Source organism: Mastigoproctus giganteus, chromosome 10 (assembly GCF_048544385.1).
Source record: "Mastigoproctus giganteus isolate SK-2022 chromosome 10, ASM4854438v1, whole genome shotgun sequence".
Classification (NCBI taxonomy): Eukaryota; Metazoa; Arthropoda; class Arachnida; order Uropygi; family Thelyphonidae; genus Mastigoproctus; species Mastigoproctus giganteus.
In genome coordinates, this window is record NC_143584.1 from 222,393,573 (window position 1) to 222,537,751 (window position 144,179).

General features: G+C 36.7%; 1 protein-coding gene across 1 annotated transcript; it reads right to left on the reverse strand.

Moving 5' to 3' along the window:
- Positions 1 to 1,124: 1,124 nt before the first annotated feature.
- LOC150079960 (cholinephosphotransferase 1-like) lies at positions 1,125 to 87,094 on the reverse strand. Its single transcript, XM_090383292.1, has 9 exons — positions 86,769 to 87,094; positions 75,845 to 75,992; positions 69,679 to 69,820; positions 68,309 to 68,393; positions 58,749 to 58,880; positions 34,482 to 34,640; positions 27,478 to 27,603; positions 19,804 to 19,975; positions 1,125 to 1,258 (listed from the first exon to the last, which is right to left on the reverse strand). The coding sequence occupies exons 1-9, from the start codon at positions 87,003 to 87,005 to the stop codon at positions 1,125 to 1,127; spliced, it is 1,335 nt and encodes a 444-aa protein (XP_090239418.1). The 5' UTR covers positions 87,006 to 87,094.
- Between the last annotated feature and the right edge of the window lie 57,085 nt (positions 87,095 to 144,179).

The window sequence follows — 144,179 nt, forward strand, 5'->3', positions numbered from 1 at the left end:
TCAAATCTGATATGATATAAATATAAAATTTCACTATTCCATTCATGCTATTTCCATATTTACTGTGCGTATTACTGTTCTGAATTTCAAGTTTATTTATATTTTAATCCTCTCATTTATCTGCATTTCCATTAGACCAATAAGAATTTAGTGAACTTTCTGGCTCTCTATAAGTTTGAATTGTTCATTATTATCTATTATGCAGTTTTTTCTCCCTTTTCACTTAGTCAGATGGTAAAACAAAATGAACATAAAGAAAAATAAAATGCTACATAATAAATATAAACATGAAAAGTATTACCTCAACTAATTTATATATCATATCAGAAATTGAATTTTACCTAAAACATGGATAAGAGTTAATAATTACTCTACCACATTATGACTTTACATGAAAAAAAAAAAAAAAAAAATTCCAAATACAAATGATAAAAAAATCACCAGTTTTAAAGCATCAAGAAAGTTCTACTTGTTAAATAGCTTATCAAAAAATACTTCATTAATTATAAAATTTGCTTACTAGCAAACAAGTTGTGTTGGTTTTGTACCTCTATTAATCGTTATTAGTTTTGCATCTCTCTCTCTCTCTCTCTCTCTCTCTCTCTCACACTCACTCACTCTCTTATAAGAGAGATCTTTGAAATTATATAGTTTAGTTTCTAAAGTCTGGGACTACTTTTAATTCTCAGTGCTATTTAAGATGAATGTTTTCTCAAGCAGCTTCACAAATACTCCCTTTTTGATCAGATGTACTTTTTTTGTTTTAATTAAATTTATATAATAAAAATATCCCAGTTTCAAACTAAGCAGCATTTTGTAACAGGTTGTAGTACTTACTTCATTTAATGATAAAATCTACTTTAGTGATAAAATTTAAAAATTAAAGGAGGAAAAGAAAAAAAAAAAAAAAAAAAAAAAGAAATTCTACTGACCAAGAGGAAGAGAAGAAGCTTCTGTAGAGCTGCTTGAAAGCCTATATATATATATATATATTAACTTAATTTCCTGAAATAAATCTACTAAAATTAACTTGTTGCAATTTGAATAAATACTTTGCTTCTCTGAGCATATTCAAGAAAAAGTAAAATTTAGATCACAATACGAATTACAATACTAAATGCACATTATATTACTTTGGTATTACAATCTTCTTTGGGACTAGGCTCTTCTACATCTCCTACTCGTTCCAGAAATGGATGCTGATAGGGTGGCGGCTGTTCATGGGATAGGTTTCTCTCTGCTGTTTCAGATGTTTCATCTATAACCATAAAAGGAAAACAAGTAGGTTTAAGGGTTTGCAACCTTACACACCCCATGAACATCCATTTCTTATCAATTTAAAAATATATAAAGTAAAAAAAAAAAAAAAAAAATACTTGACTGATAAACTGTAATACTGGAAAAATATCATATTTAAAAAAATCATACATATTTAAAAAAACAATACAAAAGTTAACCCTTTTATTTAAAAGGCATATTTTCAAAAGTGAAATCTTTAATTTTCATAGTCCAGTAGTTAATGGGAGAATCCTTAAGGGGACAGCTACTTGTGTGGGAGAACTGTTCCCCCATTGTGATTTATATTTGTTTCTGGACTCTTGAAATTCACTCTGTTGAAACATATCCCTTTTGTAAAGGTTAGTTTAAATCTCTTAATGATATGTTCCTATTTATTATGATTGTTTTTATATCCATATTTAATAACTGGATATGAAATTTGCAACTGGATCAGTTGCAAATTTCAGGCATTTATAGCATGTTATTCAATATAAAACTTATGTAAAATAATATTCACAGCACCCATGTTCTGATATGTAATAGTGTGAGAAAAGATGACAGAACCGACAAAGATGCATTTCATGTATTTTATTAAGTCTGACAAGATATGAATTATCATTCTCAGAGAAAAGTCAACAGAAATGGACTAGAGGTGCAATATACAGAAAAGACATATATTACAAATACACAAAATATGCACTTGGGTCAAGTTATTATTCTTTTACATAGTTTAAATCTCAAAGATAACTGATAGTTTTGAAAGTAAGCCAAATTCATCACAGTAGCATTCACTAACAGCAGCTTTTATTAAACAAATTTTTCTGAATGAAAACTTTTTCCCAGTGTGTGTGTTTGTGTGTGTGATTCAAACTTAACAAAAATTAAATCTGTTCTTTCATGCTTTCAACAGTCCATGAAAAACATTCTAATGAATACATGCATAAATCAATCTGAATAATCAAAACATAATGCATAATATATTTTAAGAATTAATTCTAACCTTTCTATTTTGTAAATATGTATACTTTTGTAAACAGACTCTAATGAACTCCTTTAATTCACCCAATTAATTTGTGGATTGGTTTAAATGGGAATGGAATAATTTTAAAAACTATTGTCTGAAAGTGCTTAGCATAACTGCATTGTTAATCCATATGAAGAATAATGTTCTTAATCACGTTCATTAAATTTGCAGAAGAGACTTTTCTAAACAAAATAAATGTGATTACATCAAAAATACAGAATTCAATAAATTAATTTAATAAAAATGATATATTCTGAAAAACAATAGTTAGTCTTTTCATTTTTATGACTGCAGAATACTAAAATGATAATTTAGTTTAAAAAATTTTTTTTTGTTTCAGAATTACAAGATTTGTCTATAAAATGCTGAAGAATAAGACAAGTTCTGATAATTTCAAAATGGTGCACTTCAACTTCCTTAGAATGAATAGGTGGGTGGAGAGACAAGTAGCAACTGACAAATTCCCGTAATGCTGAATCATGGACAATGATACAAATGAAGTTCTATATATTATATATTATTGCATTTATGTTATGGTTACAGAAATAAGGAGTAATCAAATTATGATTTTTTTTTTTTTATTTTGGAACTAAGCTGTTATTTTTCACTAATTATCCTAATTAACAGTTAAAGAAACTATTGTCTCCCTCCAGTGATTTCAGTGTCATTTTCAAAATTTGTGTATCCATGAGTTGATGTAAAGTTACTAATATCAGTTTTAATCGAATATCACCAAGTAGGTGAATCCATTATTCATTAAAAAAATCAAAGTTGTTATGACCAGTTAACTATTTGCTTCGATCATAACCAGTTATGACCAGATAACCTCAACTGGTAAACTTGTGTAAATCAGTGAATTAATGTATTGAATCTAAATGAGCAGCCAAGTGGTAAGAGGAAGAAAACTTCTGATTGTTATTCAGTTCCAAATGTTACTTGATTAAAAACAATATTAGTAACTTTAAGCTGACACATATATAAAGGCAGTTGCTTCTGAAGCGTCCAAGATTTGTGACTGTCAGGACAATAGTGTTCCCACACAGTAAAGGGAAAAACATAATGGAGAAAATCAGTAGTATTATCTTTTTCCCAATTATTTTATTACCTGAGATAAAACAGAACTAAACCAACTTAATAAAAGGCAGCACTGAATTTTAGATTATAATTGCATTAGACAAAAAGTAATCTTTGTGGAACAATTCCTTTGGCAACACTTAATTGTCAACTAAGTTAATACGTGACAGTAAATTTCTCAAGAGTGGGTAGATGATGTTATAAACATCATCTAATAATAGACATGAAATCCCTGTCACATTAAGGTAGGCATAGTAATTAAAAATTACAGGTCTGCCATACTGCACAAAAGAAAAATGGAATCTTTCTAGAAAAACAAAACCAATTTCTAAAGTACTTAGTGGATAGGCAATTGCTGACATATACTGAATAATGCATATCATTACTTAAAGTCAAAGTATGATTACAGTTTAATCACCAATTTCGATTTCATTAAAATGAAGAAATACTATGCATAAATGAGTGCACTTTTTGAAGAGCTCTTCACTCAAAAAACAAGGCAGTTTCATGCTATTTCTAAGTGTATATGAAAGTCATTCAAATTCTTTCAAAACTATTTTGTGTTTTGATGCTTTTAGGCTTCATCAAAACTTTTAAGAGTAAATGCAATTAAGTAGAATTAGTATAGTGACTATGGAAAGAAAATAAAATAAAATAAAATAAATGTACAAAAATCAGTATATGCTATGTGCTTATGAAAAATAAATTCTGGTGATTTTATATAAGAAATTAGTCAAACTGCTTTATTATATAAAAAAATTTAAAGCATATCCACTTTTGTAAATGCTATAAACAAATCTTTTTTTTTTTTTTCCTTTTCCTTTTTGAAAATGCAAAATGAATGTGGACAAGGAGAAATAGGATAAAAAATTACATGATTCATAAATAAAGCATATGGAAACCTCAATCAGACACTGGCTAACTTGTTGGACTCAAAGAAATATCAGAAAAATGAAATTATAGTGAAAATCATGAAAAGAAAGAAATACTGCTTCCTAGAGCATTTCATTTAAAATGCAGAAGCTGATTTTTATTTGCTTGCAAAGGAGCATCTAATTTATCCAGGCAGATGGGCAAATGAAGTGATTAGATCAGAGGTCCCCAACCTTTTATCAAGCTGTGTAGTTCCCGGCTTTTCTTCCATTGTTTTGGTGAGTGCTCAAGTTTCACTTCCATAAGTCATGGCAGGGAGTATACATTGAGTCATTATTTTACATTTCAGACAAAGTGGGATATTGCTCTTCAGTATTTGACTATATTTCCTGAATGTTATCCATCCAAAATAAATTTATTCTTCTCTTGACTTCCAGCCATTTATCATTCTTACAGCTAATGACTTGTCCCAGATAAGTATATGACTCCACCTTTTCAATTACTGCTCCTTCAATCATTATATCCCTTTCTGTGGCATACTTGCTCATCATTAGTCCAGAATCCTTACTAACTCTGCATAACTGATTAAGATTTTCCTCTAATTCTTTGGGATCGTGGCTTATGACCACAATATCATCTACTATCATAAATGGTTTAGGTACTCTCCATTCACATTGACTCCTTTCTGCAACCAGTCTAATCTTCTGAAAGCTTCCTCAAGGGCAGCAGTAAACAATTTCGGAGATATTGTGTCTCCTTGTTGAACTCCTTTCTCAATTTTAAATTTGCTACTGTCTTCGTCTAGTCTAATAAAGGAGGCAGCGTTCTCATATATTTTCTTCAAAACCGTAGTATATGGGGTATCTATGCCTTGTCTTTCCAGTGACTGAAACATACAGTCTTATGCTGTATGGAGTCAAATGCCTTTTCATAATCCACAAATGCCAGGTATAATGGAATTTTATATTCATTTGCTTTCTCCATTAGCTGTAATATTACATGAAGGTGATCCATAGTTGAGAATCCTGTCCTAAAGCCAGCTTGCTCTTTCAGTTGATTCTCATCAAGTATTCTTTCTAATCTGTTAGTAATAACCCTTGTGAACAACTTGTAGACTTGGGATAACAAGCTAATTGGTCTATAATTTCCAATTTCTGATTTATCTCCTTTCTTATGCAGCAAAATAGCATCTGCCCAATAGCATCTATTATATTAGACAACAATGCACTTTCCTAAACTTAAACCTTTGCTCCTTTCCACTGAAAGCTATAATGGATTTTTTCCTTTTCCCATTTAAAAGAAAGTTAACACCTTTACGGAAATCCTAAGCAGTCAGAAATGCATAGTATTACTGCGAGACACTCAGAATAGTTCCACAAGTCAAATGACTTGTGGAACTATTCTACCCTGTTGGGGATTCCTGGATTATATCACTAAAATTACCACATTAAAATCATGTTCGAGTAAGTTGGAACTAGCCACATACCATTTATATAATAACAATAAAAAACAGTGTATTCACTATTCATTCTGAAAGAATTTCTCGTCTGAAACATGGAAAAATATTGCTGTGATGTGTGTGAGGCCAATTAATGATAAAACTAAAACAGTATGCATATTTACAACTAAATATATTATCACAGTAAAATGTCACAGTGCAAGAAACTTCATTTACTATTCAGAATTCTTGCAGTTCAAATAATATTTTAGAAAAATGAACTAATCTAGAAAATATTTACAATATATATATTATGCATTCATTTAATCCAAATTATAGAATGCAATTCAATTTTTATTTTCTTTATTATGATAATTTATACACCTTTACTGGTAACTAACATCAGTAAATAACAATAATATTAAAACAATGTTGTGTTTAGCTTAGCACTTGCAAAATGGAAATGCACCTTCCAGTACAAAACTTTTATAAGTGAATGAAAGCCCCTGTAAAAAATCAAACTGCCTGGAACAGTGATGTTGACACTATTAATTTCAATAGTTCTTATAAAGGGAAGCTCACAACTCATCACAAAATAAGGCAATCTGTTTACATCAAATAACTGAAATGGTCAGAGGTAGATGATTTCAAGTTCCCCACACCTGATTGATTGTATGTAAAAATAAAGTGAAATACAATAATCAGTAAAACATTTCAAATGCATAATTAAAATGCAGCATGCATGCTACTTAATTTCCATGCAAATAACTGCATAATTATTCTTTCCACAGAAAGAATAATTGTGCATGGTTTTATATATAGACATCATTAAAATTTCACTTGGGGTGGGGGCAGAATTTTCAAATACAATGCACTTGTAAACCATTAGGTTTAACTCAAATTTTTTTTTTAAAATTAGAAGTGATCACACTAAAACTCCCATGGTGAAAAGTTATAAAAAATATTAGCTAACATGGCTTGTGTAAACCTGCGCAATGTAAGCTAATATAACACACATATGTGCATTATATGACTACATTTCTGCATAGTTAACAATAGTCCATATCTAATTGTGTAGTTGCCCAGTCATGTTTACTCTGAAGGAAAGGGTACATTGTGCTTTGTTGTTAGCTGAACATAAATTGGTTATTACTTTCAACAAGCATTCAGATGTGAGTTTAATAAGAACCGCCACATGACAACAACATTAGACGATGGTTTCATTTGAAGAAATGGGTGGCATTTTAAACAGAAGAATGAGAAAGTCAAATATGCCGGAAGAAACTGTGGAAGACATCAGGGGATCCTGCATTCATAGCCCTGGGAAATCACTTTGTTGTCCGAGTTTAGAATTACAAATTCCAAAATCAACACTCAGCGGCACGTTACTTAAAACAACTTCAGTTGCATGAATATAAAATTCAATTGTTGCATGAATTAAATCAGATGACAAATCAAAATGTGCAGTATTTTCCAATGTTCATTTAAATTGTCTAGATGATGAAGAAAATTTATTGAACACCACAAAGTTTGCTTATGAAGCCATGTTTCATATCAGTGGAGATAGGTAAACTGTCATAATTCTGAATATGGAGATCAGAAAATCTGAAAGTGGTTCAAAAACATATTCATGATAGTTGGCATCTCTGATTGGCAAGGTGTGATCGCATCTCTGAACCATCATTGAAAATGCAATTAGCAGGCAAATATACCTGGAATGTTTAGAAATCTGGACATCTAGAAGTTTTTCCTTTCTTCAGTTACAAGAAAATGAAGATGGCAATTTTCTAGCAAGAAACTTGATCCATGAATGGAAATGGAGTGCACTGTCACATTTTTCAAGAGACAAACGCAAAAGTTCTCAATGCAAGATTTCCTGCAAGATGGATTGGCAAGGGTGGTCCAACTGAATGGCCACCTAGAAGCCTTGATTTAAACCCCTTCCCCTTGATTTTTTTCTATGGGGACCTAGTGAAGAATTGTTTACAGAATCACTAGGTCCCTAAAGAAAATTCTTTAGGGACCTAGAAAATAGCAAAAATTCTATATCTAGTTCATTTGAAAGCAAGAACAGAAGCTGTTCAGCAGGTTACACAAGATATGCTAAAGTATGTATGGCAAGAAGTAAAATATCAATTAGACTTATGCAGAATCATTGCACATGTGGAAATGTGTTTTTTAAATTTAATTAAGTACAATTACAAATAAAAAAATCAATAACTTAAAAATAATTTCATTATTCTAAACATAGATCCTCAAAACACCCACCCATTATTTTTTGAACAACCTGTGTGTGTGGAAAGAGAGATTTTTTATGGATCATATTCTAATACATCAAATAACTGCATTATTTTAGCATTACATTAAATTAGAAATGAAAAATTTTATTAACTGATCCCATTTTTCTAAACTGACCAGATGTTACAGTTTCATTAAGATAAGTCAGGTGAGAGAAAGCAAGAAACAATTGAAAATGGGCAACAATGGAATCCAAGACCCTTACTTTTCTGAGTTTAGCCTTTGTTATCATTGTTTTTGTCTGATATTAAAGTGAATCAGCAGAAGAATATCAGTTCTTTGCAAAGTGTGTCATTGCTGTTGTTCCCATTTTAACCTGATCCATGAATGGAAATGGAGGTGAAAAATTCTGACACCATAAGTTTTATTGCTATTGGTAAATTTGGCATCCCAGAATTTAATTTTCATATAGAGGTGTTTCTTTCTTTCTTTTTTTTTTTAAACTAATATTAATGTTCAAAAAGCCACTTGGTAACACTCCCCCATCATATTCATGGCAACAGCATCAATTTTTGGCAAAGCATATTGTGTTATTTTTGAACATACAAATATAACAGAAACACCTAGCTGTCAATCATGATTAATGGAAGCCAATGAGAGCTATGTGATCTTCATGCTATCCAATTCAAGATTAATTTCATAAAAAAATCAAACATATTTGCCTAAATGAATACAAGGATAAAGGTAAGTCTAATTTAAGAATTTTCATTAAATGCTATAAACAAAATTCCACTTTGTTTATAGTATTTTCACTTTATTAAGGGGAGAATTTGGGATCAATAAAGCAGTTTATACTTTTTAAAACAGATAACTCAGACCAATTTCTGAACATTTCAATCTCATTTTTGTCCTATTGTTCACACTTCAAAATCAATAGAGTGATTTTCAAGACATCCAACTGGTTTTATTTATTATATTTATAATTACCTTTTCCTGTTATTCAAAAAAAAAAAAAAAAACACCCAAATGTAGCATGCATGGTTAGGCAATAAGAAAAAGGTGTTCTGACCATTCCTGTTATAGTTATTTAAATGTTTACTGCAGCTATGATTTTATTCTTATTTCATGGAAGATGAAATATGTTCCTTTACTATTTCATTGACACTACACACAATCTACCACTAGTCCAGAGATAAAATTATGGTATTATGCACCATTTTTACTTAACGAGTAGACCATTCAACTTACAACCTTTCAATATGACAAATTTAAAATTGATTTAAGTAGGTTCTCTATAGCCATTCTCCTTTTTTTTTTGGCACTTTTTCACAATTCATCATTATCAAAAGGCATTTATTCACCAAAGTTAAAAACAACAATTCATCTAAAGATGATAAAACAGACTACATAAAACACTTTTCAAACCTCTGAATGATTACATCATCAAACAATACTACAAAATCTATCTATACAATAATACCTAAATTGGATGTATACTGTATTCTGCCCAAAAAGCTTTCTATCCTGTCCAAACTGCAGACCCACATATCAAAATATCGCACATCAAACAATTCACGTTTCAATCAGCTTAGCTAGACATGCACCTTAATAATAGACATTAAAATTTTAATATTTCTAAGTAGCAAAGCCATGTTTATCAATGCACTTTGTCAAAATATATCTACAATCAACTATGCATAAACCTTATATTCTGTTAATAAATGTACCACTTAATTTAATGCATCATCCACTTCCTCTGCTCTATATCAAAAAGTACCAATAAGTCAATAAGGTACCAATAAGCAGTGTAGTGATTCCAGCAAAATGTGCCTGTTAAAAGTTAATACTACTAATATCTGAAATTAAATTATCTATGCATCTTCATTTCCTTCAGCTAATATTCACTTTCCTTCCACTCAGAAGGAAAATAAATATCAGCTCACAAATTTTTAATGTGAATCTCAATTTAATGTCTGGTCCATGTGCTGCTTTTTATATCTCCACCATAACTCTTCCAAGACTATTATTACTGCCTTTTGTATTCTATAGCTAACAGCAGACATTAAAAAAAAAGTAATTAGAGAAATACTTAACCAGCTGAAGTTGATATCAGCAGTGTAGGAATTTATCAGTTACTATTACATGTCATCTAAAATTACATTTCATGGTTAAAATGGGTAGTTTCAATAGGTAATCTTATTTTCTTGCTATGAGGGATGTCCAAAAAAAGTAATAAGACTGAACAGAACTATTCATTTCAGAGGAGAGAAATGGAAATATAGGAAACAATATTCCATGTGCAAGAAGCCCATGACAAGGAAAGCATTAATGAGGGCTAGGATTTTCCATTTTCATAATACACTTTCAAAAGCAGGGAATCTGCAGAGGATGTGTATCAAACAGGATGAACTTCTACCTGGTGAAACAAAGGTACTGTTAGCCATTAGGCTATCTTGTGATATTTGACACACAGTCACTATCTCTAGCCTCCTCCACCTCTGTGAGAAATACTATCTAACCAAAGGCAACATACTTCTTTTCTTAAGATCTCTTCTGTCTAATATAATTCTTCACCTTAAAGTCAGAAAGTCCATGTTCATTCACAAAGTAAACACCAGAGTCCCATAAGGTGGTATACTTTCCGGCATGCTCTTCGCAGCCATCCTCATCCCATTCATTTTATATCATCTGTACTGTGCTGTACAGATGATATAAAAATTTTAACAGAAGTCCACCCAACAGATAACCACCAACAAATCATCGAAGCCATCAATTTAAAACTCCTGCATTTCACTCAATATCTGTTAAACTTTGATATGCAAATAAATCTTTCAAAATCTGCAATGATGATTTTATCACTGAAGTTAAACCAACCACATCTTCCAGTGATGCTAAATGGTTCTTTAATCCTGAGGGTTTACCACCACACAGATCTAGGAGTAATATTTGAACAAATGCTCCAGTTCCACAGACATCTTGAAGCTATTCATATCAAAATCTGTAGATTGAAATGAATAGCAAAGCAGCATCTACTTCATATTCAAGACTCTGCAACTTCAATCAAATATGCCTGTACAAGATGTCCAATTAGTTGAAAACTAATTAGACATCTTGTACAGTGCCACAATATCTATATGGTTAATGGCCTGTACCTTTCCACATTTTGTGCACAATGTTGAAATATTTCAGAGATGAAAACAAGAAAAGCAGCAACAGACATTCTCCTTCATTGTGATAATGCATGCCCACACGTGTCTTGTTGTTTCTGATTGTCAGCAAAATTAAACCACAGTCCAGAATTGGCACAACTATTAACTCTTTCTGAAATTGAAGGAAGATCTTAAGGACAGACTATTTCCATTGATTGAGACATGCATAAATGCTGTAGGAGTAAAATTAAAGGTGCTATCAAAGAATGGCTTGGACCACATGATTCAATTATGGATCACATGATGAGATAATTAAATATATCAATCTGTTGTACACATACACTTATTATTTTTTTGAGCAACCTTCATACAAAGAATTTAGTGTTTCTGTTTGAAAGTTTTAAGTGGAAGGATAAGACCAAAATTTCACTTGCAATATAGTTGTACAATATAGCACAATACAAACTTAAGCCAAAGGAGCTTCTCTAAGGCCTGTCCACTTGGCATATTAATTTCGCTCTTTTTATTTCTCATTCTTGTTGTTCCTCTTCAACTGGATATTAAAGGATTTCACAAAGAAAATAATCTTATTTGTGAAATCCTTCTAATATATTTTTGTGCAAAAAAAGGTTCAAAAGTAGTGAAGAGGGTAATAATAGTCAGCAACATATCTCCACACAATGTAAAAAGTTATATTATTACAAAATTTAACAAAATTGAAGCTATTTAGTCTAGATGAAAGTAGGCCAAAATAGGCATATAAATTAACTTTCACAACTATGTAAAAAGTAGCTTTAGTTTTTTTAATAATTTTTGAAGCTGCTCTGTATACCCACATGATAGCACACATCAAAAAAATACTTTTACTAACTAGTTAGGAATTATTACTATAGGCCCCCCCCCCCCATTATCCATGTTTTAAACAGTAAAGTCAAAACAGGATGAAACAACAAAGCCTCAACTTCTAAATAAATGGCAGATTACTTTTGGATTACTCTTTCATTTGTTTAACCCCTTCCCGGAACATTTTTTTCCAGAAAATGTGCTGTAACAGATCGACTTTTTTTATTTTACAGATTAAAAGTATGCATCATGCGAATACTCACTATATAGTTGTTTGTGTTTTTTATTAATTTTTTCATAGAAAATACATGGGAGTAATTAACCCATTTGGGCTATCCCAAGTTATCTCGTGTACGCCAAAAAGTGTGCAAATTATACAGATTTTTTTTAATAAATTAGCGCTTGAGCTAAAAGAAAGGCACACAAATAATCTTCATTACTCATTATATAAATAAATTTAAAAAATCAAGTGGAACACACAAGCAGTAATCGCGAACTAACTACATTCTGACACATGGCCGCCACAAGTGGACAGGCGAGGTAAGCATTGCTTACGGGCGGCAGTTCAAGAGGGTGCCGAAATATTTTTCGATATTGTTTTTGTGAATTATTTTCGTGGGTTCAGTATTCTGCATTTAGGATGGAAAATTATATTTTGCTTATTGGCGGGCACAGAAACGCACGCTACTGTTCTGACATTGCTGTACAGTATAAGTAAAATGAAAGCCAGTTGTTTGCTGCCAGGTGTAAGAAAATCCTGAGAAAACTCAGAATTTACCTGCCTAATGGAAAATTAGCCAGATAAATGCCAGAGAAAATACGTTTCAGTCCTAAATTTGGAGGTATTATTGTTTGCTTCGGGTATTATTGTATCCCGAGATATTTCGTGTAGTTCCAAATAACTTTTAAAACTAAAAACAAGATATCTCGGGATAATCCATGAAGCGGTTAAAAGTAGAGATATCATGGCAACTCATGGAAAAAACCAAGTTTGTTCTGTTTTGAGTTCTAAAAAAAAGGCAACAATCCTTTGTTTCTCTACCATCATTATTTTTTTTCATTAAAAAGAGAAATGAGTCAGTAAAAAAATATTGTTCAAAACTTTTATTAAATCCACTTAGTAACTTTTTATTAAAGTTAAAGCTGTATGCCATGCTAAGTTGTTTTTGCTGAATTCTGTTGATTTTATTTTTAATGTGGTTTTATTAAGTTGAACTCTTAATTTCTCAACAAAATGTTGTAAAAATTATTAATTAATGACTTTTTTTCTTATCTCACACTGATATTTTACCAAACAGGTCTTCATTTAAAATTTTCTGAATATTCATTTTTCAGAATTTCCCAGCAAATCTTCAAAAGTATATCACAATTCCTGTCCCTTTTCCTCATTCCTTTCAGTAAACCACTCTATAAATTTTCCTATAAACCATCTAAAGCATACAAATGTTTTTGCTACCTTTAAACTGGCTTTAAAACATCCATTTCTTAATTTTCAATTCCAAACCTCTGATATGGACATGAAGTAATATTAATTTAAAATTAATTAAATTACAATTTCAAAATATATCTTGTCTATATTCTATGATATTCATGATTCTGTGCATTATTTAAAAACAAAGTCCTCATAACACAAAGCCAAAATATTTACATAAATAAATATATCTATTTATATAATATACAATTAGAATGATAATAAATATGAATGAAAGACATTCCATTTGCAACTGTAATGTTTACACACATAAAAAAACAACTGTCCAAAAACTTCAAAATAAGGATGACTTTAAAGATTCCATACTTAAAAGTATATATTAGAACATATTTAAGAAACTTTCCCTAAATTATATCTAATTAAAAAATTAAACTAGTGAAAAATTCAATGATTACATACTCTAAATGTTAAAATTAGTAGTAATTAATACATAGGTTTCTTTCTCCATTTCAAAATTTATATTTTAAAAATATAACTACTGTATTTAAACAATCTCTGTTTTCTCAGTAATGTGTGTATTTTTTTCCATCTGAATTACTGGAACGTACAATATTGTTATTGCTGTTAGATTTATGGCAATCAGCACCTGAGGCCATGCTATGCCATAGTAGAGAGAATTTTACAGGTGGGTCAAGGTCATTTACTGGCTATTCTGCAATGCATTCATGTTACAATTCCACTCATTGACAAACTGTAGGTCTAATAAACACACGGCTTATGTAAGCAGTCAGTATCATGAATTGATGATGTGGGTGTAAGGTATACAAAATGTGAGAAAGGAGGGCAGCTAACAAATAACCTTCAACTGCCTATAGAATTTCTCTCGAATATAGTGTATTACATTTGTATTTACAAGCTAACATGCATGTTATGCAGACTGAAAATTCTGGAATAACTCACAGGAGAAATAAACTCTACTCCCTCTGCCTGAGATTGGCTAACTACAGCCCCACTTAAGAGGCCTTTAAGAATTCCACCAGTCTGTAAAGGGGTTTGAACTCACATAAAGCAACCCAAAAGTAAGTAAACTTGTTCAAAATAATAATGGTCATTCAGTTTATTACCCCTAACACAGCTATTATAAGACCAGAAAGGATTAAGTATGTGTCAAGAATGCAGGTACAAACATTACTTTCTCATGTGACAATGATAATTTTGATGTTACTAAGTGATTTTTCCATCACATTTTAAACTGAAGGATCTGTGTTAATAGCAAATTTAGAAAAGCAACAAAATGTGGTGAATTTATCAGTTTGGTAGAATTAAGAAACCAAAAATTAATTTTTTTTAAGCATTCTAAATTTATAGACATATTGGGCAAAGCTTCTGGTATTCCTTAAAATAAACACTAGGATTCTCAGTTCCCAGACAATCAATGATTCAGCCTTACCGTGTTCATAATATGGCAACTCAAAGATTTTTAAGTAGGTTTATTTATTAAAGTCATTCTGGGCGAATTAAAATGATTTTCTGCCTTAAATTTAGTCAAACCAGTAGCCACAGAACCAATTATGGCTACATACAGTCCTGTATGGACAATTCAGAGGGTATAAGAAGTTATCAGTCTGGTCTTTGATATGAAAAGTTTTCAAATGAAATCCTTTCTCCATATCCTCCTCCTCCTCCTCCTCATGGGAGGAGGAGGATATAGAGAAAACATTCCATTTTTTGCAGTGAATCTGTAAACCAAATTGCTTGCAGTGTCTGGAAAAATTCATCTGGAGGTCTCTTTACTGAAGTTTGTCTCTAGAACACTATTCCATCGGACAATGAACTTTTTGACAAGAGAATGGTCTTAAACAATTGCAGCTGAGAATAGGAGCCACAGTATGTGCTAAAACATCGCTGATAAGACAAGAACTACAGGAAATATTTAACAGCATGTGAAGAAAATTGGTTACTGATAATTATCTGTGAAGTCCATAATCTGCCAGCCTACTGTGGAATATCTAATGAATTAGGTAGAAGTGCAAACTTTTGCTAAACTTTCTCAGGAGGATGGTTAAGAATATGAAAACAGGTTTTCAGATCTTCATGGCAGCAGGTGGACTTGATTGGCAGGGAAGATGTATTTCTGCCATATCCTGAGGAAGAACTGTTGATGAAACATTAGTCATACAGTGTATGCCAAGGACTCATTCACAAAACTGCATTCTTGGAAATGTTTAGCATAAGACAGGCACCATATCAAGTCCACTGGATTCTTGCAAGTATCCTATCCTAAAACATCCTACTTTATATAATATAAATTAGTTGCAGTGCAAAACATGGAAATAAAAAAGCATAAGATTAGGAACTGTTGAGCAACTTTGGATCAAGTATCTTCATCGATACTGAAAAAGGATAAGAAGGGGTACCCCTCTCCTCATATTTTAGACATCATAATGTAAGTGAATGCTATTTCTACTATAGTCATTAGTAAACAACAATATTAATTATTATTTGTTTATATATTATTATTAATTAATATTAACATACCTGTTAATATTAATTAATAATACAACTTATCAAATTTTTCACATAGGAGAGTTGTTGGAATGCACTATTCTCCAAATTATTAATAATAAAAATAGCACAGGTAGATTATAAAATGCAATAAATGGGTACGTTAAAATTATTTGATTTATTTATGTCCCAAAATAATTAAAATTTTTTTTCTGTTTTGTTCAATTATATAGTATTGTTATAAAAAATGTTTGCATTCCAGGATTAACATGTGTAGAGAGGATGAAAATGATTATTCAATACTATTTACAAAAAAAATTTGAACTTAAAAATTTTAAAAGATATACCCAACAAAGAATAGTAAACACAGAGATGAAATTATGCTCTACTATAACCATAAATGATTTAAAAAGATATTAGGTTTGCATAACATTCAAATTGGTATTTCCATTTTCAAGTAAGAGAGAAAAAACAAACCATTAACTAACTGTTAATTTTCTCAGCACTTTATATTGTGGATATGTTTTGAATGTTGAAATATTGTTTTTCCTGGTGTGTGTTAAAGTGACATCAGCACGAACTACACGATGAAAACATACTATCTTTTTTCTGACATAACTTGAAAATAGAGAAGGAATACAGCAAAATATGAGTCCCTGACCATTTTAAAATGGAAATTTTTAAAAATCCATAGAATCTGCGGAGTGTTACTACCAGATTTCAAGCAAATTCCCAATGCATTCAGCTCTTGTGTTAAGTGGCACACAGGAACTATGTAATAATAAACAATAATAATTTTCAGTTTTTTTGTCAATTCATCATGAATAATTCTTTCCTCCAAAAGAACCAGGTCAGCCAAAGAGTGATCATGATCAGTCCAGAAACTTCCATGGTTTTTTAAAAAATATTTAGGTGTTACCCCTGGTATTTTTTGAGCTGCTGTAGGTCTTCTTGAATGGGTATATCAATGACATTATCAGTTTTTTTTTTTTTTTTTTTTTTAATGCATTTTCTGATAGATTTATTTTCATTGCTACATTCTTTCTACTGACAATTCACAGTTTTCCTTCTAACTTTCCCTTTTAAATGAAAGCCTATACTATTTGAACTGTTATAATTAAACATGTCTATCTACTTTTGGGACATTCCATGTATTACTTAAGATTAAGTGCTGAGGCAGCTAGGATAATAAGGCACAAGTATATTGTGTCTGAAAACTGCATGTATCCTATAGTGTCCCATGTGTCCAGTAGTTCCCAAAATTTTTGGCCATCACACTATTGGCTCCATAAATTCATATCCAGAGTCCCCTACCCTACCCTATAAAAATCATTATTCAGACTAGCAGTTTGCATGACCCATTATAACACAATAAAATTCAAAATAGTAATTATTATCTGCACATTTATTCAAAATCCAATTAAAACTTTTTAGTTAAATTAATTAATTTAACAAAATTAATGAACTTGATTCACTGATACCAGCTTTTCAAAGTCTGACAGTCATTTAGCAAGAGTTTTAGATAACATATTTAGTAACTACTTCGCTGTTCAATAAATTCTTAATGTAGCTTAATGAGGTGAACCAGTTTCCCAATGTTTGGTTTAAAGTAATTTAGATGTCTTAAAATCAACACGTTTAGTAATCTGGAGTTGATTTCTTTGCTTGGAGAAAAGTTAGACCACACTAAAACCAGTATAAAACCTTTACAAGTATACTTACCAAACATGCACAAACATTCACTTGCCAGAGATGTATGGTAATTAATTTATAAGAAAATCAGTAGAAAAACAATTGGCTATCTTATAACAAGTCCAAATCACAAATACAAAGTGGCTAAAGGAAACATCTTCCTCGCTTTAAATACAAAGCGAGGAAGGTGCTTTGCCCTAGGCTCTAACCCGGTAAATCGTAAATAAGCGATCATTGTGCTGGAGGGGCCTACCTCCTCTCCACGCACCCCTGCCTCTAAGATTGCCCCTTAGGTAATCCCACTGCCCCCACACCACAGGGGCAAGTATCGCTGATTTTGGAAACCACTGCTATAGTCAGTTTGCTAGTGGACTGAAAAATTCCAGGGGGGGGGGATATGCAACTCTTTCCTGAAACCAGACTAAATCAGCTGCCACAGTCATTGAATCTTTTAATGATTAATCATGAAAATTCCCATAACTTTTGGCATTAGAATTTCTTTTAAAATAAAAATTAAATTACAATAATCCAAGATGAAAAAAATTTCCTTTTTTTTTTTCAGATTTCATCATGCAATTATAAAATTTGCAATTATACAAAGTTTTAATATGTCTGAACATGGTATTAAGAGGATCAATAAAATTATATTCTGATGACTTTCTGATTCAAATGGAAATTGATAAATAATGTTGCAATTAGAGGAAATCTGCTAAGTGTAATGTTCTTTTCAGATAGTTTTCTTGGTGCAGGGTAATGTTAAAAATTATTATAATTTTAAGTATTCTGGTCCCTAAACTAAGAGTTACAAAATTGTGTTTGAAGTATACAACATATACAGGCAACAGCTCAATCAAGACTAATGTACATTTGAACTGGTTATCATAAAGGATTCACATAAGTACTGTGTTAGAAATGTACAGTCAAGATGCAAGAATGAAAATCAGCGCTTATCCAAAAGCCATACCACAAAAATGATTTTGTATAACATGTATAATCTACATGATCACTATAAGAATTTTACTGTATATAAAGTTAAAGAGTGATATCATTTTGTTGCTTGAGGAAAAAAAAATAATTATAAACTGAAATATGGAACATTCGTAATTTGCAATAAATAAAAGGATTGATATGATGAGTTTTTAGGTATAACATAATTGTGCACTTCATAACAGATGTCTTAGATAATAAAAATGAAACTGATATCTAGATGATAATGTTAGATCAGGTGAAATTCCGGAAATTAAGACTGTACAACTACTAATATTTTACAATTAATATTTCTTCTTTTACTTCTAATTTTTAAAATGGTTATTTCAAGAATTCAAAAATATACATAATGAAAATTTGTTTCTATCTAAAAAAAGTTTTTTCTATTAATGAATTAAAGACTAGCAACATAATTCAATGATGAGTGAGAGAGAGAGAGAGAGAGAGAGAGAGAGAGAGAGAGAGAGAGAGAGAGAGAGAGAGAGAGAGAGTGTGTATTGTCAATCCACATTTTTAGTATCTATTTATTGATCAAAATCTGGCATTTCTGTTCTTTTTTTTTTTAATACTAGGAAATAGAGAAATTTTTCAGAGGTTCCAAATGTATATGGCAAGCAGAGTAAGAAAATTAAGCTCATAGTGAAGGTAGAGATAGATCAAAACCTGATTAAAAATGTTGTAATCAATAGCTGACATTTAAATTCTTCAATATAAAGTGTCTAAAATATTTTTTTATATAAATAATTTGTCCCTAAGCCATGTACCCAAAGTTTTTTGGCATATCGAGTAGTTCAAAGATATAAGAAAATTTCATTTGCTTAAATACATGATGAATGGTATAAATATGACGGATAGCTGCAGATAATTTTATAAAATAGGCATCTCAAATATTTAAAAATAATCAGCTATCAAGAGTCACTGTACAAAGAGATTTTGGATCTCAATACATATGCAATCCTATTTACATCACATCAAAATATTTGGCAAAAACATGCATTTTAAACAGCTTGTAATAAACCAGAGGAGTGTAAATACCAATAAAAAATAGCAATTTCTTTGAGCATCAACTGATGCAGATGGAATGAAGTTTGTACATACTGCACACTAATGAAAGTTCCTCTCACCCTTCTCAAATATACACAGAAGAGAAAAAGATATCACACTTAAAAAAACATTGTTAGTTTTAAGAAATGTGAATGATGTGGCAAATGACTATAATTTACACTGCATCATCAACGTTTATGAAGACATGGTTTTATCCTTCCCATACCATTAATAACACTTTGAAAGGTTGAGTCCTCAGTTGGCAGATGATAAACCGTATTACCATCAAGCTGAGTAGGCCCTCTTGGGTTGATGGAAAACAAACTAATGTGGAGATGTGAACATATCTGGTTACAAACTATCGTACAATGATGAAGAAGATCTGCTGTGGAATATACCTGGGAACAGAAAAAAAAAAATTAAAGTCAAACCCTTTCTCAACTTGCAAAATTTATTAATATTATTACTGTTAGCTACTGCATTTAATGTATGCAAATAAAATTTCAGAATCAGAAATCATAAACTTTTATTCAAACAGTAATATTTAGACTAATTATCATCAAATTCAGAAATTTCAGCAAATTTTGTGGGAGGGAAGGGTCTAGATTTAAAAAATCTCCTAAACCAGCAGTTCGTAAACTTCAGTGACAAAAGGACTTTGTTTTACTTTGAAAAATTTTCCACGCACGCACCCACCCTCACAACTTAACAAAATTATTTCTATGCTCTAAATTCTTCTATCTTTTTAAATATTTATAAGAAATTTTGGGCATAATTTGTGTAATACATTCATGTATACCTATGGTGTCCCAGAGGGCCTCGGACCACAGTTTCAGAAACTGTTGTCCTAAACTTAAAAATAAGCGAGTTGGACTTCATAATACTAACATTAAGTCTAATTCACTTATTTTTAAGTTTAGGACAATGGTTTAGTGGCAAACTTTAATACAAGAAAGTAGCTTCAACCAAAAAAAAAAAAAAAAAAAAACCCAACACTTTCCAATATCAATAGTCCTTTAATATTTTTAATAGTTCTTCCTTGAATTTATTCTAACTACCCACCTCAACACCACTTGGAAGCTTGTTCTGACAATCAACTACCCACTGGATGAAGCCAAATTTCTGAATATCTAAACTGCAATCATCTTTCCTCAACTTGAATTATTTATGTCCCCTCGTGTGTGTGTGGTCAAAGCAAGAGGAAGGATGGATGCTATCAGCATTGAGCTTACTCAATCCTTTCTAAGGTTTAAACACTCAATCCCCTAGCAAGTGCCGAGCTTCCAGATGCTGCAATTTGTAAAACTGAAGCCTTTTTTTGGTAAGTTCTTTTAGTTCCCCCCTCACCAATTTCACTGTTCTTCTCTGCACCCATTCCAGCAAATCCACATCCTAAAATGAGGCTTCCAGATGTGTATTCAGTACTCAAGATGTGGCTTAACTATTGCATTATACAATGGCATATAATGCTTGCACCGGGCGCCTCCGTAGCCAGGTGGGTAGGAGCAGCAGTGCGTAGCACATGCTTCTTGATTAGACCGGGGTTCGAGCCCGTGACCACCAAATACGGAGGATGCAAAAAGGTCAGGGAATGACCACCGCATATCCCCCGGAGCAATATGGCTTTAGTTGCTAATGCTCCTAAAAACCAAATAACAATGCTTGCACATCCTCGTCCATGTTGGCAGACTTCCTGTATATCAATGACAAAAACCCCACGAGCTGTCTAAGCAGCCTGTCTGCATTGTTCAGGGTACTTCATATATATGACTGTACAATTATCCCCAGGTATTTTTATTTTCTCTACTACCAACACTATGTTATTCTGGGATGTAGGCTTTCTTGGTAAGAGCACTTTTTTGTTCTCCTCACTAATCTTGTCGCAATTCTCTGCACCCATTCCAAAAGACCAACATTTCCCAATAGATCCTTTTTTGCTGACTTTGAAAAGGCACCAAAAAAACAGGATTAGCTTAAATGATTAACATTTAACAATAATGATTTTTTAAACTATTATTCATTACATCAATATTATTTTAATATGTTACAATTGTGTGCAAAACTTAAGGAAGTTATACAGTTTTATAAATTTGTGTAATTTTAAAACAAATTTTGTGTAAACATCTATAAATATCTACACAAAATTAGTTCATCTCAAAAAACCCACCAAAAATACAATGAATGTGTATGTCATAAAAGAATAATCAACTCATTGAAATCATACAAATTCCATACCATGAATAAAGGACTGCACACAGATTAATCAGAACCTTAGTACCAACTTGCACCAGAGTAAAACAATGTTATTCAGGAGTTCATTAGGGAACAAAGCCTTCTTTGAGGGCAGATTTTAATGTAGGGTTCTTGGGAGGGTGGTAACCTGTAATTCACCTTTCCAAAACATTCCAGGTATGTTTTGTATGGTTAGTCTGGATTTCTAGCATAGCCATTTCATTCTTTGGATATAGTCTTTTCTAGAAATTCATCAACCCTATCAGGAACTGATTCATGAGCCCTATCAGGAACTGCATTATCATTCACAAAAAATGAATGAAGGAGCAATTGCATTCCAGAATAGCTATGTTCTAAGACTGCAAATTGGAGAGGGCTCTAAAATTTCATTTCAAGATTTTTTCTCCAGGAACAAAGTTTTCTGGAAGTAAAATCTTGCCAATCTGTCCAATATCAACAAACATGGACTCCAGGGGGGCCAAAGGCTGTTAACAGACCACAGAGATGTCGAGAGCTTCACTACTGAACCGGTGAAATGACCTAACCATACCACTGAAAAAGTTCAAAGCAGAACCGTATGGCCACTTTTTTGGCAAAAGAGAAGGTAAAGGATGTCAGATTTTTTTTTTTTTTTTTTTTTGCACATGCAGGAAAAGTCTGCTTCCTTGCATCATTTAGCCATAATAATACTAAATGTGATTTCTTATTTTTTTAATGAACAATTTGAAATTTTAAAAATGTATTTTTTACACATTATTTTCAAGAAAACAACAAAAAACTTTTATTAGTTCTTGAAAAAACACGTTACATTCATAAAATAAACATGAAACTACTAGTCAGTACATTTTCAGTTCAGAAAACAGTAAAGAGTGAAAAAATCCAAACTTATACATGCGTACATTTAATGTTTAGTCAAATAAATAAAAGAATAAAAAAATAAATAATAGCTGTCTAAATGGCATGCTTGAATTCAGTACACTGAGAACAGTAAAACTTATAAATTTAAATATTACTAGAATTATGTCAGTGTAAATTTTTATAGTTCCTCCATAATGATATTCATTTGCAATCTCTATCATTAAATATTTTTTAATTGAAAAAGTTAGCCATAAAAAATTCTTTACAGCACCATATATGTCAAAAGTACCTGTTGTTATGTAGATATGGTTTCAGTCTCTTTTCAGCCACTTGCTGCCTTGATTTCTGGCTATACCATTAATGGGAAATTTTTTTTTTTTTTTTTTTGGGTAGCAAGACTATTGTTTGTAATAATGTTTTTTGATCCTATTATACAATATAATATCAGAATAAAAAATAAATTTTTAAAGCTTCCCATTTTAAACTACTTCTTGTCTTTTTCCTCAAAATACCAATTGGAATTCACAGAAAAAGATAGCAGAGAAAAAGAGGTGGTCCTCAGTAGGAGATATGGCCACCCCTAATGTTGATGCAGGCTTTGCACCGCCTGTCCACACTCAGAACAATGTTGTTGATAAGTTCTTGCAGTAACATCGTCCATTCCTCTGTCAGTGGCATCTTCAGCTGGTGAAGATTTTCTGGTGGGTGTGGACCTATATGTGTCCACATTTGAACACATCCCATATGTGTTCAAAGGGATTTAGATCGGCGGAATGGGCAGGCCAATCCATATGAACAATGTTCTCACTTTCCAAAAGCATATCACAGCTGCAAAGTGATGGGGTGTGGCGTTATCATCCATAAACACAAACTCAGGGCCAATGGCACCTTGGAACATGGGGAAGGATTACCTCAGTACAGTAGCGTAGCGTGCACCGGTTACAGTACCGCCTTCCAGTATCTGGAGTTGTGTATGTCCATCCAAGATAATGCCTCCCCAGACGAGAATACTTCGACCGCCATATTGTTCCATTTCAGTGATGTTTGCAGAGTGATACTGTGTGCCAACCTCTCGCCAGATTAGCTGACATCCAGAATTGCTGCTGAGACTGAAACTACTCTCATCAGTAAAGAGTACCTTAAGTAAAGATTTTTTGGTTGTAACCTTTAGAAATAGTTTAAGAAATAGTTTAAAATGCTAACATTAATGCAGGGGAGTGAAATATGTTCTTGTTTATATTCCGGCACAAGCACCAGGTCAGCAGAGTTTACAATAAATCATCAATACAAATGTTAATCATATTTAGCAGTCAGAGGCTTGACCCCAGGCCACTCAGCTATGTCAGGCCTTGGGCATGCCCACACCTTACTGGCACTTCTTTTTATAATTTTATTATACATTTAATTCTTTTTTTTATAATTAAATGTATTTAGAATCAAAAATTTAGATTCTCTAAATAAATTAAAGATAAATAAATGAAACTAATGGCAAGGTTATATTATATTATAAACAAGGAGATAGAAATAAATAATCTTGGGGTAAATAATATTCACTCCATGGTAAACAAGAGTTACATAAATCTCCCTTCTTCCTAGCCTAATCAGATATTCAAAGAAAAACAAATCTGTGATAGGCTTAGAAGCACACTAAAAGGAAGGTGGATTATGGTGTCGAGTAAACATTAGAAGAAAGGTCTAACTGTAATTGGGGTAGCACACAAAAGAAAATAGTGAATGGAAGTCATAATCCACAAGGACTGATTAAAACTCTCACAGTAACTTGTGCAGACATCAGGTATAACAAATTTGGATGATAATGATTCTTTTCTTCTTACCGAAGAAGTAAGAATAAGTAAGAGAACCCAACCCAACTCCAAGAAAAATTTTATCTACAATTAAACGTATGTAGTGAGTATTAACAAGTCACATTAGTTTAGCATACAGCAGCAATCACTGACCTGGTTATAAAGTTTGTGATATTTCCCTATCTTACTATTAAGGATTGTCCATGTTGACATCCACTTTTTTTATTTTCAAATCTGCATGAAAACAAGAAAATGCACAGCTCGTTGTTAAATGAACATTGTCTGTAGTGAAAAGGAAAACTTGCATGCAACAAGGAATGTGTAAATAGGTTAAACCAGTGAAATTATTTGAAAAAAAAAAAAAATAAATAAATAAATAATAATAAAAAAAAATGAATAAATAAAAAAGCAGATCATGATGTATACAGTAACACCTGCTCCTATTCTTCAGCATACTGTTAATTAATGAAGTGTTAATTATAATAAAAAAAGCAGTTCTAACAAACTGTAAATGTTTAATAATTTTTACAGTACCTTAAAAATAAAATGAGATTTTTCTCTGAATAGCAATTCTCAAAGTACAGTCAGTCACTGCTCTATGCATGGTGTGCATAACTATATTTAGGCTAATCTATATTATCATACTGTAGTGGTCAATGAAAGACAGTTATCCACAACAGAGAGAGGAGAGGGGAAAAAAAATTAAAAAAATATATATATATATACACACACAAAAGCTTCTGAGTAGAATTTCCAATAATTAACCTGTTCAAACAGATCCACATCCTTTCTAATATGATGTCTTCCAGATGTGACCTAACCATTGCCTTATACATTGGAATAATTATTTCTTTATCCCTGCTGGAAAAATTCATGTATATCTGTAACCCCATGAGATAATAGCTATGCACTGCTCAGACAACTTCATGTCTAATTGCACAATTACACCAGATGTTTTTCATTCTTGACTACCTTCAGTGTTGGTAAAATGCAGTACCTTGCATCTAACAATGTTAAACTTCAATTGCCACTTTTCAGCCCATTTGTCTAATTCTTCTAGATTATGTTGCAATAGCATACCTTGATTACTGTCATTAACCAACTTGTGACCTTTATATCACAGCAAACTTAGCCATTACTGCCGGATATGCCATTAACATCAAAATTACAATCAATATCATTATAATAAATATTGAAAAGAACAATGGATCCAGCAGCAAACCTTTCAGATCTCCACTAAAAATATTAGTCTAAGAACAGCAACCATCCACTTATTCATAGCAGTAATTTGTTCCTAATGGTATGATGGTCCAATTTGTAAAGCACTTTTCCATGCAGAAGTGTCAAAAAGATTTACTGAAATCTAAGTATATGATGATGAACTTATAATTTGCATTCAGTTCCTTTGTTACTGCGTCACAGTATTCAATCTGATTGGTCAGACAGGGCTTGTATGCAATATTCAAGTTGCGGCCTAACTATTTCTTGGTTATACTCCGGATTTTACTGAAAGTGGAGGAGAAATTGTTGAAGTTAAACATAAGAAAGTCATCCGGAGTGGATGGGATCTATCCAGTTATATTAAAGGAGGCGGCAAAGATAGTAAGTAAACTGTTAGCCATAATTATGAGAGCATCGTTGGACTCAGGGGAAGTCCCCCATTGGACGGAGAAGTACAAATGTATTGCCAATTCACAAAGGAGGATCTAAGGGCAACACAAGTAATTACAGACAAGTTAGTTTAACTTCTGTTCCGGGAAATATAATGGAGTCTCTGGTTAAAGATGCAATGCAGGATCATCTAGACAAGACTGCAGTAATAATTCAGACACAGCATGGGTTTGTTATGGGAAAGTCTTATCTGACAAATTTTATTCGATACTATGATGTGGTTACAAAGAACTGGATGTAAAAAATAATTTTGATATCATATACTTGGATTTCAGGAAAGCTTTTTACACTTACGCATGGAAGAGTACTGTACAAATTGGAGCACTATAGTATTAAGGGTAAGTTGCCACAATGGATAAAAGGGTTGTTCGTTTGTTATTTGGTTTTTAGGAGCATTAGCAACTAAGGCCATATTGCTCTGGGGATATGCGGTGGTCATTTCCTGACCTTTCTGCATCTCCCGTATTTGGTGGTCACAGGCTCGAACCCCAGTCTATGCACTGCTGCTCTTCCCACCTGGCTACGGAGGAGCAGGATAAAAGGGTGGTTGAGTGGGAGAAGACAGAGAGTGGTAATCAATGGATGCTGCTCTTTGTGGACTAATGTTATTAGTGGAGTCCTCCGGGGGTTCAGTGTTGGACCCACTGTTGTTTTGTATATTTATCAATGATATTGATGAAGGTATATCAGGCTTAATGTTGAAGTTACACCATGGTGTAACTTCAACAATAACCCAAGCATACACCATGGTGTTTGATTGGCCTTTGGAAAACCAGTAACAACTAGTTTTCCAAAGGCCAATCGCCAGATGAATTACAGTGAATATTGTATCAAATGTGCACATAAGTGTTGGAAGTGTAGAGGTATATCATGGATAAACTGTTCAAGAAAGTGAGAGCAGAGAGTTGGAGTGGACTACAACAATGACATTCAACACCGATGTTAAACCAGAAGGTACAACATTTTGTTTCTACCGGACATTTGGAGTGGTTGGAACTGGAGGAAGATGCATTTTTTCAGCAAACAGTGATGAGACATGGGCACATAATTTTACTTCAGAATCAAAGAGGTCTAGTATTAGCTGCTGCCACTGCCAGTGATTATCACTGTTTTGGCCAATTCAAGAGTAACTGGGAGGGTACAAATTTTAATCCTGTTGAAATATAATTAATACTGTTGCTAAGAATCACTAATTAAAAGGCTATTTCTTTCATAAAAAATAAAGATTTTAAAGGCTGCTTAAATATTTGATTTTACAAAATGAGATTTTAATAACATCAAAATATTATTTACTGTTGCTGCTATTATCATTAAGATCAGCACTGTTAACTTACCAGGCATAGCCATAATACAATGTATTCATTAAAAAATGTGTTGAAATACTGATTTAGGAACAGCATTCCAGGTCCAACAAGCACTGAATCAAGGTAGTCCATCTCACTTTTTGTCATATGTGCAATCTAAAAATTAAAGAGAACAGATTTCAATAAATAAATGAAGTCCATCTTATATATATACATATATGCACTCTATAAAACACATATATGTACCTCCCATAAACTTTACATGCATATCTCCAATTTATTAAAGTCATGCATGCTATTATTATTATTATGTTATTATTTTGGTTTTTAGGAGCATTAGCAACTAAGGCCATATTGCTCTGGGAATATGCAGTGGTCATTCCCTTGACCTTTCCGCATCCTCCGTATTTGGTGGTCAAGAGCTCGAACCCTGGTCTAATCAAGAAGCATGTGCTACGCACTGCTGCTCCTGCACACCTGGCTACGGAGGCGCCAGTCATGCATGTGGAGGTATGCATGCTACATGAAAATAGCATGTATACTTTTTCAATTAAATAAAATCTAGTATGTATATACTATATTATCTAGTATACTATTCCATCAAATGTACCTACATGTCAAATTTTAGAACTTTTAATATAGATTTGTCTTTTTGCAGGAATAGCATTTCAAGAGCAAGAATAATTAAGGCAGGCCACACAACACAATAAGAAAATTACATACATCATTATGAAATGTAAATACACCATATTTTAAAAGTTAATCCTAAAATTATTTATTTACTAATTTTTTTTCAGTTATATAGGTACTGAAGGATGTAACTAAGAAGGGAGGTATAAAAATCATAAAATAATGGCACATTTCACTCCAATTGGCCATTGTTAAATTTGGACATTTTGATTACATCTAATTACACTAAGCTAGCCAGATATTTTGGAAAACTCTGTTATCATCACAGAAACAAAATGGAAATTATAAATGAATAAAAAACAAAACAAACATTCATCATGCAATACATCATATAATTACTGTCCATTGACTCTTCTGATAAGAATTTTCCTTTGAAAATGTTTTTTGTTTATTTTCTTGTTTCAGGAAATTTTGGCTTTTTCTAAACTTTCATCCAAGCTCTTGTTAAAAGAGTATCACTAGATTTACAGTTAAACATCTACTTAACATTACTTTCTAATTAAAGTACAATGTGATACTTTTCTGATATATGAATTCAGATACAAAAAATAAAAGCTGGATTATTTGGACAATGAGTTATAACACAACAGTAGTATTAGTAGTAATGACAAATGATGCAAGAAAGCAAGCTTATACAGAATTGGCCAAAAAAAAAAAAAAAAAAAAAAAAAAAAACCCATCCGTACCCTCCAAGAATTTGTCTAGTATTCCCTTGAATTTATTTACCCCACCCACTTAAACAACAACATATCGAATCATGTTCCAATAATCAACCACCAGCTGGCTGAAGGCAAAATTTCACACATCTATTCTGCAACCATCCTTCCTCAACTTGAATTTATGCCCCTTCATATGTGTGTAGCCTCAGCAAGCAGATGAACACCATTAACATTCAGCTTACTCAAACCATTTAAGGCTTTAAACATCTCAATCAGATCCCCTGCAGGGGCTTGAGATGCTGTAATTTGCAGAACTGAAGCCTTTCTGGGTAAGAGCACCTTTTTTTCCCCCTTCATCAATCTGGCTGACCTTCTCTGCATCTGTTGCAGCAGATCTACATCCTTCCTAAAGCGAGGCCTAACTGTGGCCTTATCCAAAGCAATAACCACCTCCTTATTCCTGCTAGCAAAGTTCCTATATATCATTCACAAAACCACATCAGCTGTCCTGGCAGCATGTCCGCAATGCTCAGAGAATTTCATGTCTGACTGCACAATTACCCCCAAGTCTTTTTCATTCTCCTCTACACTGAGTGTAGTACTTTGCATTTGCCAAATATTAAACTACAGCTGCCATTTCTCAGCCCATTGACCCAATTTCCCTAGATCTTGTTCCAGCAGCTCACCCTTGTTATCCACCCTGCCAACCCTTGTATCATCTGCAAACTTAGACATTAAGTCTAATAAACTTTCATCAATATCATTGATAAAAATTGAAAACAACAATGTGTCCAGCACTGAACCCTGGGGAACTGCTCTAATAACATTAGTCCATGAAGAGCAGTGCCAATTGATAACCACTCTGTCTTCTTCTACTTAACCATCCCTTTATAACTTGCCCTTAATGCCACATTGTTCCAGTTTTTACAGTAATATTTTATGTGCAACAGTATCAACAAACCTTCCTGAAATCTAAGTATATGATGTCAAAATTATTTTTAACATACAGTTTGTTGGTCACTGCATCATAGTAACCTATGAGATTGGTTAGACAAGACTGCCTTAACAAATCCATGCTGCAATTGCTGTATAGTTGTGCTTATCTAGATGGTCCTGCATTACTTCTTTAACCAGTGATTCCATTAATTTCTCTGGAACAGATATTAAGCTAACATGTCTGTAATTACTCATGTTGCCTTTTGATCTTCCTTTTTCAACTAGGGATATATTCTCACTTCTCTAGCCCATCGAGACCTCCTCTGAATCCAAGGATGCTCTCTTAATTATAGCTAAGGGTTTGATTACTTCCTTTGATGCCTCTCTTAATATAATTGGATAGATTCCATCTGCCTCAGGTGCCTTTTTTTATGCCCATCTTCAACAATTTCTCCTCCACTTTCCTTTCAGTTATCACAAAGTCATTTAGGTCCTCATTAGAGTTTGATAAACATCTGACATCTCCCTTCCCAAAAGAATTCCTAATGTGTGAATGTAGATGCAAAATACCTATTCAATTTGTCCACAACCTGAGAAAAGTCATCAACAGTTAACCCACAGACATCAAGTGGCCTAATGAGATTCAACCCCCTTCCTTCTACTGTTAATATAAGCATAGAATTCTTTGCTGTTTTTCTTTGCATTCTTTCCCAGAGACTTATCATAATCTGCCTTAGCTTGTCTAACCTACTTTGTGACTTGATTACAGACTAATTTACATCTACCATAGGCTTCTGTATCACCTGATAATTTATATGCATTCAATGCACTTTTCTTCTCTGTCACTTGTCTCAATACTTCATCTGACGTCCACTGAGGTCTAAGCCTTCAACAGTATTTCTTTGTTGGTATGAAAAACCTAGTAGCTTCCATGAATACTTCCCATTTAGGATTTGCTGACGGTAATGTCATCAATTGTTCTCACTGCACAGAATTTATAAACTGTCTCAGACTGCTGTAGTCAACTTATGAAAGCAAAAGTCTTTTCCTTTACCCTTGACATAGTTTTGTCTTTAATTAAATTCCACATTAGTACACTGTGATTGCTGCCACCCAATGGGTCATTTACCTGCAGATTATTAATGCATGAAGAATCACTGCTGATAACAAGATCATGAATACTGCTTCCTCTTGTTGCCTCTCTAACATGCTGCTGTATAAAACAGTCATCCAAGAAATCCGAAAAAGTCTTGCTAGTGTGAGTGACCAACCCACAAATTCAAGTCAACACCTGGAAAGTTAATATCCCCCCATTATTAGACATTCTGATTTACTGGCCCACTCTTCCCCTGTATAGCTGTTTGGTATATTCATTACAGTCATTAGGCCTATAACACACTCCTACTCTCAATTTTGTTTTTCCAGTGCTTATATCACACCAAACTGATTCAACATTGCACTCATCACCTAAGTCAAGTGGATGAACTGCTGTTGTTTTTGGTTTTTAGGAGCATTAGCAACTAAGGCCATATTGCTCCGGGGATATGCAGTGGTCATTCCCTGACCTTTCCGCATCCTCCGTATTTGGTGGTGACGGGCTTGAAGAACCCCGGTCTAATCAAGAAGTGTGTGCTATGCACTGCTGCTCCTGCCCACCTGGCTACGGAGGCGCCAGGATGAACTGCCTTAGATTTAATATTTTTCTTAACTAAGAGCATAACCCTTCCACCTTTCCTGTCTTGTCTATCCTTCCTATATACATTGTACTCCCCTATAATCTATTATATCTGTGAATTATGAAATAACAAAACTACTTATTTTACACTGTGAAACAAGGGGGGAGGGGGGAAGATATGCTGCACAGGACCTGGCAAACCTTTACAAATTCTGTAATATCTTGATTATTCCACAAGAATTTTTTAGAAATTCTTGAAGTAATTTTGCTACTCAGTCTCCAATCTCCTCATATAACTGAGGAGTAACTATGGAACTGAGTATACCAAGTCCATTCTCACCTTTTCTTTTCTTAACAGCACCTACATAATTCATGTGGTATGTATTATGAGCAGAACCAAGTGTCAAACTGGTACAGATTGGCACTTGGTTATGGCTTTTGTTTGATCTACTCCTCAACGTTTTGCAATTTAGTCTGCTTACCTAGACAAAAATCTTTTACTTAATAAATTGCTTATACACATAAAAAAATGCTTCAATATAAAAAACCTGTAAATTTCAAAGTAACAGTAATTATCTAGGTCACTAAACGTTAATTACTCGTTACTGAAGATTTCCACCACTTCCCAGATGGCTGTTGGCAGTACTAATTAGCTCTGCTGTCAGTGTAAATCAGGCAAGGATACAAAGGACTACTCCTAATGAAAATGAACAGATAACTATTTACATTATAATACACTGGATGAAACCATAGTTGTATAAGGGGGAGGGAGGGAGAGACTAAACTTAAACAATACATGATAACAAAGAAAAAGCATAGAAAGAATGCCGCTTGGTTCTATGCTTAAAGAGAATCCAAATCCAAGGAAAGAGAAATAATAACAAGAAAGAAAAAACAGAAATAAGAATAATAAAATCACTCAGGGACTCCAAGTTCATAATAACTATCAGTCATACTAGTGAGGCTTTTGAAATTAGCATTAGCATTAATAGAGGCATTTGATGCAAGAAAGCGAGCTTATGCAGCATCAGCCAAAAAAAAAAAAAAAAAAACCCACTTCCACTTCACCCCTCTGTTCGTTCAAAATACCTGTCCAGCTGAGCCTTAAACTTATTTAGGCTATCAACCTCCACTACAAGGGATGGAAGTCTATGGAAATGATAAGTTAAACTAAAAAGTTAAAATATTCAAACTATCCAGCATATTATAATGCAAGAGATGTCTGTTCACTTTCACTAGGAGTCCATGTTTCTCTGCCTGACCTTCCAGTGTTGTTGTTGTTATTTGGTTTTTAGGAGCATTAGTAACTAAGGCCATATTGCTCCGGGATATGCGGTGGTCAATCCTTGACCTTTCCGCATCCTCCGTATTTGGTGGTGACGGGCTCGAACCCCGGTCTAATCAAGAAGCGTGTGCTACGCACTGCTGCTCCTTCCCACCTGGCTACGGAGGCGCACACCTTCCAGTGATGAAGTCAATTGGCACTATCTGGAAAATGCTGTAAATCTTCATAGTTGGTTAATAATCAATCTCCAATAGCTTGGATAAATATTTGGCATTGCTTGGAAATCAGTGACTCATGTCCCTTGTGAAATTTTTCCACATGTTTGTTTGTTTGTTGTTTGGTTTTTAGGAGCATTAGCAACTAAGACCATATTTCTCCAGGAATACGCGGTGGTCATTCCCTTGACCTTTCCGCATCCTCCGTATTTGGTGGTGCGGGCTCGAACCCTGGTCTAATCAAGAAGTGTGTGCTACGCACTGTTGCTCCTTCCCACCTGGCTACGGAGGCGCCATTTTTCCACATCTATAAACTTGAAATTTTTGGTGTTGGCCTGAATATTTGTGGTTTTTCTTTTTTTTTTTTTGTTTTCCTTTCTTTTTCCTCACTACTTAATGAACTACCCTGAGGAGAGATTCCTCAATGGTGATCTTGGAGAAGACTCAGGATGTAGGTTTTCTACATTTTTCGAATATATTCTCAAGCCCAGGCAACTTCTTAGTACCACTGGTATTTCTGCAACTAGCAAAGTATTTTTTTTGTCCTTGTAGTTCAACTAAAAATTTATTGAAATAAAACATGCATGAACAATATTGGAGGAGGGAGGAATCTTACCACATCATTTTTTTTAAAAGAATGAATGGAAGATTGGTTGTCTAACTTTTTCCCCCTTTCTTCTGCACATCTGCAAACAAATCTGAAACTGCTCATCAGATCATTCAATTTCAATTTTCTTTTGAATGCGCAGTTGCTTTCAATGTCCAGTTCCATGTCGGAAACCATTTTCACCAAAAGTTTAAAACTTCCATTTTTATTTCAATATTTTTAATGTTTTCTGATTTTTTCTGTAACAATATTATCTTTTTTCACTCTCATTATTTACAACACAGTAAGAATATGTATATATAGGGACTGTATATAAATATTTACATGCAAAACATATAAAAAAATCAAAACATGCAATGCGTACTCATTGATAACCATAAACACAAATGTTTATGGTTATCGATGAGAAATGGCAGCACATAACTTTGATTTTCATGCATGTACTGGCTGACAAGATGTTAAATAAATATGCATATAACTTGAAATGTGTATGTAAGGTGCCGTTTTATAACAGGATGAGCTGCACATTAAGAACAATACAAAATTCAGTGAATTTGAAGAAAAATCAACTTTCCATAAAACTGAAAAGTTAGCTCAAAGTACAGAGCTGGGTGCATCTCAAAAAAGTATTCTTTGAAACTCCCAGATGCATGAAAAATTTTATTTTTGCTTACTTGTTCAAAGTGAGAAATTCTGGAAAACAGTATAAACCCAGTGAAATGTGATGTAAACAGTAAACATCTACCATTCCTGGCTTTCATAAGCTTACTGAGTATATGTGCTGAAAGCAATTTATGTGTCTGTATGTGCCAATATGAACATATGCACAGGTGTCCTTGGCAGCTGTTTTTAAAAGTTACAAAACTTTTGATTCTAGTTACTCTAAAAACTACTTTTGTTTATTAAAATTCCATATAAAACTTAACATGATACTGAAGAAATTCTTATAATTATATTTGTTACTTACCACCAACCTATTTGTAACTTTAGCTGCCACCATACCAAATGCCAATATATACAAACATGGATGGTTTACATAGATATTCATAACTGACTTTTGGTAGATGATGAAAGCTGGAATTACTACAAGTCCCATAGGAATGAATGGTGATAGGATACTGGTTCCCTATAAAATCATAAAGATGCAAAAGTATTTGGAAATACCCTATTTATTATTTTCTTAAAAAATTCTTTCACACAATTTATTCACAGTCACTCTCAAAACTAAATTTTATTTCTAAAAGAATACTATTAGTAGTGATAATCCATGCTGCTTTGAATTATGAGTTGTACACATTTTTGTTATATACAGTAACCTCCTGACTTACGAACATCATTTCATGAAAAAGAATTTTTGCCAACTGAAATTCAATTTATTAACTCAAAGACTTAATCAGCAAATTGAACAAATGCACAGCATGTTACACCTTTTTTAAAAAATAAAATGAATGAGAATAAATTTCAACATCTAATCTATATTTTGCAGATATGTACAATATAAGTGCAGTTTTGTTTCTTACAATTAGTGTTGCTACTATCATATTTTCTTCATTTTCATATTGATCTAGCATTAGGGATGGGATAAACTTCTGTGAGAAAAGAGCATTAAAATTCATAACATTGCAAATGTTATGAATCTTAATGTAATGTGATAATAACTTAAAATGTTTAAGTTATTATTATTAATAATAATGACTTACACATTTATTCAGCATTTATATTTTAATGTGAGACCAGAGACAAGGACACTATGTGTTGCATCATTCCATGTAAATTCTTTTCCTGCTATTTATCATACAGTGCCACACACTTTATTACAACAGCGATCTTCCAGAAAAGAAATAAATTTCAAATAAAAACAGTATAAACTCACAAATCCAGCAACCTCTTGGCTTGACCAATATCACAGTTCAGGATGAAAGCTTAATGTCATCTACACTTTGTTATCTATCATAATGCAACACAATATATCAGTATACTGTACTTTGTTTACTATAACACTGTGTTACATAACATAAAAGATATGCAAAATAAAATGAAATGCATGCATTAAATAGTTTTTTTTTTTGAAACACTATTGTCTTTTTTGCAATCATTGCTTACAATACAGGTAGTACGAATACGTATATAGAGGAATAAAAATATCGACAGTTTTCTTTCATTATTTGCCCATTCTAATACTATAACAAAGGTGTGAAATTTTTTTTTTCTTTTTGGCATGCATCCTCCCACTATATATCATTATATCTAAGATAAAATTGCTCCTAATTTACAAACCATTCTCAAGAATCATCATCATCAGCCATTTTCAATCCACTGCAGGATGAAGGCCTCTCCAGCAACTTTCCAGTTCCTTCTGTTTTGAGCACTGCCCATCCATTTACTACCTACCTACAGTATGTGACTATATTTCCTGAATGCTACAAACTCATAAATTTCATCTATCCATCTCCGCCTTTGTCTTCCAGGTTTTCTTCTAGCTCCTCTTGGATACCATTCTGTTATTTTCTTAGTCCATCTGTCATCATGTCTTCGAGCTATGTGTCCTGCCCAAGACCATTTTAGTTCTTTAGTTTTGATAAGAATGTCCTTTACTTGAGTTTGCTGCCTAATCCATGTGTTTCTCTTCTTATCTAACAGTCTGATTCCCAATATAATTCATTCCATTCTTCACTGTGTAGTTCTCAGCTTCTCTTCCATTCTTTTGGTGAGTGCCCAAGTTTCACTTCCATAAGTCATGGTGGGGAGTATACATTGGTTCATTATTTTACGTTTCAGACAAACTGGGATATTGCTCTTCAGTATGTGACTATATTTCCTGAATGCTATCCATCCAAAATTTATTCTTCTCTTGACTTCCAGCCATTTATCATTATTACAGCTAATAACTTGTCCCAGATAAGTATATGACTCCACCTTTTCAATTACTGCTCCTTCAATCATTATTTCCCTTTCTGTGGCATACTTGTTCATCATTACTTTTGTTTTAGCCATATTCATCTTTAGTCCAAAATTCTTACTAGCTGTGCATAACTGATTAAGATTTTCCTCTAATTCTTTGGGATCGTGGCTTATGACCACAATGTCATCTGCAAATCGTAAATGGTTTAGTACTCTCCGTTCACATTGACTCCTTTCTGCGACCAGTCTAATCTTCTGAAAGCTTCCTCAAGGGCAGCAGTAAACAGTTTCGGAGATACTGTGTCTCCTTGTCGAACTCCTTTCTCATTTTTAAATTTCCTACTGTCTTTGTCTAGTCTAATAAAGGAGGTAGCACTCTCATATATTTCCTTCAAAATCATAATATATAGGGTATCTATGCCTTGTCTTTCCAGTGCCTGAAACATTGCCTTATGCTGTATGAAGTAAAATGCCTTTTCATAATCCACAAATGCCAGGCATAATGGTGTTTTATATTCATTTGCTTTCTCCATTAGCTGTGATATTACGTGAAGGTGATCCATAGTTGAGAATCCTGTCCTAAAGCCAGCTTGCTCTTTCGGTTGATTCTCATCAAGTATTCTTTCTAATCTGTTAGTAATGACTCTTGTGAACAACTTGTAGATGTGGGATAACAAGCTAATTGGTCTATAATTTCCAATTTCTGATTTATCTCCTTTCTTATGCAGCAAAACTATGATTGCATTATTCCACTGCCTAGCCATCACACCTTTTCTAATGCACTTTGTGAAGAGCCTTGCTAGTTTTTGTGTTATGTCTCTTCCTCCCAATTTTAACAACTCTACAGTAACTTCATCTTCCCCCGGGGCTTTTTGATTCTTCATTTTTTTCAACGCATGTTCTACCTCATCAGGAAGAATATCGGGTATGTCATATGTGTTGCTACTTTGCAATCCATCTTCCCCACTGCTGGCATCATTCCCCTGCTCCTTGTATAATTCTCTATAGTAGTCTTCTGCTATTTGAATTATGCCTTCTCTGCTGTTTATAAGTACACCATCGCTATTCTGCAGTTTCAGTATCATTTGTCTTTCTGTATTACTGCTCATGGCTGCTGATTTAAATCCTTTGTTTTCACTTAATGCTTGTTCTGCTTTTCTTGTGTTAAATCTTCTTATGTCCTCTCTGAGTCTCTTTCTAATGGCTTTGCATAACTCAGTATACTCAATTTTCTCCCTGTCAGTGTTTTTCTTGCTTTTCATTTGTCGTCTTCGGTTCATCATGACAAGTGTTTCTTGACTAATTTTTTCTTCTTTGGATTTCTTTTTCCCTATAGGTTTCTTGGGCTTTATCACTTTCAGAAAGTTGTAATATTCCTCATCAATATCTTGGTCCTGAGCAGTCTGCAGAAGCTCAAACTTGTTCTTAAGTTCCAGTACATACTGCTTTTCTCCTCTTCTGTTATCTCAAAGACCTTTGTATTATTTACTTGAGTCAGTTTTTTCCTTTCCTTTCCTACATCTATATCAAGTGTACATCTTACCATTCTGTGATCACTTCCAACATTTACCTTATTCAGGACAGTAACATCATTCACAATATATCTTCTGTTAGTGAGGATGAAGTCGATTTCATTAGTTGTTAATCCATTTGGACTCTTCGATGTCCACTTTCTGTTCACCCTTTTCTTTAAAAAAGTGTTCATTACTGACAGTCCTTGAGATTCTGCAAATTCCACAAGTCTTTCACCTCTTTTATTTCTTTCACCAATTCCAAAATTTCCTATAGTTCCCCTTTCTGCACTGTTTTACCTTTTCCCAACCTTAGCATTGAAGTCCCCCATAATAATAGTGTAGTGGGTTTTCTGCTCATCTAGAAGACTCTCAATTTCAGTGTACATTTCTTCAACCTCTTCAACATCATGGCTCGATGTTGGTGCATAAATCATTATAATTTTTAGCTTGTACCTCTTAGAAATCTTGAGTATTCTCAAGAATGCATAGTCATAAATTGGGATGTTGCTTTATTGGGTAAAAATGCAACAATTACATGCAAGGTATCACTTAGCTAACAGTACATATAATGATGTAAGCCAAAAATGATTAACTGAGTGTAACAGAAATAGCTATACTGTAAACCTCCGCTATTCGCAGTCGCTGATTTAATATAAAATGAAACCTAAAAAAATGTGAATTTTAAAGCGCCGTGAACATTTTCTGCCATAAAAAAACATGGGCGTGGCTAAAATTATCTTTCCCGGTCAAAACAGCGCTCAGTGGGTGGGGAGGGGGGTGAAAAAATCGCAGCAAGCATGGATATTTCTCGCTAATCCTTGTTCAGTATGTGTTATGCACTTGTCATGAAAGGTTTTGTCGTTTGCTTTTAATTTATATGCTTATAAATTGAATAAATTTATCAATTTATAAGTTGATATGCTTACAAAAGTGATAAATCTACCATTTTTCAGTGTAAAACAGACTTTCGAGTGTGTTAACGGAACACACTCTGAGGGCGCTGACTCTCTTTAAATATTCCAGCTGTGAATTACAGGCTCCGAAAAAAGCGATAAGTGTTGCATTTTTATTTACATAATTGTTATTTATACTGTACTTTATACGTAGTCTTATAGTTATTGTTACGCTGGTTATTTTTATTTTAATTTAGATAGAGTTTTTTGTGGGTATATATATGTAAAACTTAATATACATGAAACCATTATTTTGTTCGAATCTTACAGATATTGTTTTTGTATAGTGGTAGGGAATTCAAATTTTTTAATTGTGTTAACTAGGTAGCTCTAACATATAATTATTAATATGCATAACTGTTTCTATTAGATAGTGTAGTATTGACATTTAATTAATTAAATTGGTTGATGTTATTAATTTAAACATCACGCCCCAGACTAGAGCAGCAAAGCAACGGGCACAAAGCAGCAGGAGTGCTGTGACTCAGGGGAGAACTGCAGGGGACGATTCTCCAACACATCACAGCCTAAAAAAATGTGCAACTTGTGAAATGTTTGCTGAACTCTCTGGAACGGAACATGATATTGCCATGGGGGATGTCTTTGTGTGTGCATGATGTAAGGAAATCAGGCAACAACTCAGCGTTGTTATGGGCCTATATGAGAGTTTGAAGGACAGGGTGGATACCCTCGAAAGATCTAAATTGAGGGGCCCATCAGGCTCTTAGCTGCCCACATCAACGCCAGAGCTTGCACTTGGTCATCATGCAACATAGCAGCAACCCCAAAGGCAGAATGCGCTGGTCCCACAGGAACTAGTAGTTGTTGGTGACTATTGTCAGGGAAATGGGGAACATGCTTTGTAAAAAGGATAGGTGGAACAGGACCAGGGTATGTCTGCCAGGGGCAAAGGTTGATGACGTTGTAGAGTGGATATCATCTTTTAAGGGCACAAAAGGTGATATAGTTGTACACGTTGGCACTAATGATATCAAGAGTAGGAGACCGGCGGAATTACTTAACAAATACAGGTCACTGTTGAAAAAAAGCCATAAATTAGGGTTCAATTTGAAAGTGTCTGCAATTCTGCCCAGACACGATAGGAGAGAGTATATGATGAGAGCCTTGTCGATCAATTCGGCTCTGGAAAGATTGTGGAAGGCTCAAGGGGTAGAATTTTTTTCAGCCTGGTCTGTACTTGTTAACAAGAGAGACTGCTTCTACAGGGATGGGATACACTTAAATAGAAGGGGTGCAAGAATATTTGCTGATGCTATCGAGGCAGTGTTAGGTGGGTCCGAAAACTGCTAGCTTGGGGGGATACAAGGACTAATAGTTTAACAGTAACCGCAGGCAGAGGTGAAGGTGATTCTTGCACAACTTCTATTAGAATAAATAGCAACCTGGAGAGAAGGGTGTTGGAGGTTTCAGGGACGGATGGCAGTCATCATGAAATAGGTGGGTATATGGGATGTGTTAGGGTAACTAGGAATAGGCATAGGAGCATGTATGCTTGCATGTATACCAATGCTAGAAGTATAGTAAATAAATTTGATGAATTTGAAGTGTTGGTCAAGACATCAAAGGCGGATATTGTTGGGATAACAGAGACGTGGTGTCACACAGATATAAGGAATGCAGAACTGGAATTTGGGGAGTACAATGTGTACAGAAAGGATAGACAGGATAGAAAGGGAGAAGGTGTTATGCTGTTAATTAAGAAAAACATAAAATCAAAGGAAGTGCACCCAGTTGATATAGATGAACAGTGCACTGTTGGGTCAGTTTGGTGTGACATAAGCACTGCGAAAGCAAAAATAAGAGTAGGAGTGTGTTATAGGCCTAATGACTCGAATGAGTACAATGAACAATTGTACAGAGAAATAGAGTGGGCCAGTAAATCAGAATGTCTTATAATGGGGGATTTTAACTTCCCAGATATTGACTAGAACTTGTGGGTTGGTCACTCACACACTAGTCAGACTTTTGTGGATTTATTGGATGATTGTTTTCTGCAGCAGCATGTTCGAGAGGCAACCAGAGAAAGTAATATTCTTGATCTGGTTATCAGCAGTGATCATTCGTGTATTAAGAATTTGCAGATAAAGTAACCACTAGGTGGCAGTGATCACAGTGTACTGATGTGGGATTTGCTTAAGGATTTAATTACCATTAGGGGTAAAGGAAAGGGTTTTGCTTCCGTAAAGGGGAGTACAGTGGTCTCAGACAGTTTTTAAATTCTGTACAGTGGGATCAACTGACGATGTTACCAACAGTAAATTCTAAGTGGGAAGCATTCAAGGAATTAATCGTGAATGCTACTAAAAGTTTCATACCTATTAAGAAATATTGTTCAAGGTTTAGACCTAAATGGTTATCAAATGAACTAATGAGACTCGTGACAGAGAAGAAAAATGCATGGGATGCATATAAATTATCAGGCGACACAGAAGCCTATGGCAGATATAAGCTAAGCCTATGCAGATATAAGCTAGTCTGTAATCAGGTCACAAAGGAGGTTCAGCAGGCGAAGGCGGATTACGAGAAATTTTTGGCAAAAGATGCTAAGAAAAACAGCAAGGATTTCTTTACTTATATAAACTCTAAAAGGAAGGGGATGAATCTGATTGGTCCACTTGACATCGATGGTTCGACTGTTGGTGATCCTGCTCTGATAGCAAACAAACTGAATGAGTATTTTGCATCTACATTCACACGTGAGGAATTAAGGTTTGAAAATGGCAGAAGGTTATCAAATTGTAGCAGTGTGCTTAATGATTTTGTAATAACAGAGAGCAAAGTGGAGGAGAAATTGTTGAAATTAAACATAAGAAAGGCACCTGGGGTGGATGGGATCTATCCAGTTATATTAAAGGAGGCGGCAAAACAACTAAGCAAACCCTTAGCCATAATTATGAGAGCATCCTTGGACTCAGGGGAGGTTCCCAAAGTCTGGAGATGTGCAAATGTATCCCCAATTCACAAAGGGGGATCGAAGGGTGACACGAGTAATTACAGACCAATTAGTTTAACTTCTGTTCCGGGTAAAATAATGGAGTCACTGGTTAAAACATAAGCATTAAGAACCTGCAGATAAATGAACCACTAGGTGGCAGTGATCACAGTGTGTTGAAGTGGGATTTACTCAAGGAGGTAACTACCATCAGAGGTAAAGGGAAGGGTTTTTGTTTTCGTAAAGGCGACTATGATGGTCTGAGAGAGTATTTAAATTCTATACAGTGGGACCAACTGATGATGTTACCAACAGCAAACTCAAAATGGGAAGCATTCAAGGAACTAATCTTGGAGGCTACCAGGCTTTACATACCAACTAAGAAATATTGTTCAAGGTTTAGGCCTAAATGGTTGTCAGATGAACTAATGAGACATGTGGCAGAGAAGAAAAATGCATGGGATACATACAAATTAATGGGTGACATGGAAGCCTATGATAGATATAAGTTGGTCTGTAACCAAGTCACAAAGGAGATTAGGCAGGCAAAGGCAGACTATGAAAAATCCTTGGCAAAGGATGCAAAGAAAAACAGAAAAGAGTTCTTTACATACTTGAACTCGAAAAGGAAAGGGATGAATCAGATTGGTCCACTGGATATTGATGGTTCAACAGTTGAGGATCCTGCTCAGGTGGCTAACAATCTAAACGAGTATTTTGCATCTACATTCACGCATGAGGAGTTATTCAGGAAGGAGAATGATGTAGGTAAAGTAAACATTGGCAGTGAGCTGGATGATTTTGTAATAACTGAGAGGAAAGTGGAGGAGAGATTGTTGAGGATAAACATAAAAAAGGCACCTGGGGTGGATGGGATCTATCCAGTTATATTAAAGGAGGCAGCAAAGGAAGTAAGCAAACCCTTAGCCATAATTATGAGAGCTTCCTTGGACTCAGGGGAGGTACCTATGGACTGGAGATGTGCAAATGTGACCCCAATTCACAAAGGAGGTTCAAAGGCTGACACAAGTAATTATAGACCTGTTAGTTTAACTTCTGTTCCAGGTAAATTAATGGAGGCACTGGTTAAAGAAGCACTGCAGGATCATCTAGACAAGAATTCAGTTATAGCTCAGACGCAGCATGGTTTTGTTAAGGGCAGGTCTTGCCTGACCAATTTGATTGGATACTATGATGTAGTCACAAAAGAACTGGATGCAGGGAATAACTTTGATATTATATATTTGGATCTTAGAAAGGCTTTTGATACTGTTGCACATGGAAGACTGCTGCACAAATTGGAGCAGTGTGGCATTGGAGGCAAATTGCTGCTATGGATAAGGGGATGGTTGAGTGGCAGAAGACAGAGAGTGGTAATCAATGGACACTGCTCAATGTGGACTAATGTTATTAGTGGAGTTCCTCAAGGTTCAGTGTTGGGTCCGTTGTTGTTTTCGGTGTTTATGAATGATATTGATGATGGGATATCAAGTTTAATGTCCAAGTTTGCAGATGATACAAAGGTTGGCAGGGTCGTTAAGGACAATACTGACGCTATGCTGCTGCAACAGGATCTGGACAGGTTGAACAGATGGGCTGAGAGGTGGCAAATGAGGTTTAACATCGACAAATGTAAAGTGCTGCATATGGGAAACAGTAACCCCAGAGCAACGTATCAACTCTGCGGTACTACACTGACAGTGGTGGAGAATGAAAAGGACCTGGGGGTAATTGTGCAGGCAGATATGAAGTTCTCTGAGCAGTGCAGACGAGCTGCAAGAGTAGCTCATGGTGTCTTGTCAATGATATACAGGAATTTTTCTAGCAGGGATAAGGAGGTGATTATTCCCTTGTATAAGGCAATGGTAAGGCCACATCTTGAGTACTGTATACAGGTGTGGAGGCCTCATTTCAAGAAGGATGTAGAGCTGCTGGAACGGGTTCAGAGAAGGGCAACAAGATTAGTAAATGGAACAAAGGGTTGCTCTTACGAAGAAAGGCTTAAGTTTTGCAAATTACAGAGTCTGGAGACTAGGCACCGGCGAGGTGATCTGATAGAGGTGTATAAGGCTTTGAATGGTTTGAGCATGCTCAATGCCAATGGGATTCTTCATCTTTCTCAGAATAATCACCTCAGAGGGCATAAATTCAAATTGAGGAAGGACGGATGTCGGATAGATGTGCGGAAATTTGCCTTTGGCCAGCGGGTGGTTGGTTGGTGGAACCGACTTCCATCACTGGTTGTTGAAGTTGATAGCCTAAACAAATTTAAAGCTCAACTGGACAGGTATTTCGAACAAACGGAGGGGTGAAATGGGAGTGGGTTTTTTTTTTTTTTTTTTTTTTGGCTGATGCTGAATAAGCTTGCTTTCTTGCATCATATGCCTCTGCTAATGCTAAATGCTAATGCTAATGCTAAATGCTAATGCATGTATACCAATGCTAGAAGTATAGTAAATAAATTTGATGAATTTGAAGTGTTGGTCAAGACATCAAAGGCGGATATTGTTGGGATAACAGAGACGTGGTGTCACACAGATATAAGGAATGCAGAACTGGAATTTGGGGAGTACAATGTGTACAGAAAGGATAGACAGGATAGAAAGGGAGAAGGTGTTATGCTGTTAATTAAGAAAAACATAAAATCAAAGGAAGTGCACCCAGTTGATATAGATGAACAGTGCACTGTTGGGTCAGTTTGGTGTGACATAAGCACTGCGAAAGCAAAAATAAGAGTAGGAGTGTGTTATAGGCCTAATGACTCGAATGAGTACAATGAACAATTGTACAGAGAAATAGAGTGGGCCAGTAAATCAGAATGTCTTATAATGGGGGATTTTAACTTCCCAGATATTGACTAGAACTTGTGGGTTGGTCACTCACACACTAGTCAGACTTTTGTGGATTTATTGGATGATTGTTTTCTGCAGCAGCATGTTCGAGAGGCAACCAGAGAAAGTAATATTCTTGATCTGGTTATCAGCAGTGATCATTCGTGTATTAAGAATTTGCAGATAAAGTAACCACTAGGTGGCAGTGATCACAGTGTACTGATGTGGGATTTGCTTAAGGATTTAATTACCATTAGGGGTAAAGGAAAGGGTTTTGCTTCCGTAAAGGGGAGTACAGTGGTCTCAGACAGTTTTTAAATTCTGTACAGTGGGATCAACTGACGATGTTACCAACAGTAAATTCTAAGTGGGAAGCATTCAAGGAATTAATCGTGAATGCTACTAAAAGTTTCATACCTATTAAGAAATATTGTTCAAGGTTTAGACCTAAATGGTTATCAAATGAACTAATGAGACTCGTGACAGAGAAGAAAAATGCATGGGATGCATATAAATTATCAGGCGACACAGAAGCCTATGGCAGATATAAGCTAAGCCTATGCAGATATAAGCTAGTCTGTAATCAGGTCACAAAGGAGGTTCAGCAGGCGAAGGCGGATTACGAGAAATTTTTGGCAAAAGATGCTAAGAAAAACAGCAAGGATTTCTTTACTTATATAAACTCTAAAAGGAAGGGGATGAATCTGATTGGTCCACTTGACATCGATGGTTCGACTGTTGGTGATCCTGCTCTGATAGCAAACAAACTGAATGAGTATTTTGCATCTACATTCACACGTGAGGAATTAAGGTTTGAAAATGGCAGAAGGTTATCAAATTGTAGCAGTGTGCTTAATGATTTTGTAATAACAGAGAGCAAAGTGGAGGAGAAATTGTTGAAATTAAACATAAGAAAGGCACCTGGGGTGGATGGGATCTATCCAGTTATATTAAAGGAGGCGGCAAAACAACTAAGCAAACCCTTAGCCATAATTATGAGAGCATCCTTGGACTCAGGGGAGGTTCCCAAAGTCTGGAGATGTGCAAATGTATCCCCAATTCACAAAGGGGGATCGAAGGGTGACACGAGTAATTACAGACCAATTAGTTTAACTTCTGTTCCGGGTAAAATAATGGAGTCACTGGTTAAAGATGCATTGCAGGATCATCTAGACAAGACTGGAGCAATAATTCAAACACAGCATGGGTTTGTTAAGGGAAAGTCTTGTCTGACAAATTTGATTAGTTATTATGATGTGGTCACAAAGGAACTGGATGCAAAAAATAATTTTGATATCATATATTTGGATTTCAGGAAAGCTTTTGGCACTGTTGCGCATGGAAGACTACTGTACAAATTGGAGCAGAATGGTATCAAGGGTAAGTTGCTACAATGGATAAAAGGATGGTTAAGTGGGAGAAGACAGAGGGTGGTAATCAATGGGTGCTGCTCTTCGAGGACTAATGTTATTAGTGGAGTCCCACAGGGTTCGGTGTTGGGTCCACTGTTGTTTTGTATATTTATCAATGATATTGATGAAGGTATATCAGGCTTAATGTCGAAGTTTGCAGATGATACAAAGGTTGGCAGGGTTGTTAATGACAGTCAAGGCAGTGTGCTACTGCAACAGGATCTAGATAATTTGGACAGATGGGCTCAGAAGTGGAAACTGAAGTTTAACCTTGACAAATGCAAAATACTGCATATGGGTAGAAGTAACCCCAGAGAAATGTACCAACTGTGTGGTACTACACTTAAGGTGGTAGAAAATGAAAAAGACCTGGGAGTAATTGTGCAGTCAGATATGAAGTTCTCTGAGCAATGCAGACAGGCTGCCAGGGCAGGTCATGGGGTTTTGTCAATGATATATAGGAATTTTGCTAGCAGGGAAAAGGAGGTGATTGTCCCTCTGTATAAGGCAATGGTCAGGCCACGCCTTGAGTACTGCGTACAGGTCTGGAGGCCTCATTTTAGGAAGGATGTAGATTTGCTTGAGCGTGTACAGAGAAGAACAACAAGATTGGTGAGGGAAATGAAGGGATCCTCTTACCAAGAGCTTAAGTTCTGCAAATTGCAGTGGCTGGAGACTAGGCACCTGCGCGGTGATCTGGTTGAGGTGTATAAGGCCTTGAATGGGTTGAGCACGCTGAATTCTGATGGGATCCTTCCACTTGTTCAGATTACGAACCTACGGGGGCATAAATTCAAATTAAGAAAGGACAGATGTAGAATAGATGTGTGGAAATTTGCCTTTAGCCAGCGGGTGGTTAATTGCTGGAACAAACTTCCATCTGTTGTTGTGAAAGTTGATAAGTTAAATAAATTTAAGGAGAAACTGGACAGGCATTTGGAGGGAATGGTGTGATTTTTTTTTTTTTTGGCTGATGTTGCATAAGGTCATACACTTGCTTTCTTGCATCACATGCTGCTACTACTACTACTACTACAAAGTGACTTTATTGTGGACAAGTTCTTTCTAACCCGTACAAAAATATGGCTACGAATAACAAGGGAAATGTGAAAAGATCAAAGAAGGTGATGACATTAGCGAATAAAATTGAGTTATTAGACAAAATTTCTAATTGTGAAAGTGTCTCCTCAGTGGCAAAACATTATAAAATAAATGAGTCAATGGTACGATCAATCAAGAAATTGGAAGAAAAAATCAGCCGTAATGTCCGTGAAAACGCGCTAATTGCTTCAAACATTTGCTCTGTAACTCGTGATGTTAAATTCGAAAAAATGGAAAAAGCTTTAAATCTGTGGACACTAGACCGAACTCAAAATAAAATTCCATCAAGTTCACTCATCATTCGTGAAAAGGCAAAACTCCTTTATCAACACTTTAGCGAAACTGGTGTAATACTGGCGGGATAAGTTTTTTAGCTAGCAAAGGCGCTGGATTGAAAGATTTGTTTGAAATTTCTAATAAATATTACATTTAATATTAAATTGTTTCTTATTTTCATTTCGATGCCTTATGCTTGCATTTCACTATGTACTGTCTATGTACATATAATACATACATAGACAAAATTTTAGACTAGTTTTTCTTATATATTTCATACTTTGGAACGGAACCCCTTTATTACTATGGGAGCCATAACTCAATATTCGCGTTTTTGGTATTCGCGGCATTTCTCAGGAACATAACCCCCGCGAATAGCGGGGGTTTACTGTACTGCACATGCAAAACAAAGTTAACAATCTCTCAATTTTGGAACTGAGAGGAAAATTCACAATGTTGCAAATAATAACTTAAACATTTATTCAGCATTATTTAATAATGCATTTTAATAAATAAATAAATATTCTCCTTGTGAACTCCTCTGACCAAACGGTCAGAGGAGTTCACAAGATAGATAGAATACAAGAAATATTCATATTTCTTGTATTCTGTCTACCGTATACCATATTCAGCAGTCACGGGCTAGTCACTCAAGGCACGTGTACTTATGCACTCGCGCGCCTGACCACTAGGCTACGGCAGCCTCTTTTACATTTTAATGCGAGACCAGAGTACCATGTGTTGCATCATTCCACTTAAATGCTTTTCCTGAAATTTACCAAGCTGAAGTCTGAAACTAAGCTGAAACTGGAACAACAAAAATATTCAGTGGGAGATAGAAAAAAAAAAGCAATGGCTTTTAAAAAGGAATAAAATTTATATAAAAACCAGTAATAAACAGAGCTGTTTTGGAAAACAGACCATGATGACAGTGAGTTTATGTAAAATTATTTGTTATATGCTAAATGAAATTATACATATTTACTGAAAAATTACAGAACTTCATGTTGTTGTGCTCTATGGCTATGAAATAAAACTTAAAAAAGGAAAATTTTAAAAATATTCTTTTCCTTGTAATTGCTTGTAAATTTCTCATTCTGTACAATGAAAACTGACTGCAAATGAATTTCTAAAGCACTTAATGAATCAATAATTTATTTTTGAATTTGTACTGTGTAGTATAAATTTAGGTTGTTAAATTTTAGAACAAGTTTTCAAAGATATAAAGGACACCAGTGAGCTTAGAATTCTTCTAGTTTCTAAACTAAAGTTTTTATATGTGTAAAGGGAATTGTAAGGCAGGACCTACTTTGATTCCTTCTTTGTGAGTGAAGAATTTTCACTCACAAAGAAGGAATTGAGGGAATTGTAAGGCAAAAGGGAATTGTAAGGCATTACAGAAGCTTACAAACTTTGGCACATTTTCTTTTCTAAGGACACAAACAATCAGCAAAACAACTCAATTGTTGTTGTTTGTTTGGTTTTTAAGAGCATTAGCAACTAAGGCCATATTGCTCCGGGATATGCGGTGGTCAATCCCTGACCTTTCCGTATTTGGTGGTGACGGGCTCGAACCCCGGTCTAATCAAGAAGCGTGTGCTACGCACTGCTGCTCCTTCCCACCTGGCTACGGAGGCGCCCAAAAAAACAACTCAAGTAAATGTTTAGTTACTTGTAGCTAAAAAAGCACAGCATTCCTAAAAATAGGTTTTTCTGAATTAACATCAACAACAGTCCTGTTGTAACCTTTATATTTATTACTTTCACTATTAAATTAATAGAAAAATCTTATTAAAAGTACTTTAATACTTTTATTAAACGCTGTTATCTACCAATTAATGATTTTATGCTCTTCATGTGTTTGTATTGTATTTCAGTTGATATCACCACTAAATTGTAGATTAAATGTTTATAATTTTTAACCACATAGTGTATTTATTTACTATTTATTACAGTATACTCTCCTTAATTAGCTATTGAAAATATTCAATATTTTCAATAGCTAATTAATTATTTGAAGTACTATGTATTTTGAAGTCACTACTGTTACAAAACTAACAATATATAGTTTTATGTCACTTAGTACAGATAATTTGGAATATGTGCACAATAAAATATGAGGACTTAAATGGGTCCCACAACTTGTGAATAGCTTGTATGTTATGAAAAGATTGCCAAAACCAATTACAGCCAACCATTGTTATAACATTGGCTATAATGAAAATTTACTAGTTTGCAGTGTACAGTAATATTATGCAGCATATGCCGTTTCAAATTTTATATTTCTATTCACTTCCTCAAGTAATGCATGCCATGCAGAGACGGAATCAGCATATCACTAAATCACACACACACACACACACACACACACACACACACACACACACACACACACACACACACACACACACACACACACACACACACACAGGAAAACATTTAAAAACACAACCATTCTGCTCACTATTGAAACCAAAATAGACTGCAATTGCTAACAATACAAATTGCATGATTTTCCAATAAAGACGTTGTACATCTTTATGTCATTGCATGCACATGCTCAATATGGCAAAGAATGGCAGTGAATATGCCTCAGTGAAAAAATGCTTCCACATCTGATGTCACTTTAGATCAGCTGGAAAATATATGTTTTATTATAGTTATGAAATTTTTTTTTACCTTGGTTGTGTGGAACAAAAAAAATATTAAGTGCAAAGTTAAAACATAAGAGCAGGATATTTTAAAAATATGGAATAAATACTTTAATAATTTACTAAATGGAGGAGTCAAGGACTGCTGATGAACAGATAAAGATTTAAATAGGGAAAACTTTGGATACCATCTCTATTATTGGGACAGAAAATGTCACAGAAATTATCGAGTATGGTGGGGCAGCAGGCATACATGAAATGTTGAAACCTAGAAGGAAAAGTGTCAGGGTGGTTGCATCAAGTACAAATTCCAGAAAATTAAAGCAAAACATTAATTGTATCAATGTACAACACAGGGAAATAAAATTGAATGTGGAAATAGCAGAAGAATTTTACTCATTAGCAACACAAGTAACAACCATGCAAATACTTCAGAGACGACTGAAGTACTGTTGAATGTAATCTCGGGGGAGCGCAGGCAGATTTAAGGCCAAACAGGGATCAACCCTTGTATAATGTGAGGATTAGGTTGCTCAAAAATGAGTCAATAAGTGAAAATAGCAATTTTTCATATACTCCCATTCTATAATAATAGATATGTTCCTTTAAAAAACATGAAGGTAAACTTTAAATATATCAGTTTTTAGAGCATAATACAGCAATATGGAAGATAATTCCAAACAGCTAAGCAGACTTAGTTCTTTTGCATAAATGACATGACAACGGTGGCATAATAAGAGAAAGCTTCATCTTTGTGGCTTATTTACATATGGTGCCATCTGCATTAGACAAAAGGAAAATTGCAGAATAAAAAGAACTTTTTTTTTTAATCTTAGCTGATCACAGACAATGCTTTTTCTGTTGTAGGTCTTCTTTTTATATAATAGCTGGAACATTTTTCCATATCTCTTTATCTGCTGCTCGTTTGGATGTCTTTCTCAGCAAACTTATCCCAATGAAGCTTCTAAATAGGGAAAATGCTTCTAACATGTCCTATTATTATTAATCATAAAAATAAGACATTTATTATTAATTTCTGGAACTGCAGCATTAGCATTTCTTCAACCATATTTTGCGTTCTTTACTTTAAGTTCAAGGAGGTTTTTTTTTTTTAGGAGCATTAGCAACTAAGGCCATATTGCTCCGGGAATATGTGGTGGTCATTCCCTGACCTCTCCGCATCCTCCGTATTTGGTGGTCACGGGCTCGAACCCCAGTCTAATCAAGAAGCATGTGCTACGCACTGCTGCTCCTGCCCACCTGGCTACGGAGACCCCCTTAAGTTCAAGGAGGTCTTTGGTAATCAAATTTTCACTGTGATTCAAGTAAATTGATCACATTAGTCTCCCAACATTTTCTAAGCCAGCCTTTTTTGCAGTTTCCACTATGTTTCTTTGTATATCAATACTGACTCTCACAATCCAAGTTAATATTGGATAAAATCACACCATAGTTTTCTCAATGCTCCAGCCATATCTGATGTTTTAACTTCCTTCCATTCTGATTCTTTCTTTCATGAGTGCTTTAGACCACTTTAAAAGTGATGTACAATAAATTAATCAGAAAGCACAAAACAAGGAAAAAAGCAGCATACAGAGTATGGTCTCTTATTAAATGACACTTCGGTTTGGCAATAAATGTCAATAAGCACTGGAAAAACAAAACTGCAAGTAGGAGTGTGTTATAAGCCTAATGACTGTGATGAGTATACCAAACAGTTATACAAAGAAATAGAGTGGGCCAGAAAATCAGAATGTCTCATAATAGGGGATTTTAACTTTCCAGATGTTGACTGGAATTTGTGGGTGGGTCACTCACTCACACACTAGCAAAACTTTTGTGGATTTCTTGAATGACTGTTTTCTAGAGCAGCATGTTAAAGAGGCAACAAGAGGAAGCAGTACTCTTGATTTGGTTATCAGAAGTGAATCTTCATGCATTAATAATCTGCAGGTGGCAGCAATCACAGTGTACTAATGTTGAATTTAATTAAAGACAAAACTATGTCAAGAGTAAAGGAAAAGGCTTTTGCTTTCGTAATGTGATTACAGTGGTCTCAGGCAGTTTATAAATTCTGTGCAGTGGAAACAACTGATGACATTACCAACAGCAAATCCTAAATGGGAAGTAATCAAAGAAACTGCTAGGCTTTTCGTACCAACAAAGAAATACTATTGAAGACTTGGACCTCAATGGATGTCAGATGAAGTACTGAGACAAGTTGCAGGGAAGAAAAGTGCACAGAATGCATATAAATTATTAGGTGATACAGAAGCCTATGGTATATATAAATTAGTCTGTAATCAGGTCGCAAATGAGTTTAGGCAAGCTAAGGCAGACTATGAGAAGTCTCTTGGAATGAAAAAAAAAGACAGCAAAGACTTCTATGCTTATATTAATAGTAGAAGGAAGGGGGTTGAATCACATTAGGCCACTTTATGTCTGTGGGTTAACTGTTGATGACCCTACTCAGGTTGCAGACAAATCGAATAGGTATTTTGCATCTGCATTCACATATTAGGAATTCTTTTGGGAAGGGAATGTCAGAAGATTATCAAATGCTAACGAGGACCAAAATCACTGTGATAACTGAAAGGAAAGTGGAGGAGAAGTTGTTGAAGATGGGCGTAAAAAAGGCACCTGAGGTGAATGGAATCTATCCAATTATATAAGGGAAGTAGCAAAGGAGATAATCAAAACCTCACCTTTAATTATGAGCATCCTTGGATTCAGAGGAGGTCTCTATGGATTGGAGAAGTGTACATATATCTCCAGTTCGTAAAGGGAAGGGGGGGATCAAAATGCAATGTGTGTAATTAGACCTGTTAGCTTAACATCAGTTACAGAACATAATGAAATCACTGTTTAAAGAAGTAATGTAGGACCATTTACACAAGCATGCAATTATACAGAAATCACAGCATGAATTTAAACATCACGCCCCAGACTAGAGCAGCAAAGCAACGGGCACAAAGCAGCAGGAGTGCTGTGACTCAGGGGAGAACTGCAGGGGACGATTCTCCAACACATCACAGCCTAAAAAAATGTGCAACTTGTGAAATGTTTGCTGAACTCTCTGGAACGGAACATGATATTGCCATGGGGGATGTCTTTGTGTGTGCATGATGTAAGGAAATCAGGCAACAACTCAGCGTTGTTATGGGCCTATATGAGAGTTTGAAGGACAGGGTGGATACCCTCGAAAGATCTAAATTGAGGGGCCCATCAGGCTCTTAGCTGCCCACATCAACGCCAGAGCTTGCACTTGGTCATCATGCAACATAGCAGCAACCCCAAAGGCAGAATGCGCTGGTCCCACAGGAACTAGTAGTTGTTGGTGACTATTGTCAGGGAAATGGGGAACATGCTTTGTAAAAAGGATAGGTGGAACAGGACCAGGGTATTCTTGTCTAACCAATCTGATAGGTTACTATGATACAGTGACCAAGGAACTGGATGCAAAAATAATTTTGACATCTTATACTTGGATTTCAAGAAGGCTTTTGATACTGTTGCACATAAAACATCGTTGTACAAACCGGGTCGATGTAGCATCAAGGGCAAATTACTGCTATGGATAAAGGGATGGTTAAGTGGAGTTCCCCAGGGAACTCCATTAATGTCTAAATTTGCAGATGATACAAAGGTTGGCAGAGGGTGGGGTTAACAACAGTCATCAGGTTTAGCTACTGCAACAAGATCTAGGAAAATTGTGTTAATGAGCTGAGAAATGGCAGTTGATACAAGGTACTGCATATGGGTAACCCCAGAGTAATGTATCAACTGTGTGGTACTACACTCATTGTAGTGGAGAATGAAAAAGACCTGGGGGTAATTTTGCAGTCAAATATTAAGTTCTCTGATCAATGCAGACAGGAACTTTGCTAGCAGTGGTTTGGAGGTGATTATTCCTTTGTACAAGGCCATGGTTAGGCTGCATCTTGAGTACTATATACAGGTCTGGAGACCTCATTTTAGGAAGGATTTAGATTTTCTAGAATAGGTGCAGAGAAGGGCAATGAGGTTAGTGAAGGGAATAAAATTCAAATTTATTAAGGATGGTTGCAGGATAGATGTGTAGAAGTTTGCCTTCAGCCAGCATGTGGTTGATTGTTGGAACAAATTTCAATCTGTTGTTGTGGAAGTGGGTAGTTTGAATAAATTCAAGGAAGAACTAAATAAATGTGGTGGTGGAAAGGTTTTTTTTTTTTTTTGTCTTTGGCTGATGCTGTATATGCTTGCTTTCTTCCATCATTTTCTTCTACTAATACTAATGATGATTTATTTTTAATCAATTTGGAGGGCTATTTGGTGGCACATTTCTCAATATTTAAAGTGTCATTATAATAAGCTGAAGGATATCACAAATTAAATATTGGTGATAATTTTTAGGGTTGCTGCAGTGAAACTGTTAGGCGAGCTTACCCGTATTTAGGAATTATTGATCTTAAAAAAGATATAATTTCCCAAATTTTATAAAAATATCATTAAATATTTTTTTACAGGAAATGAAATAAAAAGTTTGTATAAAAACTAATAAACCACGAAATTTGTAATAATATGTGGAATGAAGCATTTTTCTTTAGCTTCAATAGTTTAATATCCACATAATGCCTTCCTCATACTTTTATAATTTTCATCTCTTTTAGAAATACATCAATGATATATATATATAAAAGTTTGTATTAATATATTGAATAAAGTATGCATAAATGGATGTGAAAATTACACAGTGCCAGTAACTAGAAGGGTGAGGATAGTAGAAAAGGAAGTGTACTAGATATGTGAAAGGTGAAAGAATGTTAATATCCTAAAAAGTTATGATGAATTAAGAAAATTATGGGCTGGATTACAAAGCCAATAGAAGGTGGGTGAAATGTAAAGCAAAATTAGTACAGTAAAATACAAATAAAACAAAAATAAAAAGTGCTACAGCTCTCATCAGATACTACCTTGTTCATATTGTATTAGAATGTGCTAATTACATTTTTGTTGCTTTTTGGCCTTTCACCTTTCTTCTACTACTATGGACAAGTATAGAAACGCAGTTCCTGATACATGATCAAGTGTAGTCCCCTGATGAAATACCTGATCATGTATAAATATTTGCTTCAGCTGACATCAGATTCTGCACATTTGTCTTACCTATATTCAACCTTTATCTAAATATGTTTCCCTCCCCTTATCTGATGACAGCTGTACCACTTATTTTTTATTTTATTCGTATTTTACTTTACAGTTCCACCCACCTTCTATTGGCTTTGTAATTCAGCCCATAATTTTCTTAATTCATCATAACTTTTAGGATATTAACATTCTTTCACCTTTCACATATCTACTACACTTCCTTTACTATCCTCACCCTTCTAGTTACTGTCACTTTGTGTAATTTTCACATCCATTTATTCATACTTTATTCAATATATTAATATAAACTTATACACCGATGAGCCAAAACATTATGACCAGCGAGTCGTTATGCAAATCAAAGCAACCACAGGTGAACTACAGTCCGTGTGTGGGTCGGGACACGGTATAAAAAACACCTGACACTGAGCTCTGTTAATCAGTGTTACTCTTGTTCTTCAGATGGGCAAGGCAGCAGACTTAAGTGAGTTTGACAAAGGCCAAATTGTAATGGCCAGATGAGTGGTCAGAGCATATCCAAAACAGCATGGCTGGTGGGTGCTCACAGTCGGTGGTGGTTAGTACCTACTGAAAGTGGTCCGAGGAGGGGAACCCACGAACCGCTGGCAAGGTGTTGGACAACCACGGCTCATCGATGATCGAGGTGAGCGAAGGCGGCAACAGAAGGGTGACTGGCGCAACTCGCTGGTAATTGGAATGTTGGTGACAGGAGTAATGTGTTACAACACACAGTACATCGAACCCTGCTGAAAATGGGGCTGCATAGCTGCAGGCCACTCTGAGTGCCCATGCTAACCACAGTTCACTGGTGACAGTGCGTACAATGGGCAGCAAGCATTGAAACTGGACCTTGAGTGATTGGAAGAAGGTCGTCTGGTCTGATGAATCACATTTCCTGTTGCACCATGTGGATGGCCGGGTATGTTTGCATCGTTTCCCTGGGGAAGTGATGGCGCCTGGATGCACTGTGGGATGAAAACAAGCCAGTGGCAGTGGCGTCATACTTTTGGGCAATGTTCTGCTGGGATACCTTGGGTCTAGTCATCCATGTGTCAGGCACTCTGACGTCTACCATCTACCTAAACATCATTGCTGACCAGGTACACCCTTTCATGGCAACAGTCTTCCCCTCTGGCGGTGCTATCTTTCAGCAGGATAATGTGCCATGCCACACAACCCATATTGTTCAAGACTGGTTCGCGGAACATGAGGAAGACTTCCAGGTATTACCCTGGCCTCCAAATTCCCCAGACATCAATCCCATCGACCATCTGTGGTTTGTGTTGGAACAGCAACTGCGATCTGCAGCGTCTCAACCACAGACCTTAAGGAGTTAAAGGATCTGCTGGTTACGTGTTGATACCAGATACCACAAGACACATTTAGAAATCTTGTAGCATCCATGCCTTGCTGGGTACAAGCTGTTTTGGCTGCATGTGGAGGACCAACATCATATTAAGTAGGTGGTCAATGTTTTGGCTCATCAGTGTATATACTCCTGTATCTTTTAATGCTGCTTTGAGCTTTTAGGTGCATCTGTCTTACCTGACTTATTAACCTTTCATTAACTGAACCTATTTCATTCACTGTAACTTTTTAAAAAATTATATTTAATATACAGTAAACTCCCACTATTCACAGGGGTTACGTTCCTGAGAAATGCCGCGAATACCGAAAACTCGAATACTGAGTTATGGCTCCCATAGTAATAAAGGGGTTCCGTTCCAAAGTATGAAATATATAAGAAAAACTAGTCTAAAATTTTGTCTATGTATGTATTATATGTATCTTCATAATATGACTATGTACATAGACAGTACAGTGAAATGAAATGAAAATAAGAAACAATTTAATATTAAATGTAATATCTATTTGAAATTTCAAACAAATCTTTCAAACCGGTGCCTTTGCTAACTAAAAAACTTATCCTGTCAGTGCTATCACCTGTTTCGCTAAAGTGTTGATAAAGGAGTTTCGCCTTTTCACGAATGATGAGTGAACTTAACGGAATTTTATTTTGAGTTCGGTATTCTATCTACAGATTTAAAGCCTTTTCCATTTTTTCTAATTTAACATCACGAGTTACAGAGCAAATTTTTGAAGCAATTAGCGCATTTTCACGGACACTACAGTGGATTTTTTCTTTTGATTTCTTGATTGATCGTACCGTTGACTCATTGATTTTATAATGTTTTGCCACTGAGGAGACACTTTCACAATTAGAAATTTTGTCTAATAACTCAATTTTATTCACTAATGTCATCACCTTCTTTGATCTTTTCACATTTCCCTTGTTATTCGTAACCATATTTTTGTACGGGTTAGAAAGAATTTGTCCACAATAAAGTCACTTTCTTCCGTTAACACGCTCGAAAAAGTCTGTTTTACACTGCAAAATGGTAGATTTATCACTTTTGTAAGCATATCAATTTACAAATTGATAAATTTAGTCAATTTGTAAGCATATAAATTAAAAGCAAACGACGAAACCTTCCATGACATGCGCATAACACATACTGAACAAGGATTAGCGAGAAACATCCACACTCGCGATTTTGTCATCCCTCCACCCCCACCCACTGAATGCTGTTTTGACAGGGAAAGATAATTTTAGCCACGCCCATGTTTTTTATGGCGGAAAATGTTCATGGCACTTTAAAATTCACATTTTTTTAGGTTTCATTTTATATTAAATCAGCGACTGCGAATACAGATACCGCGAATAGTGGGGGTTTACTGTATATAGAATTTTTTCTGCCCCTAAAAAATAAAAATAATAATAAATAAAAAAAATAGCATATTCTTGAACAGCAGGTGGGTGGAGTTTACAAAACTAAAAGTGCAAAATTATTTCTCTGCTTATAATGGTAAATGAAGAAATAATTTTACTGAAATAATTTCATATAATTGTCATTTTAGGCAGGTGACAAAGTTTCAGATAGTGCAGCAAATTTTTACAGCATACACACAAAACAAATGGCAGACTACTGTTAATATAAAAAAAGTTGGCTTAGTTTAAAATTTTAACAAATGTTATAGACTAAAGCCAATGATAGGAAGCAACTTTTCTTTCCTATTGACAAAAAGCAATTAATCAGGCAAAATTTTAAATTAGAAACTGTAAAATCTAAATAGTAATATTTAGTCTAATTATCACATCAAATTAAAAAATTTTAGTATAACAAAAAAAAAAAAAAAAAAAAAAACAAGAATCAGGTGACAAATCTAAATCGAAAAATAAACAAGACATACCTGAGTACCATTAAACTGCAAAACCCCATACTTATCAATTATTTGAATAAATATCCAAAATGCCAAAAAATGTCTGAAATGTTATTATTCAAATGTGGGCAGAATTAAAAAAAAAAAAAAGCATTCTAATTAATATCCTAAGCAATTTTGACAACTTGTGATCAGCCACCGTTGTTAAAAATCAAGACAGCAATATTTAAAATAAATATTTTCTTTTTATTTGTCAATTCATTAAAACTTACTGCTACAGTTGATCCATTTTTGCCTGCTCCACCAGTAAAAATTGTAGTAAAATAGCTGTAGAAGGCCACTGAAGCTGCTATAATTCCAATAAATACTGGTATCAACTTTGTTTCTAAATAAATGGCTGGGATCTGTAAGAAGAAAATAAAAAAATAATTTTACAGAGAAGTCAATATGTTTTAATTACTGCAGTTTTAAGAAAGGTTTACGAGACATGTTATCCCAGCGATGTTGCTACAAGAAAATGTTTAAACTAGAGATTATTTATTTATTTATTTTATAATAACTAAATATTTTTTTATATTTCAGCCACAGAATTCCTATTTTAGAAAGCACTAAAGTAGTTTCATAGTTTTGGTAAACTAGAGCAGGCATTCTGATACTATAAAACAAAAAGCATTTCTTTAATACTTAAATAAGAATAGCTTGCAATTTTATTATTTAGCAGGTAAAACAACATATAAAAATATGCATAATCCATATAAAATATGGATTATAAATATTTTTGTAGCTGCATATATATTTGAAAATGCAAGCGAACCTGTGACTACAGCCAGCCCTTTAATGTTTATATTTTCAAGAGTGATGTAGGGAAAGTGGTTAGCTGTAAAAATTCTCTTTAACCATTTAAATTGTTATTTTAATAATAATAATAATAATAAAGAATAAGGAAATTGAAGAGCCATCAACACCACCCAAAGGTGGCCATCAAGAGACTGACCACAGCCCATAAAGGACGGGGGGATTGTTGGTTGGTTTAGGAATTTATTAGGTGCATTGGCAAATATGGCCATAGTGCACTGGGGGGGGGGGATTGACTGATCTCACTGAACAAGAGAAGAAGATGATTAAGAACCTGTGGGATTACTTCCAGGAAAACAGCACCAATATATCACGCCATATTAAAGATGGACAAACAGCACACAACACAATGTTAAACAAGGAGAACCCACTCACACAGACAGAAAGATGGACAAAGAAAGCACTCCATGGGAGATACTGCTATGACATGCATAAAGAGTACATAGATAATGTGGCCTCCAATGCCTTGGCCCGCAAATGAGAAGCTTTTCCCCTGTGACTGAAGGATTCATGCCTGCCATCCAAGACCAGGTAATCAACACCAAGAACTACAGGAAATACATTGCCAAGGACCCCAGAGTGACAGATGTATGTTGATGATGCCAGCTGCTCCAGAAACAAGCTCATTACTTCAGTTCATCACTGTGAGATGCAGAGTGATCACCCAGATGGAGTACACTCACAGACACAACCAGGATAATACATCAGAAGCTAGCGCAAAAATGCCAGTTGATCAAAGAAAGTGTACCATATTACAAGTATGAACCCAGGCTGTATACTAGAGACCTCTACTCTCAAACTATACTGGGACCATGCCATAATAATGGACAAGGCAATTCCTGCAACAGACCTAAGACAGGAAGTCAAAAAAATATGTGGCGTATGGAACAAGTAATGACCATCCCAAATGGCATGTCAACCACTGGTATGGTGCCAATGAGACTCCATAAGAACCTAGCAGCAATAGGCCTACTAGAACACTTACATGGAAATACAGAAAGCCACAATTCTAAACACCTGTAAGATAGTAAAAGAGTTCCTCAACTAACAGTAATAACAATAATAATAATAACTGGATGAAACCAACCACCTCATGCAATTGGTACTGGTAGCCATCACAGAGTGGAAAAAAATCCAAAATTTTTATGAGAGAAAAAGTTTTTTTTTATAATAATAATGCCAACAACAATAATGACATGATCAAACGGTTTGAGGATTGAACTAAAGCTTGACGAATGATGAAGCCAACTATTTCGATGGAGCACCTCTCAAGTAGTCTCCTTGATCATGTATACACACTGATTGCAATGCAACTTCTAAAAGCTTTCCTAATAATCTTCTTTTGGAAATGCTACTACATGCATCCCTTGACTTATGACAGAGTTCTGTTCCACCACTTTGGTTGTAAGTCAAATTTCATACAAAAATATTAAGGGCATACAAATACATAACAAAAAATAATAAACATAAATTACCTAAATGTTCATAGACTTATTTCTTTTAAGGTTTCACTTACAAATGTATGCACATATGATAAATTAAAATAACCGAAAAAGCAATCATCTTCACCATCTGTGTTTTCACTTGAAAAGACATTGGTTCATTTTGAACATGTCCAATTTTAAATAAATAAATAATAAATTTTCTGTTTATACTCTGGGATGACCAAACGGTCAGAGGAGTTCACAAGATAGAGAGAATACAAGAAACAGCACCGTATTCAGCAGTAACAGGCTTGAACCCCGGTCACTCAAGGCACGTGTACTTTTACCCTCGTGCCTGACCACTAGGCTACGGTGGCAATCTGAACAGTTTGCTTTTCCTTTTCATTATAAAGTTCTCTGTAACATGCAAGGGCTTTTTGAATTAAATTTACCTTAGAGAATCAGTATTTGAGTCCATACTTTCAAATTTTCGCATTCCATCATTTATTTGGCTAAATGCTACAATCATTACTTTGAGCACAAACTTTTTAGGAGGTTCTTTTTGTTTTTCTAGCTCTCCCTCATCTTTTTGTGCAACTTGTTATGCCCATAGCTCCATCAAGTCCTCACTGGTAGGCTTCTCCATATCATTTTCAACAAGCTGATTCATATCTTCATTTTCAACATCAAGTTGCCGAGCAAACTTTACAATATCATTAATAATTTTTCCAATTTCATTTGCTTTATTGAAGTTTAAATTATCATCAAAACTTTCAAAGAGATTTTTCCATATACCATTCGTGCAATTAGTAGTCAATTCAGTCCATGCTTCCGCAACGTTCTTAATTCTGTATTATAGTTCTTCCAGAATTCTCTTAATGTCTCTTCTTTCTCTGTTAGAAGGTTGCAATAGCTACCTCCTCCGTATGCTTCTTTAAACTTTTAGTGTTTAGACTCAAATGTAAAAAATCACTTTTACATTTGAGTGTAAAGCTAACTGTGGAGAGTGGCCTAAAGCATTATCAAGAATCAATAGGATTTTGAAAAGGAATATCTTTTTCATGACAATATTCTTTTACTTCTGGAATAAAACAATTGGTAAACCAGTCTTCATGAAGGAACTGTGTCATCCAGACCTTCTTATTTAAATGATAATGTAACACTAATTTCAGTGCTCTACTGTTTTGTGAGTATTAAATCATAAATGGCTTCAAATTATAGCCAGCAACATTTCCACACAATAAAAGAGTAATGCAATCCTTATATGCTTTGAACCCCAGCATACACTGTGCTGTGCTTTGAATGTACGTAGGCATCTTTTTCCATTAGATATATTATCCATATTAAAAAAAAAATTTTTCAAATAATTTTCTTCTTTAAGTAACATATCAAAATCATTCTTGAAGATATCAGCAGCTTTCTAATCTGCACTTGTTGCTGCCCCACTAACCATTTATTCATATTATCCAATAGTGTCACAATTAAGGCTAACATTTTAAAATGTCCCCTCCCTTCTCTTTCTCTGTATGTCTCTCTCTCTTAACCTATTATTAAACTAAACCTATTAACTGTTTGGAGACAAGAGTAGCCTTGTGCAGGCGAAGTTTTTATGGCTGAGGAACATAGAGAAGTTTTTTTCTGTTTTATTAACTTAAATTGGCATATTAATTTATTTTCTAGAGTAGCTCTATATTCCTAGTTACGATACTTAGTTTAAATTTTAACGTATATAGAGATTTTGTAGGTTATTACTTAGTATCGGTAAGGGAATCCACGTGTTTTACAAATTTTGCAGAGCCGGAAAACTGGACGTTTTTTAGCTATAGTTAGCTGCTTTATTGACCAATTGTTATATTAAATTATTTTCTGTAAGTAGCTTATAGACCTAGGCAAGATCCTTGATTTATTCTGAATTGAGACAGCAAGATTTTGGAAGTTAATTAATATTTAAGTGTCCGTAGATTTACCATTCGTAACTTGCCGCCATTGTTATACAATACAATGTTATATCTCAAACTAGATAGCATTAGCTTAGTATAGTATAGTATATAATATTATCAATTAATCAGTAATTTATTAATCTTGTTGAACTTCATTGTCAATTAAATTGTACTTTAATTAAATACACATAACGACTTAGATTTTACGAACGTAACATAATTAATTAATACCTAACTTGATACAGAACTTATATAAAGAAACTCAAAGATAATACTTGACACTTAAAAAAAATATATAGATATATAGTGTTACAACTGCGTTGGGATACACGTTTAGGGTTATAATTTTGTACTGAAATTGAAATTTTATTTAAATTGAATCGGAATCATGACTCAGACCAGAGCAGCAAAGCAAAAGGCTCAAGCTAAATGGAGTGCTGTGGATCAGGGGAGAACTGAGGGGGGGGCAGTTGCCCTCTGAATCACAGCCTTTTAAAATGCACTGCATGCATGCTTGGCAATATCATGTCCCGTACCTGATTGCTCAGGTACGGGACATGATATTGCCAAGGGGGATGTCTTTATGTGCACGCAATGAAAGGAGTGTGAGGAAATGAGGCGACAACTCAGCATTGTTATGGGCCTATATGAGAGCTTGAAGGACAGGGTGGATGATCTCGAAGGATCTAAAGTGAAGGGCTCATCGAGCTCTCAGCTGCCCACATCAACACCAAAGCTTGCATTTGATCATCACGCAATACAGTGGCAACCCCAAAGGCAGAATGCGCTGGTCCCACAGGAACTAGTAGTTGTTGGTGACTCTATTGTCAGGGAAACGGGGAACATGCTATGTAAAAAGGATAGGTGGAACAGGACGAGGGTATGTCTGCCAGGGGCAAAGGTTGATGACGTTGTAGAGCAGATATCATCTTTTAAGGGCACAAAGGGTGAATATTGTTGTACACATTGGCACTAATGATATTACGAGTAGGAGACCAGCAGAATTACTTAACAAGTACGGGTCACTGTTGAAAAAAAGCTGTGAATTAGGGTTGAATTTGAAAGTGTCTGCAATTCTGCCCAGACATGACAGGAAGGAGTATATGATGAGAGCCTTGTCGATCAATTCGGCTCTGGAAAGATTGTGCAAGGCTCAAGGGGTAGAATTTTTTTCAGCCTGGTCTGTACTTGTTAACAAGAGAGACTGCTTCTACAGGGATGGGATACACTTAAATAGAAAGGGTGCAAGAATATTTGCTGATGTTGTCGAGGCAGTGCTAGGTGGGTCGGAAAACTGCTAGACTGGGGGGGATACAAGGACTAATAGATTAACAGTAGCCACTGGCAGAGGTGAAAGTGATTCTTGCACTGCTTTTATTGGAATGAGTAGCAGCCTGGAAAACAAGATGCAGGGTATTTCAGAGACTGCTGGGAGTCATTGCAGTACAAGTAAACACATGGGTTGTGTTAGGGTAGCTAAGAATAGGAACAGGTGCATGTATACATGCATGTACACCAATGCTAGGAGTTTGGTAAATAAATTTGATGAATTTGAGGTATTGCTCAGAACATCAAAGGCATATATTGTTGGGATAACAGAGACGTGGTGTTACACAGATATAAGGAATGCAGAACTGGAAATTGGGGAATACAATGTGTGTACAGGAAGGATATACAAGACAGGAAGGGAGGAGGGGTTATACTATTAGTTAAGAAACACATAAAATCCAAGGAAGTGAAGCCAGTCGACATCGCTGGACAGTGCATTGTCGAGTCAATTTGGTGTGACATAAGGATTGGGAGATCAAAATTTAGAGTAGGAGTGATGACTCTGATGAGTATAATAAGGAACTGTACAGGGAAATAGAGAGGGCCAGTAAATCAGAGAGTCTTATAATGGTGGATTTTAATTTCCCAGATATTGACTGGAATTTGTGGGTTGGTTACTCACACACTAGCAAGGCTTTTGTGGATTTATTGGACGACTGTTTTCTACATCAGCATGTTTGGGAGGCAATTAGAGGGAGTAATACTCTTGATCTGATTATCAGTAGCGATTCTTCATGCATTAAGAATCTGCAGATAAAGGAACCACTAGGTGGCAGTGATCACAGTGTGCTGAAGTGGGATTTACTCAAAGAGGTAACTACCATCAGGGGTAAAGAGAAGGGTTTTTGCTTTCATAAAGGTGACTACGGTGGTCTGAGACAGTATTTAAATTCTATATGGTGGGACGAACTGATGATGTTAGCAACAGCAAATTCAAAATGGGAAGCATTCAAAGAAATTATCTTGGAAGCTACTAGGCTTTATATACCAACTAAGAAATATTGTTCAAGGTTTAGGCTTAAATGGATGTCAGATAAACTAATGAGACATGTGGCAGAGAAAAAAAATGCATGGAATACATATAAATTAATGGATGACATGGAAGCCTATGATAGATATAAGCTGGTCTGTAACCAAGTCACAAAGTAGATTAGGCAGATTATGAGAAATCCTTGGCAAAGGAAGCAAAGAAAAACAACAAAGAGTTCTTTACCTATGTAAACTCTAGAAGGAAAGGGATGAATCAGATTGGTCAACTGGATATTGATGATCCTGCTCAGGTGGCTAACAAACTAAATGAGTATTTTGCATCTACATTCACCCATGAGGAGTTATTCAGGGAGAGGAATGCCAGTGGCGAGTTAAACTCTGGCAGTGAGCCGGATGATTTTGTAATAAGTGAGAGGAAAGTGGAGGAGAAATTGTTGAAGATAAACATAAAAAAGGCACCCGGGGTGGATGGGATCTATCCAGTTATATTAAAGGAGGCAGCAAAGGAAGTAAGCAAACCCTTAGCCATAATTATGAGGGCTTCTTTAGACTCAGGGGAGGTACCCATGGACTGGACATGTCCAAATGTGACCCCAATTCACAAAGGAGGATCAAAGGGCAACACAAGTAATTACAGACCTGTTACTTTAACTTCTGTTGGAAAACTACTGGAGGCACTAGTTAAAGAAGCACTGCAGGATCATTTAGACAAGACTTCAGTTATAGCTCGGACACAGCATAGTTTTGTTAAGGGGAAGTCTTGCCTGACCAATTTGACTGGATATGATGACGTGGTCACAAAGGAACTGGATGCAGGGTTTTAATTTAGGTTTTAATTTTATTGGCGCATCTGGATGTAGGGAATAACTTTGATATCATATATTTGGATCTTAGAAAGGCTTTTGATACTGTTGCACATGGAAGACTGCTGCACAAATTGGAGCAGTGTGGCACTGGAGGCAAATTGTTGCTATGGATAAAGGGATGATTGAGTGGGAGAAGACCGAGAGCGGTAATCAATGGACACTGCTCATTGTGTTATTAGTGGAGTCCCTCAGGGTTCAGTATTGGGTCCATTGTTGTTTTCTGTATTTATAAATGATATTGATGATGGTATATCAAGCTTAATGTCCAAGTTTGCAGACGATATGAAGGTTGGCTGACAGTACGCTGCTGCAACAGGATCTAGAAAAGTTGAGCAGATGGGCTGAGAGGTGGCAAATGAAGTTTAACATTGGCAAATGTAAAGTACTACACATGGGAAGCAGCAACCCCAGAGTGATGTATCAACTCTGTGGTACTACACTGACAGTGGTTGAGAATGAAAAGGACCTGGGGTAATTGTGCAGGCAGATATGAAGTTTTCTGAGCAGTGCAGACAGTCTGCAAGAGTAGCTCATAGTGTCTTGTCAATGATATACAGGAATTTTTCTAGCAGGGATAAGGAGGTGATTATCCCCTTATATAAGGCAATGGTCAGGCCACACCTTGAGTACTGTATGCAGGTCTGGAGGCCTCATTTTAAGAAGGATGTAGAGCTGTTGGAACGAGTACAGAGAAGGGCAACAAGATTAGTGAATGGAACAAAGGGTTGCTCTTATGAAGAAAGGCTTAAATTTTGCAAATTACAGTGCCTGGAGACTAGGCACCGGCGAGGTGATCTGATTGAGGTGTATAAAGCCTTGAATGGTCTGAGAATGCTCAATGCTGATGGAATTCTTCCTCTTGTTCAGAATAATCATTTGAGAGGGCATAAATTCAAATTGAGGAAAGATAGATGTAGGATAGATGTGCAGATGTTTGCCATTAGCCAGCGAGCGGGTGGTTGGTTGGTTGGTGGAACAGACTTCCATCCTTTGTTGTGGAAGTTGATAGCCTAAATAAATTTAAGGCTGAGCTGGACAGGTACTTGGAGGGGTGAAATGGGAGCGTGTTTTTTTTTTTTTATTGGCTGATGCTGCATAAGCTTGTTTTCTTGCATCATATGACTCTACTAATGCTATTTCCTTTTTTTCCAAAAAAAACAAACCTGATTGGTGAAGGATTAATCTGCTAGACTGCTAAAAAGGTACTGGGAATCATTATGTTTCAATTTTGATTTATATTAACTTTACAAATTTTTCATAGGTTAAATAATACCAGGTGATTAAAAAAGAAGTAAATATTTTCAAATGTTCATGAAATAGTAACCATGCACATGATGAATTCACAAATACCAAATGATAGATAAACAAATTTTTCCTGCCAGATGTATAATTTATCACATCTTCCAGAAAGAAAATGTTAAAATAGCTTTTTCATGAGAAAAATCATTTTATTTCATTCAGTTTGCAAAGACAAATTCAGTAATTAGCATACAATATGACTTTCAGAGAAGATACAAGTCTATATTCTAAGTTTGTTATTTGGTTTTTTAGGAGCATTAGCAACTAAGGCCATATTGCTCCGGGGATATGCGGTGGTCATTCCCTGACCTTTCCGCATCCTCCGTATTTGGTGGTGACAGGCTCGAACCCTGGTCCAATCAAGAAGCGTGTGCTACACACTGCTGCTCCTTCCCACCTGGCTATGGAGACGCCTATATATTCTAAGAAAAGTTCACAAAAGTCCACTTACTGATATAGCCACAAGCACAAGTTGAATATGTGTCAAATAAGTCTAGCATATTTCCTGGAAGCATTTACTTTTGAAATGCTTGAAAGTTGCAATTAATACAGGCAATTAAAACTGAAAGACAAACACAAGCAATACAAGTTTTGCTCTAATTTTCAATAGCAAGTGGAAGAGAATGTCATGATAGCATGACTTGTTTTTCAGTGATAAATCCCTTTTTACTGGAGCAGGAAAGTCAATTACCACATTTATTTGTGGTGGAGGGAAAAGGGGAACAGCCTTCTTTAAGTCATCAAGCATGAACAGGCTTCCAAAAAACATGTTGTATGCTATTTCACATCAGAAAATTTATGATACTTCTTTTTTTTTGGAAAAGGCATTAATGGGAATATTTATGCTGAAAAACCAGATTATGCCTCAAATGCATAACAATTCTGATTTCTGATTCTTCCAACAAATCAATCAAATTTCCCTACCTTTCAGGTGGATACATGAGAATATCTCAACAGCACTGTCACTACCTCAATGATAGAAGAGGCAGTATGTTATTATAATGGATGAAGTAGTGTTCTGTCCATCTATGTATGTCTCTACAATAAGAAATACCAATTTTCATTTCTATGATTTTTTGAAATGTTTACTTCTGCTTTAATCACCCTGTAATAGAATGTAAATCATTACCTGTATTTCCCATATTGTTGGTCCAAAGACTGCAGATATAAGATGAATTAACATAATTATAAACTGAGCTTCTGTAACATCAAACCTAAAAAAAAAAGGTAAACTTAATAACCATATCTTTTCTGACATATGTATAAGCAGTGATCCAAATTCATTATACAAAAACTGATACTGAAGTAGTTCTAGTGGCGAAAAAGCAAATGGCACTGATTTTAAAAAGCAATGTTAGAGTTATGAAAGAAGCATCATATCAAATATATATTTATGAAAATTATATTTCTGCAGTAAAATTCAAAAATCTGGCACTTTTAGAATATTTCTCTGAGGGTAGTTGACTGCACAAATGTAGGCTAGCCGGGTTTAAAAAAAAACACTGCAGGTGCCAGATGTATGTTCCATTAGTAATTTTCAAACATAATGCATTATGTTCCATTAGTAATTTTCAAACATAAATTTCTTATTTTTTACATATTTTCTAGGCTGTACGTCATTATTACTATGTGATAATTTGAAAAGTACACTGAATGCCTCATTTTGTGAGGCATTCAGTTCTAGTTCATGGGAATAATACTTAACAGTAGAGCAGTATGCATTTATTTTTCAGAGAGATTCAATTGCTGAAATCATACCATCCCATTTATACTTCTGTGGTTTTTGATTTCTTGAAAAAGCTTTTTTTTTTTCTTTTTTTTTTTATTTTGCTTGCAGTACATCAATATTTCTTCATTTCTTAATGGATTGCAGCATTTATTATATGTAATGTTTCAATTTTTAATAAAAATAAATATTTAAAAAATAATGTATTTTTAATAAATTAAAAAAACAAACAAACAAAAAAAAACATCAATTTTGCTGAGAATGAAAAACAAAGTTACAGTCATAAAATATAAACATGATTATATAAACATTTTATAAAGCATATTTTGAATAATAATTAAATATAAAACAAAGAGGAACCACTTTCTGTAGCAAATGCCTCCACCATATGTCTGCCAACACACCAATTTAAAACAATTAATTCTACCCCATGAGCCTTGCACAATCTCTCCATGGCTGATGCTAATGCTAATACAATGTGTTGTTTATAAGAAGTAAATAGCCATGTTTGTATATGACAGTTCTTTTGGGATGCATAATCCAAATAAACAATTTTTCATTTCCAAAACATCTCAAGTGAAAGTCTGACTATATTTAGGAGGATCAGGCATAGCACAGTAGTTGTCAGGTTTAACATTTCTTTGAAAACAGGAGGGAAAAAAAAAAAAAAAAAACCAACTGTTGTAAAACCACTCAGTTATTTAATAAAATTAAATAACTTTTAATTTTAATGAAATTTCTGAAGAAAACTAAGAATGCCAATGCATACTTACTTCCCAAATCTTAATGTTCCTGACACATATGTCTGCCAATGTGCACAGTAAAAAAGTGTCATTGCTACAATACACTGGAAAAACATCCAGGAAGGATATGTTCCCAATTGAACAGCTACACACACACCTAGGGAAACAAACACTAAATAAAAAAAAAAAAATAAATAAAAAAAATTAGTTAAAATGCTGTTGATAAAATTTTCTTACCAACTCCAACCCCCCTAAAAAATAGCTAAAGTGAGTATTAAAGCAGATAAATCAATAGAATATTGTTCAAAAACAAAAAAAAAAAAAAAAAAAAGCATTTCCTATTATAAGTGAAGATGAAAATTTAGCTAATGCACTGCTAATTTAGTGTTTAAAACATTGAATCTTAAAAATCACACCAGAGAAAACCTGCACAGGAATAATGCTATTTTTTTATATATAAGGTTAACTACATACTATTTCATGATCTGATATTTAAACCAAACTCTTTTGCTACTTGTGTTCTCTTTCCAACTGAAATCAGCACTTACTTATTCATATTATTTCCCCATCATCTCTTAACACGTTCACTGTCTCAATGCATATATGCATAAAACAGCAACACACAAAATGTACTCAAGCAATGTGCCATAGTGTATATGAGCGGTCATTCTTCAGTGGTCAAACAACGAGTGCCATAAACATAAAGGCACACAAAATTAACAACTACTCAGTATTGACGCAGTGACTGAACATTCTGCAGTAATGCTCAGCATTTGTTTATACACTTAGCACACAGTTTTATTTATTTTTTGCTTGTATGTACACGAATAAACTTTTTATAAAATTTTAAGATATTTTCTGATTTACAGCTCAGTACAATAGTGGTTGCTTTTAGCAATGATTTCCAAACTTTTCAAACCATTATGTATGAATTTTCAAAATGCCGACGATGTTGTAATGTTGACTTTTTTCAACATTTCTGAAAATTATGACAACTGAATAGGTTCTTTTACATTTAGGTGGGAGCAAAAGCATTCAGGTGAGATCTTCCTCAATAATAGCATATATCAGGAACAAAATCCTAGTCACAAGCAAGTTTATATAGTCATGATGCTACTGGGCACACTACCAATGTGCGATATCTCTCTCTCAGTGATACTGAAATTCATAATGATGTACCAAAAATTTCTTAAAATATAAAAAAGATCATGTTTTGATGAAAAGGATAATTTTTAAAGTATTATTTTTCTTCTAAAATAATCCTGTTATAACTCAAATCGAGCACAGATATGAGCATTTATTTTTGTGGAAAATAAATGAGTTATGTAGCACATTACATTTAATAATAAAAAAAGGAACAAAAACCCAACATACACTTAACATGAGGTATTTAATTTGTAAGATCTCTGTCTACAGAGAAAGAGACTAGTATAGATTCCTAGAGATTATATACGTCCTCTGATATATTCAGACATGCTCATTGAATAGCCTCTGTCAATTTGTGAATAGTGGGTGGACACAGGTGATATGCTTGATGGTCCTTTCAACTTCATCATCCCAGAAATGTTATGCTGCAATGAGATATAACAAGATTACAGAGAGGCAACAGGATGATAGCACGACCCCAAAACGATGCATGGGGTTCATCACAATGCTTAAGTGATATCTGTGGAGTAAAGCTTGGATGGCATTGATCTATAGCACTAGGGGATTTAACTTCAATGCAACAATTCAACATAATACTGTCCTGTCAACTTGCAATGTCTCTACTAAGCATAATGGGTACATGGTATGCAAGCACCTGCATATCCAGAGATTTATCATATCAAATATATCCCGAAATACCTGATGTGCTATAATAACTGCTCATAGTTGTGGTAACAGAAAGAGAAAAATTAAATAAAAAAATTATGGACTTATGCCCAAACAAACCCTACAAATAAAACGACAAAGGGTGATTGATGAGTAATGAGATCATTCACGTTATTTGGAATGGTTTCCCTTTTGACATCCTTCACATGATATACATTTCTGTAGTACTTCACTTATTTCTCAAACTCATGCATTAGATCATTTTGAAGAAAAAAAAACATTGCCCACTAACCTGTAGACACTTCAAAATGAGTAACATACTATAAAATTTTTATTTTCAGAGTGAACTAACATCACATTATATTTTAACCACAACAGTCTGAATTAAAACTAATGATGAAACTGACAAACAGAGCATCATCAGCTGGCATTGTACTAGTTATTTAATATTTAAAACATATCTAGTTCCAAACATCAGAAGAAATAATTCTAATTTTAATCAAAGGAATAAATATTCAATCTACTTAATTTATATTACGAAAAAAAAAAAAAAAAAAAACTTATGTATGTAAATGTGTGTGTGTGTGTGTGTGTGTGTGTGTGTGTGTGTGTGTGTGTGTGTGTGTGTGTGTGCGCAAGTGCATGAGCTCAATTGTCCAAATTTTACTGTTTTGGCATGCAATTATTAACCTTTTTAATAAACACTAGGAGGCTCTGTCCCTGCTTGTTTTGCTCACCAACCCCCGTACATGCTTTTCTAAAGGAACTACAAAGGGTACTAGGAAAGTTTTGCAATATGACGCAACAATGAATCACAGGAAGCTGCTTGTTGCTGCATGTTGAAACATGTTCATACGTGCATAGTAGCCGCCGCGCCAAGTCGATGGGCTCAGTTATTCATTAGTAGTGAGAGTGTAAAGTGCTTGCGATGGCATCGTGGTCACGAAATGAGATAAGGACAGTTTTGCAGTATAATTTTGTGCGTGGTTTAACCATAGACCAGTGCTTAGAAGAAATGACTCTTGCACTAGATGATGATTGTCCACATCGTACAACGATATTCAGGTGGTATAGAGAATTCCAAAGGGCAAATTTCACTCTGGAGGATTCTGAGAGGCCGGGAAGGCCACGAACGTCAGTTACGGAGGAAAACGTTACTGCTGTGAGGAAAATGCTTGACGAAAACAGGAGAGTGACCTACCAACAGATAGAGGATACTTTGGGCCTAAATGCACCAGCAATTCGTTCGATTCTGCAAGATCATTTGCACGTGAAGAAACTTTGTTCTCTCTGGGTGCCGCATCAACTGACTGAAGAGCAGATGACACGACGTGTGACTTGGTGCCGGGAGATGTTAAAAAAGTTTGATAAGGGACAATCTCGGTATGTGAACAACATCGTGACAGGTGACGAGACTTGGCTGTACTATTACGATCTGCCGACCAAGGCTCAAAACAAAGTTTGGGTCTTTGATGATGACGACACACCCGTAATTGTCAGAAAATCCCGATCTGTAAAGAAGAAAATGATAGCTGTATTTTTCAAATCGAGTGGAATTGTGGAACGTGTCGTTTTGGACACGCAGAAGACAGTCACAGCTAAGTGGTATACTGAACAATGCCTGCCTAAAGTCATTGGATCTATGAAGAACCTGCGGCCAAAGTCAAGAATGGACACCTGGTACCTCCATCACGAAAATGCTCCAGCTCACTGCGCCAAAGCCCGCACCGAATATTTGACCACGACAGGACTGAAACTTCTCGAGCACCCTCCCTACAGTCCAGACCTTGCTCCCTGCGACTTTGCACTGTTCCCGCATGTGAAAATGAAGCTAAAAGGGAGGCGGTTTTCCAGTGATGAGGACCTTCTACGAGCTTGGGACAACGAGTGTGCTTTACTCCCTAGTGAAACTTGGCAGAACTGGTTTAAAGATTGGTTTCGGAGGATGGAGAGGTGTATTGAATGTAGAGGAAATTACTTTGAAAAAATTAAATAAACAAAGCTGTATTGCAAAACTTTCCTAGTACCCTTTGTAGATGCAAAAAATAATTTTGATATCATATATATGGATTTCAGGAAAGCTTTTGACACTGTTGCGCATGGAAGACTATTGTACAAATTGGAGCAGAATGGTATTAAGGGTAAGTTGCTACAATGGATAAAAGGATGGTTAAGTGCGAGAAGACAGAGGGTGGTAATCAATGGGTGCTGCTCTTCTTGTACAATTTGTACTAATGTTATTAGTGGAGTCCCACAGGGTTCGGTGTTAGGTCCACTGTTGTTTTGTATATTTATCAATGATATTGATGAAGGTATATCAGGCTTAGTGTCGAAGTTTGCAGATGATACAAAGGTTGGCAGAGTTGTTAATGACAGTAACGGCAGTGTGCTACTGCAACAGGATCTAGATAATTTGGGCAGATGGGCTAAGAAGTGGAAACCGAAGTTTAACCTTGGCAAATGCAAAGTACTGCATATGGGTAGAAGTAACCCCAGAGAAACGTACCAACTGTGTGGTACTACACTTAAGGTGGTAGAAAATGAAAAAGACCTGGGAGTAATTGTGCAGTCAGATATGAAGTTCTCTGAGCAATGCAGACAGGCTGCCAGGGCAGGTCATGGGGTTTTGTCAATGATATATAGGAATTTTGCTAGCAGGGAAAAGGAGGTGATTATCCCTCTGTATAAGGCAATGGTCAGGCCACGCCTTGAGTACTGCGTACAGGTCTGGAGGCCTCATTTTAGGAAGGATGTAGATTTGCTTGAGCGTGTACAGAGAAGGGCAACAAGATTGGTGAGGGGAATGAAGGGATCCTCTTACCAAGAGAGGCTTAAGTTCTGCAAATTGCAGTGGCTGGAGACTAGGCACCTGCGCGGTGATCTGATTGAGGTATATAAGGCCTTGAATGGGTTGAGCACGCTGAATTCTGATGGGATCCTTCCACTTGTTCAGATTACGAACCTAAGGGGGCATAAATTCAAATGAAGAAAAGACAGATGTAGAATAGATGTGCGGAAATTTGCCTTTAGCCAGCGGGTGGTTAATTGCTGGAACAAACTTCCATCTGTCGTTGTGGAAGTTGATAGGTTGAATAAATTTAAGGAGGAACTGGACAGGCATTTGGAGGGAATGGTGTGATTTTTTTTTTTTGGCTGATGCTGCATAAGCTCATACATTTGCTTTCTTGCATCACATGCCACTACATAATATATATAGATGCATGACCCCACCACTTTCAACTCCCACCTTCTGGACCAGGATGGGCATCCTGTACCAGGGGGGTCCACTTACTGTCTCCCCTTTCAAATCAGGCAAGTGCCTCAACTACTGCCCCCCTTCTTTGCCCCTTTTATCTCATCCTCTTCCTATCTCTCCATTATCTCCTTTCCAATAAAATTTTTTTCTTTTTTTTTGGGCTCTCCTTGAATGCCTAGGCTACACCAAAGTTCACCCCGCCAGAGCTTCCTTCTCTCCTAATTTGTTCTGGCTCGCCTCCCCGAGGCAGCAATGGAAACTGCAGGTGTTAGTGGCTCTCCACAGGCCCAGCTAAGTGGTCAGAGGAACAACACAACCTACACTAATACTTCACAAAACACACACCCTGGGCTTATGCAGAGTATTGTATTCTACACAGAGTAAAAACGCAGAGTTGGGGGAGACCCCCCCCCCGTGCCACCAGACAAAAAACACTATGTCACTATGATAGATATCTAAGCATTTGGCTTGCTCCCTCATGAGAAGTTACTATATAACCTTGAGCAGGTTGGGATTACTGGTAAGATTATGAGATAAACTGCTGGGTCACTGCAAAGCAGAAGGTTGTGATTAATGAATATTTTTCAGATTGGTGTAATGTCAGGAGTAGGTTCAACAAAGATCGGTTCTTGGACTGCTGTTGTTTCTCATTTTCATAAATGACACTGATGAAGGGCCAGAAGGTGTGATGTCAAAATTTGCAGACAACATAAAGATTGGTAGAGTCATTAATGATCAGTGTCAAGCAGCGCTCCATGATACATGGCTGCCACTTCTCTGACCATTTCTGAACAGACTTTAGAGATGGTCAAAGAAGTGGGCTATGTTTTAATGCTGATAAATGCAGCATTTGAGGAAAAACAGAAATCAGCGAAAGGACAACTGTATAAGGAAAGAACTTGGCAATGAGGAACCTCATAAATGACCTGATTGAAGTATATAAGGCTTTGAGAGGGATTAGTAAAATGGATGAAGGTGGAATTTTCACTGTTATAAAGAATTCCAGAAACAGGAGCCATAAATATGCATTAAAGGGGTTGAGGTTTAGATTAGATTAGATTAGATTATAGGAATTATGGCAAATACTACTACTGTTACTACTATTACTATTTCTTGTACAATACTGACCTGTAGAAATTGAATCACAGCCATGGTCAAACAACTCCCCTAAAGGGGAACTAGTATTTGTTCTTCTTGCTTGTTTTCCATCACAAGCATCTAATGTCTGATAAATAAAAAGTCCAAGTGCACTAAGTACAAATGCCCATCTTGGTGCCTGATTTAAAAGTAAACAATATTAGTAATGATTTCAATATATGAAATGATAAACAAAATGTGAAATAAAATGAATGCAGTACAAAATGAATTACAACATATGAAATACAATGTATGCAATGAAATACAAGATCAGGTAACAGGTCTTGGAGGAGACTTGTTGCCTGCTCAATTCTGTTGAGATAATAGATACCCAAGGTTTAATCCAAAATGTCAATAACAATGCAATATTATTAATATTAATTTTTACAAATTTTGAGTGTTCATCCCATGTAATGCCTTTCACATAGTATATTCATAACTGGAACAATTTTATACATAATTCATTTTCTTTATATATCACTTGTGCCACTTTGCTATCACACTTTATATACAGACTTTTATTTAATCAATGGGCAACTCTTCATATTAATATAGAGTAAAAACATAAGTAAATACCATAACCAAGCCTCTGCTTTAGAAATGAAATAATCTAGAAAGTTTCCAAATCCTTTCTGTAATTTTGTGCAGGTACTGGTGTGCCATGTCAACACCTGACCCTAAGACTTTTCTGCCATAGTGTCTCTCCAACCACTTTGGTGTCCCTTTGATTGATACAAAGATTCAAGTTACAAAGGGTACTAGGAAAGTTTTGCAATACAGCTTTGTTTATTTAATTTTTTCAAAGTAATTTCCTCTACATTCAATACACCTCTCCATCCTCCGAACTCAATCTTTAAACCAGTTCTGCCAAGTTTCACTAGGGAGTAAAGCACACTCGTTGTCCCAAGACCGTAGAAGGTCCTCATTACTGGAAAACAGCCTCCCTTTTAGCTTCATTTTCACATGCGGGAACAGTGCAAAGTCGCAGGGAGCAAGGTCTGAAGTGTAGGGAGGGTGTTTGAGAAGTTTCAGTCCTGTCGTGGTCAAATATTCGGTGCAGGCTTTGGCGCGGTGAGCTGCAGCATTATCGTGATGGAGGTACCAGGTGTCCATTTTTGACTTTGGCCGCAGGTTCTTCATAGATCCAATGACTTTAGGCAGGCATTGTTCAGTATACCACTTAGCTGTGACTGTCTTCTGCGTGTCCAAAACGACACGTTCCACAATTCCACTCGATTTGAAAAATACAGCTATCATTTTCTTCTTTACAGATCAGGATTTTCTGACAATTATGGGTGTGTTGTCATCATCAAAGACCCAAACTTTGTTTTGAGCCTTGGTCGGCAGATCGTAATAGTACAGCCAAGTCTCGTCACCTGTCACGATGTTGTTCACATACCGAGATTGTCCCTTATCAAACTTTTTTAACATCTCCCGGCACCAAGTCACACGTCGTGTCATCTGCTCTTCAGTCAGTTGATGCGGCACCCAGAGAGAACAAAGTTTCTTCACGTGCAAATGATCTTGCAGAATCGAATGAATTGCTGGTGCATTTAGGCCCAAAGTATCCTCTATCTGTTGGTAGGTCACTCGCCTGTTTTCGTCAAGCATTTTCCTCACAGCAGTAACGTTTTCCTCCGTAACTGACGTTCGTGGCCTTCCCGGCCTCTCAGAATCCTCCAGAGTGAAATTTGCCCTTTGGAATTCTCTATACCACCTGAATATCGTTGTACGATGTAGACAATCATCATCTAGTGCAAGAGTCATTTCTTCTAAGCACTGGTCTATGGTTAAACCACGCACGAAATTATACCACAAAACTGTCCTTATCTCATTTCGTGACCACGATGCCATCGCAAGCACTTTACACTCTCACTACTAATGAATAACTGAGCCCATCGACTTGGCGCGGCGGCTACTATGCACGTATGAACATGTCTCAACATGCAGCAACAAGCAGCTTCCTGTGATTCATTATTGCGTCATATTGCAAAACTTTCCTAGTACCCTTTGTATATACATTAGTGGAAATTCATGATATTTCTAAATGCAGCTCCTCAAATCATATTCCACTGTGTGGCAATTTTCAAAAGCACTCAGTCAAATCATAAAATTAGTTTATTGTAAAGAAAAAACATTAACTTATAGTGATACAGACATAGCCCAGTGGTCAGGAGCGAGAGTGCATAGCACGCGTTTCTTGAGTGGACCGGGGTTCAAGCCCGTGACTACTAAATACGATAAATATTTGTATTGACGATTTATTGTAAACTCTACTGACTTGGTTGTCGTGCCGGAGTATAAACAGAATATTTTACACTGACAATGTGAATAATGATCTGCATTGCAGTTTGTTATGGGTTCAGCATAAATAACAAGACATGATCAAGTGTCTGTAATGTATGTCCATCCAGTAACACAACAAAAATATGACCAGTTGTATTAATGCAGTGAGGTCAACATGAAAGAAATGAAGGACAAGCAGAGATAAACAATATGTAAATTAGACACACTATTGGAAGAAGATAATTTTAGATCTAGGATTTTAATTAAAAATTTATATTAGTAAAACTAAATATTCTGGAATTCTTTGGTTTCTTCATCAATAGCACTCAATAAAATTTTAAAAATTTAAACAGATCAGCAAACATTTAATATGATATTACTCTGCAGCCTGCTATTATACACAACAAATATTATAGTATACATAGAGGCAAAGCAGGCTTGATTCTTGTAGGCACAACAATACAGGCACAGTAACCACAAGGGTCATAAGTGGTCAGTGTAACAAGAAAAATATTGCAGGATAAATTGAAAGTCACCATTCTTTTTTTAAATACCGTTAGTGTCATTAAGCAATGCTTGTTAGAAAATTTTATACCATTTGTTTTATGCACATTCAAATTTAATAAATCTGAATGATTTTGCACATTGAAATTATTCAAATATAGATACCAGTATTGTCAGCAATTTTTCTCAATCTGATCGCAACGTTTTCCATTGAATGTGAAAGAAATCCATAGTAATGCTGCAGTTCTTGGCTTTCTCTTTTAAAGAAAGGTGATACACCTTTTTTTTAAAATGAAGGAATGGGTCAAAAGGAATGGACAATAATCATTCTAGAGTTTTTGCAGCAATGATTTTATTTTCCAATTAAGAAGCCAATGCACATTAAACAACAGCAGCAAGCACAAGTTACTTGGACAAAACAGCATCAGTATTGACCCAAAGTAAAGTGCAAGGCCAATCTCAAGCCTAGGAAAATAGGCATGTGCCTAGGGCCCATACTTTGAGGCGGCCCATAAATGGCAATGGGCACAGCCAAAATTGGTGATATCCATAGTGTAACAATGAGCATAAGTGCTTGTTTTCCTTATAAAATATACTTTCAAATCGTAACGTAGCTTCTAGTCAGAATGTGTGTGCTAACGATATGTTAAGATTTGTATATATTTCCTTAGAAATATATGGAGATTTATTTGCTTTACATTTTTATATTGATTGTGTAATCAAAATTTTTTTTCTATTAAAGTAGGGCATTTCATAATAAACATTTTTACAGTGTTACTCCAAAAAAACTTTTGCCTAGGGCCCACATATCCTCAACTTAGGCCCTGGTAGGGTTGTGGCAAAAAGTTTTGTTTAGTAATGAAACAAAAATTAATTTGAGTGGCATCATTAATTACTGCAAATTTTTTGCAGTTGCAGTGAATCTGTGCATGCAATATGATCAAGACTGACATTTCCATCAATGATGGTTTGAGATATTTTTTAGTCAATTGTGTGGGAATATGCACATCATTAAATACAAAGGCTTTATTTTCATCATATGATTTTTAAATTACTGGATGTAATGGGAAAATGAAGTGGTTTTTTTTTTTTTTTTTTTTTTCCTCTCTTTTTTTGTGTCCGGTGCTTAAGTGTGTGTGTGAGAGAGAGAGCCTATTCAATAATGGAGAATTCATATTACAAGATGACTCTGCCCTATAACAACAAGCAAAGAATATCAAGGACTTTTTTTTGTCACCCGAAAATGTTAAAAAAAAAAAAAAAAACCATCTTTGGTGGTTTGAATTTCAAAATATTGGCTATGGAGTTCTCAATGGGGAAAAAATAAGAATAATTAAAAAAGACATAAGTTTAAGCAGACACATGCATAGTAAAATGTTTGTTTATACCCACCACAATAATCATTCTAGAGTTTTTGCAGCAATGATTTTATTTTCCAATAGTGCAGCAATGCTTTTATTTTCCAATAGTGAGAAGGCAGATAACGTACCTCATGTACCGTTGGCACTTCATTTTTTTTTTTATATTGTATAAGCATCCCCTTCCCCAAAACATGGCATCTGCATATGCAAAGGTACAAGTTCAATGAATTTCATACTCAGGTTGCTATAAACAAATAGGCAAAAAATAGCCAATATAACCAAATAGTCCAGGAGTTCGTGGAGCTAGTAATTATTTATTTCCACTCTTGTGAAATAATTACAAACCAAGGGCACCAGGACCTTCCCAAATAACTTCACCATCAGAGTTACTTTCCTGGTTGTTTGAATTCCGCATCCAACTTCCCATTGTGCATAGCCACTCTCTCAATGTGGAGAAGGTGGATATGCACAATGGGAAGATGGATATCCACCTTCTCAATGTGGAGATCTTGTACTAGAAGCTGACTTCATGAATCTATTTGTTAGTACAGGAGTTTTGTGTTAGTAGCACAAGGAACCAATATGTCGATTCATAATATCAGAACACAGTACTCTGAGGATATGTTTTGCTTTGTTATTTGTTATTTGTTTTTTTTTTTTTTTTTTTTAGGAGCATTAGCAACTAAGGCCATATTGCTCCGGGATATGCGGTGGTCATTCCCTGACCTTTCCGCATCCTCCTTATTTGGTGGTGACGGGCTCGAACCCCGGTCTAATCAAGAAGCGTGTGCTATGCACTGCTGCTTCTTCCTACCTGGCTACGGAGGCGCCTACAAAACCCGATGACCTGCCCTGGCAGCCTGTCTGCATTGCTCAGAAAACTTCATATCTGACTGCACAATTACTCCCAGGTCTTTTTCATTTTCTACCACCTTAAGTGTAGTAACACACAGTTGGTACGTTTCTCTGGGGTTACTTCTACCCATATGCAGTACTTTGCATTTGTCAAGGTTAAACTTCAGTTGCCACTTCTCAGCCCATCTGCCCAAATTATCTAGATCCTGTTGCTTGTTGTTTGGTTTTAAGAAGCATTAGCAACTAAGGCCATAATGCTCCGGGAATATGCGGTGGTCATTCCCTGACCTTTCCACATCCTCCGTATTTGGTGGTGATGGGCTCGAACCCCGGTTTAATCAAGAAGAGTGTGCTATGCACTGTTGCTCCTTCCCACCTGGCTACGGAGGCGCCAGATCCTGTTGCAGTAGCACACTGCCATGACTGTCATTAACAACCGTGCCAACCTTTGTATCATCTGCAAACTTCGACATTAAGCCTGATATACCTTCATCAATATCATTGATAAATATACAAAACAGCAGTGGACCCAACACCGAACCCTGTGGGACTCCACTAATAACATTAGTCCATGAAGAGTAGCACCCATTGATTACCACCCTCTGTCTTCTCCCACTTAACCATCCTTTTATCCATTGTAGCAACTTACCTTTAATACCATTCTGCTCCAATTTGTACAGTAGTCGTCCATGTGCAACAGTGTCAAAAGCTTTCCTGAAATCCAAATATATGATATCAAAATTATTTTTTGCATCCAGTTCCTTTGTGACCACATCATAATAACCAATCAAATTTGTCAGACAAGACTTTCCCTTAACAAACCCATGCTGTGTCTGAATTATTGCTCCAGTCTTGTCTAGATGATCCTGCAATGCATCTTTAACCAGTGACTCCATTATTTTACCCGGAACAGAAGTTAAACTAACTGGTCTGTAATTACTCGTGTCACCCTTCGATCCCCCTTTGTGAATTGGGGATACATTTGCACATCTCCAGTCCGTGGGAACCTCCCTGAGTCCAAGGATGCTCTCATAATTATGGCTAAGGGTTTGCTTAGTTGCTTTGCCGCCTCCTTTAATATAACTGGATAGATCCCATCCACCCCAGGTGCCTTTCTTATGTTTAACTTCGACAATTTCTCCTCTGCTTTGCTCTCAGTTATTACAAAATCATTAAGCAACCTGCTACAATTTGATAACCTTCTGCCATTTTCAAACCTTAATAATTCCTCACGTGTGAATGTAGATGCAAAATATTCATTCAGTTTGTTTGCTGGAGGATTCAATTCAAGAAAGATGTAGAGGTGCTGGAACGAGTACAGAGAAGGGCAACAAGATTAGTGGATGGAACAAAGGGGTACTCTTACGAAGAAAGGCTTAAGTTTTGCAAATTACAGTGTGTGGACACTAGGCACAAGCGAGGTGATCTGATAGAGGTGTATAAAGCCTTGAATGGTTTCAGCATGCTCAATACTGATGAGATTCTTCTTCTTGCTCAGAATAATCACCTGAGAGGGCATAAATTCAAACTGAGGAAAGACAGATGTAGGATAGATGTGTGGAAATTTGCCTTTAGCCAGCGGGTAGTTGGTTGGTGGAACAGACTTCCATCCCTTGTTGTGGAAGTTGATAGCCTAAATAAATTTAAGGCTCAGCTGGACAGGTATTTTGAACGAACGAAGGGGTGAAGTGGAAGTGGGGTTTTTTTTTTTTTTTTTTTTGGCTGATGCTGCATAAGCTTGCTTTCTTGCATCATATGCCTCTACTAATGCTAATGGTAATATTAGGGACAAAATGTAACAGTTAGGTAGGACAATAAACAAAATATAATCCCGATAAAAGGAAAAATAGATGAGAGAGAGAGAAAATAGTATTGGGAAGATGGCGGGAGGTTATTGGGAATGTTAGATTTGTATATGATAAGACAATGTGGCAAATTCTGAGGAGAGATTGCAGAAATTGGTTAAAGAAAAGCTGTAGTAGGTTTGCAATGTGCATAAATATTGAGAAGACAAATGTTATGAAAGCAGGAAGAAAAAAGGTGTGATTTAAATATTAAAACAGAGACAACAGTACAAGAAAATGAGTATAGGTATTTGGAAAGCCTAATGGTCAAAACCACAAAGAGCAACACAGAAATATGGATATGAACAGCAATGGGTAAAAATGTTTTTGAGAAGCAAATGTTTCAATGAAATAATCTGCAGGTGGAAGAAATTGAATTGAATTATGTTGTGAGGTGAGGGATTGATGAAGGATATGACAGAAGGAAAAACTGAGGACACTCAAAGGGAGATCGACAAAATGAGGAGATGAAGAGGAGGGCTGAAGGTAGATAGATATAAAAAAGTAGTTGAATAAACATGTGATCACGCATTTGGCAGAATATCAATAATGAATGAAATTTTGGTATAATTCAATTTATTTTAGTTGACCGAAACATGAAAGTGTACGTACAGTCCTACCGTCATGAGAATGAACCAAAGTTCACCACCAGTCTATTTAAGAAGGAGGGCGATGAGTGAAGTAGGAAAAAGGAGTGATTGCAGATATTAAATTTCTATTATAGACTAAGGTTGAAATGGCAACAGGATTAATTCCATACATTATCTGCTATCCCTTTATACGATTACCTTAGCTTAAAATTAATCTAAAAATCAAAGCACAATAACCACTCCTTTACTCTTAAAAGTACACTGTCTTGTGGTGACCTTGAGTTCATTCTCATGGCAGTATGACTATATACATATATATATCACCTTACCAGATATGAAATCAAAGATCAAATTCTATTAGATGGAGGTTACACACAGGCTCTAGTACAAGCCATTTGTTGTCTTGATAATGAAGCACAAAGAGGTTTTGAAATGTTGACTAAATGAAACAGGTCTCATGATTTTGGATTTGGTGAAGCCCTTAAGCAATATATGCACATATTGTACAAAAACTAAAATAAATTTAACAAAAATTGCATGTGTTAAAAAGAGTTTCATTTCACTAATTTTACTTAGGTTAAACAAATCAAGTTCTTACTGTAACATTTCCCACTATGTGTGGCTATTATTGAATATCCACAATCTTAGCATGTATAACTATAATTCTGCAATTTCAATTTTCATCCACATTTTACTTAAATTATACAGAGAAAGGCAACAAGATTAGTGAGGGGAACGAAGGGGTCCTCTTACCAAGAAAGGCTTAAGTTCTGCAAATTGCAGCGGCTGGAGACTAGGCACCTGCGAGGTGATCTGATTGAGGTGTATAAGGCCTTGAATGGGTTGAGCACGCTGAATTCTGATGGGATTCTTCTGCTTGCTCAGATTACGAACCTGAAGGGGCATAAATTCAAATTGAGGAAAGACAGTTGTAGAATAGATGTGCAGAAATTTGCCTTTAGCCAGCAGGTGGTTAATTGCTGGAACAAACTTCGATCTGTCATTGTGGAAGTTGATAGCTTAAATAAATTCAAGGAGGAACTGGACAAACTTTAGACAGAATGGTTGTGTGTTTTTTTTTTGGCTGATGCTACATAAGCTCATACGCTTGCTTTCTTGCATCACATGCCTCTATTACTACTAACTACTATTACATTTTAATTATACTTTTACGCAATAATTATGCAACTGAGGGGTCTAGATGCAAAACCTGCGAAGTCCATTTCTTTTATAATTCAGTTATGGGTGCCACATGAATCTTTGGTTCTCCATCATCAGCCATTTTCAATCCACTGTAGGATGAAAGCCTCTCCAGCAACTTTCCAGTTCCTTCGGTTTTGTGCAATGGCCATCCATTTACTATCCACGAACTTGTGAATTTCATCTGTCTACCTCCATTGTTGTCATCCAGTTTTCTTTCAGCTCCTCTTGGTACCATTCTGTTATTTTCTTAGTCCATCTGTCATCATGTCTTCAAGCTGTATGTCCTGCCCAAGTCCATTTCAGTTCTTTAGTTTTGATAAGAATGTCTTTTACTTGTGTTTGCTGCCTGATCCATGTGTGTTTCTCTTCTTATCCAACAGTTCGATTCCTAATATAATTCATTCTATTCTTCGCTGTGTAGTTTTCAGCTTCTCTTCCATTCTTTTGGTAAGTGCCCAAGTTTCACTTCTATAAGTCATGGTGAGGAGTATACATTGGTTCATTATTTTACGTTTTAGACATGGGATATTGCTCCTCAGTACGTAACTATATTTCCTGAATGCTATCCATCCGAAATTTATTCTTCTCTTGACTTCCAGCCATTTATCATTATTACAGCTAATGACTTGTCCAAGATATGAATCCGTCTTTTCAACTACTACTCCTTCAATGATCATATCCCTTTCTGTGGCATACTTGTCGATCATTGCTTTTGTTGTTTTAGCCATATTCATCTTTAGTCCAGATTTCAAACTAAAGATGAATTTTTTTGTTAAAACCTATCCAATGAAAATAAATGGGCCCATCATTCTGCATTCCATAGTTTAAGAATACATGAATTCTGTATAATTCAGAAAATGTTAATTTTCTGGATTATATCTATCAATTGTTAATTGAAAAATCTGCAAAATGCATCAAGTCCAGTATAAAATTTAATGTAAAATTTTAGTTTTGATGCAAGCCTCGCAATGTCCAACGCTAGTTGAGGTTCTAAATTTGTCAAATCCTCCATTACAAAAGAAATGGACTTGGCAAGTTTTGCATCTAGACTCCTTCAATCAGAAAGTAAATTTAACTTGTCAAATTTTATATAGTTGAGTGATGCATGCTCCTCTCTATATATAAAAGTGATCATTCCTGGTGATAAAGAAGTGTTTTATATATGAGTAGGGTTTAATGTTAATTAGATGGCAATGCACATTGCACATCAATAATGTTATATTTTAATTAAAATTCTTTTTTAAATAGCATATAAAAGAGTAAGAGAATAAGAAACACATCACCTGTGAATTTTTTTATGGACTAATAATATCATATTAATTACTAATGAGGTTGTCACTAGCCATAAACTTTAGTCAGAGGTTTTTATTTTATTCTGATTACTAGGTAGACAAATTACTTGTGGTCAAGGTATTTCTTTTACTGAATATTTCTGCATAAAACTCTTAAGAAGTTAAAATGACAATAATTCCCTTGAATTTATTAATTAATATTTATTTATTTGATTCATTTCTGACATTTTTCATAATCTTTAAGATTTTAAAACAATCAACTGTGTTGTCTAGCTTTCTTTGAAAATATTAAACCAACAAAAAACAGAAACAAAAAATGGTTCCAGTTTGAACATTTTTTGTACTCCCAAACAGAAGCAATTCTATCATAAGGAATATGCAAATTTTTATGCACTTATTTCTTAGGCCAACCAATACATGTGATATACGTTTACCAGTGTAACATAATAAATACATTTTATGTTTTAGTCAAAAATCTGTGTTCACATCTGTTGTCTCCATGTAAGTGGCGTATTACCTAACCGATTGCGTAAATATTTTTTCTAATTGAAGTGCCCTGAAAAAAAAAAGTCAACAGCAGGGTCACACATCACGTGTGCACAACATCCGATTTATGACGTCATATGTTGTCAACGGGAGAGCCTGTTACCGGTGTTCCTATTTTTAGTGGTCTCTGTTTTCATGTGGGAAACATTAAGCATGTAACTTTAAAATGCCTATTGTTCAAATTTTCTTTTATTATTATCAAAACATTTTAAAAGATTGACATTATATTAAGACATATATTTTTACGCCAATGAATACAAATATCAATACCACTTCCATTATGCGTTTTTTATTATTTTTTTTCCATACGGTCTGTAAATCTTGAACAGCGCGCTACTTCTCACAACATACTTCTCTCTTGACAGTTAATATCCCTAAATCTCATGAAGGGCACTGTAACATAATAAAAATGTTCACCTAGAAAATTAACTTACCGGTTGGGAAGCATCAGGACTATAATCTACGAGTAATAAAGATGTAAGAATATTTACAATGAGACCGGCAACAGTCAATAAGTTTGGGGCAACCCATAGGGGTAACTTTGTCACTAGCCAGTTCCAGAAGGGTTGCATACACGGGTCTAATAACGTTGAACCCGATGAACTATACTTATGTTCAGTTAATTTTTTAAGTTGGGCTGGTGATAAAATATCACTTGAACTAAATATCATTGTCACAATTTTTTGTTTCCTCCAATGTGCACTTGAATATCAAAGTAATATCAAAACACTTTGCTGTCACACAACTAACACAATGCACACAGAGCTGCGCCGTTCAACTAATGCATAATAGTATTTTTGTGAAAGTTTAGGAATTTTCCGTTAGAGGCGCTGTTGCAAAATGGCCGTTTACGCATCTGAATTGCTGCAGCTGTTGTGAAAGGTTTCACTAATCGTCATATGTAGGTCACTTTTCTGATGTACGATAATCAAAGGGGTTCACTATAATGCTTATTGTTCATTTGAATTGAAAATTAACCAATAGGAGTTAGGTTAGGAGATGGTTGTGGTTCTCTCTCTCTTTCAGTTTGCATAAGATTTACACAAGGAAGGAAGTGTAAACAGTAGATGCAGCTGTTTATTAATATAGTTAGGGAAAGATGCTACTTGGTTGTTTTCTATTAAAGTTATTATTAAATTAAAACCACTCTTAGACCACGTGAAAATTAATAATATAGTTTATTAGGCTGTTCGCCTACATTACTTTACATTAAGATGACGTTTCGGGTATCTTACCGATATCCGTCACCAGACCAAGTTGGAAACAGAACCATCAGGAAATAGAAAGAGTTACAAATTTGAATATTTTAGAATATTACAATACCAATAATACAATTACAATTACAATTTACAAATTATGGTTCTGAAAAAAAAAAAAAAAGTAATAAATTTTAAAATTTGAATTGCCGTTACAATAGAAAACATGAAATCTAAGATAATTACAAAGATATTAAATCTCTTTTAAGAGATTAAATTGTCAGCAGGTAAGAATTTAATCTCTTTGTAATTATCTTAGATTTCCTGTTTTCTATTGTAACGGCAATTCAGAATTTAAAATTTAATAAAATTGTAATAGTAATTGTAATTGTATTATTGGCATTGCTATATTCTAAAATATTCAAATTTGTAACTTTCTATTTTTTTTTTTTTTGTTTTGTTTTGTTTCCCTAATAGCTTGGTCTGATGATGGGTATCGGTAAAATACCCGAACCGTCATCTTAATGCATAGTAATGTACGCGAACAGCCTAATAAACTATATTATTAAATTTTACGTAAGATTGGTTTTAATTTAATAATAACCTTAATAGCTATTATTGAATTATAATTCTTTCACAAAACTAAGCTGAAAAGTGGAGCAGTGCGTCCAAATTAAACGTACAAAAATAAAATTCAAAACAAAGAATGCTATCTAAAATCGAATTTGTACACAGAAAGTATTATCCTGTAATTCCGCTGTATAAAAAGAGGAACAAAAAGATGCAATCAAGCATGTCCATAAGGGTCGGGGTCAGGTAAAACAGGTCGAATCTTCCTAGGAAATTATCGTTTAGATATGAGCAATTATTTATTTTCTCTATTTTAATTTAATCTAGTCCACCCCCCATTCAGATCCCCACTTCTGATCTTACATATGTTGAATTACTTTTCATATACAACACGATTTTAATATTAATTTAATAAGGATATCAATAGTAATTAATTAATATTAGCAGTGACAACTGTAACAACAATACAATAAAACCTCGATTTAGCTTAATGGATTATTTGGGAGTAGGTGTGTCCATAAAATTCGAAAGAAATACATATACATCATAAGAATATTATGATGCAATAAAGATAAAAATAGAGAAGTAATGTTTCGAAATACAGCACCCGATGGAAATATAGAGCAGCACTGTGATGGAAAAGCTTCACACGTGGCTTATTGCAATTCATTCGGTATTACTAACACTTCTTGTTTGGCTTCTGATTTGTGAAAATATGATAATTGATAGCAAATACCATCAGACTGACTGGGCAAACGCTGTCAATTATTTCGGAACTCCATTGAATAGAAGGTTTACCGTACAATAAAATACACTTGTCGAAAATAGCACTGAATAGCTGAATGATAGAGGGTGGTAATCAATGGGTGCTGCTCTTCGTAGACTAATGTTATCAGTGGAGTCCCACGGGGTTCGGTGTTGGATCCACTGTTGTTTTGTATATTTATCAATGATATTGATGAAGTTATATATCAGGCTTAGTGTCGAAGTTTGCAGATGATACAAAGGTTGGCAGGGATGTTAATGACAGTGTGCTATTGCAACAGGATCTAGAAAATTTGGGTAGATGGACTGAGAAGTGGTAACTGAAGTTTAACATTGACAAATGCAAAATACTGCACTGCATATTGGTGGAAGTAACCCCAGAGGAACGTACCAACTGTGTGGTACTACACTTAGGGTGGTAGAAAATGAAAAATCCCTGGGAGTAATTGTGCAATAAGATATGAAGTTTTCTGAACAATGCAGACAGGGTGCAAGAGCAGGTCATGGAGTTTTGTCAATGATATACAGGAATTTTGCTAGCAGTGAAAAGGAGGTGATTGTCCCTCTGTACAAGGCAATTGTCAGGCCATGCCTTGAGTACAGGTCTGGAGGCCCCATTTTAGGAAGGATGTAGATTTGCTTGAGCGTGTACAGAGAAGGGCAACAAGATTGGTGAGGGGAATGAAGGGATCCTCTTACCAAGAGAGGGTTAAGTTCTGCAAATTGCAGCGGCTGGAGACTGGGCACCGGCAAGGTGATCTGATTGAGGTGTTTAAGGCCTTGAATGGGTTCAGCACGCTGAATTCTGATGGGATTTTCCCACTTGTTCAGATTACGAACCTAATGGGGCATAAATTCAAATTGAGGAAAGACAGTTGTAGAATAGATGTGCGGAAATTTGCATTTAGCCAGCGGGTGGTTAATTGCTGGAAAAACTTCCATCTGTCGTTGTGAAAGTTGATAGGTTAAATAAATTCAAGGAGAAACTGGATAAACTTTTATAGGGAATGGTCGTCTGAATTTTTTTTTTTTTTTTTTTGGCTGATACTACATAAGCTTATACACTTGCTTTCTTGCAGCACATGCCTCTATTACTATTACTATGATAGATTATGCGTTGGTGAAAGAAATTGAACATTATTTCTCATACATAATGTTGTGAATGATAACTTGAGACATGGAAGAAAGAACACTTATATTTTCTTAAAAAAAATAAAATGCCCATAAGAAAAAGAAGAAATTTCAGTTATCTGAGGTTTAAATTTCCCGCTTCTTCTTGCAATGTTTCGAAGCGTTCTTATAGATTGTACAAAAGCAGTCAGTCAACAAAATTTAAAGCTGTTTCCTGAACTGGCAAATAATGTCGTATTTCGGGAAACTGTGAAAATAATTATAATGAAGATCATGCTAAAAAGACACTCAGAGACAAATAATGCTCCTTAAGAAATGATGAAACTTTTTACTGTTTTGCTCTATGGCAAACCTGAATTTCCAGAGGAAGAAAAAATCGTGCAAAGCTCGCCCGATCCCGACTAACTCGGCCACGGAATGATAAGAACTTATAGGTTTTCTGTCAATATGAATGGTGAACCCAAGCTTTTTGTACATTGTGTGGAAAGACTATACCCGCTGGGCTACCTTTTGGGGAAATTTATTTTGTGCCCTTCTGTCAGCACAGTCGGAATTACCATTAATTTTCTTGTGTGGTGAAGTCAATTTAGAAAAAAATAGGAATACTTATAGCTGAGATATGAGCAATAACATGATCGACTAACCTATTCTACTTCACTTGGCGATGTTTATGGTTACGGCACATACTAAAAGGTATGCTTTGAGTGTTTTGAGTATTTTCCAAAGACTGTGACCGCTTCAAGCCATTGTAATTATCACCAGAAAAGTTAGTACTTAAGCCAGTAAGAGTTTAATTTCTTTGTGAGATATTATTTTTCTTGGGAAATCCTCCTAAAACTTCTTCCATGATGAGTAAGAGGAAGGAATAAGAGAAGACTATGGCAGCTGTCCACTGACTGGGCAGACTGTACCGTTCTTATACAGCATAGTAGAGAGCATTGCTGCTCTCTCACAACAGATGAACAGGAATTGAATTTGATTCTCATTGCGTGTTCAAGGTGTCCTTATCTGACGCACAGTGGTTATAATCTTTGTTCTTCCATATGTGGAAAAGATTCGAGCTCAAATCCTGTTAATAATGTAATTAATGTTTATGTATTATTTATTATTATTATTATTTTTTTTTTCATTTCCCACCTTGATGACCACGGCTTAGGTTAAGTGCCGACGTAACTAAGGCTGTAATGCAACAATATGTTGTGTCTGTAATTACCTGTATTCTTTCGTTTATTTGCAGTTTACTGGAGAAAAGCCCGAGTTTCCGGGAGGAAAAACCACGCTTCCCTCGAACACCAATTCAAGCCTTTTCCGTCCGGTGTAGAAGGACAGTGATTATAATCACTACTCACGAAGGCTTCAAACAAATTGGTCAGAGAACAGTTTCTTTGAAGCCATTTAGATAGCTGAAGACCTGAATGAGTATTTTGCATCTACATTCACATATGAGGAGTTATTAAGGGAGTTCCTCCCTTAATTCCAAACGTTAATCAAAATGCCAGACGTTTAGGAAACTGTAACAGGGTGCTTAATGATTTTATAATAACTGAGATCCAAGTGGAGGAGAAACTGTTGAAGTTAAACATAAGAAAGGCACCTGGGGTGGATGGGATCTATCCAGTTATATTAATGGAGGCAGTGAAGGAAATAAGCATACCCTTAACCATAATTATGAGAGCATCCTTGGACTCAGTGGACGTCCCCATGGACTGGAGAAGTGCAAATGTATTCTCAATTCACATAGGTGGGGGAATCTAAGAGTGACACAACAAATTACAGATCACTTAGTTTCACTTCTGTTCTGGGGAAAATAATGGAGTCGTTGGTTAAAGATGCATTGCAGGATAATCTAGACAAGACTGCAGTAATAATTCAGACACAGCATGGGTTTGTTAAGGGGAAGTCTTGTCTGACCAATTTGATTGGATACTACAATGTGGTCACAGAGAACTGGATGCAAAAAATAATTTTGATATCATATACTTGGATTTCAGGAAAGCTTTTTACACTTGCGAATGGAACACTACTGTACAAATTGGAGCACTATGGTATTAAGGGTAAGCTGCCACAATGGATAAAAGAGTGGTTGAGTGGGAGAAGACAGAGAGTGGTAATTAATGGATGTTGCTCTTTGTGGACTAATGTTATTAGTAGAGTCCTCCGGGGTTCAGTGTTGGACCCACTATTGTTTTGTATATTTATCAATGATATTGATGAAGGTATATCAGGCTTAATGTTGAAGTTTGCAGATGATACAAAGTTGGCAGGATTGTTAATGACAGTAATGGCAGTGTGCTACTGCAACAGAATCTAGAAAAGTTAGGCAGATGGACTGAGAAGTGACAACTGAAGTTTAACCTTGACAAATGCAAAGTACTGCATATGGGTAGAAGTAATCCGAGAGAAACGTACCAACTGTGCGGAACTACACTTAGGGTGGTAGAAAATGAAAAAGATTTGGGAGTAATTGTGCAGTCAGATAAGAAGTTTTTTGAGCAATGCACACAGGCTGCCAGAGCAGGTCATAGGATATTGTCAATGATATACAGGAATTTTGCTGGTAGGGAAAAAGAAGTGATTATCCCTTTGTATAAGGCATATAAGGTATAAGGTATATCCCTTTGTATAATGGTCAGGCCACGCCTTGAGTACTGCATACAGGTCTGGAGGCCTCATTTCAGGAAAGATGCAGATTTGCTTGAGCGTGTACAGAGGAGGGCAACAAGATTGGTGAGGGGAACGAAGGGTTCCTCTTACCAAGAAAAGCTTAAGTTCTGCAAATTGCAGCAGCTGGAGACTAGCCACCTGTGAAGTGATCTGAGAAGGCTTTGAATGATTTGAGCAGGCTCAATGCTGATGGGATTCTTCAGCTTGCTCAGATTAAGAACCTGTGGAGGCATAAATTCATATTGAGGAAAGACAGTTGTAGGACAGATGTGTGGAAGTTTGCTTTAGGCAGCGGTTAATTGATTGCTGGAACAAGCTTCCATCTGTTGTTGTGGAAGGTAATAGCTTAAATAAATATAAGGCTGATCTAGACAAATATTTGGAGTGACTGGATGGGTGGAATGGGAAGTTTTTTTTTTTTTTTGGCTGATGCTGTATAAGCTTGCTTTCTTGCATCATATGCCTCAACTAATGCTAATGTCATCTACGTTTAAGAACTTCCGATGATAACGCAACAGTTTAAAAAAAAAAAAGTGTGCGTGCCGTAACTGAGGTATGTTTAGTGGTCGATTTTCATCTTTGCTAGACGAAAAATCCCAGTTTCCGGGAGGAAATACTCTTGTCTCAGGCCTACTGATTCAGCCACGTTGTGAAAAAGGCCCATAAAAATTCCTCACGTCATTGACGGGATGCGAATGCAGGTGTTTCCCACCCGGTTGGGGAGGACAGTGCTTATTTGCACCGTGCTACCGCGATGTCGTGAGTTAGTGAACAGACGCTTGAAGTTAGATCTTATTGAAGTAGTGGGTGAATTAGGGCAAATTTCCATGCGATAGCAACAAGATCAATGCAAATAGAGCTTTGATTAGATTATGCACTGAGATAACCACGGCTATGAAACGTTAGTTACCGCTTCTGGCTCCTGTCTTTCAATTTTTTGAAAGACAGGAGTCTTTCAATTTGCGAATTTCGTGTATTCAACCAACGTTTTTGCCAATTTTTCAGGACGAAACAACACAGTTTCTGGGTAGAAAATATATCCATCGTCTTAGATACACTTAATTTAGTCTGGTATGAAATAAACATATGAAAGTTCTCCATCCCAACGGAAACTATTTCTGAAACTCAGGTAGCGGAATCAACTCCAATGGAAATTCAACTCCAGGCTATTTCTATACTGTGTGACAGAGCAATGGTAGTATTTAGTATTCTACCATCGAGAACTGATTTCTGCGACTACGCAGGGAATATCAATAAGGCATATTTTTGAAGCATTTGGCGGAAAAACAATAACAGGTGGCATTCGGCTTATTTTTCATGTTCACTGACTTAACTTCTAATGCGCAAACTATGATTTTATACCTAATACTGTATTTCTTCCTTTTGATTTAATTTTCTCTAATCAGTTTGTAAATCTCCAATCGCTCTTTACAATATTGCCACGAAACTATCATCGCTGCTCTCACATCATGTGGGAAGCTGGACACGCATCGCCAGCCGAAGTTGAGGAAATACATGGGTTGTTCAAAAAGCAGTGGTAACACGGCCTTCTGTACAACTCGATTCCAAAAATTCGGGAAGCGTCTGAAACTACAAGCAACCTCTTTTCATTGTAGAGTGGAGAAGAAGGCATCTACTCCTTGCAGTGTGTTGTGTTATTTGAGGAGTTGACTTTTAAATAGCTTCTTCATCTTGTAGAACAAATGACAATCTTAGGAACTTATGTCCGAAGAATAAGGGGTAGTGCAGAATGCTCAAGGATTTCCATTCCGATGCTGTATTAACGCCTTCACAGAACTTGCCATAGTAACGCTTTCGTTATAATGAACGGAAAATTTTACAGGATAAACTATTTGCTGGATGTCCACCTATTGATGTACTGTCAGTCTGCCTGACTGTCGATAGGTGTAGGGGCAGATGTGGGAAACCACTGGTGGCGCCTTCCACAAAACACTATGCCGATAGGTGATGGGCAGTGTGGGGTGCCAGGCTATTGAGTTTTGTTGTGTTACAGCATTACTATTGCTGATATTAAGAGAATACCACCACTTGGGAAAAACTGCATTTTTCCGAGGTTATTATTCTCTTACAGATGTGACAAGGTGGCATTATTTATGAGCATAGCACCTTGAGGCCGACCGGGCTAGCCGGGTGGGTAAAGTGCCTGCCTGGCACCCCAAAGGTCGCGGGTTCGGATCTCGCCTCGGGCTTGGGTCAGAGTAAATGCAAAAACTTTGGGAGGTGCATTATGGCCACAGAAGCCGATGCGCCAACAACTAAAAAAAAAAAACACCTTGAGCTGTATGTGAGGGAAGGTAACGTCGATCTGAAATGCATAATCACACTGGATGAAACTTGGACTTGGAGAGCGCACTTAAATAAAAGACATCGAGCTTCTTGTAAGGGTCCAGAGATGGGTAACTCGGCTGGGGAGATCGGCAAAAGGGCGTCCATATGAGAAAAGACTTCGAATATGTACGTTGCACAGCTTGGAAACGAGGCACCTTAGAGGAGACTTGATTTAGATGTTCAAGGCTCTGAGAGGCAAAAGTAAAATGAATGAAAACGAAATTTTCACAGTTATAAATGATGTTATAAATGGAGGTGTTTAGACTGGACTGCAGGAAGTTTTATTTTAGCCAGCGAGTTATAAATTACTGGAATAAGTTACCTGCATGGGTGGTCGAGGCTGACAGTTTGGGGAAATTCAAAGGTCAGCTGGATAGTTATCTACTGGAAGAGTGAAATGCATAGGTTGTGTATTTCCTTTTCTTTTATTATTAGTTAATTCTTTATTTTATTTTATTATTATTTTACTCCTTTTTTTTTTTTTTTTTTTTTTTTGGCTGGTGCAGCATAAGCCTTAGGCTTCCTTGCACCATATGGATATTACTAATACTAATACTTTCTTCCAGGATTTTATTCTTCAATCTACCATCTAAACAGTTCTTTCATACTGTCTGTAACCTCCTTTAATAATTTTGACACCAATTTATGGTGGTACATGATTTGTCTGCATTCGTAGGAATCATGATAAGTGTTTAAGTTAAGCACTCTTATGTTAAATGATCACCTGCATCCATCGCACGATCTATTACATCCTCAACATTTAACACTTGACATTTGCCCATTACATTGCTTCTGTAACTTTACCATGGCTATTTGGAGTGAATGGTACAATTATATAGCACCATATATACAGTACATGTATAAACTCTCTCTTTTTTTAACAAATTGTTATTAATTTAAAAAAAAAGTTGTTTTAACAATTAATAACAATTTGGAGTTAATTCATTTATTCATTGATCCAGTTAATTCACATTTTAATTAATCATTAATGAATAAACTATTTGTTTATGGACCAAGACCTTCACTTCTGGACTGGTTTAAAAGCTGCCTCCACAACGAGAATGATAGTGGATGAGGGTGTTTAATCAGCATTTTATTTAAAAGTTGGTGTCTCAGGGTAAACTTTATGCATCCTTTTATTTAATACTCATTTAAATGATTTATCTCAAACTTCACAGACTTGAAATTTGCCTCGCTTATGTTGATGGTAGTAATTTGCAAGAAACGTTCTATTTCTTTAGTCATTGAGTTTCTCGAAATAATTCAAATAAACATAGTATTTAAAAGTTTTATTACCATTCTGTAGATCCTTCTCCTACAATCCGTGATAATCATAATCATATAATAACTTTTTAAAGGTATGTAAAACGTGATTAAATCCTATAATTTAATCTATTTTCGGATTTAATGTACCTAATTAATGCTTTTAGAAACGGTTGAAAATTTGGTCAATGATTTAAATACTCAAATAAAGAAAATTTACATGAAACTAGAAAAGTTCCTCCAAAGCATGTAATTATATTAACAAAGCATATTACCAAAGTGCATTAGTCCCTCTCCTCTCCCCTACCCCTTCCCGAGTCTATTGGATTGGATGTAGTCAAGTATATAATCACATCTGCGAAGTAAATCATGGTATCCGTTTCCTTCACTCTACCACACACGCATACGTTGTGAACATGGTTTATCTGAGTCGAGACAACTTTACAACTTTCTAGTAATTTATCCTTGGCCAGATGTTCGAAAATATCATGTCATAAAGTAGGTCTGTAGGCGTGCAAAACTTGGCTTTCAGCTGGCTAGCTTGCTGATGCTGAGATCATGCGATCTCCTTGTGATATTTATGCTCGTGAATTGCGTGGTAAAGAATGAATTAAGATCTTTAGGTAAAATAATACTGATGTAATAATAATTCATTTATTATTATTAAACTTATAGGTTTCATACTATAATGTTCATGTTAGTGTTACTGAAGCCTTTCAACCATGAATTTCATCTTTGCAACTGGTTAATAAATATGGAAGAGGGGGAGGTTAAAAAAAAGACAAGGAAAAGAAGAATAACTTCTTAAAAGAATCTTTTTAGGGGAGAAAAATTAAATAAATTGTGAAAATTTAAATAAAAAAGTGGTCTTGCTTGAATAGATAATAAGCAAGACAGGAGGCTGTTAAAAGTCTTCTTCTTCATTCAGAAGGAGGGTAAGACAGTAAGAGCCAAGAATGATCGGAAGACTAAGACAGTAACAGCCAAATATGGTGAAATGATGGGTTCCCAAAATTGAAAAAAAAAAAAATAATAATAATAAAACGGTGATTCAGTCAATGGTGCTACCCACGAGGGACAATCACTTATTATTATTATCAGTATATTAATCCTATAGGATTCACCCCTGGAAGCCACAGGCTACGAGGGTATAACTACATACTTTGGTGCAATTATCACATGCCAAGGGGTTACATTGCAGTAATATTTACATGCCTTATTTCCATGAGTCTTATTTTCGAAATCTTATGTACAACAAGCAGCTTATATTCTTAGTATCTTTAAATGAACTAATGAGAGATGTTTAATTTAAATGGAAACAAGTCTTGGGTGGAGTGCTAAGAGGATCAACCTGATGACTTAGATACAAGACAACCAACAATATAAATAGTCTCTGTCGACGTAAACACCGTTAGACTTGAGCGATACCTACGCTTCTTCTTCATTCTTCTTCTATTCTTCCTAGAGGTTTAGAGTTGGGGACAGTTCAAAGTATCCTGCAGACATATAAAGCTTGTTGAAAGCTTGCACTTGCATGAAACAGGCTTTGTATGAACAATGGCGATCAATTTGGAGGTACTCTTCACAACTGGATGAGAAGAAAAGATTCCCCAAAAACTTGTCTTTGGTATGCGGTATCTATGGAAAGCCTTTCAGCGTCAATGTTCAGTGTATTAAATATGAATCTTGAGTGTGTTTGCCAGGAACCATCACCGAAGACTCTAGAGCACATCACCAAAATTGCGATCCACCAATTCAGCTTTTCAGTTTTACCAACCCCCTTCCTCAAATTACCTTCAGAAAAATTCATTCTAATAATAATAAACAATATGCTGACCGAAGATAAACTCATGAAATCCAGCCTTTTGGTGTTCCCTAAGAATTTTGGTTTGTGACCTAGTTCTTGCCTCTCCTACCAGTGAGAAAAAAACCTTCATTCAATTAACTCTTATGAGTTTATTTCTCTCTCTCTCTCTCTCTCTCTCTCTCTCTCTCTCTCTCTCTCTCCCTCTCTCAACTTCTTATATTTCTTAAGCCGATGATTTGATCTTTTTTTTTAGAACTGTATCATAAATTTGATTAATTTTGAACCACCTGGATTTTTGTTTCTCAAGTGAGAGAGCTTACATTTAGTAGTGTTAAACTTTAGTCGCCATTTTTCAGATCATACTTATAACCAATGAAATTATTTCGAAGAAACATATCTTGGTTCTGGCTACTGACATATACCAATGAAAATTAGAAACAAGAATGGTCAGAGAGCCGATCAATGAGGGACTCCACTTGCTAAGCTAGTTCATTCTGAAGAATACTCATTTATTACTACCCTGTCTTCTGTTTTTCAACCATTATTATTATTTTATTATTATCAGTTTATTGACACAAGGTTCACCCCCTGTACGGCTAGTGGGCTAGGAGGGTGAACATCTCTTCTGATCTTTCCTATAATTTCAGCTAGTACAAAGCCTGGTCAATAAGCTGAGGAGATCCTAAAAAAACAATTTACAATCTAACTGTGGAACTTGGAGACTTTTGCCTAATCCTACTTAATTATTAATTTTTAATAATTCTATTTAATTATTAAGTACTATTATTATTATATATTATTTTTTAGGTGTAGTCTCCAAGTATGGAGACTATACCTAAAAAACACATCGAACTTCTTGAAAGAATCCAAAGACGGGCAAACCGCTTGGTAAGATCTGCAAAAGGGAGCCCTTATGAGGAAAGACTTCGAAATAGGAAGGATGTAGATCTACTGGAACGGGGGGCAGAGAAGGGCAACATGATTAGTGAAGGAAACAAAAGGGTTGTCTTACACAAAGAAAGGTTTCAGTTCTGCAAATCACAGTGTCTGGAGATTAAGGCACCTGCAAGGATAAGTGAGCTCAATGATGATGACATCCTTCCTCCTGCTCAAACTATACACATGAGAGGTCATAAATTTAAACCGAGAAGGATGGTTGTACAGAAGTTTTCCTTCATCTAGCGGGTAGTTAAGTGTCGGAACAAATTTCCATGTGACGTTGTTGAAGTGTATAGTCTGAATAAATCAAGGAAGAACTAGACAAACTATTAGGGGGAGATGCACAGGTGATGTGGGAAGTGTTTTTTTGTTTTGACTGACGATGCATAAACTTGCTTTCTTCTGTCATTTGTCCCTAATGATATGTAGCCGACTGGTCAGCAGAGAGGGTACATAAGTACACATGCTTTGAGTGACCCTTGTTCGAGCACGCTTGATTACTAAATACGGTGCTGTTCCTTGTATTCTCGCTATCTTGCGAACTCCTCTGGCCGTCTCGGAGTATAAAAATAAAATTTTTATACTCCGAGACGGCCGGAGTCCTATTAATATTAATTTATCCTATTAATATCCCATTAATTTATCCTATTAATATCCTATTAATTTATCCTATTAATAAATATTCTATTAAATATTTTTGATAACTGTATTTCGATTAGATTAAGAATTTTTTAGATTAAAAATATTTCGAACCAGCCTGTGTTTTGAAATGAAAAAACTTTCGAGCCTACAGACCAGTAAGGCTCCTGGAGTTGATGGAATATACCCTATAATCTTAAGAGAGGCAGCAAGCGAGTGCATTGAACCATTGAGGCTAATTATGCGAGCATCATTAGACTCTGGGGAGATTCCCTTGGATTGGAAAAGTGCAAATGTATCTCCCATACATAAGGGTGGCTCTAAAAGTGAAGTTGGAAATTATCGACCTATCAGTCTGACTTCAGTAGTAGGGAAAATCATGGAGGCAATGATCAAGGGTGGAATTCAGGATCATTTGGACCGAACTGAAATTCTCAAGGATACTCAGCATGGTTTCGTAAAGGGAAAATCATGTTTAACAAATCTGGTTCGCTATTTCGAAAGGGTCACTCACGAGCTGGATTTAGGGAATAATTTCGACATTGTTTATTTAGATTTCAGCAAAGCTTTTGACTCAGTCCCACATGAGCGGTTGCTTTATAAGCTGGAACAGGTTGGAATCACTGGGAAAATCCTTAGATGGATAGAAGGATGGCTTCAGGGCAGGAGGCAGAGGGTTGTGATAAATGGCTATTCCTCAGATTGGGTTGATGTAAGAAGTGGGGTTCCCCAAGGATCAGTATTAGGACCACTGTTGTTTTTAATTTTCATAAACGACATTGATGAAGGGATAGAGGGCGTGATGTCTAAATTTGCAGATGATGTTAAAATTGGGAGAGTAGTTAATGATCACTGTCAAGCTGAGCTTCTTCAGAGAGACCTAGATAGACTTCAGGAATGGTCAGAAAAATGGCAGCTGTGCTTTAATCCAACAAAGTGTAAGGTATTACACCTGGGAAACAGTAATCCCAAAAAAACTTATTCACTTGGTGGAGTTCAACTAAAGCCAGTACTGGAGGAAAGGGACTTGGGTGTTACGATACGGTCAGACATGAAATTCTCTGAGCATTGTAAACAGGTTGCAAGGAAGGCCCATGGTGTCCTATCGATGATCTATCGAACTTTTGCAAGTAGAGATAGGGACGTGATAATCCCATTATATAAGGCTTATGTTAGACCACACTTGGAATACTGTGTTCAAGTATGGAGACCGCACCTGAAGAAAGACATCGAGCTTCTTGAAAGGGTGCAAAGAAGGGTAACTCGCCTGGTGAGATCGGCAAAAGGGCGTCCTTATGAAGAAAGACTTCGAATATGTGGGTTGCAGAGTTTGGAAACTAGACACCTTAGAGGAGATTTGATTGAGGTGTTTAAGGCTCTGAGAGGCATCAGTAAAATGAATGAGGACAAAATTTTCAAGATTATAAATGATGCTAAAACTAGGGGACATAAATTCAAGTTACGGGGGGAAATGTTTAGATTGGATTGCAGGAAGTTCTATTTTAGCCAGCGAGTTATAAATTACTGGAATAAGTTGCCTTCATGGGTGGTAGAGGCCGACAGTTTGGGGAAATTCAAAGGTCATCTGGATAGTACTTTCGGGTAAGGGAAGCACATAGGATGATAGGTTTAATTTCCTTTTTATTTTATTTTTTTATTTATTAATTATTATTATTTAGTTATTTATTTATTATTATTATTTTTTTTTTTTTGTTTTTATCATTGTTTTGTTCGGATTTTTTTTTTTTTTTTTTTTTTTTTTTGGCTGGTGCAGCATAAGCCGTGGGCTTTCTTGCACCATGCGGCCGTTACTAATACTAATACTAATAATATATATTTTCCGAAGCAATACTTTCGTCCCCAATTTCAGTTCAGCGACCCCCCCCCCTTCCCCCAAGTAGCTTTAGTTTATGGATCTAGATCAATTTAATTTTTTGATGACTCACATCAAACTTTTTGGGAGCATTTTTTTTTTTTTTCTAGACAAAACGAAACACATTCCTCCAAAGATGTCCTCTAGAACTTTCTGAGCTTTTTTAGAGTTCTGCTTGTTTTTGCCTTAGATGCTTTATCGTAAAATCAAGCAAACCAACAAGAACCCAAAAGGACAGAACGATGTAAGCTAGCCATATGCCAATTAAAAGAAAGCATACAAATCTGCAGGAAATTGGAGATACCAGAGATACCTACAACAACATTAAGTAACGAATTAATAAAATTCCATTTTTCTTGATACTACTACTACTGCTGTACAAATACTTTGGAGAGGGTGATATAACTTGGGAAGTGATAGATGCAGGAAGAGATAACTTTAGCCACCAGTGTTCTTCTTACTTGTTTGGAAATAGATTAAAATTTAACTTAACCAACAAGAGTAACTTTACCTGGAAGTTGTTGAACTACTGACCTTACGAGGAAGTAACCTCAATAGATATTAACGTTATGAGGAAATAATCTCTGTACGCTAATGATCAATGATTTCAAGTGGATGTTGCGACACCTTGGAGTGTCGCGCACATGTTCTTTTTCTCTGAAATCTAATAACTGTCGCAATAAATTTCGAATGACCTTGTGCAGTCTCTCTCTGTCTTATTGTTTATATGTCTTTAGCCCGAAACAAAGGAAGTTGCGTATCGCAGCATTTAACATCAGCTTAAAGTAAAAGAACAAAATGGGCGGGGTATCAATTATTTTTAAAATTCCGGATGGGAGTGGTGACGAATTATTTTCAGCACATGCAGAGTATATCGGCGCCAAGAAGAGTTTGAAAAGCAATGATCTAACTGTTCAGAACTTCGGAACGTCTAACATACATGAAAAATTTAGTTGCTGATTCCACTGTGGTCCGAGAAGACCCTTACTCGTGTGTAGCTACATTAATGATAAAAAAAATATGAAACATTTATTTTCGTGACCGATTAGATCTGTCATTACGAGATTTACGTGCAAAAAGAACAACCACACCACCACCAACAACAACAAAAAATATTCTGGTCTCTAAGATAAGTGAAATTATTATTATTAAACTCTTTATTGCGAGTATGGACAATACATGTATAGTACGCGACACTAGCAATAACCTGTAACGCAATGCCAAAAATGAGGTCACAGGAGAATAAAATGCAACTGGATTGCAATCGCACCTTTATGGAGTTTATCTGAGGTCAACATCCCATAAGTTGGTATATTTCTTTAAGGATGTTGGTCCTGTAAGTTTTTTCGCTGCAGAGGGTCTTTCTGTCAATTCCCAGACTCTCTGGAAAGCTGACGGTGTTAGCAGGAAACATTCTTTGCAGATTTCGCTGCTGAAAGCCCTCGTGGGTAGCACAGTTGCTAGAATTTTCTGTCTCCCCCACATTGGTTGGATTGAGTTCATGTATAGTTCATCCAGTCAATGAGGAGGAATTTTTTTTTTCCACAAAATGGCTGAGTTAGTTGACCTTAGGCGAGGGTAGCGTTGTTTTTTCTCCCGGAAACTAGGATTTTTCGTTCAGCAAATCGATCACAGAACATACGCAGTTTACCGATTATATACAGCGCGCTATGGGCTTAAGTTACTCATGCGTCTAAAATCCTAAAACCAGCAACCACCCAACTGAAGCCTGAGCCTTATAGGTTCTTCTGCAGATTTCAGTATTCTTCTTTTGCTGTGCATAAGTGATATGCCTGGTACTTTTTTTTTTTTTTATCAGCTTCCATGGTGTCCAGTCGAGACTGGCATAAAGATAACACATATCCATTGGACTACTTCCTATGGTATGTTAAGAGCATTATGTACGAAAGGAAGGTGCACAATACAGGAGTTACATACAGACGCAAACATGGAGAGACCTAGAGTATCACCTTCATATTCTCGATGACAAAGAGGGTCTCCTATCGAAGAGGACTAATAATGAAAATGAGTGCATATAAACTGTAGAACATGTTCTTTCCTTTTCATTCTTTTTTTTTCCACAGCGATTCTAAGTTGTATAGGTTTTACGTGAACACCCGAGTACATAAATAAAACAATGAATCACAGATTGGAGCTGCCAACTCTTCCCAAAGAGAGGTTGTTCGATTAACTTTTCGGTAAATTATTTTTTAGTTCACTTAGATTTATAAAATTTGCTAAATTAAACGTTTAAATCATAAATTATTATAACTTTTCAATCTGCTTAGGTTCACTAATTTCTAACTGGAACTAGATGTACTAGCCATAGCAGAGAATCACTCAGTGAATAAAAAGAACTTAGGCTTCAAAGAAGAGGCTTCTAAAAGTTTATTATAACAAAAGGTAGGGAAATTCCCAAAACCAACCATGCACACAGCTTACAGGAAGCTGTAAGTACACAACCAGCTTAATTGATGCTGTTCGGTTTCAAGGCTACACATTTCTTAGAGGAAATGAAGTGGTGCATGAGGTCGGTAGACCTTGCGTAAACCCGGACACGGCTTCAAGCTCGAAGTCATTCATGTCGTAGTTCTGAGGGCCACTTGAAAATCGAAGATATGGGGTGGACAGTAAAATGTGTTACATTAACGGTTACTAATCGCGTGCATAAAAGGAAACACTCAAAGTGCAATTCCTGCGCGACAAACAGTGGCAGTATCACCTAAGAAGATTAAAAAGTCAGCCAAGAATAAAAATAGAGTACTGTGTCAGCAAATGCAAGGCTTTAGTTTTGCCTTTTATCTTCGAAATAAGGCATTCAGCCAATTCTCTGAAATTTAAAGAAGCAGTGGACAACCTTTCGGGTCTGTTCGCCCTTTACTCTTCTTTATTTACACATTTTTTTTTTTTCTGTCTTCCCTTTTCCATGTTTTGTTTTACTGATTTTACAATTTCATGGAGACAAGGATCCTTACTATTATTGATCCTTACTATATTTTGAGAAAAGAAGAAGGGGAAAAAAAAACTAACTTGCAGTATCTGTCGAATCCTCATCTTGGATGTTCAGTTGGCCTCTGAGAAGGTTCCAGGGTTTATTTTACTTTTCGCTCTACTGGTTTGCCGTGCCATTGGCATTTGTCTCATTTTGGAAGTACAAAAATGAAGGTATTGAAAAAAAAAAGAGAGGAAATGGTTATTTTATTGCAAAAACAAAGATTAAATATATTGTTTTCCGTGCCTCTTATTTGTATCTGGCACAAATAATGTTCCATTTTGCAGCTCAGATGGATTTAAGGATTGGAAACATCTAAACCTAAACATTCTTTTTCATGAGAATTCATTACAACACATAAACAATTTCACAAAATGGAAATTATTAGAAAAGGGTCTTCAAAAAGGTGGATTAATTGATGATGCTGCACGAGCAGCACTAAGAAACAAAATTTCGAAATGGCGCTATATATTGAAAATAATACTGAAATGTAAAGAGATGGTATTTTCATTTCCATAAAACGAAGATATAAAAAAAAAAAAATTCGGTAAAGAATAAAATTCTGTTTAGCGAATTCTAAAAAAATTCGGTAAAAAGAAAACATTTATCTCTAAATAGAAAAATTCTTTATAAATAAGTTTGTTAAACAGAGGTTCGACTGTACTAATTATTTATTATGATCTTACCAATTATCAAAAAAAGGCGCGTAGCCACGAATTTGCCAAGGGCACCGAAAACCTAGCTACGCCTGTGGACGTCACTGCCATTCACCTTATTAGAGTGTCGGCCCCCCAGGCCTCTTTGATCGCTATGACATTCACCCTTCTCTGTAGTCTTTCAACAACGAACTGCACTGGGTATGGTTCTCCATTCCTCCTCTTGCAGAACAGTGACAATTGCAACATCACAGCTCATCCCAAGGGTGCTAGGGTTGAAATTGACCCTGGACTGACCATTCCAGCTTTTGTACATTCATGTCCATGAACTATTCTCGAACAATACCGGCGGTGTAGCACTAGGTACTATTCTTTTGAAACAAACGTGGGTCTGCACCAATGGACCGTCCATCGTAGAAAGCATGCAACTGTCCAAAATGTTAAGGCAGGGGCATCGGCGTTCTTGGTTCCAGGCACCACTACCAAAGGTCGTAGGCCATACCATGAGAAAAAGCCGCACACCATAATCCGACCTCCCTACGAACTTCACTGTTGTTACAATGCACTTCGGCAACGTATGTTCTCCAGGCATTCTCCACATTCACATTCGTCCATCTGATCGGAATTGGGTGTAGCAAGTGCATCACTCTGTGCGATCGATTTACACTGCTTTATGGGCCGATTATGGCGTTCATTGCACCGTGCAAAACCAAACAGCTAATTTCGGTTGGTGATTTTGGCTTATGCTCCAATGAAACTGACGCAATGGACTTCATCATTATAGGGGTTTCATAGAGCTAAAACCCCTGTTAACGTTTTAAACTGCTGGCTGTTGTTTTGTCATATTACCTTACCAAATACCTTCTAGTCACATGGAGGGAACTTCGATGGTCTTCCTGTACCTTCATGCTTCTATTTCATGATAAATCACCGATGGTCACCCACATTCGTGCATCTTAACAGTTGCACGAATCAACAAGACATTAATTAACAAGACATCCTATTTTTTTTCGATGCGAAAAAACTGTACCTAATGCACATTTTCTACCTGAATGTGAATTAGGTAGAGTCCTGGTTCCGACTTTCACGCTGATGGGAAGATCAAATTATGATGAAAACATCATCTAGTGAAGACCAGAATATATGGAGCAATATGGCTTAAGTTACCGATGCACCAAAAAAAAAAAAAAAAAACGTACTCATATGGAGTTCTTACATACTGTCCACCTGCTTTATATTTCATGATACGAACACATGATGCTGTTACTGAAGGAGTACTCATCTTATGAAAAGATAGGCGCACCTAATATAGTAGCCGTTCAGTGTACATTTCTCTCTCACATGAAGCACCTTCCCACCTTCACAAATAAATAAAGCTTTGATGCTACATTTTTGCGTTATATGACTATGCATTCCTAGGACCAGGATGTTAGTTTTTTCCCCTGTGTCTGGTTGCTGGTGACACCCGACTGGGCGTGGGATGCTGATATCCTTTCTCGGTGTTATGGGATATCGACGTCCACGTGGCAATCTCGTGACCTTTATTTCCCTCTCCCCAGGGGAAGATGGCCTCCCGGATCCCCCTTCCCTATCTACCCAGTTTTCAAATCCTTAAAGTGGATGCTTCCAGCTACATCCATCTCTTTACTTCTACTTCCTCTCCTACCACTCTATCCCTCTCCTTTTCATTACTATAGGGATCCCTTTCCCAACATCCGTACACCCCCCACAAGTGGACTCCCAAATCCCACTTTCGCCTGGTGGTTAGCCCACAACTTTTTCAACCGCTCCCCTCTGGGGAAGGATGGGCATCAACATAGTTGGTCGTTTCCACAGGGCCCCCCCCCTAGGCTAAGAGGCCAGATGAACAACTTATCAATACAACCTAACTAACTCACACTTTCTGGCCTGCGCAGAGTACTGTATACGTCTCAAAGTACCAATCGCGGAGTTTTGGGGGGGGTCCCCCGGTGCCCCTAGTCAAACTACACTATACCAAGTAAAGAGAACTTATTTAGATATGAGAGCATGTGGCACGTTTCATCTTGTAGCACGTCTTCACCGGACACGAAGCTTCTTGGCTCTTTCTTATTTTCAATTTTATCCTGCCTATCTTATTCACATTCAGTCATGAAAGCAGCTGTTCAGGATTTTGTAATCTCTTCTTACGCAATGATTATTTAATGCACGCACATTTCTTTGGATACTTCTTATTATAACGTTAACACGTGATTACCATTTTACAATGGAAATTGTACTGTATTGCAAAATGGTGCGCACCCAGGATTCAATTTCATGTGGTATGAGTTGCATTAAAATGTTCCCAAAGATTGAAACTCCCACATAAAAATACTCTAAATCCTTGACACACATATGTAATGGGAGGGCAGAATTCGTAAAGTTTATTTTTAATTTAAATAAACTAAATAAACCAAGAAGGGATTATTCTCTTAAGCCTTCTTCTTAATGTAATCCCAATGAAAATAATCGAGCAGTATTAGATGAGTATGGGGTGTTTCATTGAGGAATGGGAGGGAGGTTAATGAAATGAATAAAATTGGAAGATATATATATATAAATAAACTTCTGCAACCAGTCCTTGGCCTTATTTTCTGCGTCAAGAAAGTGGAAATTAAAACCTGCAGGACTGGTAGAAAAATGTAAAATGAATCACGACTCCCCCCACCCCTCAGAACTGTTACAAAGGGTGTGTGTGCTTTCTAATCTCCACCTAGAGAAAGTGGATCAATGTATTGTTTTGATATAACGCTCACGTATTTTTTTCCATTTTAATTTTTGCTATGAGTGACGTAATAAGACCTTTATAGACTTTTATTCCCAAAAAAAAAAGTAAAAGTTTTTTTTCGTCACAGATCCAGTTTTTTTTTTTTTTTTTAAGGGAATAAAAGAGAAAATGTATACAGGAAGGAAATAAGTGTATACAATCCAGGAAGCCATTTATATTATGTAACCTGTCATTATTTTATTCCCTGTCAGTAGAATAATTTCAACATGGTTTCTAATTGCTGTAAACCGCCTTTATTCCCTTTAGCCTTGTGACCTAACTTTTCTAAGCCACAACGACCTACTTCTATTTTGGAGAGTGCCATAATGCGCAACTTGCTGAAAGCAATAAGACACCACAAATGTAACGGAGGTACAACTGGGACGCCTTCTGTCACTGACCTAAAGAGAATATGAATGGAAGAAAGGGAAAGAGAAACACAGTACGTGTAAACTGGAATTAATACAAATTACTACTACAGTGAACATTGTGGAAAAAAATCGTTATAACGATTTTTTGGAAATCTAGCAACTCTTTTTTTGTTCTGTTATTAATGAATTTTTGAATATTCACACATTTTTAAAAATCTTGGACTAATTTTAAATTATGTAGCTATCCAGTTTTTGCTTTGTAATATAATGAGTAACTTTTCTTTGTTGTCCCTTTCATAGAACTCGATTAACAGCGACACCTGTCAATCGGAATGTATCGCATTATAATTAATATTAATTAAATTATATAATAATAAAAATATATTAAATTTAATATAAATGTATAATAATATTATTATATACACTGTGCTGCCACTTTATTAGGTACACCCCTGCTGTCCACACAAATCGTTTGTCCTACAACGTTGCAAGTCACATGACCACAGTTGTGGATATAAATGCAGCAGAACAACCTTTCTAATATCAGTTAAGCGTACAAACCGTAGCAAGAATGGGGGAAAATGAGTGATTAACGGACTTCGAACGTGGCATGGTAGTAGATGCAAGACGTGCTGGACAAAACATCTCTGAAACGGCAGTTCTCCTGAACTTTTCACGTACCACAGTTTCAAAGGTGTATCGAGAATGGTGCAACGAACAGAAAACATCCTCTCAACGGCACTCCTGTGGAAGACAATCGCTTGTTGATGAGAGAGGTCAGAGGAGGATGGCTAGAATTGTGCAAGCAAACAGACGGGCCACAATGTCGCACATCGCGTCAGAATATAACCTTGGTGCGCAGAACAACGGACCACTAGTCCCACTTTGTCGCGAATGGGCTACAACAGCCGACGGCCACATCGCGTACCTTTGTTATCAATGAAGAACACACCTCCAGTGGGCACAGCAACACCAGCACTGGACTATCGAGGATTGGAAAACAGTTGCTTGGTCTGACGAGTCGAAGTTCCTGGTGCATTATGTTGATGGAAGGCTCAGAATTTGGTGAAAACAACATGAATCCACGGACCCGTCATGTCTGACGACTACTGTGTAAGGTGGTAGGGGCAGTGTTATGGTGTGGGGAATGTTTTCTTGGACACAGTGGGTCCATTGATACCCACAGATTCATGTCTGAATGCCACATCGTACCTAAACATCGTTGCTGACCAAGTGCATCCGTTAATATTGACAGTTTATCCTCAGTGAGATGGTTTCTTCCAGCAGGATAATGGGCCTGTGCACAAAGCCCGAATCACTATGGAATGATTCCAGGAACATGACAATGACTTTTCTTTGCTGCAGTGGCCCGCTCAGTCCACAGATCTCAATCCTATTGAACATCTTTGGGATGAGCTGGAAAGGGCTGTTCGCTGCAGGCCTACACCTCTGTCGAATCTCAGGGAACTGCGTGACACACTCATCTCTGCAAGGTACTCCATTCCTGCACACCGTTTTCAGCATCTTGTTCAATCTATGCCTAGACGAATTCAGACTGTTTTGAAGGCTAAAGGAATTTAAGCACGCTACTTGGTAGGTGTACCTAATAAAGTGACAGTACGTTATTCGTACACAAGGCCCGATTTACCAAGGTGCAGTGGAGCAGTTGTCCAGGTCCAGGAACAAAGCAATTATCCTTTGTCCAAGTTCCCCGTGACGGTATTTTTTGGCTCCCCCAGACTAAATCCTGTTGTGTTCGTACCTCTTTATAGACTATCAGTGGAAGACAGTCTTGTTCCTTGTAGACTCATACAGGAAACGTGGACAAATGCCATGCGCAATTATGTTTTTCATTATATTCATTCTTTTAAACTGTACCTGAGGAATCCAGGAATTGCAATATGAACAGATCCAGCACAATAGAAATATCTGCCATTAGTTGTGCATTCCTCTCCTTCCACTCCATAGCAACATCTTGGAGTGGAAGGAGTGGAGTGTCCTAGATTTAAATGTTAATGGCATTTTGCGCTGATAATGCATTTCACATATTCTGTTTCCATTCTGTTCCCAAGAGCTGATGAAGTTGGCCCTCTTCCAAAGTTTGATAACGATCAGAATAATTTATTCTGTGTTTAGCAGTAGATATTAAGCAAGGTATCAAATAGAAAACAAGAAATAAAGAGATATACAGGTTTTGCTTCCATATCTGCTGGAATCGTAATAATCTTTAATATGAATAAGTTCACTTTCAAAGAGAAAAGTTCTCCGAATTCGTCAGGTTTAACTCAGTCCACAAACTGTGGAACTATAAATAAATCAAATATTGGCACCGGAACAATGGATCTTTGAAGAGCTTCCGATGGAGGGGGTCGTAAACATCAATTCTGAATGGTCGTTGTTTAGCAATTCGTTTCTGGATGTGGTGCCAGAAATGAAGGTCGTCTGTGAAATAAAGCGGCCGATGCCTTAGTTCAAGGTGAAAGAAGCATTATAGACTTAATATTAAGAGTGTACAGAGTACAGTTTTAGCAGAAATCTTATATTGCATCCTTCAACTGGGTTCTAAGATTTCACTTGTTTTGACTTAAGTGACCTTTCTTATTGCACAATTTTCCAGGTGGTACTGTTCGGAACAGCAGAACATCCAAGGTTTTCCAATGTGGGAGGCTAAGGTCCAGGAGCTGCTGCTTTGAACTACAGTTTTAATCTAATCTCTTTGGGAATGGTTGAAGCAGGGTTGCTCTCCCCCAGTTTTGGATCGTTGAAAGTCTGAAATACGTCTTGCAACAAATATCCTGTCGAATATAATCTCTATTATCTCTCTAAAAAAGTTTTCCTCTTAGTGATATTTATTCGAGCCAATGGGAGAAGAGGGCGGGGCAATTACGTCACTACAAATGTGCAGGTAAATAATTACATTGTTGTCTTTCATCAACCACGTGCACGTGCTTCAGTCTGTAATACATGACCACGCACGGCATCATTTGATGTTCAATTGTAATGTCAGCTGATGAAGGGACCCAATATAGTTTGTATACTGTATTTATAAGTAGTTCAGTATTTTGTAAATATTTTAAATATTTGTATAGTTTGTAAATATTTTAGTCCTGCTAGAACCTCTGTAAAAGCCAGAAAAGTGTTGTGTGTTGCATGTGTAGTTTAGTATTGTGTTCTGTTGTTTATTCAATTCGAAGTTCAGTTTCTTGGCCACAGGGCCCCTAGTGGGATTCCACGTTGCCCACCACCACCACCACTGGGAGGCGAGCCAGGTTGTCCACAGTACTCTGGCTGCTCTCCATCAAGGGTCGCCTGAGCTTCCTGATGAAGAACAAAAGAAAAAAAAACAGCATCAGTGAGGAAGATAGCTGAAGGATGGGAAAAAGGGGAGGAACAACGTCAGTGCGTTTCTACAGGTGTGTCTTTTACGTAGAAAAGATTTGACTTACTCCGTCATACCTCTACATTTTACATAGAAAAGGGTGCGCGGAAGTTGGCGAGCAGGGGCGAAGCCCCTAGTATTTATCAAATTTCTTTTAATGAACATAAGGAATTATATTATTAAATAATTCAATTTATTGATTTATTAATATATAATATAATTTATATTATTTTAATATAATTTGTAGATATTATATTTTTATATAATTTATATTAAATATTTATATTAATATATAATATTATAATTAAAATATTATATTTATTTAATAAATATAAGGAATATAAGTGTGGTAGTTAGTGCCACACATACGTTATCTCAATAACTTTGAACGTATACGTTATCAAGAGATTTAATACTTGTATTAGTAGTGTCAAATGATGCAAGAAAGAAAGTCACAGCATCAGCAAAAAAAAAAAAAAAAAAAAAAAAAAACCCCTTCCCACATCACCTGTTCATCCTCTCCAATGATTTTTCTAGTTCTTTCTTGAATTTCTAACAGACCATTACTGGCTAGCACTCAATGAGAGATTCGACCTTACCAATTGCTGTCCCCACTCCAACTGTGACCTCCAAGTAGTTGTAGACAACAAGAAATACAGGGTGGAAATCCTAGTGATACTAAAAATTTTGAACACGTGACCACTACAGACGTGTCCTCGAGATAACAATTGCTGCATGTACGTGTGACCCCGGTATACCAGGCTTGTCCAACTCTGTCCCTAGATTCCGGTTCCAGACTGTTATATCACACTGCTCCAGTTCTGGACTGCTATACTAAGAATATGCAACGTCACAGTTCTCCCTAAGAACTTATAGGATTGTGTCTGCATAATCTGTGAAAGCCAATATATGTTTATATTAGTTTAAGGTAATTATTGCTTATGCAATATACGTGTAAATATGTATGTTAAACACATATAACAGGCAATATATGTGTTTGAAACCCCCCGCCTTGATGGGATTAATTGTATAAATCTCCTCTATAATTTAATCAAACTATCCACCTCTACAAAACCAGGTGGAAGTTTGTTCAAACAACAATCAACCTTTTACATCAGGTTCGGAAATTTATATGTATATTGAGTTGGCTTTGCATTAGCAACACCCCTTCTCCTCCTCCTATGTGTAGGAATGTATTTGTCTGTAACGCTGGTGAAGGCTCAAATTCGAGAACGGCTGGTATAACATAGTAGTTCGCACATGTCGCGATTAGTTTTTGAGTGTCTGTGAGGAAGAATGGGACGGTGTCCAGACCTTTCTGACTTCGATCGTGGTATGATTATGGAGAAAAGACGTTCAGGTGCTAGCCTCGACAGCAGCGAACATGGTTAAAAAAAGTGCCACATTAGCATCACTGGGAATCAACTTATCTGCCACGTGTAATATGTCCATAAATTGCGTGTGCTTTCTCGATTTGCCAGATTCAAAAACCGAGTTTCCGAGAGGGAGGGGAAGAAACCTTGTTTCCCAGCCTAACTCAGCCACAGAGTGAAAAATAGCCCATAAAAGTTACTCGCGTCATCGACGGGATTCGAACCCGAGCCTTTTCAACCCAGTATGGGGAGGATGGTTATTATAACCATTGTGCTACCGCGATGGTTAAGTGCTCCCGTTCTGTAGTGTCAGGAGTCTCCCGTAACTGGCTCAACCCGTGGTGAGCGTCAGAGCACAGTGGTCCAGCTTACCACACAGTACAACAGTAAGCAGGAATTGCAAAGTCAATATCCACATAGACTATGCACAGGACATTAGCACGTATAGGATATGACATTCAACGGCCGTCATGGGTGTCCATGCTCACTGCGGGAAACAAGAAACTGCATCTTGCATGGGCATGTCAGCATGCCCATGCAAGACGCAGGTGTGTCTTGCATGGACCTCTGACATGTGGAAATGTATGGCCTACTCTGATGAATCCCATTTCCAATTCCATCATGCTGAAGGGTGTATAGTAACATGATTCCATGGCACTTGGATACACTTTTTTGGTGTTCAGTAGACTGGAAGCAGTGATGTTATGGTTTGGAGGCTTTTTTCGTGGCATGCCCTGGATCCTCTGATCACTGTTAAATAAGGGCTCAATTGGAGTGCCCACCTTTCTATCGGGACCGACTCAGTACACTTCGTCTTCTGTCAGCAAAGCAGCACGCTATGGCACAATACCCTGCAGGTTGCTAAGTGGTTTCAGGAACATTGACTTCTCTGACCTTCCATGGTTGCCCAACCCAGCCGATCTCAACTGAATTGGGACTTACCGGAAAAGGATCTCAACCCATGTTTGTGATTTACCGGAAAAAGGACACTGGATGCTATGACCATCCACTTGACAATGTGTGAGCATTACTGGACACATTGTGCAATGCATGGGTAGTACTACTATAGGACACTCTGCAACGCTTTGCAGAGTCCATGTCGAGACGTGTATCAGAAAACCATGCTTTCCTTGCCTGAGACTGACTAACTCAGCCACGTTGTGAAAAGTACCCATAAAAATTCCTCCTGTCATCGACGGGATTTGAACGCAGGCCTTTTCCACCCAGTGTGGGGAGGACAGCGAGCCTACCAACTGTGCTACCCACGAGGGCACGCGTGCCTTGAGTGACCGAGGTCGGTTCAAGACCGTGACTGCTAAATAAGGTGCTGTTTCTCGTATTCTCTGTGATCTCCTCTGACCGTGTGGTCGTTCAGGAGTATAAACAGGAAATTTATATATATTAATAAATTTAATATATATAATTAAATTATATATATTAAATTTATTATTTAATAAATAATAAAATTATTTTGTGCATTCAATTTAAGGTTTAGAATTGCACAAAGGATTATTAATTTAATTAATCATTAACTATTTAATTATAAATAAAATCTTTATGAATTCCACAGATTACCAGGTACACGTCCAAGGGTAACCTTATTGAATCGGACAACTAGTACCTAAGCGACTGACAATATGGCATGTTTTTTGTTGTTAATGCATACTCTTCTGAGTAATTTTTCCCTGTTGGACATGATGTAGACTTCCAAAGAGATCTTTGTTGCTTACTCTTTGGGTCGAGATGAAGTCATGTCTTATCCGCCGTTATCACCTTGTGCAGAACCTCACCATCTTTAATAACCATCCGTTGCAGCTCCTGAAGAGCATCGCACATGTATTGAATTTATTAAATTCAATACAGCACAACTTGAGCGAGTACAGAGAAGGGAAACAAGATTGCTGAGGGGAACGAAGGGGCGGTCTTACCAAGAAAGGCTTAAGTTCTGTAAATTGTAGTGTCTGGAGACTATGCACCTGCGAGGTGATCTGATTGAGGTGTATAAGGCATTGAATGGGTTGAGCAGGCTCATTCTGATAGCATTCTTCCTCTTGCTCAGATTACGAACCTGAGGGGGCATAAATTCAAATTGAGGAAAAGCAATTGTAGAATAGATGTGCAGAAATTTGCCTTTAGACAGCGGGTAGTTGATTGCTGGAACAAACTGTCATCTGTTGTTGTGGAAGTTGATAGCTTAAATAAATTCAAGGAGGAACTGGATAAACGTTTAGAGGGAACGGGTGTGTGAAATGTTTTTTTTCCCACTGAAGATTCATGGTGAAGATTCACTCCTTCTCAAGTTAATCACAGTGAGAGTTGAAGGCAACCTAAGCAAACCAACCATAAACTCCAGTGGTCCTCAATGACAGAATTGGTCCTCAATCGGCACTTGTCACTCGTTTGGAGAGAGAGAGATGTCTGTGTTTGATTACCATAGACGATTGTTTATGGGAACCAAACCCAGATAGTTGTCTGTGGGAACCCAGAAAACTCCTGGAACCTCGGGTTTTTTTTTGGCCAGAAAACAGGCAAATCGACTAAAAAACACACGCAATTTATAGATATAATATGTCCAGCACAATACCCAAGTTTCCAGGAGAAAAAAATCATGTTGCCCTCGTTTGAGACCGACTAACTGGGCCACATTGTGAAAAAGGCTATAAAAATTCCTCGGTCATCGACAGGATTCGAATTTAGGTCTTTTCCACCCGATGTGGGGGAGAACGGTGATTCTACCAACTGTACTACCACGATGGCGCCCATATCTGGCCTTTGAGTAGAATCATCTGTAACAACACTGGCTGTTCTTTCTCGCTTCAGGTGGTTTATCACCTTACATTAATATAAAGCTGTCCTTACTCAAAGAACAGGATGTTTTTTAGATACTTGTATTCCATATTGAGTTCTGAAAATCTCCCGTTTTCAAATCAAAAGTGAAGAGAAATTAAAAATTTTTTTTCATCTAATCACCAGCCTAAAGCACATTTTAGTTTCCAGTTTCACTTTTCGTTTCTTTCTTTTTTTTTTTTTTAATCGGTTTGTCTGTGCCATTTCCGTCTGAGCTGTTTTAAGAACATCAGATACTTTCTGTATCTACAGGGAAAAAAAAAAAAAAAAACCAGACAGCTCATCGGACAGGCGTGTCAGCAAACTTCGACTCCATTTCCCCCAACTTATCTAGTTTGAATCCTGGTCCCTAGCTTCTGCTGTTGTTACCGGTTTCAGATACAGAGAATCGTTATCTTACACCATATTAAACCAAACGCCATTATTTATTATTAATTGCGTTTGGTTTTATTCTCTCTCAGCAGAATTGGCGTTTGGTTTAATTCTCCCTCAGCAGAATTAAAATATTTATTATTTTATTTTATATTTCTTTTTACATGCTTTTGTATTGCTTGTTATGACTATGTTCTGTACCCAAACGATAATAATAATAATAATATTATTATTATTATTATTATATGTCAAAAATAAAGGTATTCGTTTGCATTCACTTTACGTCACACAGAGGTACACTTCCTGCTTGCAAAATAACGGATTTCGCAATATTATATAATGTCGAAACTTCCATACGAATCAAACGGAATTATCGTTTGGTCACAACGCCAGCCGATCGTACCATACGTCTGATATGAAAGCGGCGTTACTATTGATGCGATTAGATGTTGTCGACCTTGGTAATGCGATATTAAAAATATGGGGGCATGTGCACTAAACGCTTAGGAACATCGATGACTAACAACCACTTCCGCGTTTACCAGACGAAGTATTTTGATAAACGGAATTTCAACAACTGAGTGATGAACTGAAAATATTAATCTATTAATTTTTTTTGAAAAAAGAGAGTGGGGAGGAGGTGGAGGGATAAAGGAGGGGGGTTAGTCTGTAGAACAATTTAGGCCTGTAGCATTTCTTGTTCAGAGTTACGTCGTCAACAGGTGACGTAATGTGCCATGACAACAGAAATGGAATTAGCATCCGGATTAGTTAAAGCAGGTAGTACAAAACCAATGTAGTTGCAAGGTAAATGATGATCACGTGACTGCAAATTCCTTTACGCAAGCCTGCAAACGATTTTTTGTCTCGTGAAACTTTTGGTGCCAGGGAACGTCTTCTGCTAACTAAGCGTTACACGATTAAAAGGTTAAAATGACGCCGGCTGGCATGGTAAGATCTCCTTCAGCTTGCCAATTCGGGAGAAGAAAAGATGGGAAACAAAACGTGGGTAGATGTTCGGTTTAAGCGCGTGACAGCGGTTACGACACACTCTGAATAGCAGTAATGTATTTCGGATATTATATTTAAAAAAAAAGAAAAGAAAAAAACTTCTTAAAGGAAGAATGAGGTCATTTCGAAGCTTTTGGATTTACATCCATTTTCCAATGTTTATTTATTTATTATTTTTTTATATCAGGTGCTCGGATTTATTTAAATCATTTAAATATTACCATTTTTATTTATTTTTTGTTTATTTATTATTATTTTTTTTCGTAGGTCAAGCATGAAAGGATCTTACGCTTGTTTTATTTGAAGATAAAGGAAGTGGTGGGGTATGCAGTGGATTGAATTGGACTGATGAATATCTAGAGCAGAAACAATTGAAGGTGTCAAACTTGATTTACAAAGGCGCCAAACAAATATACTGAAGTCCGGGAGACGCCATTAGTAACAAGTTTATGTTCGGTTAGTCCATTCAGGTTCGATTCGTTTATTTATTTCTATGGAAACCGCAAACACGAAAGAGAAAACTGCTGTAGTACCTGAAATCAGTGAAAACAGCTAATTCTGAAACATGTTTATTCAAGAATACTCGTGCATTCTCTTCCATTATTTTTTGGGATCCTGTTTCTGCAATTATTATTTATGTATTACAATTTTGAAGGAAGTTATTCAACTTGCAGGTTATGGTAATACAACACAATCCCGATAATTTGATTCTCGTTAATCCGACTTCCAATTAAGTAAGTACTTAAGTACTGTTTTATCCATCGATTAAAATGAATACAGTTAATTCAAAAAAAAAAAAAAAAAAATTAACCTTACTAAGAAAGCACTAGAATATAATATAATCAGTAAAATTGTCATTAGGATAGCAGAAACAGGTATTCATGCGCCATTTCTTTCGTTGGTCATTTCTCTTCTTAAAGTCCCTGACGAGTAGCGGGGGAAGTCCATATGGATGATGGTAATACACAGACTGTGAAAAAAAATACAAACCTTTATTCGGTATTGAATCGGGCAGCCTTTGTTTCGAATAAAGCGACGCGGCATGGATTCTATAAGGTGTTTTACTGCGTTTTGGTCTAATTGTAACCATTCTTCCAGCAAAATATTGCTTAGCTGCGACAAAGTTGAAGGAAGAGGACCTCGTTGCCGAATAGTTATTCTCTTCAGCAAATCAAATCCCACACATTCTCAATAGAACTGATATCAGTGAATGAGGAGGTTAGGGAAAGATGGTGGAAATTAATTTAATGTTTTGTAAACCATTCTTACAAGATTCTGGTACAATGTGCTGTTGCATTGTCATCCATAAAGTGGCCATCACAATAAAGAGTTCTTCATCTTCGGGATAAAAGTGTAACATTGCAGGGTACAGTAGATCTGATACAAAATTCAGGTACCTCCTAAATGGCAATTCGACCTTCCAGCGGTATCAACGGATCCCTTCGGTGCCAACAAAACATTGCCATACCAAGACACCACCTTCAGGTGCTTGGAAAATTTCGCCACACTTCCTGCCTACCATCGGTGCAAAACAAGCAAAACAAAGTGTATTGTGATTCGTCTGACCACATGATTTTCTTCCAATCAAGACATTCTAGGCACCACTGCAAGAGGATCTGCCAAAAACCAATTTCTTCAATTCTCTGCGCATGGTATTAGGTATTAGGTATGTTCGGGGTCTGACGGCACCTGGGATTTCTCCCATCTCCGCGTATGTTCTCTGTATCGGACAAGCCAGAGATTTAAAAGTGTGTGGGATATGTACTGTGTAGTTTGTTGTGCCCATTGTTCATCCGGCCTGTTAGCCGCCGGGCCCCTAGTGAGACCCGACGTTACCAATACCCGCCACAGGGAGGCCGGCCGGGTGTTACCAATATTTGTACTCTGGCTGGTCTTGCCACTTACTTTCCTGGGATTTCAGTGGCTAGGACCAAAAAAAAAAAAAAATAAAAATAATAATAATAATAATTATAATAAATAAATAAATTGAGGTTGATATTAGTGATACTTAGCAAGTTAGTATTAATAGTACGCGACGTGGGGCTGTGCCGTGAAAGTGAGTTTTAAAAACCAAATAGGTTCGGGCAAGAATTTTGATGTCTCTTTTGATTTTGAAATGTAGGGCTAAACGCTGTGCAAGACAAAAGTTTGGGGGAAGGATGAAGACTGGGGGGAAGAAGTTGGAAATAAGGGGCAGACAGAGTAGATAGCCCCTGCAGGTAGTGAGGCATGCCTCCCCTCCTCAGGAGTTTGGAAAGAAAGATCCGCTCAAGAGAGTGCGGATTTGGGTTGCCAATAGGCTGTCCAGGCGAGAGAGTGCCACCGTATGACGTCTCCATCAGTTTGCAGGCCCTAAAAAGCTGGCCGTTGAGTCTCATCTAGGTGGGACACTAATAGGGGGTTAAATCTGGGATGTCATCCTTCCAGACTGCATGTGGTCTGGGTCCTATTTTCTGGTCATTATCTTGGGGTCATAATTAAGTCTACTAGCTGTCATTATGGGGTTTTATCCCTTCCGTGATGTTTGCTAGTCCTCACACTACCTTTTGTCATTATGTAGTGGGTCTATGCTGCAAGGTCTGGGGGCAGTGTCCCTTTGTTCTGATGTCACAACTATTTAAAGGTGTTTTTTTTTTTTTCCCTCTTCCATTGGCGGTAATCATGACTCTTGTGGTTAGACAATATATTGTCACTTGTCTTTTCCCAGTTCATTTTGTACTCAGTCCAAGGTCTGTATAGTCGGCTCCTCTGTGTCATCTCGCTGCTATTTGCAGGTTTGTTTTGTCTCATTCCTTTAAGGTCTTCTGTATATGGCGGTTAGTGTTTGGCGCCTGGTAAATAATCCCTGGGCAAAATCAGTTAAGGCTAAATATTCCTCTTGTACGGGTTGAAATATTATACACCGCCTGAGTCAGTGTCAGTAAGATGGCGACCTTTCAACAGAAAGCGCAGTGTGTGTTGTGGCACGCTGATCGATTTGCTAGACGAAAAAACCCCAGTTTCTGGGGGGAAGGGAACCTTGCTATCTACGCCTGACAGCTACTAACTCAGCCACGGAGCGAAAAAAGCCTATTGAAGTTCCTTGCGTCATCGACGGGATTCGAACCCGAGACTTTTCCACCCGGTGTGGGGAGGCCGGTGACGATACTACTGTGGCACCCGCGCAGACTACGGGTTGAAAAAGGGTAGTTCTCAGTTTGGTTAAATTCAAATGTTATTTGCTGCAGACTGCATGTTGCTCTCGTGGGTAGCACAGTTGGCAGAATCGCCACCCCCCCCCCCCACACACACCGGATAAGAAACACCGGAGTTCGAGTCCCGTCGATGCAGTGAGAAATTTTTATGGCTGAGTTAGACAGTCTCAGGCAAATATATCATAGTTTTTTCTCCTGGAAACTAGGGTTTTTCGTCCAGCAAACAGAAAATCGAACACAGAACACACGCAATTTATGGACAGTATATATAAGGAGCAATATGGCCTTAGTTGCTGATGATCTTAAAACCCTATTACAACAACAACACTGGATGTCCTATTTTTCCGTACAGTCCTCCTTCGCTCTTGAAGTACTGTTTTTCTACCAAATGTGGAACAACCGTTTGCTTTCAGTCATTAAAAACCTTTTATGATGCTTTTGAGAAACCAGTTATGTCTTTCGTTACTTGAATCTTGGCCTGTGCAGTCTTTATATTCAAGCAGGCAAATATGTCATCAACACACGTCACAGATTTCTTTGCATCTGTTTGCATTTTTTCTGTCTGTGTCTTAATACGAAGGTTCGTATTTTTTTTGGCCTGGTGTGTGCGTGTATGTGCACAATATAGGCTTAATCCTCCTCTGATTCAACCAAACAATTCATCTGATCTCCCCTGATATGCACCAATCAAAACATTATACTTAATATACACTGCTCTACCATCAATATCCGGACACCCTTCCATGGATGGGGAAACAGGTCCTATGCATGCAACACGTCACAGAACCTGCTATAAATATGTACATTGGACTTCGAACAGACCTCAACAGTTCAACAGAATTTATCACCTCAATAAATGCTAGACGCCGATTAATATGTTGTAAGAGCGCGAATCCTGGACTGTAGAGCAGCGGAAAACAGTCCTATGGACAGACGAGTCAAGGGTCGCACTCTACCAGTCTGATGGCCATTCCTGGGTGTTGCGAATTCCAGGAGAACCGTTTCTTCCTGATTGTATCCTCCCAACAATGAAGTTTGGTGGAGGCAGTGTCATGGTATAGGGCTCCTTTCATGGTTTGGCTTGGGCTCATTAGTCGTTATCGACAAAACCATGAATGCTGTGCAATACCACGACAACCTGGACAATTATTCACTTCCAACATTATGGTAATACTTCGGGGAAGGCCCATACCTGTATTAGCAAGACAATGCCATACTGCTCGGGTCGTAACAGAGTGGTTTGAGGACATGGGTGCGGAAAAGTTGAATTGGCCAGCCCAGAGTACTTATCTGAATCCTATCTTTGGGATGTATTGAATTGTTGGGAATGTGCACGTCAAGGTGGCCCAAAGAACAATGCCGAACTGGTGGCTGCGTTAAAGGCCGAGTGGAAGAACATATCACACGAGTGGACCGATTTTGTGTTGTGCAGGCTGAAAATACCAGAATAGATAATGGAAAAAACTCTCAACTCTCCACTTAAGACTTTCTACAGCCTCGAATGAAAAAGACTTCAGAAATTCCAACAGTTGTTGGATATAGTCGAACCTAGACCTCTCCAAATGAGCACGATGTCATGTGCACTAGAGAGCTATGAAGAGCTCTCATTAAGAATAGTCATGACATGCCAGGGAATTGTTGATTTGTCCTGCTGAATGCTCTATTGAAATATGGACGAGAGTCATTTTGGACAAAACAACTGTTTTAGATATTTCCTTTTAGAGGACATGTTTAATATCTTGGAAATAAAGGCTTTTTTGATTTATGTTTAAGAATTTTTTCTTATTTTTAACTGTGGAATATGCTTGTGTATTTGGTGCGTACAATCTTGAAACATGCTTCATAATTCCGAGCATTTCTTGAAAGAACCTTGCGGGCACTAAGGTACGTATGTCGCTTGCCCCAACTCCATAGTATAGGATGAAAATAAAAGCCTCAAAGGTGTAAACAAATAACTTAATGAACGAAAACAAATACGCACGCCGTCTAGTGTTATTTAGGCAACTTCACTAGTAAATATCAAGGGTCCATTTTACGTACTTCCGTTTGTTTACAATTAGAAGGCGAAAGTCAGAAACTCCAGCTGCTTCCAATACAAAGTCCGTTTTTTTTCCCCTTTTGTCGGAACTAAACCTTAATGTTGTTGTTGTTGTTGTTGTTGTCGTAGTGGGAACATCAGCGACTAAGGCCATATTGCTCCTCGCATACTATCTGTAAATTGCGTCTGTTTTGAGGCTGATTTTCTGTTTGTTGGACGAAAAACCAGAGTTACCAGGAGAAAAAACCATACTACCCTCACCTGAGATCAACTAACTCAGCCATGTTGTGAAAAAGGCCCATAAAAATTCCTCACTTCATCGAGGGACTGGAACTCAGGTCTTTTCCACTCGGTCTAGGGAGGGCAGCAATTTTACCAACTGTGCTAACCACGAGGGCCAACTTGAGAGCATATTGCTGTTTCATAGCTCCTTCCAGCGGAAAATTCCATAAGTAGTTCTGAAGGAATTTACAGTACCACTGAGAGGAGTATTTTTTGTGCTAAGGTTTTCATCAAATTGGAGGAGTAATTGAGAAACTATCCGAGTTTAAGATTGACAACAGAAAAAGTCCAAGCAGATCTGCAAATAATAGGCCTCGTTAAAAGAGTGAAGAGACTGGTGTTGCGTATGAGAATAAGAAGGGATTTGTTGGTAGAGAGAAGCGTCAGAGAACTCTGGAATATTCAACGCGTTTGAAGTTTGGCGCCTGTGACCACCTTCGCCATACCCTAATTCAGACATTCATATGCAGAAAGACAATGCCTATGCATATGTCTCTTTACAGGAAGCTCATGCGATCTGGAGATTGGCCAGAGAATTATGGGCAGCCTGGCTACCTCCTAGTGGTGTGTGTGTGGGCAACGTGGGATTCTTCCAGGGGCCCTGTGGTACAAACAAGTAGAACGATTTTTTTTTTAAGGTAGGCTGTGTTGTTGTACGAGGGGTGATCATTTAATTCGCGGACTGGTGCAAGATCTTATCTTAATTGTCATCATCTGAACCTTCTGTGGATTTTTCCTTCTTGAAATACTTGAACCTTTGTGGAACTTGAACCATGTCCAATATGTGGCTCCATCTTCTGGCAGTAACTGTCAAATACATACGAAACTTTCCTCTTCTTATTTATTTAATACCCTCTCATATATGGAAATAACACTACACTTGGTATGGTAACTCCCTACAGTAGTAGATAATGAATACGTTTCACAACACATTCTAAAAATAGTTTAAAAACAAATAAAAAAAAAAAGGAGTTTAATTTGGCTCTTGAGATAATGGCTCCATCTTGCGGCTGATTACTCCATTAAATATTTATAATTCAATAAACAGTGGCGGTCACTATGAAGTACCATTGTGCTTCTACTTCTATAACACTGAAAACAATAAAAGCAAATTCTTTCTATTTGCTCTTTTTACTGATTTTTATTTATTTTATTTATTACAGATTTTTTTTTTATTTTGCATTTATAGCAGCCGATGTTATAAATACAAAAAAGGAGGGAACATAAAAATGTCAGCAGCTAAAAGAGACGTGCCACTCTAAAACTGGTTCGCATGACTTAAATACAGTAAATAAATTTAAATAAATTTTGTTCATACTTAGGGACGGCCACATAAGATGGTGCTGGGGGAAAAATAGCTTCTCTGGACGGGAAAAAAAAAGTTCTCAGTATGATTTCAAATTCGTAATCCACACATTGCCTAATATTTTTGCTAGCCGTATAAAAGAATTTCATGCTAGCTAAGTAGAAAAACTGAAAAAAATAAGTTCTTGAAACGAAAAAATAAATAAAATAATTAATTTATACAATTTCGTCTTTTATAAGCCCAAAACAACTGAGGCTAACAGGTGACAGCTTCTCTAAAGATTTTCACAGCTATTTCCTTACCACCATCTATTTAAAAATGTCTACAATTACTTGGAACCATAAATAACATTTCTAGAGTCTAGAAATATCCAAGTATGTGTTGCCATGTTGCATTTGTACATAAATAGACACATTATTCGAAACGACCATCCAGACGTATATATACGTACATACCGCAGGAGGTCCATATATGAAAAGCGTATATATACGTACATACTACCCACATATAGACATCTTTTGAGTGCATATTTCACAAAGCCTACACATAAGCACCTCGAATTCTCAGTTCTCATTTGCCATTTTCCAAAAGTCAATCACCTGTCCTTATTCTTTTGCAACCTTTGGGGTTTCTGGCAGAATTAAATAATTAATTGTTATAACCTTCCTGTTTTAATTGACACTCATTTTAGTTACGGGCAATTTATTTTCATTCGTACCAGACATTACTTGAAGGTCAATTAGTCATCTGTCTCTTTTTATCTTTCTCAAGTTTCATGACCTCTGCGCTCGAGGCACGAACTAACTTACTTTTGTTCTTCTCTTAATTATTAATGAAGATATTAATCTCGTTTTCCTTATTGGATGATTGATAGTGTTGCCTTTTTATGTTTTATATACACTTGTAAACAGATTATCGTGGAAAGGGCTACAATTATATTTGTGATTACTTTGTGCTCAGACAAGAAAAAAATAAATTATATAGTCCGGTACGCTCAAAGGAGTTTACAAGATGAATACAAGATCATTAACGAATTTAACAGTCAAGTAAACTCGAATCAAAGAAACGCGTGTACTACTGCAAGCAAAACATTTAAAGCAAGCACGCCACTTCCAGTATATCTCACTCTAGAAAATATCTACCATAAAATGAAAAGAATGGGGCTTCCATAGTCTTTGTTCAAACCATTTTGGGATGGCCATTTTTGTCGATGGGAAACACTCGCTAGCAATTCGAAAGTAAAATGTCAATGTATCTTCCTACATGATCCAACCAGATATTAAATAATGAATAGAGCTCAAATCAAACATAAACCATAAACCTAAGGCCACATTGCTCAGTGTATGCCGTCTGTAAATTGCGTGTGGTCTTAGGTCGATTTTCTGTTTTCTGGATGAAAAACCCGAGTTTCCGGGAGAAAAAACCCATTCTACTCTCGTCTGAGACCGACTAACTCAGCCGCGTTGTGAAAAAGCCCATAAAAATGTCTCGCGTTATCGACAGGACTCGAATTCAGGTCTTTTGGACGATGATCCTATCAACTGTGCTACCCACGGGGGCTCTTTGTTTTGTCTTCTTCCCTATTTCATTTCATTTTATTTTCAGGTTGGGGCATGGTACGTAGAAGCAGAGTCGCATCTTACAAGTTCAGCCTTAAAAGACAGTAAGGATTTACTGTATTTGTAACCTGGTTTAATGTTTCCTTTTTTAATAAGGCTCAGAAATATTACCACGTCGGTCCCTATAGGAAAGTACAGTAACATAACTGAGCGTCCACTTTTTTTGGTACTCCTACACTTTTCGTGAAACTGGGCACTCCTTTAGTAACAGCATCACGTGTTACCCATATATCGACCAATGCGCATTACTACGGCAAGATCAGAATAAGCTCCTTCAAATCTAACGCCACAATTATGGCAGTCCATTGTCTAGTGGACCACAAAAGAAGAGGTTGTCTTTGCAAGAGCATCTATTCTTCACACCCATTTTAACCATTTCGACATAATAATTGGTGAAGATTCTAAAGCCGATCAGAGCCGTATTTTGTCTAGTTGAGGCCTCTCCACCTCAATACACATTGGGTGCCCTTTGAGGAGAAAAACTATACCTATACCATTTTTTTCCCCACTCGTACGGACCTCACTCTGATCTTTGGGGCTCCGGGAAAGTGCCCAATGTTTTCTAAAGGCAACACTTATTTTTAGAACAAGATTCTAAAAATAAGTGTCGTCTTTAGGAAAGTTCAAAAAATAAAAATAAAAGTTCTCGGAATCCTCATCTGTATCCCATGTAATTACCAAGAAAAGGACAATGTTAAAGGAACTTTCACGGTGACTGGAATCTCTTCAGTTACGTCACGTGATGGGTCAACTGTGCTTTAGGGGTGAAGTGACGTTGACAACAAAGTTGAAAATAGGAATCGAAATAGGCCGCCGTAAAGCCGCGGGCCTTGAATGGCCGCGACATGAATTACCAAAGGTTATCACCGGAAACGTCGGTGTAGGTCAGTGTGGAATCCATAATGAAAAGTAGCCTTTGTTTCTTAAAGTTCTTGGAAATGCCTCTAATGTTAGGATTTGATTTATGGTAAAACCACCCAGCCCAGGCACCCTGATGGGAATTTCTGTTTAAGAGGGCACTAAAAGGGCAGTTAATTAAATCATAATGTGAGGACATGATACTTATACTGAGATGAAGAGGAGCTGGTTTTTCAAAACTACAACACCCTCCATGGAACGCGTCCTATGGGAGTGCCATGTGATACACATATGGAGATGAATAACCAATGACTGAACAGAGAAACAGAGAGTCCTGTTAATATAATTCCCACTATACTGACTTCGATGGACATAAGCAGGCCATTAATTGCACAAATGAATCATCTCCAAGAATGTCTTGGCATTTTCTTTGCTAATTTAATCATAATTGATTTTTTTTTTTTTTTTGTAAGCTTTTAGTTTTTTTGAGTCAGTTGATGCATGGTTGAAACATGGTAAGGAGATGTGTCAAAGGCTAGTTGTTCCATTTGTGGTGATATTAGAATGTACCAGCAAGAAAAAAATAATTATTTTATTGATTTCGTGTTTGATAATCAACCAACCCGTAAATCCTCTCATGCCTTGAACACTGTAAAATACTCAAACGGCATGACAATTTGGCAAAAGACAATGGGTGGCTAAGGCAATTTGGTGAAAGTCAATTGGTGGCTAAGACAATTTGGTGTATGCGCGACAATTCGGTGTATCACACAGAGATCGGAAATTAACAAAATCAAAGAAAACGGTTTAAAAAACAAGAGAAATTTTGGCAACTTAGAAAGAAGGAACGTAGAAATTTAGAAAAAAGAAAATAACATATTTTTTACGCATTTAGTTTGTATAAAAGGATTCACGCCAATTCTTCTCATAGGCAAGTTGGAAAGTGAGTGCGTGCCTATTTCAACATGACTCCACCTTTAATCCAGATAAGATTATTTATCATTTTTTAACTTACCTACTCAGCTAATCCCATGCTTTTCCAGGAACATGAATTGGTTGAGGGTTGGGAAGCTAGAAGAAAATTACGGTGACAGAAACCAGGTGAAAGGAACAGAAATGAAGATTATCACTGCTATTTATATTTATATTCATTTATTATTTATTTTATTATTTTTTGAGGCTGATGGAGACTGTCCCTTAAACAACATCATTCCTAACGTCTAGAAGAAGGAAAGCTATTATTCTATAAGCATCTCCTTGTGGTGCTGGGTTGTTATCGTCTGGACTAGGCAGCTCCTTGTGCTGTTCGTTTCAGCATCTTCTTGAGGTGCTGGGTACGGTTCTTGCCAAGACTGGGAAGCTCTTTGTGCTGTTCAGTTCTGGACTACCAAAATGTGTGGGCGCACCGCAGTTCTTATCTTTGTGAGAGTGAGCCGGATGGCGCACTATGGCCATAGTTGCCGATGCGCCTAATAAATCCCTAAACAAACAAACGGTGAGCATGGACTTTGGACATTGTTCCATGATTTTGAATGGTTGTAGCTCATTTTCTGTATAATACTGTAAATTGTAATAAATATTGCATGTACAGTACTGTAATTTACGGCGGGATGCCAGAATTTGATAGGGGACGCAAAAAAAATGTCCAGCCTCCATCAATTATTTCTTCTTATAGTCTCTGGAACAACTCCTCATGTCGTATAAGGAGTTTCCTTGCAACGAATTGACGTTATCCCTTCTCCTCCCTCTCGTAGGTAGTAAGTTAGTATAATCACTATCCTCCTCACATTGGGTGAAAAAGACTTGAGTTCGAATCCCGTCAATGATGCGAGGAATTTTTATGGGTCTTTTCCACAATGTAACTGAGTTATTTGATCTTAGGAGAGGGTATAATGGTTTCTTCCAGCAAACAGGAATTGTCCACAAATCGATCACAGAACATACGCAATCTACAGACATACATGGTGCAGTATGGTCTAAGTCGCTGATGCGCCTAAAACGCTATTCAACCAACCAAATATGAATCTCATTCAAATTTTACGTGCAGAATTTACCTGATATTAGACATCTTAGTAATGGAGTCCTTCTGTGTTGACGCAAAAAATTTTTTACGGGCTATGTTTCTTCAATGTGGATGAGTTATTCGGTGTCAGGCGAAGATTGCGTGATTTATTCTCCTGGAAAGGCGAGTTTTTAGTCCCAAAAAAGAATACACGTAATTAGAGACAATACACTGATGCCTCGTGGCCTTAGTAACATACCTAATACTCTAACCCTCAAAGGTTTCTCTGCAGATCTTTTATTATTTGATGGCTATATATTAATGACCTATTTAAGTATTCTGTTCTCAATACTCATCAAAGTCCTTTTCTTTAAAAGAATGTCACGAAGTCTCGCAATTTAAAGTCCACCACATAATAAGACACTTTACCGGTTTCTTTACGCACAAGAATTAAGCAACTGCCATTTGCTGTAATCCCAACAAAGATGCAGCCAATTCGAGAATGGCAGCTGGAGAAATATTCGATAACCTTTGATCCCTCTCCCTTCGCACAACTCACTAAAGAAGTCAATGACCTGACGAACCTAACAGTGAAGCTTTAAGAAGTGATGTGTAGGTGTTGTAAACCCTGCTAACAGATCCTGCCTTGATACTTACGGGGTCGTGTACAATAATAGTACAAGGGTAGGTTATTATTTTCAATTTACAGGTTTAAAAGGAACTCAATTTTAAGAATGCAAAATGAATAAGTAATATAGGCATTGAATTACATTTTAGGGCCTTCGATTACCAAATAACGTACCTCAGGAGTTAAAATCTTCTATACTTCCCAAGAAGTGGTTACTAAAATCTCACCATGTGATGTCACGCAATGGGTAGCCCAGGTTTTTCAAAGCGTATAGATTTTCAGAATTTAAATTGTTTTCAGCATAATGCAATGAGTGTAATACACTGGTGTGCAAAATTTAAGGACCAGTCAGGTTTTCACCTGTAGCTTCTCATAGGAGTGGCCTGGATATGGAAAAAGTATACCAAAGGAACTTCGTGAGGTACAGAAATGATGAAGGCAACAACATCGACGCAACAACGGAAACAAAAAGGTACAGAGGGACTTTATTCAAAAATGGCACCATAGCACTGGCTGCCATGATACAGATGCATCACTGCCAAAGATGGAACAAAGGGAAGAGGTGGTCCTCAGTAGGAGATATGGCCACCCCTAATGTCGATGCAGGCTTTGCACCGCCTATCCATACTTAGAACAATGTTGTTGATAAGTTCTTGCAGTAACATCGTCCATTGCTCTGTCAGCGCCATCTTCAGCTGGTGAATGGTGGGTGTGGACATGCTGCTAGATGTTTCCCCAGAGCGTCCCATATGTGTTCGATGGGATTCAGATCGGTAGAACGGGCAGGCCAATCTATACGAACAATGTCCTCACTTTCCAAAAGCATATCAACAGCTGCAGTGCGATGGGGTGTGGCGTTATCATCCATAAACACGAACTTGGGGCCAATGGCATCTCGGAACAGACCCACATGGGGAGGATTACCTAGTACAGTAGCGTGCACCGGTTACAGTACCGCCTTCCAGTATCTGGAGTTGTGTACGTCCATACAAAATAACGCCTCCCCAAACGAGAACACCTTGACCGCCATATCGATTCTTTTCAGTGATGTTTGCGGCGTGATACCGTGTGCCAATCTCTCGCCAGATTAGCTGACGTCCAGAATCGCTGCTTAGACTGAATCTACTCTCATCAGTAAAGCGTACCTTAAGTAAAGATTTTGTGGTTGTAACCTTTAGAAATAGTGTTGGTCCGTTTTGCACACCAGTGTAGTAAATGTTGCCCTTTTTCACAACGTGGCTGAGTTAGTCGGTCTCAGGCGTGGACAGCATGGTTTTTCGTCCAGCAAAACAGAAAATCGACTTCGGAACACATGCAATTTAGAGACTATACAGGAGCAATATGGCCTTCGTTGCTGATGCACCTAAAATCCAACTACAGCGACCTAGAAAGTAAATATTGCATACTCGTAATGTGATGATTATCTTGGTTCAGTGCTCTATGCGGGAACCATTTTACACCTAATATCTTAATCTCAACCAGTATAATTTTACTAGTTTTGAAAGTTTCTAAGACTACCAAAATTGGCAATGAACTACAAACCTATTGGAAAAAGCATCCAGAAAGAGATGGATCGAATAGTTTTTTGAAGAGAGTTAATGGTACAGGCTTCATAACCCTAAAATCTACTAAGTACAAAAAAAAAAGAAGAAAGTTTCTAAAACAGGTATCTTTAAAGTTGTTGAAATATTCCTTGGTGTTGCTAAAACAATTTGTAAATCAGTTCCAAACTGGACTGCATTTTCAAAATGATTATTTGAATTTTGTTGTAACATCCAAAGCTGTACTGGGATTTAAGAAATTAGGAATTTCAGCCCTTAAACCCCTTTCTCCGGGCAACTCTTTCTTTTTAGCACTAGCGAATGAGAGGATGCAGCATTTTCTAGCGTTTTTCTAAGCCCATTGTTAGAGGTCCAACAAGCCACCAGAAAGCCTGCCCAGTGTCCGTCTACACTACGTGTGGGCCACAACCAAGTGTATCCCTAATCACCAGGATGTGGGCCCTTGCAATCTTTGTCTGTCCTAAAGAGGACGAATCCTGAACCCACCGGAGGGTATGCTATACCTGTGGGTACCTGTAAATCCCGTATCTCTATTATAAGATGACAGGAAAAGTCAGTCTTTAAAGGAAGTGACAGAAGTTGCAGGAGCTGGGTTGGTTCGTTGTTGAGATGATGATAAACGAGTTTATTCATCATCTTAACAATAAAAAGGTTGACAACTTTTCTTTAGAAAAGTTGCTTTCCTTTGATGAAAACAGCAGAGGTAAATTGTTGTAGAGTTGAGAACGACAGAGATTTTTCAGTCAGTGTCACCTCATTTCCTTCAGAAAAATTGCTAACAGCAGTTATTTCATCTATCCATGTGTATTGTGTCTGCAAATTGTGTTTGTTCTCTGGTCGATTTGCTTGCTTTGCTGGATGAAAAACTCCGCTTCGGGGTAAAATATATGGTGGGGGAAGGAGTTGTTCTAAAGACCAAAAGCGGGTAATGCGCATTTGCTAACGTTCGGTTTTCAACCCGCGCAATAATTTTTATTGACAGAAGTTAGTGATAGGCTATTACTGTCGATGAGTTAAGGGTAGGCGGGTAAACTTCCCCAACCCTCAACCGATTCGTGCTCCAGGTAAAGCACAGAATTCAACTGAGTAGGTATATTAAAAAATTAATAAGTAATCTTATCTGGATTAAAGGTGTTACAATATGGACGGAGTCGTGCTGAAATAGGTACGCTTCCTTACTTTGCAAACTGCCCATGAGAAGGATATCGGCGTGAATCCTTTTATACAAATAAATGGATACAAAAATATATATTATTTTATTTTTTATAAATTTCTTTCCACTTTCTAAGTGGCCAAGGTTTCTCTTGTTTCCTTAACCATTTCCTTAATTTATATTGTTAATTTCTGATCTCTTTGTGACACGCCGAATTGTAGGGAATGCAAAACGTAGCCACCAATTGTCTTTCACCGAATTGTCGCAGCCACCAATTGTCTTTCACAAAATTGTCGCATACAACTGTCACGCGTCGAATTGTCTTGCAAGGAATTGACGTGGACCCGAATGAGGGAGGCAGTTTCAGGTTTGCAGGTGAAACAAGGGAACACAAGTGAAAAATTTTAGTCAGCAAGAGAAGAATAAATCCCACGAAGTTTACCTTCGGGCATCATGTTGTTGATCAATGGAACAAGTGGCCTGTCAAGATAGGCTGGGTAAAGAGACCGACGAAGTTAGAGGCCAAACTGGATTTGCTACTTTTTAGAAATGGGGAAATTATGGTGGACTCATGAATCATTTGGCCTGATAGGCCAAATGTCGACAGGTTCCTGCCAATGGAAATGCTCGACAACATACACAAAATTGGTTCTGATTACAAGGAGTGTATTGATGACAAAGCCTATAGAAGGTGTATAATCAGCAACAATTCTCGTTATGAGTAGAGTGGTTGCCACGCCAAAATCGTACAGTGAAACCGCAATGACTTAGATCCAGCTGATGCCAAGTAAGCATGATTCTGTGTAGATCCTAATTCTGGTGCTAAGATGAAAAAAAAAACGAAATAAATAAAAATGTAAACTATTCTTTGTAATTAACTAAGGTAATAAGAATGTCCGAAAGAAATTACCTGCATAGATGGTTGCAGCGAAAACCATTGTAATGTTTTAGGCTAGTTAGTCTGAAGCAAATGTAGCCAGGTGGCTCAATAATAATTGCTCAACTGTACACAATTTTGAAGAAGCTTTGAAGGGTTCCAAAAAAGCTTCCAAGTGGTGTCATACGACCTGCAGCGAATAGACCTAGGGCAATAATCTTCCTGTTGGAACGAAAACACAAGTCGACAACAATCTGAATTGCGTTGGTATCTCCTGGCTATCACAGAATCCTCTGCCTGTCTTTACCATACGCAAGAAGGTTCAAGAGTGTGGTATTTATGCAAGAAGATATATGTAATCCCACATCCTCACTTGAGGAGAGTTCTTAGATTGGTGTGGTCAGAATGTTATGTGGATACTAGACCCATGAGATGTGTGTTGTTTACCTACAAGTCCATATTTTTTCTATAGAGTGATAAGAGACGTCCTCATCTTGAAGGAGTCAGGGTACGGCATTTCCCGATCAACACCACTGAAAGGGGCATCGATGGAAGCAACGTACTAGTCTGGAAAAGCATACATGTGAACCTATAACTCGTATCTGATTTTGAGGAGAGCAATAGCAGTCATAGGGAGGCACAGTAAGGACAATTTCATATTACAGAACAACAATGCCCAATCAGGCCCATCAGGTTTGTTAGTCGTTAATCTAAGAATTGAGTTCATCTCCAGATAACGATAAACCGTATTTACGAATTTGCCAACAGTGTATTTATTAAATGCTTTTAGGAATAAACCAATAGTTAAGAAGTAGGTTTTATTTTGACATTTTTCATTTCTTTCAACGTTCATTATTTTTACTATAAAATTTGAAATACCAAAAATTTGAAAATACCATTCTTCTCTATATCACGTGAAGCAAGCGAATAAGATAAATAATGTCAGAATTAATCATTTTATGGACAAAGTATGTACATGCAAGCAGAACTGAATCGCTACTATTCAAATGAATGGTTGTTCTTGACACAGGGCAATATGCCACACTTTCTCATTCTCTCAGGTAGTCAGTGGTGAACTTTTAACTTCACACATCAGCGGTCTTGGCCACCAGGGTGGTACTCTTTTAAATCTAACAAAGGCACTGACTGCGATAGTCCGCTGATGACGCCTTGCTGTCAGATTGAATGAAAGCATCAAGCTAAGATCACAACCTATTCAAATGCAGCCAATGGGAGCTGTGCGACACACTGGTTTTTTGCGAATCTTTAAAATTCCCATCAGGTTCATTACAGAAGAAATTCTTTACAGCACACGCATCTACCCGCACGGACGATCAGAAGGAGAAAAGAAAAGAAACATTTTAACAAAATATATCTCTTTTTGGGAGCAGTGACATATTTAAAGGAGGAGATTGTGGTTTAAGCCATATACAGTGATCTTAACCTTGGTGACACGGATATATCACCAAGTAGAGTATCCGCTAAGCGTTAATATCACTGTAACAAAAGTTTGATTGTAACATTTCAATGGGAAATGTTGTTGTAACGGGATTTTAGGAGCATCAGCGACTAAGGCCATGTTGATCCGTGTACACTGTCTGTTAGTAGTCGTAGACGAGTGGTCAGTAGCGGGATTGCAGTAGCACGCGCTCTTTGAGTAGCCCGGGGTTCAAGTCCCTACTGCTAAATAAGGTCGATCTGCCAAGCCGCACTGGACCAGCGTGGCAGATTATGGTCCATTTCCCTCAACATGAATAGTTGAGGAGGCTTCCATCCTGCAGTGAATTGATAATGGCTGCAGTTTTACACTGATTGTAAATTGCGTGTATTCTATGGTCAATTTTCTGATTGCTGGAAAAAAAAACCATGCTACCTTCGCCTGAGACAGATAAAAATTCCTCCTGTGACCGACGGGACTCGAACTCAGGTCTTTTCCAGCCTATGTGAGGAGGGCGGCGATCTTATCAACTGTGCTACCCACGAGGGCAATGGAACGTAGAACCATTGTCTCAAATAAAATGCAATTCATAATGAGATGTTAACTTTTCCATTTGCAGCCCATTGGTGAAGAAAATTCAGCTCCTTTTTGTGGATTTCCTTTTAAATCGATAGAGTGTAAATAAATCCCTACATGCTGGGCCAAAATCCAATATTTCCTGCACAGAATTGCCAGTGTTATAACTTCAGTTCGTCAGCACAGAGGTGAAAATTTCGGTAGGTCGATGAGGTTTCAAGGATTGCAGCGAGGAATGTTGGAGAGTAGACGCTTTCCTTGTGGGACACAGAGTAACAATGTTCGCACTTCAACTAATTGATAGTAATTTAATTTTCTTGTTAGTAAGTCCAGCTCTTGTGAATAAATTTTTATACCCTTCTTACCGATTTATAAATACTTGAAGAATATCATAAGAAGTTAACACTTCTATTGATTTCATCAACCAACTCTTCATCCCGAATATTTCCGATCTGGTGTATTTCAAATCTGAAAATAATGGAGAAGGAGGTTCGAAAGATCTGCGTTTCTTCATTCAAGTTTTACTTAACTGTTAAGAAAGAGGCAGCAAAGAAAACTAAGTAGGTGCGCGTGCTTTCATTGCGAACGATGTCATTACGTCAAGGGTCAGTGACCAATTTTGCTTCATCACTTTCTAGGACATTCTTCCGTGGTTCACACGAAGGTCTGCAACTGATGTTTCTCCGGAAAAGATAAGATACAATCCGGCCTCCCTCGTCTATAAAGATTAAAATAGAGAAATAAGAGACTCAATTTTAGGGAAAGTCCATTCCTGATAGTTGTTTTCAAGATGGGCGTGAACATGCTGTTGATAATTATAGCTTAGAAATCCGTGGGTAGAATAAACACATTTACATTGGTAATAGAAGATAGTTCAACAGTGAGTACTTAAGGAATGAAAAGGATTCACATAATTTCTGACTTAGATGTACTTAAAACGTTTCCTCCAAAACAATCGTTATGGCTTACAATAGCAAATAGATCATCGACAACATTCTTATTTTTTCATTGATCACAGGTTTAGAGTTGTAATTACACGTGGACATTCCAAGGTTCTTCTCTTTGAATCGAATCCATGGAATTTCCGTGTTTCTAGTTATTGCCTGGAATCAACATTAGTGTCTTTTATGAAATATTTCTTCTCTACGTGATGGGTCAAAACACAGTTGTGTGTATGAGCATTTTTCGCACATACTCAAGGAAATGATGTCTTTGCTGGGTATCGCTATAAGCAATTAAGTTATTTGTCATCAGACCATCTGACAGTCAGTATCGGGTAAACATCCGTTGTGAAGCTTGTTTTTAGAAGGTCAGTTTAATTAGGAACTGAACGAAATACATGTGCAGAGCAGGAGGCAGTATCTCATTCATTATTTCCCCAGAAGAACATAATTCAAGAAATATTAATATATTCGCATTAGAAGGCATTGGAAGGCCTCTCTTAATGCACTATTGGAAATTTCGATTCGGATCTTTGGCGCCCACTATACAGTATAACGGCATTATTTCATTGAGTTAAGCGGATTATTGAGTAAAGTTATTGAGTAAAATTATTATTATAAGCTGACATAACACACTGGTGCGCAAAACTTAAGGACCAACACTATTTCTAAAGATTACAACCACAAAATCAAACGAAACAGCCTGTGGCGATTTGCATAACTGTGGCCGTTCAGTAGAAAACGGGTGCACATGCAAAAATTTGAATCGTAGTGAGAGGGCCCACATAAACAGATAAAAGCAGCCGTTATGTGCAAATTACCCAATGGTGAGCATAATTATTACAGACGTTCCATTGGTTTCATACAGTGCTACAGACAACGAAATGGCCAGTAGACAACATCTGGATCACTTTACCCGGGGTCGAATAATTGGGAAGTTCGAGGAAGGTCGAAGTGCGAGGAGTGTGGCTGCAGAGTTCAGTATCGCCCACAACATCATCTCACGTGCGTGGTCGGCCTGCAGAACGACAGGTACAGCTGTTGGAAGGTCCAGTGGTGGTCACTCACGAAAAACAACGCCCAATGATGACCGCTATACACTCCCACAGGCCAAGAGGGACCGACACCAGACAGCGGGATCCAATGCAAACCAACTGCAAGGACGCAGGATATCGCGGTTTACTGTGGCCAGGCGACTCCACAAAGGTGGACTGTTTGCCCGACGGCCAGTACGCTGTGTCCCTTTAACACCTGCCCATCGGAGACACCGTTTACAGTGGTGCATCGAACACAACGACTGGACAACAGGGCAATGGGGTAAGGTACTCTTTACTGATGAGAGTAGATTCAGTCTCAGCAGCGATTCTGGACGTGAGCTAATCTGGCGAGAGGTTGGCACACGGTATCACCCCACAAACGTCACTGAAAGGGATCGATAGGGCGGTCGAGGTGTTCTCCTCTGGGGAGGCGTTATCTTGGATGGATGTACACAACTCCAAATACTGGAAGGCGGTACTGTAACCGGTGCACGCTACTGTACTGAGGTAATCCTCCCCATGTGGGTCTGTTCCGAGGTGCCATTGGCCCCGAGTTCGTGTTTATGGATGATAACACCACCCCACTGCAGCTGTTGATATGCTTTTGGAAAGCGAGGACATTGTTCGTATGGATTGGCCAGCCCGTTCACTGATCTAAATCCCATCGAACACATGTGGGACGCTCTGGGGAGACGCCTAGCGGCATGTCCACACCCACCAGAAAATGTTCACCAGCTGATGATGGCACTGACAGAGGAATGGACGATGTTACCGCAAGAACTTATCAACAACATTGTTCTAAGTATGGACAGGCAGTGCAAAGAATGCACGCCTGTCCACACTTAGAATAGGGGGTGGCCATATCTCCTACTGCGGACCACCTCTTTCCTTTGTTCCATCTTTGGCAGTGATGCATCTGTATCATGGCAGCCAGTGCTACGTTGCCATTTTTGAATAAAGTCCCTCTGTATCGTTTTGTTTCCGTCAGTGTTGTTTCCTTCATCATTTCTGAACCTCACAAGGTTCCTTTGGTATACTTTTCCCATATCCAGGCCACGCCTATGAGAAGCTACAGGTGAAAACCTGACTGGTCCTTAAGTTTTGTACACCAGTGTATAACACTGAAGTTTTAAAACTGTGAAGGTGATGTGGGAGAGGGGGAAATAAAAATGATAAATGCTTAATTTTATTTTATTTAATTCTATTTTGCTTTATAATACCCCCAGCTTTTCTTGGAACCTCAATGGGCTGTTGCTGTGTGTTTAAATTCCAGAACAGGGGTCCTCACTTCCTTCCAAGGTCCACAAACTATCTGCTGCTCAATTATTTTATTTTATTTACCTTTTTCAGTATCAGAAGATTCCATGTAATGAGAATTTTCTTTTATTTTCCCCCAAACCAGGATAAGCCCGTTAGTTTGCTGTAGAGCTGTGTGTATTCCTTTTGAATGATGAGACATTTTTATTATCAACATAACAAGTTTATTTCACTGTTAGAATCATAAAGAAAATACAAACACTGAACAAATCACAAATATACAATTACCCATAGCCTTCTTCTACTTTACAAAATTACTACTCTCACTTATACCTCTTTCTTTTCTATGCCTTTATAATCCTGTTAAGCACATGAGCAAAATAATAAAACTACTAAGTTAATCAGTATATACCTTCACTCGATTCATACTTCTTCACAGCAATACCTATGGATACCCTCTCGTACAATCCCTACCCTCATATACACATAAGTTCATCATATACACATTCTTTTATCCATTATTCCACTTACAAATATATATATATATATATATATATATATATATATATATCAAATTTGGCATACAACCTTCTCTGGCCCTTCAGAGCCTTCAGTGGGTTAAGAACAAACTGGTTGTTCCCTCTGAGCACTGACTATTTGTTAATAACAATAACATCTAATACATTCTTTTACATATGCTTCTACAACAGATGGGTAACTCACTCTCTTCCTCTCTGTCTACTACTGTTTTTTCCCCCTCTAGGTTTCCTTTAAAATAACCTATTCAGTTCAACCCATTCAATGTCTAACAGTCCTATTCAACTTCCCCGTTTTTTCAGTTAACATAATCAAAATTTTTTTTCCAGGACTTACTTTCACTGCCTTTTTCTTTTCTTCTCTCTGCCTCGATAGGGTTTCTAGCTTCTGGTCGCCTTCCAGCGGTCGTCTCCTTTGGCCTGGTCTTTACTGGTTCACTCGACGCACATCTCTGGACTGTTGTTTGTTGGTCCTCTCCATAATACAGACACTCTGCTTCTGGGATGCTGTTTTTGGCCATTCCCTAGACTTTCCTGCAACTATCTCTGCTACTCGAGCCAATTTTATTCTGAATCTTTTCGCTCACTCTACTTTCATTAATACCCACTGAACTGTGCCGGCCCTGTTCTCACTCCCATTTCCAAAAATCTCCGTCCTCCACAATCTCCTCACACACCTTCCATAAAATCTCTCCCACCTTCCAAAACCTATCTCACTCCCCAAAATTTCTGTCTCACTCCTCTCACACTCTTTTTCTCCTTTTTGTTCATCCCTCTTCTCCCTTTCCTTGACCAATCACCATTAATTTCTCTTCATCTTTTTTCATTCGTCCAATTCTTTTTCCGTTGTCTCGGCCCCGTCTGGTTGGTCGGACTACTTTAGTCGTAGCGGGGACATTTGGATGCTTAGAAATTTCTGGAACACTTCTTCTGACAGTCCTTGTTCACTTACCCCTTTCGTTACGCCTCTTTTTGAAGTGACCGCCCTTGAAATTTATAGGAGCGCACTTCGGGGTCGGCCTGTTTATTCAGCGTTATAATATCAAATCTTGGCTTGCTCTAGAATTCCGGGCCTTTCTTCTTTGGAGTTCTAACCCTTTCTGGGGGGGGGGAGTGTTCATTTGTTCACTTTCTTCAAGTGCAGCTCCCGCTCTATTTATCTTAAACAAAACGGCCTCCAACACTACAATTGCCCCGTTCGTAGACCAAACTCCCCCCCCCCAATGAGAACCCTAATCCGCGCTCTACCTCGAACAAACAACAGTGGAAACATCAGCAATTTGCCTAATGCTGTCTGTTTAAAATATAATAAATTTCAAAATACAAAAATTAATTATTTTTCTGAAGTTGTAAGATTGGTATCTTACAGGTGGTATAGTAAATAGTCCCTACCTTTGTACAGTTCTTTCGGGGTGTCCTGTCTGTAGCGATTCGAGCTGCAGAAAGCTGAGGCATCGATTCCGAGGGAGTTATATGGTCCGACCGTATTTGCCGGAAACACTGATTCTAAGTATTGCAGGTTTTGTAGTGAAGATCGTGGACAAGGTGTTGCACTGCACTGGGTTCGTTGGATGGTCTGAGAGTTTGTTGTCACTTCCCAGATGTCGGGTGAATCCATTCGGCCACAAAGGAGTTGAGCCAATGTGTGCAGATTCCTCTCCTTGATGATGGTTTCCCATGGTTTCAGGCCGAGGTTTGCATAGAGCACGCTCCGAGAGATGGTAAAAGGGTGGCCCATCGTCCTATTTAACCATCTCAGGAGCCAGTACTCTGACCCAAGGAATCTCTTGAGGTGAGCAGGGGAGGTCCCTGACCAAAGCACAGATGCATAGAGCGGTACGGGGATCAAATTTTTTTGGATGTAATCCAAAAGGAACCCTCGAGGCCTAAGACCGACCAGCTCCTGTCGGATTGCCCAGAGAGCAGCAAGCGTTTTCTGCCTGGACACATTGAGGCGGTCTTTGAAGGTTAGTCTGTCATCCCACTTCAACCCCAAATCGGTGTGAGAGTTAACCTTTTCAATGACGATCCCGTTGAATTTGAGTGTAAGTTCATTCTTTGTCTTCCTTTCTTTTTGTGAAGGTCATCTGAGCTGCTTTCTGAGGATTCAACTTTAGCCCGAGACATCGTAGATAATCCTGAAGTTCAACCAAGACGTTTTGTGTTTTAAAGGTGACTGCATCTACTTTTGCTGGATCATCTAATTAATGTGACGAGCATCTTGAGGTCGTCATATAGACATGGTATAATACAGTATACAATTATTAAAAATATTCTTATATACATGAGACAGTGTATATCATCAATCAATTCAATTATCACATTACAAATCAACTATACTGTGCAATGGTCATCCCCTCAGTTACAGCACAACGAGCTGGACAAGTAGGCTACAACAGAAACCGATGAAGAGACACTGTTCACAGATGAGCACAAGCATCACATCCTAGAGAATGATCATCGCTGGTAATCTCCAAAATATAAACAGTTCAACGAACAGCCATCTACCAGTAGTACATATTAAAGTAACTAACAGAAGTCTCTTTCCGTCATACATATGATAGAGATGTAATTCAACGACATCTGGAACGCTTCTACTGTATTGTCAGATCCTGCCGTCTTCATTCCTGGAAGTTCCTGACATCGGATTTCTTCTCTTAGCCCTGTTGCCTTGCTCCAGTTCGTTGACGACTAATTCCTGATATTGCTCTGGGCTACATCAATTCGCGTCTTACAGGTGCCAAGTGAAACTTCTGCCGATAAAGTGTTTGATCTAAGTGTATTCGCTGTCACTGCGGTCACCCAGTGTGGAATAAATTATATTTTTATTTTGTCTTCTTTTATCTTTAATCTTTTCTCTCTTCCCTTTATACTAACCTAGACTAAGGTGTATGTATGTGATGCTGACCTCATTTGAGATGGGCTCTTTTGCTGGTAGTGGAAAGTTGTGCACCTTGTTCGCTCTTGGCGTTGTTAAACGATGCCAATTCAATTACTTTGGTAGATGGCTATGAATTAAACTGATGCAATTGCACTAACCTATACGTTAGATTATTTTATTATTATTATTTACTCTCAGTCTACCGGATGTTATTGACTGGAGTTGGTCCTTTAACTATTGGATCCTCTCCAAGGGTCTAAGAAAATCAAATGATCAAATCCAGTCAATTTTACTTCATCATTTTCCAGGACATTCTTCCGTAGTTCACAAGGAGGTTTGCAACTGATTTTTCTCCTGTTAAAATAAGATATAGCTCAGTCTCATTTATAAGGATTAAACAAGAGAAATAAAAGACTCCATTTTAGGGAAAGTAAAATATTAATAATAATTATCATTTTACCTTCTCATTTTGAGGTGGCATTCTGGCAACATTGGGATTTTTCCCCCCGATCTCAATATCTTAGTATGCGCGATTTTCTTGATTCCCTATTCCATGGTCCACTTCCCCACGAGGAGAGGGACCACGCATAGTTGTGACCCGCTTCTTCGTAGCATGGATGGGTACTGGGCAAGTTTTCCTGATGATCGCCCTCCTGGTAGTAAAGTGACCAGAAACAACTGAACGACACAATAACACATACACTGCGCAAACGCAGCACTACACACGTCTGGCCCTTTACAGAGTTATGCATTACAGTGAATTATGGTGGAGTTGAATTAACGTTTAAGAGCCGCGCTACCTAAGGTACAATGTATGTCCAATACATCTGGAAACCAAGGCAGCCATCAGCAACCATTTTCTTCAAGTATATATATACAAAAGTTTAAGGATACAATGGTAATAACAAATTTAAACCAATATAGGTCAGTTTTGAAGTCTCTGGAAATTACTGTCAGCCCAGTTATCATGGTCTACTGTAAGCACGTTGCCAAGTCCTCATGGGTAGCACAGTTGGTGGAAAAGACCCAAGTTCGAGTCCCGTTGAAGAAGTTAGGATTTTTTTGGACCACTTTTCACAACGTGGATGAGTTAGTCGGTCTCAGGCGAGGGTATCATGGTTTTTACTCTTGAAAACTCGAGTTTTTCATCCAGCAAACAGAAAGTCGACCACAGGACACAAGAAATTTACAGACAGTATATACACAGCAATATGGCCTTAGTCGCTGATGCTCCTAAAATCGAACAACATCCATTGCCTTACCAAAGAGTAGAATATAAATTTAGATTACAAACTTTAACAAATTAAATTCCTGAAGGGATTATCAATCATTCCTTGTACCAAAGTTTCCTTCTAACAAATATCGATAAAAATTACTTTAAAAGACCCATTATTTGTTCAAATAACTTCTGTTACCCTTTTCTAATCATATAGAGATTTTGAAAACATATTTTTTTTAATAAAATAAACTACTCATAAAGTTTTAATAAACCAAACATTTAGAAATATAATACAATAAATTTCAAGTTTAAAATCGGTGTGTGGTATTTGGGACACGAATCACGTGCTGTGTCATTAAGGTTGTAGCGCTGTCAGAGAAACCACATAACCTTTTAGCAACGATACGTTAAGGTAACTTCTTGACAAGGCATCTTCAGAGACACACCTTTTACAGCAAATCTTGCATATACCGTTCTTTCCTTTTCCCCTGAAGCATTGGGAATCCTTCTTGTCTTCCGTTTCATGTTTATTTTTGGCCGAGTATTTTGAGAGTTTGTCTTGTACGCGTCAGACAGTCACGATGTGGTCAACTGTTCCAGCAATCCTTGCACTTTTGCGTCAAAAAAAAAAAAAAAAATGGAAAGCAGCAAAGAGTAGGACAAGGCCTCTCTCAGACTCAGCACAGCTGTCTAAATGGACAGAGATCTGACCTTGTCTAACGAAGCTACATAATGCATATGCGCACATCTAATTTGGAGTTTTAACATATAAAATAACTATAATAATAGTCATAATAATATTAATGATAATAGTAAATTGATGATACTTGTTTTTCAAGTATGTCAGGATGTTCGTTATATGCCTGGATTGAGTAATTATTAAGTGTATAATTATCACTGAGTTGTGAGGGCAGTTACAGCATGAAAATGCTGTAACTGCCCGAATGTGCACCGAACTTTATGTAAAAAAAAAATCAAGTTTAAAAAAAAAACAGGACACGTTTTATTCAAACTGACTAGAAATATATAAACGCTCATTACAAATGTAATAATAAATCTTTTTTTTATGGAGGTCAGATAATTTTTACCTCCATAAAACTGATTTGAAAACAAATAGGGTTAAAAAATTAGACTACAGCAATTATGGAGTGCGTTGAGCAGTTGAGTTGTTATTAGGCACTAAAGCAAAAGAAAAGTTTTCAACCAGATCAAATTTATAATTAGACACCCATTTAGCAAATAACTTCACTATTTAGCCTTACACGATTGTTAGATTTCAGAAAATTTTATTAAAATGAAGTAGAATTTGTTTTTTCTGTTAGTTGTCCCAGTTTCAGCGTTTAATGCTGAGGCGTAGGAGGTACAAAGTTTTGGCAAACTTTTAGATCAACAACGTGATGCTAACATCGAGTTGATTAGTAAGGGAGGTCTTGTCTGGCCTATTTGATTGGATACCATG

Bases quoted from the DNA above. Each gene is read 5' to 3' on its own strand.
- LOC150079960 (XM_090383292.1), bottom strand. From the start codon at position 87,005: ATGATATTTAGTTCAAGTGATATTTTATCACCAGCCCAACTTAAAAAA. The intron at 58,881-68,308 runs GTAATGATTTAC...TTCTTCTTACAG, and splicing joins CAACAATATGGGAAATACAG to ATCCCAGCCATTTATTTAGA. The intron at 27,604-34,481 runs GTAAGTAACAAA...TTTAATTTTTAG, and splicing joins AAGTTACAAATAGGTTGGTG to ATTGCACATATGACAAAAAG.